Source organism: Trichoderma evansii, assembly GCF_050947405.1.
Source record: "Trichoderma evansii strain SZMC 28006 chromosome Unknown GGI43scaffold_1, whole genome shotgun sequence".
Lineage (NCBI taxonomy): Eukaryota > Fungi > Ascomycota > Sordariomycetes > Hypocreales > Hypocreaceae > Trichoderma > Trichoderma evansii.
The window spans coordinates 3,368,531-3,496,640 of record NW_028145205.1 but is presented as its reverse complement, the minus strand read 5'-3'; the positions used below and the strand labels follow the sequence as shown (position 1 = coordinate 3,496,640).

Below are 128,110 nucleotides of genomic sequence, written 5' to 3'. Positions count from 1 at the left end.
GGAATCCGCAATATGCGCAGTCAGAAAGCAAGCAGCGATGACGATGTGGAGAGGATGAAGCCTCTGTGGAAGCACGTCGGAGCAAATCACAGTGAGACCTGTACTGCGCGCTTTATTATTAGCTTGTTGGGTTGCTGCCAAGTGGTGCAGCGCAGAGACCTGAATGGAGGAGAGGTGGTGGTGAGGGGAAGAGACGGGCCAAGATCTACCCACAGCGGGTGGATGAGAGACTCTTCTTTTTACTTCCTCTCGCGCTCTTTCTTGTGAGGGGTGTTGCAGCGAGCCCAGATGCGATGCCACCTGCGCGGGGAAGGTGAATGTGAATGTGAGGGGGATGGAGAGGGAGGGATGCAGGCGAAGGGATGGAGGGACAGGCGAGTTCAGCCGCTTCGACTTACCAAACACAGCAAGCAGTTATAGTATTGGTGGTGACAGTCGTCGGTCGTGTGAATATCGTACGGGATATCGTATGTATCTCGCAGACTCGGCGGTACGATGTACGCGAAAATTACTCCGTAAGGGTAGCGCGGCAACTCGTTTGACGAAATGCAGAAACAAGGCCCTTATGCCAGGTTGTTCATAAAAAGCACCTACAGTATGCATGCAATATGTCTTCAATGTTCCGTCGCTGCGGTAGGATGGCTTGGCGCCTGTCTGGTCTGGTAAGCGGGCTGCGAAACCCTGCGTGCCGCGTAGCACAATGACGAAAGGGCGAGGTCGGCCCACAGTCTCTAAATAGACAACCCAAACAAGGCGGCTAGAACGCTGCTGGAAAGTCTCGCTCGACTGGAGAGGAGAGCGAGAGAGTTTCGGTGCGCCGGGGAGGCTGGAGGGGCGCGCGGGCACTAGCGGCGATGGTTGAAGCTGGTCGTCGCTGGATAAAGTAATCAGGTATTATTGGTGGTAGCACTGCAACATATGCGCGTATATGCGTGCGGTGCAGATATGCTGTGCAGGACGGATGAGATATGCGTGGCGTAGTAGTATTGAGCGGCTGCCGTGGTGGTGAGCGGTGGGCAGCGTCCAAGGCGAGACGGCGAGTAATGAGATGCAGAAATCAAGATCAACCGGCGCTGTTGGCGGTGGGACGGGGCGCTCAAATATTGAATCCTGGCTTTGCGACTTTCTCTGTGCCCCGTGCAAAAGCAGCAGTAATACTACTTTTCTGGTGGGGAGGGAGGGGAAGATAGCGAGATCTTTCGCCTTTGCCTTGTGAGCTGCGTTAGCAATGCCCCTGCTAGTGCAGATAGACTAGACGCCAAGACGCACGACTTCTCGGATCTGTCTCTAGTAATCGCCCTCTAAAAGGCGAGCTGAAAGCCCGACGGCCGTGTCGATGGGGACCTGTGGCCGGGCGTGCAGTAGTCGTTGGAGTATTGTTCGGCTCGAAGGAACACGGTAACGGTAGCGGCAATAGCGCGGTGTGATTATTTGGCGGTTATTGGCAGGTAAAAGGTTGTTTAAAGTATTGGATGGATGGACAGGCGAGCAGGTTCTCGTCCAAGTGGCGCCTGGTGGTGGTGGCCGCGATAAGCTGATAGGCCGCTCAGCTGTGCGTCAAGTGCTTAGAGCCTCCCTTGCACCTGGACGGATGCGATTCTTATTGTGCTGCTGGTCTTTCTGCTCTGTTTAAACTCTGTCGCCTGCAGCCTTACTCATTCGCAACCAGGCTGTTGGCGAATAAGGACGCAGCGTAGGACTGGATTATGCCCGATGGAGAAGCCTAGCTGACGACGATCAAAAGGCCAAACAAAGCAATAACTCGTGTTAGTTTCGGTAGCTAACCCTCCCTTCGGTTCGCTCTAGATGCCGCTCTTCGATGGGCTGGCCGGTGGTGTCCCAGACGTGGTCTAGTAGCTGATATCCGGTTTTGCGCTGATTCTTGGTCGAGAACTCGTACGGGCATACACATATGCAAGTGCTTATACATATATGTACGTTATAAGATGTGCCAAAGCTTACTTGCTGCTGTCGTTGGTTGAGGCAAGCGAGTCGGGCCGCGTGTATTAGAATGTGGTAGGGCTTTAGGCTGCAGCTTCATACAAACTCCGAGCTTTGTTTCTCTCCCTGTTCTGGGTGTTTTCTCACAGAGGTAGACACAGAGAGTAAATCAAGGCAAAGCAAAAGGAGAATAAAGCAACGGGTAGCGCGGACAGATGCACAATGATACAGAATATGGATCATTTCAAATCTCCATTCGAAAACTCGGCAGCAAGGTACCCGAGCCTCAGGTTTTATACTCGCTGCCGGTAGCTAAAAATACCGAGACTCTAGTACGAGAAAAGCATCGATGCTTGCTTCGTCTTCTGACTTGCCTAGGGCGCGCGAGGTGGTGTTCTGTACCCATCTCGTTTTTACCAACCACACCCCCCGTTGCTACATACAAAGAGGGAGGGGGAGAAACGCATAGGAACCAGGTCGAGCGTGACTTGAGATATCAACCGCGTCCCTCGCTATAAACCTGGGGGCTTTTCCCATCGTCCACCGTTATGAACCATCGCAATGTCTCGCCTGGTCATGCGTTCCTAGCCCTTCCGTGAACCAGATACCGCCTTGGCCACGCGGTCATGTAAGGCACCGGTTGCAGAGGTCAGCCACGATGTCGATGACGATGACGATTCCGGGTTTCTGCTCTCTTCTCCTTCATTCTCCAGGCTCCGCTTCAACCGTGGCGGTGCTTCGTGTTGGCTGAGCTGAGTATCGAATACAGTACGTATAACTAGGCAGATCAAGCCAGGTTCAGGCACGCTCGCCAGAGATAGCAGACTATGTCTGGGTGTGGTGTACACGGAATACGGAGCACGGAATACGGAGCGGCAGCGCTGCAGCCACCTCAAGCCTCATCCGGCCAACTATTTGCCTTCTCACGGTAGGCTGCCGTTTCGAGGAAGCGGTCAGGACAGAAACAAAAAGATGCCTTTTCATTTCGCGGAATGCTAGAACTTCTCCCCCACGCTGCCATGCCCCATCGCCGTTGCACCAAGACATGCTCGCTTGTGCTCAATGACGTTGTGTCCTTATCGCTATCGTCTTATCCATGCCGAGGTGAGCGGCATTCGCTAGCGGCACTCACACCTTAGGGAGATTTTAGAGCTCAGGCTCGCTGAACCCCAGCGGTGTTACCACCCCGTAATTGCGCCCTGGCCCCAGTGCTGCCAATCATGTGCCCCCTCCAACGACGTATCGACTTCCATCCCACACCCCCCGTATCTGGCCCAAACCTCCGCCCGTCAAACATCTCGCTCCCGCTGCCAGATTTCACATCCGGCCCTACTCTGGCCATCTTGAACGTCCTCGACCGCTTCGGCCTCTGCTCTAGCTCTCCCCACCATCCATTGCCGCCCGTGCTCGTTCTGCGGTACGCGCGGTCGCGATCTCTCCCGACGCGGCCGCTGCCTCGTGCCCGTTTGTCGCCTTACGACAGCTCCAAAGCTGGTAGGCTTCTCTTGCCCCATCCACCCTCCATCTCGCTTGCGCCAGTGTCTCGTCAAGCTCTCTCCCCCAAGCCACATTCTGCGCTTCTATACATATTTGATCATGCCCCCTGACTGACCATGTCTCTAGTGGAGCTAGCAGTTTCTAAGCTCTTACAGTAGGGCTGTCATCTATCTATTGTTGATCGAGAGACAAGAGACCCCCCCTCCTCTCTTCCCTTGGCCGTTTGACCTCGAGGCTCTGCCGCGTCGATCGGGTGTTTTACTTGCCTGTTGCTGCTGTCAAACTTTGGGGATACGATCTTCGGTCTTATTATGGCTTCCACGAGTTTTCGAGATTCCATCAACTCCCTGGGCTGGAGTCGTCGTCAAGATGCGCCCATCACAACGTCACAGCAGTCATCTGGCCTCCTATCCTCTCTCCAGAGTCTGAATCCTTTCCAAGATCGTGGATATACGGTTCTTCCCACATCGGAAGGTCCTGGAGCGCCTTTGCCGGCACCCAGTCGGCGTGAAGAGGAGGAAGGCTGGTTTGTTTGTGAGTCAATCTGGGCATTGTCCCATCATCCACATCGCGGGCAACCCCCCTGCAGGCGAAACATGTGCATTGCAGCTTTAGCTCGCACTTAAGATGCTGCATGTGATGCAGATGCTACGCCTCGTGGCTGGATGTAGCTAACATGGAGTGTAGTGAGTCGATGGGACCGCATGCTGGTATTTGCCTTTTGCAATCTCGCTGCCGCTGCCTGTTTCGTCATCTGCTTCACCCTCTTCCCTGTCCTTTCTCTGAGACCACGCAAATTTGTGATTCTGTAAGTCTTGGATGACGTCGTTGTCTCCCCTCGATATTGTTTCTCGCCCACCTTTTGCTGCTGCTTCGACCCCTCTGCTCCCCAACAATCCAACCTTGACACCTGCCACACCTATTCACACATGCATGCACACAATATATGCACGGCCGGAGTTCTCGGTAGACGGTATTTGCATGAATTACCTGCATGCGTCTATACCTGCCGGAGCCAATACCCCTTGTACGAGTAGTTGCGCAGCGCTAACCCCCCACCTAGATGGACAGTTGGATCGGCACTCTTCCTGGCATCTTTTGCTGCCATTATGGGACCCATGAATTACATCTATCACCTATTCTCCGCGCCTAGACTGCCATTTACCGCTGCCTACTTTGGATCCATAGCGATGACCCTCGTGTTTGCTATCAAGGTATGTTGAGACCCCAACAGGCAGGCAAGGAAGAAGAGAATGGACTAGGCTGCCGCATAACTGAGAGGTATGCTAACATAACGAAGGTTCATAGCACCATTCTCACCCTTATTGCGTCTTTGGTTCAACTTGCTGCCCTGATTTGGTATTTGGTCAGCTACTTCCCGATGGGCTCCACGGGCTTGCGCCTGGCCACTTCGTTCGGAGCAAGACAAGCGACTGCATGGCTTTCTGGGTGAGTGCTGGTCGAGACGTATTAGCAAGCGGGGTTCAATCATCCACCGAAATAAAAGTTCTCCCCATGATGCTCCTTTGATATGATTTTGTTGCTTTATTTTATAATGCTTATGGATATATGTACCATGCGAGAAGCCTAGCTAGAGCTTCAAACCATTTCAAGAATAGCCAGTTGCTGGGCAGTAGCACATTTTAGCTATGTGGGCAAATCTGATAAGAAGCATGCTATATAATCTAGAAATTTACCGATACCCGTTATTCATCCTAATGCATAAGAATGCCTTCCTTTGGGAGCTGCTAATGCATGAATCTCCCGGGTATTGGCTAAGAACACGGCACATCTCATCCACGTGCCGGGAACTCGCATATAAACTGGCAAGATGGACCGCCGACAAGAGGTCACCTGCCATGTCAGAAGCCTTTGGAATATAGTAGTAGCCGGTAGGAGGGATGGCTTTGATTGGCCATCTTTTACATCTTCTATGCCCCGTACCACCAACATCCCTTTGATGGGCTGTCATGCTGGCTCTTCCCCAGGTACTAGTACTGGATAACAATGGAATGAGATGCGTAACACGCCGGTACCTACCTTAGCAGATTCGCAGGCCGAATAGGAGAGGCCGCATGTCCAAATGAGCATAAATTTAGTGCTGCCAGTAGAGTTTGTATCGTGCCAGAGCGGCGCAACGCTTAAACGCCGTCTCTGCTTGTCGTTGAGCGCAACTCCGAGTGCCGCTTCTCCGATATACATCCTGCAGCCTAGAGGCTGGTATGCAATAGGTACCTGTACCACCCCAATGCTGAGTACAGTGGCCGTAGGTAAATCGCCAAAGGTAGCGCTACATCACAGTGCCCAGACAAACCTCAAGCCACAGTCACTGCCGAGAAGCAAGCGAAATCCCTAGTACACCTGGAGGTAAGCCCGGAGAAGCCTTGTCCGTAGGTACCTGTACTGGGCAAGGGAAATATGAGTAGGTACATGTAGTGAGTGTTGATTGCAGTCAAATACACGAAGGATTCCATAGGGCATCTGCGCAAGACGAAAACGGGAACTGAGCTGAGCTGAGCTGCTGTGGCTGCGACTCAAGTTGCTTTTTTTGACATGGTATCGGTTTCTGACGCCCGCAAGGGGGTGGTCCTGTGCATGCAAGCAAGAATCTGGACTGAGACAAGGCGCCTCGGCAAAGATGACTCTTACGATGACTGCGGCCCAGTATTACTCGTAGCCAGGCAGGTAATAATACGGTATTACTATTAGTACGGGTAGCATTTGCGTCTCACCAAACACGTTCCTGCTTGTGCGCTCCTCCACATTAAAGTACTGCTACCTTGTCATGGGGTGCATGAGAGATTTAAAAAGCAGGCACAAATAGGCACGGTAAATGGCTTAGTTAGTCTTTGGGGAGAGAGGAGACGATGGACGAGCCAACAATGGCTGACGGTTCCCGGCTTCTACTTTTATTCTCCTAGAAAAAATTAAAAATAAGTGCCCGCCCTTATGATCGATCGCGGGACATCGCTTGTCGATAAGAGCGATAAGGGATAAGGGATACTAATTCAAGGGTATTATAATGGATCGAGAATGCCATCCATGATCAAAGGGCAGAGCGTCGCGATAACGCGGGCGATCTCCCGGCACGGCACACAGCCTGTTGGCCACGGAAGCAAATAAAAGGCAGGTCAGTGGGTTTGGGGTATTCATCATGCACGGCCGCAAAGAGAAAGTCGAAAGCCTCACCTTTTCGGGCTGCCAATAGGATTGCCCACAATCAGAGCTGTGTGCAACCCGACCGCATGCCCGAGCAAATGCATTCCCGCGGCTGAAGCGGCCCCAATAGAGAGAGAGAAAGGGCCCTGGAGCCGCTTATTATTGAGACGTGATTGATTGCTTGCCTTGCCTTTTGGCCGCTCGCTGCCACTTTTTAAACACACATCAAGTACTCCCGTACATGTACCGCTACAAATCACCGCCGCGCACAACTTTAATGGGCTCCGCACTAACGACGCATGTCTCATGCCGGGCCTGGCCTCTCAGGGCCTGCAATTCGCTGCTGCGCTGATGTAGGTTCGTATCCGAGCAGCAAACAAGTCTCCGGTGAGCAGCAAAGGACGAAGTCAGAAACGAGAAAAAGCAAAACAAAAGAAAGTGCTTATTTACCAGGTCGTGGCCGGGAGTGCCTGGCTGGGCCGTCGACTCTGCTCTTCTCCACGAACAGAACAAGAACACTCGGCATCTCTCTTTTTCCAACATCGAATGCGCTTAAACCACCGATTTGACCCGACTCTCGCTCGGCTGACTTTGCACAAGCCATATTCATATTCGCGCATTTCCGTCACTCCACTTGCAGCGAACGATTTTACATTATCCAGGTGTGGGCCGCAGAAAGCCCCAAAGGGCTGCCCTCAGTCAGACAAATAGAATTGCATCATATTCACGGAGTAAGGGCTACTCAATTTTTTTTTTTCCTTTCCTAATTGAATTCCATTTTTTTTTTTTTAAACTGGCTCAAGGCTTCTATACTACCGCTAGCTCGGGACCAGCGCCTTGACAGCGATTCCATAGGTCCGCTGGGGCCAACTGCACTCAGTGATCCAGCACCAAGCCGTCTGCTGGAGACCGCTGTAACTCTTAGGCCGCCCAGCGCTCCGCTTTCAGGACCTGTCCTAGGCCCCAAAAAACCCGCCAAACCCGCCAAACCCGTCTAGGCGCCCTATCGTCTGGAAAGAGAGGGGAACCAAAAAAAAAAAAATTTATTGTTCACACAACGAAAAAAATTATCAACTTGCCTTTTTCGTTCTGCCCTTTGTGCCCTCTTCATTCTTCTTCACCACCATCTTGACCAGTCAATTCTGAAGAATTGCCGCGCCGGTTGGCCTCTGTTTGACCGTCTCTCACAGGCTGCGCCGCGTCCTGTCCAGGAGCGCAGCTGGTTTTTTCTTTTCTTCTCTTCCCTGCATTGCCCGCGTGCCTCACTGCAGCAAGTTATTCCTCCTGCACCCCGGTCACCCTCGACCCTCAATCCGGCAGCCTGTTTTGTCACCTCTCGCTCTCCCTTTGGTTTGGGCTGACTGACCTGTGCTCGGTCTGCTTCTTTGTCCTTCCACCTAGACGTGCGACGCTTGACGGCTTGAGTGCGCGACTGCCACCGCCTTGAGGCGCCTATTGCCGACCGGCCGCCTCGTGTGTTTTGGACCGATTCTTGTTTCGGGCCCCTCCGCCACTACCGACGTGATCTTGATCCCTTTGCCTGGGCTCAAGAGACGACCGTCCCGCTTAACAGCTACGGATTTTATACGCGATTGCTTCTCGTTCTGAGAATCATCCACCAAACCAAAAGAAATTAATTGTCGTTGGTCTTCTTCTAGGCTGTGTTTCTGGTGCATCATTTGCGTCTTCAGACACGCCAAAAGAAATCCTCTGGAACTTTTTGTCTTCCAGAGAATACATCTGACCGCGGCGAAGTGCGACTTTGGGACTACGCCGAGATTTTTCACTCTGTTCAATTTGTGAAAGTCATCAGCCTCTCTCCCAAATCATTTCTTTTTCTTTTCCCTCCCTCTCCCCATCTTTCGGTTCCATTAAAAATGGCGACCGCTTCAGCTTTCTCTTATGCGCAGGCCGCCAAGGGCCAAGGCACTGTGCCATCAAATACCCTCTCTGGACAGCCTGTTCAGGACTCTCAGCCATCTGCAGCCGCGCCCAAGGCTAACACAGACGTCGAAAGCGCGACCGAGTCCACTGCCGCCGTCCGAAGCGCCGATTCCCCTGCCAACGCAGGAAAGCAAGATATTGTCAGCAGCACTGGTTCTGAGGTTGAGGCTCGATCCGAGGATGTCCAAGAGACGCGCCGTGAACCTCTGCGAGACGATGAATCTGGCAGGTTAGATCGCCCATGGCGACGAGGCGACAAGGGCACAAGGTCCTCGAGTACCACTACACGATCGGTCGACGAGCAGGACTCCAGAAGGCCGCGGAAGTCTAAGAAGTCCAAGGCTGCAGAAAAGCAGGCCAACGACCAATCAGCGGCGGATAAGGAGCAGGAGCCTGAAAAAGAGGCCCCCAAAGTTGAGCTGTTCGAGGCGCCCATTCCATCTGTCAATATATGGCGACAGCGGGCGGAAGCGCAGGCTAAGACTAAGCCATCAGAGCAAACAAGCAACGGCGTGTCCAAGTCTGACGTGCCCTCCAAGGCAGCTGAGAACGGTGTTCCTGCCGCTAGCCAGCGTGATAACGTACCAAATGGCGTCAAAGCCCCTCGAAAGCCGGTCGATGCCCCTCGACCTGAGAGGAATGCCAGCCGCGGCTCAAGGGTAGCAGACAAGGATACCAGCAGAGGCGATATTCCCCCTTCAGTCGCCGATACAACGGCTTGGCCCACTCCCGAGACGTCTATCAAGGAAGACAAGAAGAAGCCCGCTGAGAAAGCCGATCGTGTTGAGAAGGATGCCTCAGAAGATGGATCTCAGTCAAAGCCAAGACAGAAGTGGGTTACCATGGACTATGTGCCAAGCGTAAACTTTGAAACGCAGCTTCCTCAGATGCGTAGCTCTAAACCTCGTGGCGGAGCCAGAAGCGCCAACGGTCCCAGGGCTACGGGATCATCACACGCCAGTGACAAGGCCACCACCCCCATTGCCAACCAAGGCAAGTTCAGCGAGAACAACGGCAACAAGGAGCGCCCTCGTGATGGTGCCAACGGCCCGAACCGAAATGCCTCTTTGCCTCAAGCTAGCAAGCGGGCTTCGACAGACATGTCCAACCCACGTGAGCAGAGGAAAGCTGTGAACCAAACCGGTGCCGATAAGAAGGATGCCGCGTCAAACTCTAATGTAAGTGATTCATGATCAATAGCTACAAGTGAGAAAGGGGGTGGAAAGAGAAGAAGAGGAAGAAACGCTTCCATGCCGATCTCACCGCTGTTTTCTTGGAATGATGTGCTAATACTCATGTTTTAAGGAGCAGGGTCATGCCGTTCGTGAACGAACAGAAAACCGCAATGATAGACCACGAGGCGCATACCGCGGACGTGGCGGACACCATCCCGCCAACGCTCAGCACCAGCATACCGCCTCCAACTTCTCCTCGTCTGGTGCGATGGGTGGACGTGGTCAAGGTCCCTATAGCCCACCAGCTAGACAAGGTGGCCATGGTCAGATGTATGTGCCTAACCAGAGGGGTGGCCGAGGCGGTCGAAACAACGCTGGAAACTACCATCGGATGTCTCTCCCCAATGGATCAACACGCATTCCTCAGGTTCAAAATCAGTTTGGCCCATATGAGTATCCGATGACGCCGATGACGGCCATGCCTTTCCAGCAGCCCTACTGGGACAACATGCTTGTGCCGGTGCTGAAGAGCCAGGTCGAGTACTACTTCTCCATCGAGAACTTGTGCAAGGATGTCTATCTCCGTGCACGAATGGACTCGCAAGGTTTCGTGCCCTTGCACTTCATTGCCGCTTTCAAACGTGTGCGAGATCTCTCCGCCGATATCGCCATGGTTCGTGCAGTCTGTGAGCTCTCGACTGAGGTCGACCTCGTTGTCGGCGATGATGACGTCGAGCGTGTGCGACGAAGCGAGTCTTGGGAAAGCTTTGTCCTGCCAATGGACGTTCGGGAGGACTTTGCCAAAACTCATGGACCAGCTCAGTTCACATACAAGAACCGAACGGCACCAGTGCCGATGCCACCGCAATTCAACGGAATGCCTGTCCCATATGGTCTGGCATCGCCACCTGCCTATGCAGCCCACGTTGAGGCTCCGTTCCAGCAACTGTCCGACGAAGCCATTGCCAACCAAGGAGTCAACGGGTATATAAACGGCCACGTTAACGGCTTTACTAGTGCCAGCCAGCTGTCGGCTGAGGTGCCTGATTTTGCTCCTACTGGCGTCCTTCCGCTCGGTGAGGCCGCAGTGAACGGACATGCCGAGACCCCCGTTGACAGTGTGGCAACAAATGGGGTACAGAACGAGTAAATGGTGCAGCAAAGTGTTATACTCTACTCTGGCGGCACTGCGATACTCGTTCCTGCTAGCTAGGGAACCTCTCGTTTAGGTTTTCGGGGTGGATAGCCTTGAAGGCACCTCCTGCATATTTGTTTCTTGTTACCAAGCCGAAAGGCTTGGACGGCTTGTCATGGCAGTTCCTTGACCGGTTCGAGCGACAACGCATTTTAACCATTTCTTTTTTTCTTTCGTCACAGTTCTGCCTGGCTATTCTTGGCTAAGGCTCGGCAAGGGAAACGGCAAAACAAAAAAGCGTTGCAACTGTGAATTATTTGAGGATTTTTGGCTTTGTGAGGGATTCGTTCTCTTTTTTTTACCTTTTGCATGTGTATATATGCGCAGATGAAGACGACAGATGGCAGAGATTGGGGCGTTTCGCGATCCTATAAAAGGAAAGCACGACAAAAAAGGGGTGGAAAGATACCCCTGGAGACTTGTGTTTTTATTTTGGGCCTGGAAAGTACAACGCAGCAAAAGCGTTTTGCACTCTGGTTTGGGATTTCCTTTTATTCTGATAAAAGAGAAAAAAGAGAAAAAAAATCGGAGAGAGAAGAAAAAAAGCAAAGAGGGCGAGAAAAAGGTTGAGGGCAGGAAATAGAGCCACCGCTCGAGGGCGAGGGCAATGGAAACCTTGTGTTGAAACGGGAGAGCTTATCCCCAGCCATCGTGACTCTGATATGGCTTGCGGCAAACGATCGATAACTTTTCACACCTCTGGGGCTCAAGAGAAAGTTTTATTTCACAGGATTTGGATTACAACTAACTAGTCTTGCACCTGTTGGGATCTCGGAGGGGTTTATGAACTGGCCATTTATGTTTTTGCATCCCCAAGCATAGTTCGTTCGACATGCGACCAGCTACCATGCTATTGATGAGAAACGCACAAGGATTTCCATAACGATCTTTTATTATTACTATTATTATTACTATCATTTTCGCTAGACAAACGATGGACGGATACAAAAAAAAAACAAATGAGGCAAAACCGAAAAAAATGAAAAAGCAAGATGATTACGAGCAAAGAACTTAAAAAAAATTCGCTCGAGGGCATTTGAGTGGGCTTATTAATTTGGTAAAATGGTTGCAAAATGAGATTTTTTTCAGATTTTTTTTTTTTTTTTCGATTTCTTGAGTTCGTATTTCACGGAGGGTTGTTGTTTTTTTCTCAGGGCTGGATTTGTCCCTGGCATTTTGATGCGAGACAGCGTGGTACAATGTTGCTGCAGATCTGTTCAATTTGTACGATAGGATTCAAGATTAATACAACCCAAAAAACATTCAGTCATCGAGTCTTGAGAGAAGCATAGGCTTTCTCTACGTCCTTCTCACGTGGATTGTTTTTGCAGAGAACTTTTTGAACATACTAGCTACATGATATTAGAACCTTTGAAGATATGTATAGCATGAATTGTCTTTTCTCTGATCTAGATAGCCCCTTTACTGTTCTTCATCTTGTGAAGGCACTTCGGAATACAGCTACATTTCCGCTATTTGAGTAGAAAATGTCTATACCGAAAGAAAAAGAAACAAAGGAGAGTGCGTAAAATCTGTGAAATATAGCTACAAGATTACAACGCCATTGCTAGCCCGACAATAGCAATGAGGCCAGCAGCGGCACTGGTGAAAGCTGTTGGTATGGATGCTGGATTTGCCATTGATGATACCGCAGACCGTTTTTCGAAACGAGATTCTATAAAGGGGAGAGGGGAGAGATCGACAGAGTAGAAGCGACTTGGGCTTCTGCATCGTCTGTTATTGTTGCCGCTGTCGTCGCAGCTGTTGTCGCCGTCGTTGTCGCCGTCGTTGTCGTTGGTGATGTTGTTGATGATGTCGTTGTTATTGCTGCTGTTGGCAATGGTGTAAGTGGTGGAAATGAGGTTGATGTTGCAAACGGTGAAGATGATGTAGATGACACTGCTGGTGGTGGTGTTGTTGTAGTAGTAGCTTCGATAGGTACATCAGTCTCGGAAGGTAGCTCGGCCTGGTATGGCAGAGTTGTTTCCGGGGTACTAAAATATAGTTAAAACAAGATGACCCTGGTCCAAACCCAACGTTTGATGGCTTACAATGTATAGTCTGAAGTACTCTCTGGATCGCCATATATCACTTCCGGTGGAGTTATAATAAGAAGCGGTCTGGGCGTGGTCAAAGCAGGATCATCGGAGAAGCCTGGAGGCTGGACAGGGTTGGTGAGGAGGCGAGTTGGATGCCTGCAAAGACAAGGGAAATCCCAGGTTAGTTAGACTGAGAACATGATTTCGGCGTATAATATGAAATAGCGGAGGGACTAACGGCAGATCTTGTGCTGAGGCGAACGAGATCGCGGCTAGCACAATGGCGATGGAGTGGCGAGGCGACATCTTTGGACGCTTGGCCTATCTGGCAGAGCAATAATTTGGTGAGAGGACACTATCAAGCGTCTGCATTTATAACCTCTACAGTTGCGGTAGCAAACTAAATCAAGGATAGAAAATCAAAAGAAGTCACGAAAAATGGCAAGATTCTTCGAAACTCGTAAATGATAACAACAACTTATAGTTGGAATGCAGACGGTTACCCAGCCCGAGCCTTTGTCACATACGTCGCTACATACTCGCGACCAGATTGCATTTGGTCGCGCGATAAGTATCATCCATTGTTTAATTTCTTTCTTCGTGGCTCAGCTATATATTTTTACTATTGGTAGGTGCTCGTTGATATACACAAGGCGATATTGCAGATCTGAGAGGAGGCTGTTACTCGAGTGTAAGTCCGGCTGTTATGGAGACAACCAGGGTCGGCAAACAGGCGCTAGGCTGGAATGGGGACGAAGAACTCGCCCTCCATGTTCATGTCTGCGAAAAGGTAGAGCAGATATCGAATACCCATAGCCGCGTTTCGTAGGTGTAGTTATAGTTAAATAGTGGTTGCATGGGTAATTTGCTAGCATATAGACGAAGAAATGCGACACAAGAGAAACCTCTGGTCTGCTGTCAGAGTATTACGAGGTACGTACCTAGCGCCATGCTGGAGGATCCGCTTTGCTTTTGCGTTTTGCTGCGATGACATCATACCCCTCCAAGGGCAGCCCCTCCACCAAGAACAAAAAAAAGTGGCTTGCCCAACGCAGCCATTTTCAGCCAATAAATTCCATCACGAGCCACAGCCAAGGCTAAATGATTGTCAAGTCACGGGTGGCTGGCGCTTCTTGTGGCTAGGGAGCGGAAGATGGAGGAGACAAGAAGGCGGGCGAGCGTGGCCTTGGCTGCTTGGGAGCGAAAGCGGGGTCGAACGCATAAAGAAAAATGGAAAACAAAGAATGGGTTTTGGAAGACGCGCAAGAAAATGAGGCGCTGAGGTTTAATGGCTTCATGTGGCGCTGAGGCTTACTCTAGGCGGACGGGTGCCTTGGGCTCTCCCGCGAGGTTGTTGAGACGGCATGGGATGAAGTTCAATAAGGATGGCAGCTTTGGCTTATCAGATGACGGCCCTGACTGAGGCCTCGTTGCTTTCTGTTGGGATGGGATACAAGTCACCTTTGTACTGGATATACCGCGATACGTACTTTACTCCAAGCGTCCAAGACAGAGGCGAGGCGGTTCAGCTCTCGGTGCCCCAGCTGGAAAATCGGTCTGGAGCTGGAGGGCCCAACGTAGAACAGCCTAGAAGAGAAGCTCGGTGGAAGCAGTCACAGGGCGAAATGGGTGTGACCGGCGCGCCCGAGTCTGCTGTTTATGAGAGCTCTGTTAGAATGAATCGCTTTTGTCTTGTAGATGCGAAGAGGAGGAGACAGCTCAGTCTACTTTGCTGATCCTCTGATAGAATGTCTATGCAGATGCGATATCCAATACCGAACCATGAGGCGCAGCTGCTGTGCCACAGTAGATGCCATCATATCAACGCAGAGAGAGGCCTGCTATAGGTCTCTACTGCTAGGCCACCCAATCTGCCGCTCAGGCTGCCTCGCCGCGCTATCGCATCGCCCACTCCAGAGCAGCAGGGCAAGGGCAAGGCAAGTGCAGGTCATTCCGATGTCAGGCAAGGGCAAGACGCAGGACAGGGGTGCGTCCTGCTCGCTCCTTCCCCCCGGTCGTGTGTGTCGCCATTACGTCTTGCCCCGCCGCTTCATGCAGGCTCTGTGGCCAAGGTCCCTCCTTCCAGGCCCCAATTCGACAAATATCGGTTGGTCCTGCTTCTTGCAAATCCTTTTTTCTGACTCTTCTCAAAAACTGCTTTTATCGTCATACTCTGCTGCACATCTGCTTACGAAAAAGCCCCAAGCCAGCAGCACCAAAATCAATATCAGCACTCAACACTTCTACCTGATCGATTCTCACGCAGTCACGCAATAATCGGCAGTTGTTTTTTCCTACCACGGGTTTGTGCGGCATATTACACCAGCTACCCCGCCAGCAGCGCACTTACACGTAAAGAACCATCTTCTGCATAGGAGACAGCGCAGTCTCAGCTCTAATCCAAATGGCTCACCACAGCCCGCAAGACTATGATTATTCTCGTCGCTATTTGCGCGAGGAAATAGTCGATGATCGCGACCCTCGCTACTTCGACGACCGCAACTATGGCGAGCCTGTTCGGAACCGTGATCTCGTCCCTCGGGCGGATCCTCGCGACAGCAGCCTTTCTGTAGAGGAAGTTCGCCGCGACTTCCCTCCCCCAACCGGACGAGACTATGTCCATTCTCAAGATGTGCGCCGTGCTCGTTCCGCAGAGCCTGGCTACTATCAGGAGGACTATGAATATCGCCGCACCTATGGAACCCGCCTGGATGCGCGGGACGAACGTCACTCGAGACATGGCGGCAGCCACTACGGCGATGATGATCGTGACAGAAAGCCCAAACACAGCAAGTCTATGTCGAAACAAGAGAAGATCATTGCTGCCGTTGCCGGAGCTGCCCTCCTCGTAGGTGGCAAGGAACTTTATGATCGCCATGAAGCAAAGAAGGACGGCGGCACTCCAGTACAGCGCAACGCCTTGTCATCAGCCGCTCTCGCTGGTCTTGGTGCTTTTGCTGCCTACCAAGGTGCTGAATTCTACAGCAAGCAACAGGCAAAGAAAGATCAAAAGGCAAATTACATTCTCCAGCGTGGCCGTGATGGTCGCCTTGATGAATACTACTCCTCGGACGACGAGGCCGATAGCAGGGAGAAAAAGGGCCACAAGAACTTTCTCGAGAGTGCCTTGGCCGCTACTGGCCTTGGAGCCGCTGTTAAAACTCTCACTGGCCTAGGCGATGATAAGCACTCTGATACCCGGAGCCGCGGCGGTAGCCCCGGTTCACGAAGCGTTCGAAGCGTTCGCTCCGGCTCTGGCTCCAGAAGCGGTGGAAGTGCCAGCAAGAAGCAAAAGGTTGCTATTGCATCTCTTCTTGCTGGTGCTACCGAGGCCTTCCGTGTCGCTAAAGAACCTGGTGGTTGGAGAGGAGAAAAGGCTAAGAGAATTCTCACTGCCGCCGCCGGTGCCGCTACTGTGGATGCTGCTCACGGAGCAGACCATGGAAAGCTTGGCCTTGCTGAATCAGTTATTGGTGGTCTTATTGGTAACCGCTTGATCAACGGCTCCAGGAACGATATTGAAGAAGATCGCCGCACCGGCAGGAGCCGCTCTCGATCTCGTGCACGATCAAAGGATGGTCGTGGAGGCGTCGGCCTCGCAGCGCTCGCAACGGCTGGGCTGGGTGCTATTGGCGCAAAGAAGGCTTTTGATCGATCGAGGTCTCGCGGGCGTGACCGCGATTATGACTCAAGAAGCCCATCGAGAGATCGCAGCCGAAGCCGAAGCCGAAGTGTCGTAGACAGAGCACGGGATGGTCTTGCCAAGCTAGGCTTTGGTAGTGGTGCTATGGTGGCTGCTGATGATCGTCGGCGACGAAATGACTACGACGACGATGACTACGATGACCGAGACTCGCGTCACTCTGGCCGACGAGATGATGATCATGTATACGATGATCCTCGATACCGCCGCCGTGGCCATGACTCTGAGCGCAGACACCGCGGGGCATCTCGCGACCCTTCTCGAGACCGTTCTCGATCTCGAGACCCATCGCGCCGGAGAGGCGGCTATGGATCTGAGTCCGACCTAGGAGACTCTTCTGAGGATGAAAAGAGGGCCAAGAAAATGAGAGGTAAGCAAGTTTTAACTACCGGCCTTGCAGCCGTTGCCACAGTTCACGCAGTACATGGAGTCTATAAGAGTTATGAAAAGAGGAAAGCGCGGCAAGAAGCCGTCAAGGAAGGCCTACTCAGCTCACAAGAGGCCAAGAAACTTAGAGCCAAAGCCATTATGCAAGATGCAGCTTCGGTTGGTATTGCTGCCATTGGTATCAAGGGTGCTCTCTCAGAGCTCAAAGAAGCCAGGGAGATGAGCCATGAGTGCAGAGAATGGAGGAGTGAAAAAGATCGTCGCCACGAAAAACGGCTACAGAAACGCAAGAAACTTGGAGACAGGCGACGATCATCAAGCTGGTCGGCATCGTCGCCGCGAAACAACAACGGATACTATGGAGACGGCGAAGATGAAACGTACTTCATCGATCGCAGGTACAGTGCAGTTTCACAGCTATCCCAGCCGCCTCTCAGACGGGACAGCCATTGAGATACAACCCTCAACAGCAGCTATGCTTAGAGACTTTCTCAGTCAGCTTTCCCGTCTCTGAGTTACAAGTCCGTCCTTGAACTCTCAAGACTAGCACTTGCTGCGGCGATAAGAGTCACTGCCTTGTCAACACAATACGTCTGCCGTTGGTCGCTCTCTCAAACACTCCTTATACCGTTTGCCTGGTGTAATAGATTGCCTTAATTTCCTATGTTGGCATTGTCATTGGCTGGATATTTGCTTTCTAACCGAAACACGTGGTAACTATGAATTGGGATATGATTTCAAACTCCATGTGCTGCGTGGCACAGACTACATAGATTGAGCTTCAAGCTTAGCCTAATTGTTTTCTTTAACATGTTCTATTTATATTCAGAATGACTAATAATGATTGATTTGCTATAGATCACCGACGCTACTGATCACTTGTTCTTTGCGGAGAATAAGGAATCAATCCGAGAGGATGGTATTACCATATCTGCGGAGTAGCGATACGCTTAAGAGGGCCATCATTCGATCAGTCGATGCGAGTAACCAGCAATCCTTCGGATGCATTAGCCGAGTTTGGTATTTTGCATGGATAGACGGTGTATGTCCATGTAATTCGGCATGAGGCGGATGCGGATTTGATTGGACTCATGGGTGATGGATATGCTAGGTAACGTAAAAAATTCCGGATTTTGGATTAAGTGGGAAGGGATGTGCAACGGCTACGGCAAAGACGGCCCTGGACGGGCACTGGCGATGAAGGGTAGATCTCGATGACTGGGACACGGGTTGGAAAACAGGTTGAGGGACGAAATTCTTGGATGGCTTACATTGATTTCCTTGGCAGTGGGCCCAATAAGGCCTCACGCAAATTTACGAATCATGACTGCTGACGCTAATGAGTGTTTATACGTTTCTATGTAATGAAAAGATAAAAGACTAAATGAAAAAAATTACCTTCTGTGGTTAAAATCCATTAAATGATCATTCATATCTAAGCCGACTGGCTGTCTGTTTCCTGGGACAAATAAACAACTCTTTTGCGCACCCTATCCAGGATTCAAACGTTGGAATATTCAATATCTATGACATCATCATTTGTGTAACAGGCACCTAGTCGCATCAAGATCTTGAGCGCCTTTCCCCCCTTCTTGCGTCTAGCTCGAAACGCCTCAAATGCGGCCCGAACCCCGTCTTTTACTCCACCGCCATATGCCTTGATTTGGGTATTGATGGATGGGGTGGATGTAGGTGACGTCGCTGTGCATCTTTCTCTCGATGAGCGAGTCCAGTAGTGCTAGTATATTGGTAATACTACAATCCAACGTGCGTATATGTTATATGCATGCTTTTTGTGCAAAGGTGACCGTTTGCGTATCGATGATTGGAGTGATATATGCATCTCTTTTTATTATCTGCGAAGCTTTACATATTTATGTGTAATCATATTAGACGGAGAGAAATGAAAACAACAAGTCTTGGAGTTGTAGTATTGTTGTAGTATTAAGATGAATAGGGAGAAGCAGAGAGAACCATAGGTAAATGGCAAGCAAATATTTGCTGGGCCAGCTCTTATGACGCCCCTGATAAATCTCCCCCAGTCTGCTTCCACTTCTGCGCCATGGCCATGATGTTGGACAGATTCTTGGCCTGCTGGTCGTCTGCCGGGAAGACGTAGTCAAAGTACTCCTCATAGACGTCCTCGTTATCGCCGCTGTCGTCCTGGACTCTTCTCCGGCGCTTGATTCTACGGGGCATCTGTTGTTGCACGGCATCAATGTCCTCCTCCGTGCCGTGTGTGCGCTCAAACGACAGCCAGGCGTTGAGCAAGCTGACGCGCTCTTCCTTGAGGTCTTTGTCGCGCATGCTCTTATGAGCACGCTCGAAGACCTTGCGGGCGCGAGCTTTGGCCTCTTCGCTGATGGGCGGTTCTTCTTGCTCTTCTCCCTCGGCCTCGTCGTCCTCGGGGATGTTGATTTCGAAGTGGGCATAGCTGATCCAGACCTTGACGTGGTCTGTTTTCTCGAGGAGTCGCTCGTACAGCTCGCGTGTTCTCTTGTACTCTCCTTCTTCTTCCTCAAAGTCGATATAGGCTTTCCATAGCAGTTCCGGCATATCTAGCTGCGGTTGGCTGACGGCCAGCTCGAAGATGGCCCTCGCACGGTCAAGATCGTCCAAACCGCGCTCCAGCTCGGCAAATTTGATCCACGTCTGGCAGTTTGTAGGGTTATACTGAACGTGCTTCTCGTACAGAGTTCGACAACGCACAAACTCAAATAGCTTCCGCTCGAGATCAACGTATCCATTGAAGATCTTGTCCTTGGGGCACATGCCAATAGCACGTCCTAATAGCTTCCGTGCTGCTCCGAGCTCGCCCTGTCGAATCTCAAACTGCGCCGCAAGCAGCCATATCTTGGCAAAAGTAAATTTCTTATGGGGTATCATGTTCAGGCACGTAGTGTAGATCTGCCGGGCTCGTTCGATATCCTGACCCTCGAGCTCCTCCCACACAGCGTAGAATATCCAGAGATAGATGTATCGGCGCCAGTGCCGCTTCTCTTGAGTCGGGGGAACTTGTGCAATCGCTCGCTCGTAGAGGTCTCGAATTCGATCTGCATCTCTGGATGCTTCTTCTAATCCGGCATAATCGAACCAAGCATCGTAATTTTTGGGATTCTCGCGTACTTGCTCTTCGTAATACACTCGTCTCTTGGACAAGACAACATCTTCCACACCATCCTGATCACCGAACTGCTTTTCAAAAGTAGTATAGGCCTTGTGCAGCAGTCTCGATTTTGATCGGGGCAGGCGGTCGAGGGCATATTTGTAGATGGCCCTCGCCCGCTCGTATTCCTTCAGCTTGGATTCAAATCGAGAATAGGCAATGAACAATTTCTCGTCAACAAATTCGTCGCCCAGTGTCTCAACCGCCGTCCCAAACACCTCCCGAACCAGATCGCTTGTCCCGTACTCTTCTTCAAATTTAGCCCACTTAATCCAGTTTCGGGGCTCGGGATGAACCATGGTAAAGGCCCGAAAGATATCACGGGCTCGGTCATATTCTCCATATCGCTTTTCCAGCTTGATGTATGAGCTCCATGCCGCCTCGGTGGGTTGCCACTGCATCCATCTGTCAAAAACCTGTCGAGTTCCGGGAATGTTGCCCAGCATTTCCTCCATATAAACGTATTTGTACCAGATTTTATCGACTCGGGGCAGCCGCGTGACCGCGCGGTCAAGGAGATTTCGAGCATGGTTGATGTTTCTCGATTTCATCTCGGCCTCGATGTATCGCATCCACACTTGGACTTCGTTGGGATGAACATCAAGACATCGCTCAAAGACGGATCGAGCACGAGCAAACTCTTTCTGTTCCAGCTCCCATTGCGCGTACTGAAGCCAGTTGCTCAGCTTGACGCGATTCCGTCTAACATAATCTTCAAACTCTTTCCGTTTCCTGCCCTGGTACTCATGAAGCTCCTCAAGATCGGCGAACCGTTGCGTTGGAGCCTGGATTGAAACTTCCTGTCGGTCGACGGCTTCTCGAAGAAGCTGCTCAGCACTGATCTGGACAGGCGCTGCGGCTTTGTTTTTGACCCTCGGCGGGCCACGCGAGGACTCCATGTTGCGAGATGCTTCGTGTGACGGCAATCAACAGAGATTCTACAACAGGAACTTCGGTCTGTGATTTCAACTTCAATGGCTGAAGCGAGGTCTCGTGGACCAATGTTTGCTAGGACAGCCCCAAGATGGCGAGTTTTCGAATTGAAAGAGCTGGAAGTAGAGACAGCCTGCTAGCACTAGTCCAAGTACTCTCTCTTATCGCTGCGATAAGAGAATCTGCTCAGGCATTCGTGGTGCACGGGCCACCAAGACCAAGGCTAGTCTACGGCGCTGCCAACCGTTTCTCAGCCTCGCAGCTTCATCAAAACACTTCGAAAAAAAACAAAAGCAGCCTAGCGAAGCTATTTGTAATCCAGCACATTGCGCTTCACTCGACTCAGACGATCCCTTTTCCCGCTATTGAAATATACGAACCATACTATACCAGTAGGCTTATCAGCCTGACTTGCCGCCACCATGTCGACAGTCGCCGATGACCTGCTCAACGATTTTGGAAGCTCAGGAGATGAGGCAGATGAGCTGGAGAACGATGGCCTCGTACCCACAGAAAAGACGACGAATGGCGATCGCGACGCTATGGACGTCGACGACGATGAAAACGAAGAGGCTTCCGACGACGAGGGGGCCGGTGCGATGAATGACATGGAGGATACAGAAGCCACCAAGGCAAAGGTCGAGAAGATGCAACTTGGTGCCGTGAAAGATGTTCGCAGCGTCGCCAATTTGATGCAGACGCTGGAGCCTATCCTTGAGGTTAGTACATCCCTTGCTCTATACCCTATCCCCAGCACCACCGTCCCTTTTATATCTTTTTGGATGGCTCGTTTACATCGTTTTCGAGATGAGCAATTAGCCCTGACGTGTTGGCTCGAATACTACAGAAAATCACCCATTTCAAGTCACAACCTACCTCGCAGCAAACCAACGTCGGCAATATCGAAGACCATCCCGAGTATCACCTGTTGACACAATCAAACAGTCTCTCCACAATGATAGACGGCGAGGTCGCGTTGGTTCACAAGTTCATCCGCGATCATTACTCGACCAGGTTTCCCGAACTGGAACGGCTCGTTACGACCCCATTGGAATATGCCAAGGTGGTAGCTATCATTGGAAATGGCCCCATGGATGCGGAGAATATCAAAGCGCTCCAGACCTCGACAGAGAACCCTCTTGGCGTTGGGCTCAAAGCCGTCCTTGACGGTCCCTCGCTCATGATCGTCACGGTGGAAGCTACAACGTCGAAAGGTCATGAAATGGTGCTTGAAGAGCTTCAGCGAGTGCGCCAAGCCTGCGAGATGATGATTGCGCTGCACAAAGCAAAGCAAACGCTTACAGAATACGTGCAATCGCGAATGAATATCTTCGCACCCAATCTGACGATACTTATTGGATCACTTACGGCGGCGCAACTCCTCAACGCTGCCGGAGGTCTGACAGGCCTATCCAAAACGCCAGCATGCAATATCCCTTCCTGGGGCTCCAAGAAGCGACAAGCTGGTCTTGCAACTAATATCGGAATTCGTCAGCAAGGATATCTCTACAATTCAGAAATTATCAGGGGCATCCCCAACGACCTAAAGAAGCAAGCGATGAGAATCGTAGCGGCTAAGCTAGTCTTGGCAGCACGAGTCGATCGCATTCATTCAAGTGCTGACGGTTCAACAGGAGAGCAGTTGAAGTCCGCCTGCTTGGAAAGATTAGAGAAACTTACAGAGCCACCACCTAACAAAGGACAGCGAGCGCTACCTGTACCAGATGACAAGCCCGCCAGAAAGCGAGGTGGTCGCCGGGCCAGGAAAGCCAAGGAAGCCCTCGCCATGACGGAACTGCGCAAAGCCCAAAACCGTATGGCGTTTGGTAAGGAGGAGAAGGAAGTTGGTTACGGCATGGGTGAAGGCACTGTGGGAATGGGCATGATCGGCCAATCCAACGACGGACGCATCCGAGGCATGCAAGTCGACCAACGAACACGAGCCAAAATCGGCGTCAAGAGCAAGGGCTGGGGAGGAGCCAGCACACTGGGTGGCGGCACAGCGTCGTCCATTGGAGGCTTTGGCATGGCTCCTGGTATGGATCTTCGGGGCAAAGGACTGCGGTCTTCAGGAGTGGGAACCACTGTTGGCTCTGCTACTGGTACACAATCCTCACTGGCCTTTACTCCCGTCCAGGGCTTGGAGCTTGTTGACCCCAAGGTCCGAGCCGACCTCAATAAGAAACGCAAGGCCGAAGAGGACCGATGGTTCAAGGGCGGCAGCTTCACGCAAGTTGCCAACGGCGGAGGAGGCGGCTTCAAAGTACCAGAATTGCCGGCCTCTAAGCGGGTCGATACCGGCGCGACGAAGATGGGACCGCCTCCGGTGCCGAGCCGAAAATGATAGGGGAGAGAGAGAAAAGTGGAGTGGAATTGTCTGTTTACTTCTTCTCGTCTCGGAGGCAAATGAAGAGAGAGAAGATTTAGATGGCTAGTTTTATATACCTAAGCCTTATTTTCACTCTGCTTTGCTTTGATTTGATGATAATATGGAGAATGGCTATTGTTATTTTAAGTGTGGTCTCTGGGGAGGGGATTTTTGTTATTACCACGGCGTTTTCATCAGCCTATTAATGCATAGGCTTGCTCAAAGAAATGTATATCTACAGATAGATGCCTACACTACAAATTTGAAATATGTATTTGCTGCCATTTCAACGACTCCTTTTTTCTCTTCGTCTCTCACAAAAGTAAAGAAATTGGAAATAGCATATTGCATGTGGATCAAAGAAACTACCTGTTTTCCATCTTATTGTGAACATTTCCCTATCAAGTAACACCATGGGGGACATCATTTCCCATTCAGTCCTTCAGCCATTTCTTCAGAATTCGACCATCATGTCGTACTACGAAGATCTCGTGTCCATCCCGCCAATCCCATGTGGCTGGCACGGGATCGATGCCATGCTGAGGCTAGCTGCCAGGGACGAGATGGGCTGCTGTGTGTGAAATGTGACAGATGGGACAGAGAGATTGACGGGGCGTGGCTGATCATGAGGTGGTGAGCGGCAGGGCAGGTTACATGAGCTCCAACGAGCCCAAAGCTGCTACAGTATTTACATGTAAGCCAGGCTATAAAGAGGAATGCCTCATGTCTAGTGTATGTATGGTATAGTGACCGGAAAGAGGTCGCAAAGGTCAGCAGTGGTTTCAGCCATGCCATAGCCAATGCCACTGTTTCATCGCAAGTAGCCACGGGCACTAAACATAACATCTATGGACTAACGCCAGCCTTCATCGACCTTTCAGATGAATTAGCTTTTGATACTAGTCACCTATAGTGCTAGAATTTCTTGCTCAGTCCTAAAGGAGCATGTGCACAAACAATGGAATGTGAGCCGTTGCGTATGTTTCACAGCATCGAATATAGTGGCCGATTGCTTTTTTTTCCCTCCCCTCTCGTAGATACCGAAAAGGTAAGAGGGTAGTTGTTCTCCAATCATAACGCAGTGCCAAATCCGAGATCTCGATGAGATTTTCTGACTCAACCAATTATTGGGGAAAGGTCTAGGAAGCGGCCGAAACGAAAAACTTACAGAGGCGAGTAGGAAATCGGTACATGCAGCTGCTATTGCCCCCTGCTTTAATTGCGTCACGGCTCAATCAGTATTATGAGGCTTCCAGCTACCACGCTGACGGGTCCGGGAAGATGCATGTCAACGCCAGGGCCTAACGTCGCGAGTATCATAATAAGGGTGCTGCTATTAGGCAGCAGGGCATATACCAGCAGGCTTGGTCCCATTACAAACACGCAAGCACTAGGACTAGACGAGAATGAAGGACAAGAGAAGGGGGAAGAAAGGGTACCAATGAATGCAACAGCGAGAGATCTCGATGACAATGACTCTGCAATCTGTCAAAGGAGTGTATGTCTAGCCCAAAAAGACGATGGATCCATGCGGTGTTAGTCCCTCGAATGGAGAGGGCATGTAAATATCGTGGCAACTCTCCGATTCGTGCAATTCTCATGATGAGGAATCAGATAGAGATGCGCTTTAGTGAACAACCAAAACAATACGCATAGATCCTGCGAGAAGTATGATACGGCTCAAGGAAGCGTAATAACAGACAGATCGAATCCTTTCTCGATATTCTACTAGGAGGGGTCTTTTTCTTTTTCTTTTCTGGGAACACACAACGTCCGTCTCAGGCGGCATGCAAGTGCCAGTATACCAAAGGGGCAATGATAAACAGCTCTTCATAGTCCTACGCCACTAAAGAGACACCTACACGTATTTGCCATCTCCTATCAAATCTAAGGGGGAAAACAGAGAAAAAAGAACAAAAAAGCGCAGCTGACCTTGATCGAAATTTTTTACACACTTGCATTGAGAAAGGGGGGTGTATAGAGAGGTTTTTTCTCTTATCTCATAAGAGAGATGGGACTGTCGATCACCAACAGGGTAGGCAAAGTCGACAGGCTATGGAGCAATCTGTTTGGCCTGCTCGCCTATGTGATAACCAATAAAATGCTATCCGATAGGAGATGTCTTTTCTTGACCGCATTCTGAGGCCATAACTAGAGAATGCCACGAGTACTTGCACATAAGGTAGCTTGGGTAGTCAGTTTACAACCCCAACTTATCCTTTCACGTTGTGAGACAACATGCGGCATCTGCAAAAACTTTGAGCGCTTACAGTCGCATGCGGCCGAAAGGAGGAAACAGAAAGCTCCGCCGCATCCCCGTGCTCATTCTTACTTTGAACGGTATGTTGTCGTACAGTAATAAGGTAGTAGTACCTTTATTAGCTTCGGCTCGTACGTGCTGCACTCCAGCCGGGTCAAGCTTTTCCTTCTCATGGCCATGTGGGTCAGGCGGAGTCCCAGGGCTTGGTCTGGCGGGGAGACCTAGGAGCGGGCTCACTCGCCCGTTTTATCGATCCCTCCGCAAATGTCGAGATCCTCGTAGGCTGCCTGCGTGGAGAGCAACGGGGGCTTTTGGTGATCGACAGAGCTTGCTGAGTAGTCAAGACGTCACCGAGGACGCTTCCAATTGTGCTGTCCCTAGTAGACCACTGGTCCTGACACTGCTCATCATTCTATCTATAGAGCCTGGATGGTACTTTCTACTTGCCAGTTGAGAGGCTGATAGAGTACCTGACGATGACCGACTCCGTGGGTGGCCGGAGCTAATGCTGCTACTCAACGCACGAGGACGCTTTGCGTTGGTAATAGACCAATAGACACTCCAAGTTGGGTTATGTTTATCTATTAAAAAGTTAAAAGCTTTTGCTCTCAGGTGAGAAGAAACCAGTAAGCAGAACAGGACCCTACTAGCAACGTATAGGAAAGACTAAAACCAGGGCCGGAGATTGAAAGGGGATAGGCAAACCACAGCTCTTCTCCTCCTTGGTGTCCTTCTGTTTGGGAAGGGAGGGGAAGAAACTTTGAGGCGTAACGAGCGTATAAACGAGCGGTGGGCCAATAACGAGCACTGGCCATTCTAGAAAGGGATTCGCAGCAAATGCTGATTCCTCGGGAGGCGATGGACCTGCATTTTCTTCCGCTAAACGAAACCCCGTGCTGCTGCTGTTGCTGCGATCTGTGAGGGGATGGTGCAGCCACAGGCTAGCCTTGGCTGGTCGACTGCAGCCCATCGTCTATCTCTCTCTAGTAAAAACTCTTGTCCCTCACTTCCCTCATTTGCGTATTCCTCTTTTCCATCTCCCTTCTCCATGTTTAGGAGGCGGAGATGAAAATGATTTGCGTGGGGAGCGGATCCCTCTTGATAAACGGACCGCTCACGCTCTTTTCACACATTGATTATACGGCGTAATATTTTGGCCGCGCAAAGCAAGAATATGCTCGAGTGTGACCGCAAACGAGCGTATACTTTGTAAGACCATTAGTGTTTCTCCAATTGCGGAAACTCGGGAAGTCTCTCTGGCGCTTCTTCCCTGCTCTAGGTACCAAACTTTGGCCGCTTAGCTCCATCGCTTCTTCCGCCACTGTCCCGGCCGGTGTGCATGCCTCGATGGAGCAGCTGTGCCAACACTGCTACACTATATTACTAGTACACGTTGGTGGTGATAGTACTCGTATTCAAGCTTCAAGCTTTTTAAGTTTGACTGGGAGGCCTGTCGGACACAGACAAAAGGCGCTAATGGCCTTTGCCTGTGTAATCAGCAGTGTGAACGGCTATTTTATGCCGCGCTGTGCAGGCTGTCACCAATCCAGCCTCTGGTTCCCATATCAACACCATTTTTGGGTTGGATAAGCTGGATTTCTGCAGAATGTTGATGTTATGGTGACGTTTGGCCTTTTGTTGTTTGACCATGGGATGGGAAAGCAAAATTGGCCAACCCTTCCAAAGCCGCACCCCGCCACTCCCGCATGCAGACTAAGCAGCCGCGCCGCTTGTAACGCGGAGGTGTATGCGTGTATAGGTTGCGATATCCACAAAGGTATCAAGTATGATACCGTTAGACTCGTAAAGACTAGCCCAAGCAGTTGCCGCGCTATACTTGATAGTCAGCTCAATGCAAGCATTCGTAAGAGCAAAATCCTCCCAGGTCGTTATCTTTTCTTTTGCCGAGCAAGGTGTGCTAGTACCTGTATGGGGTACTCCGTAGTCTGCTCCGAAGTGAAGTAGTGGTAGCCACCCTGCAACTACTTGGTGCAAGCCACACACACAAACCTTCCATGACGCAGGCCACGGAGACATCCTTCCGCATCTGTAAAAGAGGCGCCACTAGAAATTCATAAGCTGAAGAAGCAGCAGGACCCTGATCGCTGCGATGGACCAAAAAGAAGTAGCCCTTTTCATCACCAGCAAGCCTGGGGCCTCTCTAAGTCGATACCAGCGTGAGAGCAGGTAAGAGCAGGTCTAAGAACATGCTAAGAGAAGTGATGTTCTATAGGTCTGGCGCGTAGCAAGACGAGGGACCTAGGAGAGGGGCAGAAAAATAGCATCTGCGAAAAGTCCATGGTTCGTGTAAGAATTGCATCTTTGCTTCCCTTTCAACGGATCCAGGGCTCTAGCGCACAGCAGCCGAACGGATGCGTGCGAGGATGAGAGAGAAGAGGGGGTCTCATGTACTGATCAAACTGCAGTGCCGTGGGAGCTCGTACCGCGACCGCCACCGTCAAGTACCCCGGGCTGCCAGCTTGTGTTTCTTATCCTCTCAAGGGGTCTGCAAAAAAACAGGGACTGGAGAGATTATCAACACACAAAAATCCGCCACGCGCACATAAGAACAGCGCTATATTCTCCAGATTAGTGCTCTTAGTGTCTTAATGTAGGTGTATATTCATTTTGCGGTCCCTGTTTTTTTGCAGACCACTTGCCTCTGCATTCAGGATTCTCCATACACTTGACGGCCTGTGTCTCGCCTGATTGGCTACGCTGCAAAAAGAGAGTTGTGGCTAGGAGGTGCTAAAGTGCCTTGGATAATACCCGTCCATACAAGTAGAATTAGCATATTCAGTACTAGTACAGTAGAGCAGCCGGACACTGCGGAGTTGTCAGCCCCATCAAATGGCATTAGTACCCACGGAACCCTTGGGGCAGACTCGCTGAAAGTCGCATTCTGCCAACAGGAGACGGCGGGTGGTGCTGGAGTCATGCTAAAGGCAGCTGTGCTAGGAACGTCTCCGGGCGCCCCAGGAGATCCGCAGCCATGCAGTGCCTTGTGCTGGATGTTTTCTTGATCTTCCCGATAATTGGCTCCTGGGCCACCACTGTCACTGGGTCGTGGGCCGCTTGGGTCCTGCTCCTCCATTGCATGCGAACGACCCTGGATGAGGCGCTAGCGTTTCCCTTGCCCTTGCGCTGGTCTCCGTTGTCCTGGCCCTCTGCCAACCCAATGGAAACCAAACACCAGCCCCGGCGAGCTTGGGTTGGACCCCATAGGGCCCTTAAGACCCCTCCGAGACCCCTGCCCTTGGGCTCCTCCCTGGGACCCGGAGGGGCCCTCTTTTCTTGTAATCTTGACCTCAGCCGGCTGTCACTGCATTCATGCGAAAACGTGTGGGTGTAGCGCTGGTTCTCCAGTATGACTTTTTAGGGCTTTACAAATCATGATGACGACACGATGAGGTCAAAGTGGCCGAGTGAAGCTTCAGATGCGGATTTTTGCCAGCAGCACCGGATTTTGCAATTATGGATGGTCCTGGAGTCGATGCGACATCTGATACAATTCTGATTCGCGGCTTACAGTCATGTCGCATGGTCGCAAATCCTCTATTTCTCCGATTATACAGCAGAGCAGCGTTTTACTCCGGATATCTGGAGCTCTTATACATCTTATACTCGGACATGTTTGGCTCCCCTCGCACCTTTTCCGGGCAAGGCTTTGGGCCTTGCAGCTGAAGACCAGGTAGTGTCGTAACTTTAGCCCTGGCTGCTAGTTCGGCGGTTACTTGGTACCGTAACTTTGGGCATACCATGAGTACTACCAGTAAGCGTATAGATGAGGTCTGGGGTACATGCCCCGTCCTTGCCCGATGCGCGCGCACGAAGTACTGCCACGCGTAAATGATACAAGTATGTACAGTTACGTGTAGGCGGACAAAGAATGTGCTTACTTATCTGGGGGGTAACGAGACGAGTTGACACGAGTCGCTGTTTGTCTTACTAGCATGTGCAGTAATATCTGCCGATAGTCAGTGTTCTCCAGAGGCCCCATAAGAGGTGCGACGATGACTTTTCGTCTTCTCTTTACACTACTTCTTTTTTACGCATTTTAAAGAAAAATTTTCCAGAATAAAAATTTGGACCGAGATGAGAGCGACCGCTCCTTGATTTGCGATGGATCCCAGGGGCCGGAAATGTCGAGTTTGACGGACTGTCTGCTTACCAGACGTGACGTCAACCACTCAAAAGGGCCGGCCTTTTATTATAGCTGGTGCTCCTTGTAGGGAACACCGCAGGAGCCTTATGATCCACCAGGTAGTGTCGTAAAGAGTTCTGCGATCGAGATTTCACCATGAGGGTCTTCTGTAAACAGACATGATTGACAGTCTCGTAGCTGCTAAGCAATGTTAGTCTCATCCCTTGTAACGTGTGTTTTCGCGGCCATTCCAAGAATAAAAAAAGAAAAGAGGAAGAAAAAAAAACGAAGGTGGTCCCGATTGGAAGCAGTCAGGCCCACCTCGAAACCAACGTCAACACCTCAAGATCCAGTGGTGTGAGGGCGCAGAAAGTATCGCGGGCAGGGAGCGCACAAGTGCATGCAGGCTTGCTTGGCGCTCAACAAAATCACCCATCAGGCGATCTTTTGGGAGCAGCGATGCCTAACGTGAGATAAAAAGGACGAGAAAACTTTTTCGGATGCAGAAAAGGGCAAAGAGAACAAAACGAGAGAACAAAAAGCGAGAGACAATTCATCAGACCCCGTTTCCATGCGACCTGCTCCTGCCGCGCGTGGAGCGTTTTTCACAGCCGCCTGCAGAGTGTGAATGCGCTTTGTAGAGTACTCGGCGCAGGGCCCAAATCTGCTGACCGTGGATGTACCGGCTTGACGCTTGGCTGGAGGCACACCACGCCAAGCAGCACTCGGCAGGACGCTAGAGCAGCAGGATCTTCACCGGCTGCACCTCGACAGCCAAGCGAGACGAAGGCGGCTGGTGGCGCATGCACGTGTAGACGAGCCTGGCACCAGTGCGCTTTGCTCGCTGAGATTTCCTGGAAGCGTTGCGGTGCATCGCAGGTGAGAGGCACTACTGGATAGGTATGCGGTGCAGCAGTTGCATTTACAGGCGCATTTGCAGTTGCAGCTGCAGCTTCTCGATGCGATGCGATGCTGTGCTAATGCCACAGTAATTAACACTGAACTGAGTGAGGCTGATGCTGGTGCCGAAGCCTGTGCCTAAGCCTAAGCCTGTGCCTGTGCTGGCCCTTCCCAGCTGCCAGCAACTGCCGCAGCTCAGCTCAGCACCGTCCAGCGGCCGCTCAGCAGCAGCTAAGACACCCGCAAGCTGGAGTGGCAGCTCGTCGGATAGACGAGGGCGCGTCAGCCACAGCGACCGCCAGCGCCGCCGAGAGGTACAAGCCCGCACTCGCCACGGTACATGTCTGCTGCTCCCCTCACTCTCCACAGGTACGTGCTTGTCCCCTCTTTCCTCTCTCCAACGCCATCTCCACACCCCCCTCCAGCTGTGGCCCCTCTGTCCCTGCCTGGACCCTGGTTCCCTGCCCCAAATCCCAGCAGCGCTGGCTGCTGTGGCCCTACTAGAGAGCCCCTAGAGGCTCTAGGGGACCCCCCTGTCGCCGCAGCTCCAGCGCCCGAAGCACCTTCTCCCCATGCAGGTTGCAGGGCAAAGCTCGCGTTGGGAAGGTTTTTTTTCTTTGCGTCAGTCATTTTTTATGGCTCTTGGGCATCCGAAGTACAAGTAAAGTGGGAAGTGGATTTTTTTATTTCGATCCCTCCTCGATCGATGGATGGATGCGTTTCTGGCTGTGACTCTCCCGGCTTTCGTCAAAAACTCGATCGTTCGCTCTTGTGCCCTTCTTCTCTCCCCACCTGCATCGCCAACCTTTCATCCTCTTCTCACCTCATCTACATTCTGTACCTCGCCTCTCTCCCTCTACTTCTCTCACCCTCGCCCTCCAAACAAGTACCATACATACCTCTTACCTCTTCCCAATCCTCTTGTACTTGTCTCCAAAGCAGGCGTCGTGCTGTCGCCCGTCTCTCGTTTGCATAAAGCAGAGCGATATCGCTGCCAGCGGCAATCGTGCATACAAGTCGGCGCCATCTGAGATTGGCTTGATTTCGATCCTGTTGAGATTTATACCACACTGCGGCTTAGCTCCCCCGCCAGCGCGACACAGAGCAGCCACTGCACCAGCCTGCCATCTATAGACGCCATAGAGCTCTTGTTCAGCATATTCACTCGACAACGCAACAGAGTTAGAAAAACGACGAAAAAAGAAGCTTCAAGAAAGCGGATGACCATACAAAACAGCAGAAAAAATCTCAAACGACAGGAATCACCTTGGCTCAATCATTCGCATGCTTGCATGTCTCTGCAGTCCCTCTTTCCTCATTGCGACTCTTGCAGCACCGGTGACGACTACCGCAGCATTTCATCTAGCGAACTGACAGCATAAACGACAAGTTGCTGCCAATCCTTTTTCCCTTTTTGGAAACTTGTTTTATTCTCTCAAGCTCATCTTTTTTCCTAGGAATCAAGTTTGGTTCCTAAGAAAAAACTGTTCCCCGCGGCCACCAACTTACAAGAAACACCACAGCTCTCTGATCCAAAGAGTTCGACATCGCTGCGCACAGCATAAGCGCATTCGAAAGCCTTTATATTCCTCTCTTCTACAAAATCGGTAGATACTACAACTTTTCGTCACAATGCACGCTCGCGATGCAGCAGGCCGCAAGGTCTCTCTCCTCAACGACGACAACAGCAGCTGGGCCGAGAAGCCCACTTATTACCACCAGACGAGCTTCCCGTACTCCAGCCGGCCCTCTGTGCATCCTCAGCCGCCTTCTCGCAGCGACTCTTCCTCTCCAAACACTCCCGAGCTCCTGCGCTCAGATTCCTACGATTCTCATCTTAGCGAGGCCATTTCACCCTTGACTCCTTCAGTGGATTACAGCTATATGCGAGCTCCGGTCTACGCCTTCGGGCACGAATACACCGCTGAGGGTCCTCCCGCTAAGCGCCCTGCCTATGGGGACTGCAGTCCCTCAGCCTCTTGCGAAGAAGACAGCTCCGCTGCGTCTTCAGTTTCCGAGCGCCCCATAAAGCGCTATCCTTGCCGGTACCGCGAGAGCCATGGATGCGAAAAGACCTTCACCACCTCGGGCCATGCTTCGCGCCACTCCAAAATCCACACAGCGGAAAAGGCGGTCCAGTGCACATTCCCAGGGTGCCACAAGAAATTTACCAGAGCCGACAACATGAAGCAGCACCTGGAAACTCACTACAAGGACAAGACGCGAAGCTCTGGCAGCCAGCGCTCCAGCAAGGCGTCTTTGGCTTCTGATGTGCGACGCAGCTCGACTTCGTCCAGCCGCAGCCGCTCTTCCACCACAGGGCCCGATTCTTTTGTCTTTTGGGACTCTAGTGAACTTCACCAGAAGCAGAACCCCTTGCCGGCGTCCCCGCTCCCGCAGCCGACCGGCAGTGCGGGCGCCTGGGATATGCGCGGTTTTGAACTCCCAATACTCAACCGTCCTTCCGCAGTCGGTGGCACGCCCAGCGGTCTCGACGCTCTAGCCATGGCCATAGCCTGTCAAGAAGGCGGCATGGTATGATGAGAGAGACGGACATATTTTTTACGGAGTACTACTGTACTGCCTCTCTTCTCTCTCTGCCTATTATTACCCCTCCACCATTTCACAAATTCCTCGGCAAATCCACCCGCGCGCCGCAGTGCACTGCACAGCTAGGGTGTTGCGGTTACAGCATGATGGATACCAAAAAATTCAAAATTTAAAAATGCAGAAAAAAATTATTTTAACCGAAAGAGACAAGGGAGGAGAGTAATTTTTAATGTCCCACCAACTCATTACAACACAAAACGAGAATAGCGACAACGAAGACTTGAGTTCCGACTTGTCTATTTGCATTACGAATCTTTCAGTCGAGAAATATACAAAGCACACACTGTATATATATATACGACCAGGGGCAGAAAATTACACACTGGCGGCTGCCTCTGCTGGATGTTACATGGCGTTTGGATGCGATTTGCTCCTCAGGCATTTCCATTTCTATCATGATTTGTTTCTTTTTTATTTCTCTTCTTCATACCAGGAAAGGTCGCAAGATACACGAATGGCGCCTTGGTAGATTTGCTTTCACTTTTCTTCTTTCCCTCTTATTATTACGAGGGATCATTTTTTCATTTTCTAATTTCTTTTTTATACCTGGTGCTTCATGTTCTCTTGGGCTCTTATTTTTATGCGCGCTCTGATATCCCACACTTTCACGCACACAATCCCCGCCATCTTCCCCGGCGAAGAATGGCTTCTTATCGAGGCCGACATGAGTAACATTTGTTGTGGCCTCGATGACCGATGAGTCCCTAGGAAGAAGTGACGAGGGAGGCCTATCTATCTATGATATGGCGTTTTGGCGGCTTCAATGGACAAGAGTCTTGGTGTGCTTTGCACTTTTTAGATGTGACGCATGCGTGGGAGGATCAAAAAAAGGAGATGATGTGTGTTAATGGCTGTATATACAATTGGTAGCTCGCTTTTTTGGGCCTGGAACGGGATTGGGATTCAATTGATACCACTTTGTTGACTTTTAGTAATTGATTTTACAATTTTCTTGTACACATTTCTTAACAATGATGAATGGTAAAGGGTTTCCTTCCTAATAGCTTTATTTGAATTTGTTTTGATACAACAAAGCTTGTCGCATCCACTCCTATTCACGTTTCGCTTTTACACAGCACAGCTTATATTTACGGAGTTTCTCGTGTCCTTTTTTTTTTTTGAAATTTGAGCTGGGGCCAGTTCTGCTACACTTTTCCCTCCTCTTTCACCTCCCACTTCTCTTATGTGGGCAACGTGCATACACACACTAATGTCCACATTAACGGAGTGCTCCGTAAATTCTTCGCGAAGGAATGATGCAAGTCTTCGGAACAGGTAATCCGGCAATCAACTTACTAGTTAGCAGCAGTTGATATTTTCAGCTGGAGAAAGAGAGGTTAGAGGTTCCACTCTTCCTGTTTTTGGATGGTGACATTCGGTATGGGATGCCTGCCTGCTGCCTGCCTGCCTGCCTGTTTTTTTTTTTTTTTTTCTTTTTTTTTTTCTGGTGGATTTATATTTATGGGGATATTATGTAAAAATGGATTCCTAGAAGAGAGAAAAACAAAAGGGCAGACTTTGATTGTCGTTAATTAACAATTGATCATTGCTTCTATTGGTGTAATCGTGGATTTCAATATTTGTCGCAAACCTACCGTAATAACAACTCGAGGATTGACGCGGAGAAAAAAAATTATTTAGGCCTTACTGACTTTTTCTTCTTCTATTAATTTGGAGACAGTAAGCTTTTTAGCGCCCCTAATTACAGTATAGGTATTATGCTGAAGGGAATGTTTCTTACAAAACACTCAATCACAGGGTAGCCTAACAAGGAAAACTGATGCTGGTGCTTGCAATTATCGTACTAATTAACAGGACTGCAATCTGTTAAGCTAAATAGTGGAAATATATATAATATTATTCAGTGTTGAATTTCTGTGTCTCAAGCTCATGGTTTGTTTGTCTGATATTATATACTAGCAAGAGTGACTTCTATTTCTGGCTTCTTTTGTGACAACGCCTTACGAATTCAACTTAGTTAGCAGCAGCATTTCAATACTGTTTACATGTTGCACTGAATATAAGGCCAAAAAAAAGAGGGAATAAAAAGAATATTTGCATATATTTTTACAAACACGAGCTATGTCATAGGGTCTTGGATACGTCCGTGTGAATATAATACATGTTACACGAGACACTATAGATAGTAATGTTACTTGAATGCTTTTTCGGCCTATGTGAATGCTGCAAAACGTTACATGAGACAACTGTCGTAGTGATATTACCTTTAACGCTTTTCAGCTTGTCTGAATGGTACGCATCATATGAGACACCGGAGGATTATTATCACGAGTAAACTTTAACACTCCTTCTCCATTCCTTGTGAATTTTACACATTATATAAGACATTCTTGTAGTTGTATCAGCTTCATATGACATGACCTCCAAAGCCATGTCACTGTTGGAGGCAACGTGTTAGTCCATCCATCTCATACAAAAATATTCTTACTTGTAGAAGCTGACGATGAAATGAAAGATTCCGCAACGAGTACTCGATATGGACATCCAATAACGGCGATGACATCGAAACCTCCACCAACGGCGAGCTTTATTTAGGAGTATCTCGTCCTAAAGCCAAGATATTCCTCAAAAATCTATTCCATTTACTAAGCACTGATGACTGCGTGGACCAGTCTTATCTGTGCGCCGTGAATATCATATGGCTACCGGATAGAACCAGAATGTGATCGTATCCAAATCTCAAGTCGAACCATACGAGAGTGTTGCTGAGACAGCCATCTCTCCTTCAAAACCACCTAACCAAGTAGCGGTATAGACAATGATGAGCAGTCAAAATTTAATGCATGTATATATTATAGACATCTACCATCTAAAGAGTCTTGTAGAATCTCTACCTCCCTCTCATGTCCAAAGCGCTTCTATATCCGTGCACGCTCTGGCCATCTCAAATTGTTCATCCGTCTGGCAAATAAGGACGCGGTGTTTCGAATCTTTACTGCTTATATCCCGCACCGTTGCACTGCCACCATCCTCAGCATTATTGAGCGCCTTGTCGACAGCAAAACCTAGGCAGCCAGCTTGATCAACGACGGCGTCCCGAAGCCGGGAACTCCTCTCGCCGATCCCACCTGCGAACACGAGTGCGTCTACCTTGCCTCCAAGCGAGACATAGTAGCTCCCAACGAATCCACAGACGCGATCCACAAATAAATCGAAAGCGAGGCGATGCTGGGGTTCATCCGAGGCGGCAATGGTGCCGAAATTGGTAGTGCCCGTAAGGGACTTCCAGCCGCTCTGCTTGTTGAGGATCTCCTCGGCCGTGGATATGTGGAGCTTCTCCGTTGAGGCTGGAGATAGTTTCCCTACATCACTGGCGTAATGAAAGACTAGGCTACACCCCATTCTGTTAGCCCTTCTCTGAATTGGGAAATCAAGATGAGAAGAAAACTCAAAGCGTGGGAGATCAGGTAAACGAGTGCTACACTACCAGCGTAGTGTGACGGGGGGGTATGATTGGGCGGAATATGCAGTTGCCCGGTTTCCTTTGTCATAACAACATCCTTGTCGAATAGGACAAAGGCGCAAAGTAAAACTTTTTGTGAAACAGGTAACAATACGAATAGGTAGCGGGATCATCTACGAGATTGGCTCACCTAGGATCTACGCTTCCACTGCGGGTCGCACCAGGGAGCCCGGCCAACGGGGTCAATCCCATGCTTGTGTCCCAGCTCAAGCCGTTCTTGATGGCGCAGGCGCTGGCTCCGCTTCCCAGATGAAGAGCGATGATGTTGAGTTGATTGAGATCTTTGCCGAGGAAATCAGCTACGGACCTCGAAATGAAGGCGTAGCTGATGCCGTGGAAACCGTACTTGCGCAGCCGGTTCTTCTTGGCTATCGTTGGGTTGATGGGGTATGTAGAAATATGAAGTGGAATTGTCGAGTGGAATTGTGAATCAAAGCAAGCAACGTTGACCGCATCGGGGAGCTGCTTCATGCACGAATCGACAATTTCTAGCGCAGCACCATTGTGCAAGGGAGCAAGGTCGCTGAGGGCCTCTAGATGGTGGTATGTATCTGGAGTAATGACTTGGGCTTCGCCATAGTCACCTCCGTGGACAATGCGGTGACAGGCGATGGAGACATCTGACTTGGAGCTGATCTCTTTCAATCCAGCATCGTCTATCAGTGTCTTGAGCAACAAGGCAAAGGCATCGTCTTGGCTGTTGACGGTAGTCTCCACGTTTTTGTCTTTTATTATGGTCTCACCTCCTCTCGAATATTTCAACTGGGCTGGAGGAGCTGTAAGACCATTCACTTGAGATTCAGCAATTTGGCGCGGCGCTTTTCCCTTGTCCGCCAAGTAGACCGAGATCTTGACGGAGCTGGAGCCGGCGTTGATGGCTAGGATGACGCCCATGGTGGCTGAGAAATCTTATGAGAAATGAAGCGATTCTTGAGCTGAGGAAGTGATAGCACGGCCCAAAAACTATTTTGCCTCACTTCTTCATGAAATAGGTACACAAACTTAGAATGTGCCGAGGATTCTGGAGTTTTACCTTCCTTTTATCTTTTTGTAAATATTATTATCTCTGCTGTCTTCTTTTCCTTTGCTTGTGATCCACAGGGGAAAAAAGAAATAGGGAGAGAATGTCTGCCGATAGCTGTCAGAACGGGTGAGGTTTGCTCATGACGACATGGAGATCTTGATGGCCTGATGATCGCGGGGGTAGGTGGTGGTGTGGTGGGGGCCAATAGCAAACCGTCCTCATACCACGCTATGCAGCTCGGCTTTAAGTGGCGTCTCTGACCTTGAAGCAGCCGCCCGGATGCCATGTGGCTTATCGGCCGACAGAATATGCATCTGGAAGGCGGATGAGTGATGGAAAAACGGGAATTAAAAGGGAAAAGACAGAGATGTCTCTTCCCTAAAAGCACCCAGGGTCATTTGTAGAGACAATGCAGGCTACCAAGAGCGTGATATTTCTTGCATCACATATGCCAGCTCAATAAGAAACAGTAAAAATGTAACGTATGGAAGCTTAATGCTCAGCCAGGAAGGATATCTGGTGAAGCAAGCTCAAAGTGATTGGGTGGAAACGGAATGCCGTTGAATTCACGGTCGGAGCTGTGAGCGTATGTCCAAGTTTCAATAAATCGCTTGTAGTCTGTATCACCCGACACGTTAGCTCTGTTCTCTGTGCCCCCCTTCAAGTCTCACTTGTACCAATGGCTACTTACCTCGTTTGTGAGTAAATTGGATGGATAGATGTCGAATATCCAAGGGAGCGGCTGTATATGAAGGGCCCAGCTCGGGACTCGCTTGGCTGGCCTGACCTGCGGATCGGACCCTCTGTCGTATGCGAAAAGTTCGACGAGGAGGAGCTTCCTCGGGTACGCTTCCTCGGCGGCCATGAACGCTGAGACGCAGCGTTTTTGCGCGGTCATCACGATTCCGCAGCTCGCCGTCAAAATTATGTATGTCGTATTCGCGGTATTGATGATCCGTCTTGTTTGCAAACACACTCAAGGAATGGAAGGTGGTGTAGCGGTCTCTCCAAAGCTTGAGCCTCTGAATAGCACCGATACCCTTGACTTTGCCAAAACTGTCGGTGCGGCTCTGAACGTTGGACCAAACAACATCGACGTCATAAAATCCGACTAGATCCTTCTTGCGAAGGTCGCCTTGAAATTGGGTGGAAGCATCGACACTTGTAAACTCGTATTTGACCGGAATAAAGCCATCATGAATGCAGACGCCGTCGCCGGAGGTATATCTGACGCGGTGATGTTCGTTGAATGAGAGGAAGCGTTCCACGTCTGACGGATCATTAAATTGGCGGTGTCGTGAGTGAAGAGTATGAGGGTGGATATCTGAAGGTATGTCCGTAGGTACTATAGAAAACACGATAAGCCGGGAGCTCAGTTGAGGAGAATAGACAAAGGCGAAAGGAGTGATGGCAAAGGAGAAGAGTGAAAGGAGAGGGAGAGAGGGCAGAGAAGAAATGTAACAATGGTAGGTAGTATTGTGGTGTAGTTATTACTAATAGTCATAGTTATAGCAGTACTACTGCTGCTAGTATATAAAGCAGCTCTTGGTGATGGCAAGGAAGTGAGCTTGGCACTTACAAAAGTGTTCGAGCAGCTCGCTCTGGTAGCTGCACTGCCAGCGGATACGTCGCTGCTCAGACCCCACCACTTCCCAGGGTCCCAGATACACAGTCCGTTCTTCGGGAGTGTCTTGGAAGAGGATTCTATCGCAGGGCAATAAAGGCACAGATTGTCAGAAGCTGGAATTGCAACGGCACAGACTTGGCGGGAAGCTGATCGTACATTGTGGCAGAGTAGCCCGGGGGCCCTAGGTCTAGAGGCCGGAGCGAGGCTGGCTGCGCGACAGAGTCGCCTGTGGAGGTGGCTGATATCGTGGAGATTTCTGAAGTCTGCGTCCAGGTCGAGTCGACGGGGCTCACGTAGGAGCGGCTGTAGGTGGGTGGGCGGCCGAGGGACGAGGATGTAAAGGACGAGCCGGACGAGGACGAGGCGGCCATGCTGGGAGAGGGCAGCTCGAGGGGATACAGTCACCGGAGACAGCAATCCGCGGGCTTGGGCGAGGCTGGAGGAGAAGCTATCATGGCACTGGCCACGCAAGAGGGAGAAGAGGCTGGCAGCCCGGCAGGGCTTACGGGAGCTGTCACGGGCTGGGTTCGGGTGCGAGCGAGCAGCCGGTTGTCGCCATGCCCTGGCCGGAAGGACGGGATACGCAGACGCTGAGAAGCCTGAGGACGACTGGAATTGGGAGGATGGGAGAAGGGCTTGCAAGTTGAAGAATCAAAAAGAAGCAGCAAATCTTAGGCGCATGTTGCTGTCGGCTGCAGAATAGTACTTGGAGCGTGCTAATGCCAGTATGGAGTCACTGCCTGGGTAATAATGCCTGCGAAGTACTAATCTAAGCATCAAATACCTGCTAACCGCGATGGAGCACGCAGTGCTGCAGCTATTGCGAGTGGATAGGACATGGTTCAAGCTACTAAAAAAAAGAGAGAGACAGAGAGAGTTATCCTTGTACAACTACCAGGAATTTACCGTTTAGTGCAGTAGATTGTTGGTCCGAGCAAGCAAGAACAGCTAGGAGCAAGTACGTGTACTCGCGTTAAGCGGAATACGGCTCAAGAACGAGGGCTCGAAAAAAAAAAAAAAAAAAAAAAAAAAAAAAAAAAAAGCATGGCATGGCTATAATTCTTTATCTCGCGGGGGTCCAACGCCAGCTCGGCACAACCAGCACGGGTCTGTCTAAGACATCTGCCATTAGGAGCACGGTTTGCGTGCTGGGGAAAGCTGTTTCTGACTAGCAGCATCCATCCTAGTCAGATCCACCGCCGACAATGCAGAGAACCCGTTTGGCTGCGTAGCGGGAATAGTGCAGCAAACTCAATGCGCGTAGCGCTGCGGTGGTGACAGTGCATGCTTTTTGCAGCTCAGCAGTGTTGTATGGCTTAGTATTATTGCTTTATTACATCGTATGTACATGTACCTTGCGGTTGATTCTGCGCGCCGGCAACTGCAAGGCCGCGACCGATGGGCGGTACTAAAGCCTCCGGACTCCGAGTTGGCCGCAATGTCACTGCTACGACGAAGCGGTAATGCCTGCTCTCCGTATTTGATATCGCTTTGGCAGCAGCCTCGAGCGAACAGCCACTCATAATCGCATCACCAGTCAAAATGATTAATGTGTCGTCACAAAGTGTCTGTGCTCAACACATCAAAACGGGTGACCTCATGGGCAGGCATATCCCAGACCTCGGACTGATCAGGCGTCTATCTAGACGATTTGGCGCCGGCAAAGCGACAGTCCATACTACCTCATCCCCCAAAGAAGAAGATGCTGCTAGATCAAGTGGTGCTAACCTTTGGCCTGGTCTCCCTAGTTTCTCTGTTCCTCTCGGAAGAGGCTCAAGGACCCGCTCTGCTGGCAGCGAATATAGCGTGCACGGGGGCGCATTCGACGCTGTGATTGGCGCGTGAGCTTCAAATCGCCTCGCGCTTGGGGGCCGGGCTCTCGGAAAGCCTCTGCGATGTATGAATGTCCACAGTACGGAGAGCTTTCTTATCAGCCCCTATGCTTTTCTCCCACAGGTTGATATTATGTATGTGGCATTAGTTTAATGCCACCAGAGACATACGGCGGGAGGAAGTGGGAGAAAAGTAGAGACAAGGCTCGCCTTTACCCAATCAGTTTGGCTGCAAGGACACCTCCAGCGTCACAGTTGCTGCGCATGGCCCCGGGGGACAGAGAGCTTCAGCTCCGTCCAATGTCTTCAATAAAAACCGTTCGATGCGACGACGCGATGTGACCAGAGCCTGTGTCCAGCCGCTTCCCGACCCCCCTCCAAGAACTCCCCAGCGCCAGGCTAGGGCCTAGAAGAGGCCATCGACGACAACTTTGTCCGCCAAGACTGCCGTCCGGGCGTTCTCCGTCCTAGCGCAGCAGGGAATCTTGCCTCGAGAAGTCGTCTGCGTCAAGCCGCCACGGCTGGCATCGCACTTGAGGACAGACTTTAATGGCGGCTGGCGGGTTCGCACCGCTAAGCCGGTACGCTTGGTCTAGGCTCGCCAAAGCCACATTTGGCCACTCCCCACTTGTCTTCAGGAACCGTCTCCAGCGCCGCCCACCACGTGCTCTCCCTGACTGCGTCCGATGGCACAGCACAGGAATGCTGGCGATGATGGCGATGATTTTCAGCATGGGATAGAGAGGATCGAATCCATGGAACGGTAGGCATGCCGGCTCCCCCGCTCCTTTGTGCGGCGATGACATGCTACTATTGCTTTTCTTTTTGTTTCGAGTGGCATGCGTTTGCTGGTATCCAAGAGAATAAACCGGGGCAAGTCACTTGCTAGCACGTGTAGTCAGTTTCCGGCTGGTCATCCATCACGTCGATACATACGAGGCGAGTGAGCACAAAGTAAGAAAAGCGTATTTGAAATCCAATCGCACCGCACCGTGCCGTATCACATCATCCACCCTCTCTTTTTGGCTGCTGAGAGGAGGAAATAAAGAGGAATCAATAGCGGGAATAGCCAAGGCACTTAGCCGGAGGACCCTTATTTTTTGAAGGAGGGGCGAAATGTCGTTCCTTTCGCTATTCTTAAAATGTCTGGGTAATTGCCCTCTCCCCAGCAAGAATTGTGATTGTGATTCCGATTCTGGTACTTGGTAGTGGCCAGACTGCCTAGTAAGGACTAATAAAACGTCAATCTAACTTACAATATACTTGTAAACCACCACCACCCACACGGACAGCCTGCTAGGTAGCATTGGGTATCTTAGCGGTCGCGGTATTCGTATCAGGTAATGTACCAAGTAATGCTAGCACTATTATAAGGTACGCTTGCTGGCAGCCCCCGGATGGCCGCTGCCTGTGCTACAGAACTAGAACTAGCTCCAGGTCATTTCCTCAGCCTCAGATGCATCCTGCCCTTGGCATTGCTCCAATACTTTGATCACGCTGGCTGCTGCTGCTGAAGAACGCGTATATCTCTAACAGCAGCGTTTCATGATGGCTTCTCTGCCCTCACTCACTACGTCGTAGAAAGCCTCGCCTCGCCTCTCCCTCTCACCACCTCGCCGCCTCACCAACCTCTCTGCGCTCTCCTTTTTCTCCGCCTCCCTCTTTTTCCCTATCTTCCCTCACTTTGCTCTTGTCGGTTTGCCGAGCTAGGATGCTCACGCCAATCGAGGCTTCGTAGTGAGCCAGCCGCCGGCATCGCGCCAATTTCCGTTCTGTCGCAATAGTGTAGCAGCAACAGCGCTTTGTTCCATTTCCTCTGCTCGCTTTTTTGTCTTATCCGAGCTACGGGGCCGAGAGAGACACCCGCCAACTGACTGGAGAGACACCACAAACTGTCTCAGAATAAAAACCACAGACTGTAACCCCCCGCCATCTGCCCGAGGGAGTTTCCCGTGGCCAATGCCCTGGGATCTGGCGCACGGCTCTGGGCGGAGAAATCGAGGCTTTCTCGGCTTCGACAGCTCTGCCTTGTCGGCCCAGGACAAAGAGGTACGTGCGTGCGTGCGCTTTATCGCTTCTTTTCTTACGTCTGATATCACCATCCCAACTCCTCACAATCCCACGTCCAACCAGCAACAATAGCATGTCACTGCCAGCACATCCCATACATGCTAGCTTTTCTCTTCCCCATCCTCGCTGCGACCGCATCTTGCATTTGCGAATCGTAAAGACGGGGACAGCCCCACCACAGCGCGCGCAAACCGGATGTCTTTCCCTTGCCACGAGCCTGCGGCCTTTAGCTTCCAACCTTTTTTGTTTAACATGTCTTGCTTTTATTATAGGATCGTCATCAGTTGCGCTACGAGCTTGATCTAAACAATTGGAACTTCCGTATTTGGGGTGTTGCCGCCTCGGGCTTCCTTACCGATTCGTACGTACATGTTTGCCCTTACTTATACGCCTCCTCCTCCTCCCTCTTATATAAACTTACACTGACTAATCATTCTCTTGCAGATACAACCTATTCTCTACCAACGTCATCCTTGCTTCTGTTGGCTTTGTATATTGGCCGCATGGAGGGGAATGGACTAGTCTCCTCATCAACTTCTTCACTCTTTTTGGGTCCATCGTCGGACAAGTGCTCTTTGGCTACCTTGCCGATCGCTTTGGCCGCACCCGCCTCTATGGAATCGAATTGGTCCTTGTCATTGTGTCAACGATTGGAGTAGCTACTAGCAGCCATGGCTATGGAGACTTATCGTTTCTTGGCCTTTTCATCTGGTGGCGTTTCGTTATGGGCATCGGTATGCTTCGTCCCTCGCTCTTCCGTCATGTCCCCCTCCTCCCCCCTTTAATAAACATCCAATTCTAACCAGCCATCTTGCTAGGAATTGGAGCCGAATATCCATTAAGCGCAGTAATTACTTCCGAATGGTCTAGCACTCAATCTAGATCGCGCATGCTCGCCAGTGTCTTCCTCATGCAGCCTATTGGGCAAGCGCTAGCCCAGATAATCGGCTTGCTGGTGCTCTTGGGGTTCAACCACACCCACAAGCTCCAAGAGATGCAATGCGGCCTTAACACTGCAAATGAAGAGGCATGCCGAAAAGCAGTTGATGGTATATGGCGTATCGTCATCGGGTCAGGCGCAGTGCCGGCTCTCCTAGCCATCATATTCCGATTCTTCCTGTTTGACTGCGGTTTATACAGTCTTGAGGTCAAAAACAAGCCTGCCGTTGCCATCATGAATACGCAGCGTGTTTATGGTGCCCCTTCAGGCAATACTTCCAATAATATGCAAATGAACCCTCCCAACGGCATGCAGCAAGAGAACTCTTCCGGGCCAATGCCGATCCAGTTTTCAAGGGAAGACCTGTATAACTACTTCATACGAGATGGAAACTGGTATTATCTCCTGGGAACATCGGCGGCATGGTTTTTTTTGGACGTGAGTTTCTACGGTCTCTCGCTTGATAATAGAGGAACACTGGCCGATATGTGGGCGACACATAAAGCAACGCCCATCAACAGTCAACTCTCATGTTGGAACTCGTCACTACCCAACGGCAACTCAACAGTACCACACTGGGCGCAAGTGGGACTTCCAGTATGGCAGACAGACCCAACTCGACCGTGTAGTACCATCTACGACGTGCTTGTGCAGCAGACAAAGCAATATATCCTTACAGTCTCTCTGGCGTCTATTGCTGGCAGCGTTTGCTTTATTGTTTTCGCAAATCGCATCCCGCGCAAGAGATGGCTCACAGTTTCTTTCTTTGTTTTAGCCATCCTATTTATCATTACTGGAGGCGTTTATTACGGAGTTCACCAGGAGGCGGCTGCACCGACAACAGTGGCGTTTGTGGCCATCTGCCATTTTATGTTTAATATGGGTAAGAAGCGTCCAATCGAATAAAGAATCCAAATTGCTCTTGTCCCACCCATTGCTAACATCAATCTCTCTCTCTAGGCGCAAACACACTGACATTCATCATACCAGCTGAAGTATTCCCCACGTGCTACCGATCAACCTGCCACGGCATCTCTGCAGCGGCAGGCAAGTTTGGGAGCATTGTCTCTCTACTAATCGTATACGGCATCAACCAGTCGTACAAGAGTGAAAGCCGCCAAGGCCTCATATTCCTCCTCTTTGGCTCGGTTGCTGCATTTGGCGCTGTCTTTTCTTGGGCCTACCTCCCAGACCCACAGAAATACGTTGATGATGGCGACGGAAAGAAATACCTGGAGACTAAAGATCTCGAGGAGCTAGGTGAGGGCCGTGTCAGGGCCCGGTTAACCGGAGATGTTGTGACATTTGGCGAGAAGTGGGCAGACATCAGGAGAAGACGGAGAGATCCTGGTACGTCTCAGCTTCGGAGCCCTACTTCTGAATAGTATTATATGACTGTAATTTTATTACCCATCCTGAATTGGCAATTTATCCTTTTGTTTTTATTCTGGAGAGGGGGATTCGGCCTGGATTATGAGATGGATTTTGGGATCAAACATGTTTTACATATGCCACTATATATGGGCGGATGGCGTGGGATTATATTTTTCTTCTTCTTGCGATACCACTTTGAGCTTTTGAACTGAGACGAACATACATGGTACATAATAAATATATATATTTTTTGAAGCACCGCTGTACATGGCTTTAACTGTTCCATTTCGTTTATTCATATTCTTATATAATCCTAACTCCAATACCATGCTTTGCGAATGAAATATACAATCTTATGATGTGAGATTTTCTTCCTCCCCCAGTTGCATTAATTCCCCTCGCCCGACGTCTGAATCAACAAATCTGCCGTATCAAGGTAAAAATCATCCAAGTGCATCGTGGCCTGGACATGTGTATTCTTTTCCAGGGCTTCTAACCAGCGACGCCAGCGCGTGTCCGGGGCGGGATCAGGCAAGACGGCGCCTGGATAGTGGTGGCGCAAAATACGGCCGAGACGGAGGGCAAAAGGAGCAAAGTGGACGTCGACGAGGGATAGAGAGGGGCCGAGGAAGTAAGGGCCTTGCTCGTCGGCGGCAAGGATGAGGGCAATGAGGTGGGACTGGAGGAGGGCGAGAGAGGAGGTAAAAGATGATGTTGACGGTGGTGAGGAAGGGTTGATAGTTTGAGAAGATGAGGAGGAAGAGGATCGCAGGAGAGAGAAGAAGGTAGGGATGAGAAGAGTATTGATCTTATATAGGTTGGTTAGTAAGTTGGCCTGTTTGGTACATGGAGGTAGTAATTTTGACTTACATGGTCGATCCAGAGACGGCAATTCGCCCTCAGTCGTGGATCAGAAGGAAATAGAGGGATATCGGGGTATATGTCTTCCAACTGAGATTGGGAAGAAAAAGAGGGAGAATATGTCAGCATATATGTATATATGATTACATAAATTCTATTTTGCCTTACATATTCTAGAATAACGGCGCTCTCAGAGCAAGCCCAATCTCCTTGCCGAATAGCAGGAACACGACCGCGCGGGTTAGCCTCGAGCAGCGGCGTGGAAGCAGGGCGTTTGAAGGGATCTGTCTCGATGTACTGATACGGCTGGCCTTTGGCCTCGAGAGCAATCCAGACACGATGCGAAAAGGGGCTGCGTGTGACGAGTAGCATTAGTTAGACAACTTTATGACATGGCCGGGAGAAGTTTAGTTATTTGATACATACCAAAAGCTCGCAGCATATAGCTTTAGATCCGCCTCCTTGCTATGCATCCGGACAGTCGCCTGTGCAGCTCCAGTAGCCTTCTTCTGAGGTGACGTCTTCTATAAATGCAAATCAGATCAATTAGCAAACATTTATAAAAAGAGGCATCTTGTCTCTTTCACTAACCTGGGGCTTCTTCGCCTCCTTATCCCTCATCGCCACAAAGCGCTGTACGCTGCTCTTCTTAATCTCATCGCTCCTCTCCAGCGTATGGCGATGCGGACCCGCCACTCCGTCTCCTTTCCCATTTCCCCCATTGCCGTTAACTCGCTGGATGGTCCAAAAGCGCTGTCCCGTGCTGACCACCGCGTTGGCAGCTGTACCAGCAGCAATGGCAGCGGCCACATCCCGGTCCAGCGCGGCCTCGGCCCCAGCGTCGGGGAAGTACTCGGTGATTTTGATCTTGACGTCGCACAGGTCGCGCTCCCGCGTGCTGCGCTTGCGCTTCTTCTTGGCTGGGTCGTCAGACTTGGGAGTCCCCGGCGGTCGACCTTTCATGCGGCAGTCCCAGTAGTGCGAGATGAAGGGCTTTCTCTTGTACCGCTGCGTGGAGCGATGGGAGTAGACATTGTCGATGTGCGGGAAGTACGTCTCAAACTGCTCGTGCGTGAGGATGATGATGTCGTCGACGTGGAAGAGCTTCTCGCGCCACGCTTGGAGATCAGGAGGGTCGACGACCAGCTTGGCTTGGCTGAGTTTATACGGAGCTGCCGAGGCCGCAGCTGTTGGTGTTGTATTCTGATAGCGTCCATAGTGTGCGCGGTCTTGTCCTGGGCGTTGCAATGCAGAGGTACTACTTTCTGAAATGTTGTTTGAGTTGGGGCCTGGCTTCAGGATGCCAAACTGGCCGGATGGAACTTGTCTCTGATGCTGGGAGTTGTGATAATAGCTGTGATGATTGACTGATGACGGCGGAAGTTGATATTGATGTTGATGCTGGTTCTGGTTCTGCTGCTGTGTGATGACGTTTTCATGTCTGGCATCTCGATAGCCTCTGCCTTGTCTCCTCTCTTGCTCCAACACAGCTAAATGTCTATCATTGTCATTGCCATTGCCGCTGTTTCGGTTGTTGCTATTGGTGTCACTTTCGCCTCCGCCAGCATCTCCATTGTTAACGCCAGCATTCGCAGCAGCATGGTGGTGATAGGCCTCTTCTCCAAGCCCCGAATATCCTCCCATTCCCACCACTGTGTAATCCATCCCCACGCCTAGAAAGTGACCTCCTCCTCCGGGTCCAGACGAAGCCGTTAATGGACCTCCCGGCACCGCCATTATAAGGTGAAGGGCGTGTGAGAGAAAGAAGCAGTGAAACGAATCAAAGGGAGCTAGACTCCCACCAATCAGAAAAGAATGGACCTTTTTCAAGAGAAAAGATTGGGGGAATATCTTATTCAGTTATATCGCTTATGATATGGGCCTTGTAGCTCTTCCACTTACAGCAATCGTTGGTATGGTCGCTGCTTTAAGGCCTTTTCGCCGCCCTTCACGATGTGGAGGAGGGGTTTTGGCGGGGAGGCGGGCAGAAAAGGGCGGAAGGGCACTAAAGGGCGGCAACGCGTGCACGGGCCACTTGCTTCGCTCTCTTCCGACTTGGACAAAACCATGTCAAATCATAGGTAGGTACTAGGTAAGCAGATACTTTAGACGACATCATTTATTTCGTCCTATCTCATCTCATCTCACCAAGTCAATCTACTTAATCTATTTATTTCCGCATCATGCTGACTCGATCCAAAAAGAACTGCTCTGTTCACATAAATGTCACACACATCAAATCCCCAATAACAACACTACTAGACTAGATTGTGTATATAAACAGCGTCATACCCAAGACGAAATCATCGCCATTGCATTCACACGCAGTCAATCAAAACGTATATAAAGTCGACATCCAAAACAAAAGATGAAGACAAGACGAACAAGACTTCAAATAACAGTGGGAAAAAAGAGACATGCTGCAAGGAGATATTCGTCATTGCTGGGTATTAAACTAAAAAAAGTTTTGTCCGGTGCCGTCCTTCATCCTGCCGCCACCAAAATCCCTTCCAAACTTGCAAGGCTTCGTATATTTAATCTTACAAGTTGGTACACATGGAGCGAAAAGAAGTAGAGAGCAATAGCCAAGAGAAAGGCGAAAATGCCAAAATGCCAAAAAAAAGCGGCGGGATAAAAGAGAAGAGAAAGGGGGAAGAGTACATAAGAGTAAGGGTAGATGTAAGAAGATGGTGAGAGGGATAGAAATAATAAAACAGACGTCCCAATTCGCCCAGTGCCATAAAATATAAACGCCGTAATATCGTCCAATCATCCAAGAATCCGTCAAAAATACAGACAGCGTTTAAACCGTAGAGCGAGAGTATGACCATGTAGACCTGCCAAAACATAGATGTTTTTTTTCCTGCGAGGAAGACATCCCAGAGGTATAAGAAAAAAAAAGAAAGAAGTGAAAAAGAGAAAAAAAAAAATATCCAAAAGAAGAAGAAAAGTGAGCCCCTGTTCTCTCTTGAAACCAATCATACCATAAGGCTATGTTTTGCTTCTCTTCAAATTTGGCGTTTTCTTTTGTGCCTGTACGTATGCGAATGCGTGTGTACGCATGTACGTATGTCAGCTTAGTGTGGGTTGCCAGAGTCCCATGATGATAGATCCATGGCGTCCATGGGCCCCATGTTCATCAGCGCCCTGAGGACGCCCTCTCCCCCCACTGGCTGCATCCCAGCGGCTGGTCCAGTCAATCCTGCCCATCCGTTTGACATGCCATAGGGCGTTTGCGGCATTCCCATGCCGGAGGACATCGTAAAGCTATTAGGATCACCATAGAATCCTTGCGCACCGCTGTTGTCCATACCTCCGTGGTTCATCATTGTCTGCTGTGGTGAAATAGGGCTTGCTCGGAATGATTCATGCCCCGATGCACCGTTTGACATATGGCCATGCCCAAGGTGAGGAGGTCGTGCATCAGATGTGCCGCCACTTGAGTTTGGAGTACGCCCAGCTGATTGAACACCCGGTGAGCCAGATGCATCTTGGTCCAAGCCATCGCCGAAGCCGGACAGCCCGCCGCTTCCAGGCACATTCTTTTCATACATGCTGCTGGAGTTGGGGGTCAAGACGTGCATTTGCTGGTCACCAGAGAGCCACGCTCCATTTCCAAAGTTGTTGGAGTTCGATGTCGACATGCTCTGACTATCAGTAGTCGGCTCCGTGATATCGGGAGCGGTGGCAGGGTTGCCGTTATCTCCAGTCGTCTTCATGAAGTGACATTCGTTTCGGTAGGCTAATATGCCCTTGACACCCTCTGGATCGTCGCAAACAGCTCCAGCTCGTACAGGAAGTCCCTTGGGTGCTTCAGTAGGCTACAATCGTTGTCAGTAAGATAATTATTTCTGCTGCTGGGTTGAAGCTATCCCCTTGCTTCAAGAAGGGGGAAGAGGAGCGGGTGTAGATAAAGAAAAAGAAAGCTTACACTCTCGTTGGGGCGAGGGAATGCGCCCCTCAGCGTGGGAATCTTTACTGCCAGCGCTTCAAAGTCCACATCTAACTGAACCAGGAAGGACTCGGTCAGGGGGTTCCGTCGCTTCAACGCGTTCATAGCGGAGATGAGGAAACGCAGAGAATCAATGGTCTGCGCGTCGTCGGGCTTGCTCTTAAGGTATTGCACAAATACTCTAGCAGAGACGTAGAGGCAAAAGGCAATGAATGGGTTCATCTACAGTCCTTTTGTATTAGTATCAAACACGCTTAATGTAGAAGCAGGGGAAGAGGGATGGACTAACCGCAGACAAATCCATGTGTGATATTGTCCTCATGATACTGGCAATCTCGTTGGCCGCAGTGATGCATCGGATCTTGCTCTCAGCACTGACAGACGCCGGAAGCTTGTTGGATTCCGCTTTGAAGATGGCCGCCTGGTGCAGACAGATGGTTGAAGTGTGAATGCTCATGTTTGTGAAGATGACATTGGCATTGTTTAACCCGGCAGGGAGCTTGAGGTGAGACGGCAAGCAAAGAGAAGTGTTGAGGATGATATGGTCCATCTGGCGGTGGCGTTTCCAAAACGGGCCATTGATGTCGTTGTCCTGGTCGTCGTCATCTGGACGGTGCAAGTGAATCAAGTTGCGGCCGAACAGACTGGCCATGAGGACAATACCGCCAAAGGATGACAGCTTGCCGGCTCCGGATGGGTTCGTGGACTCTTCCAAAGTCATTGTCTGCTCCGGGCGGCTCATGTCGAATGCCTCGTCTGATGATGGCATGTTCGTCTTGATGTCCCTTTCGTCGATGGTCATGGGCCAGCCAGTTCCAATGCTCGCATAGCGGTCCTCACAAAAGGCCATCCAAAACGTTCGCCTTCGCTCCTCAGTCTCAGTCCAGTCCTTGGGCGGCGGCAGGCACTGCTTTACATCCAGGCCACTACCGTCTATTCGGTGCAATCCAATCCTAGATATCTGGTCAGCTCATGACGGCTTTATATAGGAGCGGGTTGAGGAGCTTACATTTGTGCGAGGCGGACGGCAGAGCCCGTGTTAATCCAGGCTCTGGGGAAGTACATCATCTTGATCTCATAGCTCGATAGCAGGATGTGTGTCTGGCAGTGAGCAATAGAAATCATATGCTCTCCAAAGCCTTTCATGTAATCGGCCTCGACGTACTTGCGTGCTCTCTGGTAAAACAGATCCTTCAGGTCTGTGTACTTTTCCGAGATGGAGCACGATAGAGTCCACATGGCGTATCGTAAACAGACTGGTGGTCGCTGACTTGGTGCCCTGCATAATTAAGTGTGAGCCATTTCTATTCTCGCTATTTTTGTCTCAGATCCACCTCCATCAGTGCATACAAATAGGATCCAGAGAGTTCTGTCTCAGACAATTGATGGAGGAGGGAGGGATTTTTGATTTTTCTTGCTGGAAATTGAAGACATACAAGTTCATTGCGGCAAGGTACCGATATCTGTGAATCATGGGCATCGATGGATGAACCTTTTCAAAGTAGATTTGGTGCAATTCATCAATAGTCTCCTGCGGCGGCAGTGGTTCTTCCAAACCCAGGCCAATCATCTCCCAGGTGAAATTTCCAGGCATATTGTTGACTGGCATGCCCATATTGGCATTGAAGTTGAAGTCGTCCATGGGCCCTTGCTGAGGCGACTCGCCATTGTTGAAGTGCCAACGATCCTCACCAAGTCCCATGTTGGGGTTGGGCATTGGCATCGCAGGGTTTCCATTTGTCTGGTTGTTGGCGCTGGGAACTTGGATGTTGATGCCTTTCGTCGGGCTTTTAGTTGCTGGCTCCTGGGTCTTTAACAATGTCTCGACTTGTTCTACGCGCGCCAGTTAGCCCCTTGCTCCATTAGTGTCGCTACTTCCGTCATCATGCCGCCACCACCAATATCATTGTCATTTTCATCACCATCTGCGCAATCATCGTGACCATCCCCCATGTCTTCATACATCTCCAGATATATAAGATTTCAAATCGCACTGGATGTCGATAAAGAAAAAGAAACAGAAATCGAATCAACAGGATGCTGGCGGGGGTTCTCACTCAATCGTTCCTCAAGCGCCTTGACGTAGCCGCGCTTGGGGCCACTCTTCCTCCGCTGCTCGTCATAGGCACAGTTGTGTCCAAGTCGCGAGCAGGTGCTGCAGCTGGGTCGAATGCCATCGCACTTGAGCTTGCGTTTCCGGCAGATCATGCAGGCGAGGCGCTTGGGCTTGGGGACGCTGGCGTTGTCCGGGTGTGCATCGCGAGGCGCGGCGTTGTCGTCGTGGGGACTGTTCTGGTTGCCGCCGTTGCTCGACGAGCCGTTGTCCGAGGATTCGGGCATGGCGAAGGTCTGGCGATGATGGGCGACGGCGCAGGAGGCGCTGCGGATGGTGTATCGTTGCTCGTAGCCCCTGAGAATTTTTTTTCTCGAATCCACCCGTTATGGTTCCCAAGTTTCCAAGAGGTCCTGGCGCTATTGCCGTCCACTCGCGAAGGATTGCAGGATGAATGATTTAGTCAACCGACAAGGGAGGATGAGGACCAAGGGACGAGATGCAGAGGGTATATAAAAAAAAAAAAAGGAAAGTAGAGGGTTAAGGAACGATGAATAAACAGATCAAGTATGCGACCAAGATGAAGCGGATAAAATGCACTGACAGTCGTTGGCGAGAGTGCCGAGTGTTGTGGATGCGGGAAGCCGGACTGTGAGGCGGCCGTCGTTGGGGTGAAGACAAGTCCAGGTCAGGATGGACGGTATTCTCCATCCTCGGGGGGGCTCAAATCCCGTAGCTCGTGCAGGCAGCGTGCCATTAGCAGCTAATCGCCAGTGGTGCGTTCGGCTAGGTACCGCAGAGGGACGTCGTCGACTCGGAGTCGCGGCCAGGTACCCTGTACCGCCAGTCTACGTCCGGGGCTGTATTATTAATGGATGTCCGCTGCTATAATTAGGTACATCCCGGGCTCAGAGGGTGCAGACCCACGTGGGGCACGCCAAATTGACAACGGTGAGGCTCTGTGCCCCCCAGGTACCAGCTACCATGTCCCAACTCCGGTTCTGGCACCGGCAGGGCGCCATCTTCCTCGGAAAAGTCCCCTGCCGCAAGCCACGACGGAGCACAATAGCACCTGTCTACACTGGTGCTGCAGTGCTATTGGCACCAGAAAGCACTCGCAGCGCAGAAATGGAGGTAATTAGCCCCAAGGCCCAGCAGTGCAGCAGAAGCCGTCAGCATGGCACCCCTCCACCCCAAAACCTAATGGCCAAAGCTAAAGATGCGGCCCCTCCTCATACCTCCCATCCACTGATTCGACAGCCTGCCAAAAAGCAACCCCATGGATCAAGTGCCAGAGTGTGCTACGACTAAGCCCAGCCCATCTGCGTGGCGCGCCAACTGGTTCTAGGGCTCCGATGGTAGCGTGGACAGACTGCCTGGAGGCACGCTGAGAAGGCGCTGGATGGCGTCCTGAAGGATCCACGACCTGTGCTGGAATCCGAGCAAAGCAACGGTTCTGTTTTCTGGCTCGATGGGGCGGCCAGTTGCCAAACTTTTGGGTAAAGCTTGCGAGAAGAGACGGCCTGGGCTAGTCGCAGTTTGGCGAGGGTCCGGCCCTCCTCTCAATCTCCATCTCTGCCTCAAGTCCCTTGTCGGTCCGTCACGTTGTTTGGCCCCTCACTTCCAATAACGTGATTGATCGATGAGGATGCTGGTCTGGTGGGAATAAGGTATGGCATGGCATGGCATGGCACGGCAGCGACAAGAGGCAAGACGGAGTATTCCGTACTAGTTCTAGCGATTGTGCATACTTGCAGCCTGGTGCCGGTCAGCATCAGCATCCATTCCCCTTCCAGGTGCAGCTCCAGCTCCAGCTCCAGTTCCAGTTCCAGTTCCCATCGCGCTCGTGGTTAGTGGGGAATGCCGGCCATGCTGCGAAGGCGCAGTAGCGGCGATGACGACGCTGCCAAGTCCCCCAGAGTTGTTTATCAGATCAGCCTGTTTTTGCTATCTCCTTCTCGCTGCAAAAGCTGACCGGCTGAGTCGGGTATAAGGATCCAGAGACGCTGTTCTCTCTCCTCAGACGGCGTCTTAGTGCCGCATCAAAGAGTTGAGTGGCAATGCTGTTTGGTGGCGGGTTGGTTATTCCCCAGATCGGAGGCTCTCACTCCGCCGACGGACCAAACTTTTGAGCGACTGCCACGGCTCAAAATTTAAGAATGCGTCGTTGTGACGGTATCTACCGAGTTGACTGTATAAACTGTATGTAGGCTATATTGTGCAGTAACTTCGTGCGTCCATGATGGAGCAGTTCGCGGCCGCTTCGGCGGTGGTGATGGGGCAGGTAAGAAACGAGACAAATTAATAAATCATAAAAACAATAAAAAATAAAGTAAAAAAAGCAAAAAGAATCAAAGAATCGCCAAGAGCCCATGTACCCCCTGGTTTCGAGGTACACGACGACAGGCAGCTTGAGTGCCGGAATTGGCACTCCCGCGTAGAATCTCATGTCGCTCGCAGCCGAATGTCACAGCTCCAGGCGATTTGCGTATGCTCCGAACCGCGCCTGCATGAAGCGAATACGTTCAAGGCTTAAGTCCGAAGCAAACTAAGGCAGGCTGGATCGACGGAGTAGCCTGTTCCGCACGCTTCTAGTTGGAATCTTTTGTACCACTTACGGCGTCGTTGAATCATGATTACTGCGTGTCTGTCGCCAAACGTTAGGCACAGAATGGCAGCGTCCAATTGCCTGATGCGGCACCATTCGCCACGCCCTGCCCGCAACCCATCTGCATACCACTCTCTGATAAGATTCGAGGGAAAGACTTTGCGATCAACCGAGACCTTAGCGCCCCGGCATTAGAGGTAAATGCAGCAAACAAAGTACAGATCATTATTTCAAATTCCGGCTCCAGTTTCGAAATAAATCTCCCCACCGGCAAGCGGCATGTACCGCGCAGCCTGCTAAAACCTGGCCTCCCGACCTGCTCCGGCAAAGAAGAGATTGGCCCTAATTGGCAATGGCTGTAGGGGGGTTGCGAACAATGGGCCAGGGACAGGGGGCCGCGACCAGGGGGGATCCTCAGTGCTCTCTTTTGTGCTCTCGTCCCCTGTGCCATGTCTCGGTTACGTGGCTCATGGGGTTACTTTGCAGGTTCTGCAAGGAGAACGACACAGCAAGATGCACGCACCTGGATGGACGCTTGCATCGTCGGGCTTTTATTGCGTGTTATTGGTACCACTACAGCGTTCTTTTTTCCTTCTTGCGCACTTCTTTAGTTTCTCACCCGGCTTTTGGCTTGCTTCGCCTTAGGCTCGAGTTTTCCGGTAACACACGTGGTATCACTGCGGCGACCTTGTCTCCCCAGAAGTGCCGCAACTAAGTGATGAACATTACAAACAAGAGTCACCTACCTAATCTGGCTCTTCCAGCCCGAAGGTGAGAAGATTTCTGGCTTTCCATTGGTGTTTGCCAAGACTTGCCACAGAACAGAAGAGAGACCATTACAGAAGTACCCAGGATTTAGTCTTGGTCATCGTATGCCTAAACAAGTAATAAAGAGTTACATAGTGACACTTAAGGTTGGAGAGAAGCTCTTTGCCTTCGCTCTCATGACAAATCACCAAGCCGGCTTTGGCGCAACTATTCCAAATACCCCTACAACTTTGTCATAATGGGCAAAAAGAAAAGAAAAGCCAAAGAGGAAACCAACAAGAGCTAAAAGAAAACGATGGCTAAAATCATTGGATACAAGCACATCACTGCCCAGACCAGACCTTCTCGGTTCACCGTTCTAGCGCGCCACATGCACAGGCGTATTCGGATACTGCTAGCACCTCCGAAAGATGTGCTTCACTGCATAAACTCGAATGGGCCTACGGAGTTATCCGCCCGACATCATCGCCTAAACAAGGCATAGCAGCATCAGCGGCCGTCTCTAGATTTGGTGGTGGAGGTCGGTGAAGGGCACGATCGGCCGGGGTGGAGGTTTATGGTTCGTCTTGCTTCTCTAGTTTTGTTTCGGACAACTGGCGGCCTCTCTCCCTCTCTCTATATATACAAGTAACACTAGTATATATATATATATATAAGAGAGAGAGAGAGAGAGAGAGAGAGAGACAGAGAGAATCATGAGCTGCAGTTTACATGATACTCATAGGCAAAGAGACAAGCACACCAAATACCAGAAACAGAAGCAGAAACAAAACGCGCCTGGATCATGGCAAAAGGCATGAAACAAAAAAATGGCACCCCACTCAGCCTTAACCCAAGTGCTCGACCCCAGAGGCCGATTGTGGTAATAACTAGGTATCTCACCTATAGCTGCCGGTTTGGCCGCCGGCCTGGTCCATCAGAACCTTGAAAAGCTTCTATAAATAAATCTTTCTCGGCAAAGCCTGGTGCCTGTAGACACTCCCCCGGGAAAAGCAGAGCCAGGACTGCTCTGCATATACATGTATGCCCTGTTGCTTTCGTACCCCCCATACCGGTCGTACGATCTCCCCCATTCCTCTGCCGAAATACTATCAGTTTAGTATGAAGCGCATACGGATATGCCCTAGACACTATATAACGTCGGCTTCCGATTCGAGATTCCCCGAGTATTGGGGCTCTTGCTGCAGAGAGCCGGAAACTGTCAAAATTTCGGAGCTCCATGATCTGATCGGAGCGCGCCATCTGAATTGCTCTCTAATATACAGATGTAAGACCTGGCATCTCGCCCACGATTCTGACGGAGAAGTCAGAATCGAGCGGTCTCCATATTTTTTTCCTTAGACCAGCCAAACCTAGCCTGGGTTATAATATACAAACACCCTTGATGGGTAGTCCTATGACTATCTACTTGCAGTATTTCCATACTAGCATTAGTCTTACTCATCTGATAGACGAAGCTAGAAAGGGGGCCCGATTGGCTTATCATTCTTCGCCCTGTTTTTTTGATGAGCAAATTTTCCCGACAAAGATGCCATGTCCACGGGCCGTGTATATTTTTCCTTTAATTTGCGGAGCCCGTTGGCCCTGCAGACCGAAATACTCCGTCGTCTATTCCCAGGAGTCTGTCACCAGTACTACATACTGTACACTCAAAGAGTCGTAAATAAAACTGGAGCCCGTTGCTTACAAAGAGCTTGCATAGCAGACATGGCTTTGAAGAGGTTAGGCATCCTCCAAACGATGTGCATGGGGGGGTTAACAAGACGCTCTATAGCAACTTTTATATATCAAAAATCAGGTTTGAGGGCAAATAGACTATTAATAGATAATGTATAATAATAATGATCAAGTCACAATATTATATAGTTTGGCATGTAAATATCAATTTAACTGGGCAATATCTGTGGTAAGCTGTATCATACGGCAACAACATAGAACGGCCAATTTCGCCTATAATCAAGTCTATCCTCAAGGCTATTAAAATAGGAAGACACTGCATATTGCTTATTAAAACAAGGTCTCTTGAGTTCAAGGATAAATACCCCTACCCTTCTTTCTAAACACGTTACTGCAGTCTACTTGTTGCCTGGTAGGCGCGGATGGTAAGTCAGACTCCTTCTGAATGTCCTGTAACGTCTCAACAACTCATTTCTCATTATGTTTTCGCTTGACAGTCCATCGAAACTATTACCTCTGGCCTGTCTAGCCTGAGTTCTTTATCCGGTGAATTACACACATGTTCTAGACCTGTTCAATATCAGGAGATTCAGGAGATTTTTGCTCAAATCTTTTTTCTTGTATGAGGCCTCCACACCATCGAGATGCTTTATCCGGATCCAAATAATTGCATACTATATCCAAGCGATATACATTATTTCTACCGAAGACTCCGTGCTAAATTGTATGTAAACTAAGGGGTTCTAGCCCAATCTTGCATATTCCCGAAATCCGGAGAAAAGCCACGACGAGAGGCATGAAAAAACAAAAAGCCAAGACAAAAAGGAGACTATTGTTCTCCCACCCCTTTCTCTCCAGCTCACTACTGCTAGCATCATGACTGCTTACTTTCTGTCGAGATCTACCCCCACAATTCGTAAGACTCCAAGATCGCTATACGCCAAACAGTAGCGGGTCGGTGCCCAAGCCACCACCGGGCATGAGCCGGCCGTCTTGAAAGTGTGGACGTGTTCCCCCGTTTCGACGTGCGTCACTTCCAGTCCATTACCTATTATGAGTGATGGGATCAGCAGATTGTCCAGAACCTTACCAGCCAATCCAACGGCATTGAATCGGGCCGCCAATGCCTATCTGAGGCAAAGAATGCCGCCGCTGCAACTGTACTATCCTCTAACTGACTTACCTTCATCACTGCCGCCAACAACGTAACTTCCATCAAACGTGAAACCTACGTAACCATACAAGCATTAGTCTCATCGGGGAGTTTCGCCAAGCATTGCCACAATTCTGTCTCTATTAGCCAGATGTTCCATGAACTCACTTATGCTCCTTACGGGGCCTGTCATCCTTGTAATAGTCCTTTGACACAGCCAGTCCGTAGTGTCCCATAACGAAATAATGGAGTTTGATCCTCCTGTGGCAAGGTACCTGCCCATCGGCTGCAACTCGGCGGTCAGGCATGATGCGGTATGACCCTTGAGCGTAAACTCCGTGGCGTTGTCGCCATCTCCCAGGTGCAGCACCGGTTCGAACTCAGGGTATGAGAGGATTCGAATCTGTCCTTCCGATGTTGTAACGAATATCTTCTTGCCGCTCCAGCAGAAGGCGATTTGATTTGTCTGTACTGTCTGCTGATGCGATGCCAAGGGAGTTTTTTGCGTCGGCGATAAGACAAAGATATTATCCGACTTTGTATGAACCAGTGAGCCATTACTGAACGAGCATGATCTACGTAAATGGAAATAGGAGCGAGACATACCCTGTTTCCTACAAGTAATGTCTGTCCGTCTGGGGCCCAGACGAGCGTCATGGCATCGCCAAGATCAGTGACTTCATTGAAGCAAGCCTTGGTCCGGACATCCCAAAACCGTACCACGCCGTCGCTGCTTAAACTGCATAACTCCGCGTCCTTTGTGGGATTGAAGGCAACCTTTTCGATCCCTGCTGCGTGGCCCTTGAGTTCGGTTGAAAACTTGACATTGGGCTTCTCTGGATTCCCTTCAACGCGCGTCAGTTCAGTCTCTCTCGTCTGTTCACTACAACCGTGCCAACTCACAGACTCGTAAAGTTCTATCTGCCGAGCCAGTAGCAACTAGAGTCCCAGGAGGATTCCATGCAATCGATCTCAAACTGGATGCCATATTAGATCTTGTAGCTCCCAGTAGCAAGACGTCACCTACTTCAAAGGCCCAGCCGACCGTGATGAATTTGGATCTGTGTATGGCTGACTCCTCAAGCTATTAAAATACTCTGGAAATCTGTCTTTGGATAGGTTCACCCGCGGTCTCAAAATTGGCGCCATGGCTGCGTGATTCAGCTCAGCCTTGCTTTGACTCTCTCGCCAAAGTAGGTAAGGAGGCTGGGGAAGAGAAGGCGCGCGTGAGCTTCAGATTGACTCAGTGAGAATATGGCAATATGAAGCCTATCAGAAAGACTATTTACACGTGTAGAGGTTAATTGAATGAAAGCTACAACTTCGGCGGTGTTATGACGGTTGTGGTTTGAATTTCTTTTGAAGATGCGGTTGATGAAGTAACTGTGAAATATGTAACGGCGTAGTTGAAGCTAGGCTTGGTAGCGGCGAAAGCAGCCACAAGCGACACGGTATAAAGTGTGTGGCTGATGCTCACATTAACTGTGGCGCAGTAAAATGAAGCATGAAAAGAGCCAATAGCTTGATATCATATCCTCACAAGGATCTCCAATGAGTAGATTGATTAACAAATATGAAGCTTATTTTCTATCGTATTCCTAAGTCGTAGCTGTCATTTCCGTTGCCAACTCTCAGCACTTCTTGCCATGACAGAAAGTTACCAGCTATCCAATTACCATTACTAGCGTTGTGGAAGAGAAAACAAACAAGGGACACGGCTGCGATACAGTAACAAAGCGTGAACAGGCACATAACTTGAAATGCAGAATAAAGGAACGAAAAACAACGCCGAAAGTAAAAGTTTCTAGGTCTCATACAATTCAATTCTCATTCCTGTTTAAAAGCCCCTTCCATAAACCAATCATGATATTTGTACACTTTTTCTATCACGCCCTGTTCGACTGGCAAAAGTCGAAATAAACCAGGGGAGAATTTTCTGATCCTCTCTAATGGTCACAGCTCGCGAGAGCTCGTTCCAATTAGATCGAAGCGCAGCTTCAACCGAGAGCTTCGGTTGCCGCAACCTGTATGTTCCCCAAATGTTGGGTCACTCTTTACCGGGGCCACCACAACGAACCGACTCCAAGACTGGAAAACCAATGCCGTACCATTTCCGTCGCCCATGACTCCCAGGCGCCTGTTTCAAAAAAAAAAAAAAATGAAGAAAGAAGAAAAATAAAGCGCGAAGCAGGATTCCATGCTGAAATATTGAAAAACCAGACAATTGCAGACATAACCTGCTAGATATCAAACAATGAGAATGGCGATGCAGTGTAGCCGAGACGATACGTCCTCTGGACCTAATGCTTCCAAGTCGCAGCTAACAATGCAGAAACTAGCACTTCTTGGTGTAGCACACAAGTAGAGCGACAAATTATAGTGTGATCATGTTCACTATTGCTGAACAATTAGGTCATGGCGTAGTCCAACGTGATAGTCGTTATCCCAATTCTGGAAGAAATTCGCAATAATTCAAAACGTGAAGTGAATAAAAGACATGCGAGTGACAGCCAACATCGTCATGATCATGAAATTTGGTCCAAAGACAGGTGAAGATCTTCAATACCAAATAGTGGTGCGTTCTTCTTGGCCCACTGGCGGGATAGAATAGAAGCTGCGGCGAGCGTCGTTAGCAATGAGATATAGACGTGAATGGAGCAGCTAATAATAAATACCTTTGAGGAATTTTTTGCTAGCATACTTCTTGAAGAATGCTTCGTGGATGGGGGGTCGTGCTAGGTAGTCAACCATGAGATTGACTACAGGCTCAACCTCCTCTTCGGTGTAGCCTGCATAATAGGCAATAGTTGAATCCTATTATCATAGAGATTAGTAACGGGGAGCATAACATAGATTCAAAGTCATTGTATATCTTACCCACTCGCCACGATCAAGCATAAGCCGCGCAAGGTACATGGAAGCAGCGGCGACATGACTGGGGCGGAATGACATGAAGCGGTGGTCCAGCAAGCTGATCTCCGTAAGATATTTACCAATGGTACGCGACTGGATGTCATAGTTGTCTGCCTTTGAGACTCGGCGGAGGAAGTTCATGGGGTTGGGATAGCTGAGATCGTAATTCAATGTGCCAAGGATAAAACGCTCTGCACTCAGAATTTCAGCCTCGCTGAAGCCGTCATCGGCAATCTTCTTGAAATTCTCCACGTGAGGAGACAGGACCTCTTCGTACTTGGAGGCGATGAACATGGCCGTGATGCCAACAAGTTGGAGACGGTCGAGCTGGACAACCTTTTCGGAGAGGAATCGATCGATTATGTTGACGGCCAGGAATAAGGTTTCGGGGAGTAAATGAAATCGAGTGTGGACCTCAATCAGCCAATCGACGAGAATTCCTCGTGTCTTCCATTCGAGGTCGTCCTGGTGAGACATATAATCGGCATTAGGAACCGATCGGACCTCAAGTTCTCTCAAATAGTCGAAGATTTCGTTGGCATATTCGGCAACCATCAATGGATCGTCCAAATCCTCCTCGTCAAGGCTCTTAATGTTTTCAAGAAGTTCGGCCTTTGCTGCGGCTTTGGCTTCAGCTTTGGCAGCAGCCTGTGCAGCAGCCTTGATGGCAGCAGCGTCGAGAGCCGGAGCCTTGGCCTTGGGCTCGGCGACTTCGGGGCGAGAGCGCTTCTCAACATCCACATGTGGTCTCTTGCGAGCAGGTTCTGCCTCTTGACGTACAACTTCCTTGGGTGCAGCTGGGGCAACCTTTCTCTTGGGTCCAATGGCACCAGGTCCTGATTTCTTTATTTCTGGCTTCTTGACCTCCTTGTTGGCCAAAGCCGTTCGGCTTGTTGTTGCAGGGCGTGTGCTCTTCTGGACGCCTGTGGGCTGAGCAGCCTTGGACACCAGTCCAACCTTTGTTCCTGTAGTCTTCTTTCCCTCAACACCATCCGCCTTGCTAACATTGCTGACATCGCCCAGAGCAGCGCGTTTTCTAATTCCGTTGGCAGTAATGGCACTGACAGTCGTTTTCTTTGTCTGAAGGGTAGCCTTGGCAGGCGCTACTGAGTCGTCCACATGGAGGGCCGCCGCTTTGGCTCTAGTCATACGCGTTGTGGTGCTGTTCTCGTCATTCTCGTTAGAGATGACACGAGTACGAGGCCGTCCCTATATATCGCGTCAGCACGCCTTGACGCACAATCAAAGCTTTGCATCGAATGTATGCCACTTACGGGAGGCATATTCGAAATTATGATATGAGATGAACTGCTGGTGGTTGTATAAACAGCTTCAAAACCCAGCACTGTTTGTTCGGACATGTTAGCTGAATTGGACGCGTTGAGAAAAGAAGGAGTCAAATGCAAGATTGACTCGAAGAAAAAAAAGGAGTTTGAGAATAATCCTCTTGAGACATTCATCTTAAGACAAGGAGCTCGGAATGTTACTGACCTCTCGAAGGCAAGGCTAATCACGGAACCGACACGTCTAGCGTGGCAGGAATGCTACAGCGGGAGATAGAGTCAATGACTGCGTAAATTTACTTAAAATGCTCAGGCTGGGTGCCAAGTAGAGCCGCTATGGCCAAGTGTAAAGGAAAGGCGGCAGAAAGGGTATCAACGGTACGATTGGGGATGCAAAATGTGTATGTCAAAAGAGGATGGTGGTGAGGGCGATGAGCTGTGTTTTGAGGAGAAACCCGCCAGGGAGCGCGGAGTGGGCCGTCGCGGCTGGGTACGTACCTCGACGAGTTGGCGTGGTTCGCGAATAAATGGGTTGCCGGCACGAAAAAATAATGGCAGGCTAAGAACAAAAGAGCCTATGATATAATGCCGTCTGTGTGAGCCTGAGCTGCTAACCAGGGCTGGCCTTTCTTGAATAGATGAGTGGGCACAAAGAAAAATAAGGTAGCGAAGTTGTGCGAGCTGTTGCGTGCGCCTCGGGGCCAGCGGTGAAGAGGCTGGATGGGCCTGGTCTGAGATATACCGTACAGTAATGGTGCTGGTCGACAGCCCTGCAATCTTGCGACGAGGGCCGGATGGCGGCTCAAAGAGTGGACTGGATGGATATGGCGAGAGGATTGATCGATACTGAGCTGTGTAGAGAGTGAAGAGAAAGAAAACAAAGGCTAAGAGAGAGCTTCCAGAAAGGCTACCAAGCTTGGGTGCTGATGCTGTATTGTACTGCAGGCAGAAGTGGGCGGGCGACGAGTGGATGCGAGACGTGAGCGAAACCGACGACTCACAACGCGACGTTTGGCGGTTGCTCGCGGAGCCGGGGGTGGCGGCCTAAAAAAATCCAATGTCAACAGTAGCAACCGCGGGGCAACGGGCCGCTGATTGGCCCAACGCGACACTGGCAGGACGAGATCGCGCGGGAGCACAAGCCATTGGCCAGTGGCTGTGGCTGAAAAAAAGTTAAAGGGCTTTGGTTTGGTGGCTGGTCGCGCGCCAGCATACTTACTAGAGCTGTGCAGCTACCAGCACTTAGCGAGGGGCACAAGAGCACCTACCGAGAACAAAGAGGGCACTAGTGCGGGAGAATCCAGCTTAGCTAAGCACTTCTCGCTCTGCTCGGCATAACGTTTTTCATAGCTCCGTTGAAATTTCAACGAGGGACCAGCCAGAGAGGCACGACAGTCGTCCGATTTGCGACGACCAGGCCCATCTGCTCGACAACGACCGGCACGGCGCTTGGAGATTTCTGAGCCGTTGGGGACCGTCATCTCCAGCTTCCGGGGTGCTACAATTTCGATTTTACGAGGCTGCTCTGGGCCAATTGCTGGGTTGTGAGCCCGTTGTGCGCAAAGAGCCCTTCTCTCGCTCCCCGCCAAATGCGAATCGAGCAAGATAGGAAATTATTCCCCTCAATATCTAGAATTCCTTCTCTGCAAGTTTAGACGGAGAATCGAAAATGCTCAAACCAAGACTATCCATTGCTCCGGCTCTTAGCAGCCGCCAGCTCCTTTCGGCGTTCACCAATCTGTCACTGAGGGGTTATGCTACAAAGGCCAAGGCTGGATCTACTGCTGGCGGGCGTACCACTGAGACGCCGGCCAGCAGCGAAAGACAGTCGACTGGATCTGTTAATCTGCGCACTTATAAGCCCAGGACGCCGGGTGTACGACATCTGCGACGACCAATAAACGATCACCTCTGGAAGGGACGGCCGTTTCTCCCTCTGACAATTCCGAAAAAGGGCCAGGGCAAGGGAGGACGAAACGTATATGGTAGAATTACCGTAAGACACCGAGGAGGAGGTGCTAAGAGAAGAATACGGACTGTCGACTTCATACGATGGCGCCCTGGGCCACACTTGGTTGAGCGAATCGAGTACGACCCCGGACGCAGTGCTCACATTGCCCTGGTCACGGAGCAAGCTACGGGACGCAAGTCGTACATTATTGCTGCAGATGGTCTGAGAGCCGGTGACATTGTCCACAGTTATCGTGCTGGTATCCCTCAAGATCTGCTCGACAGCATGGGTGGTGTTATTGATCCAGGTATCCTTGCAGCCAAAACTGCTTTCCGAGGAAATTGCTTGCCGATGCACATGATTCCCGTTGGTACAACGGTGTTCTGTGTCGGATCAGCGGCAAAAAGAGGCGCTGTGTTCTGCAGGAGTGCGGGCACATCTGCCACAGTAGTGAACAAGAATGAAGAGACAAAAGATGACGGTACCAAGATCATGACGGGCAAGTATGTCGAGGTTCGGCTCCAGAGCGGCGAAGTCCGTCGCGTAAGCAAAGATGCATGCGCCACCATTGGAGTTTCAAGCAATATTCACCACCATTACCGCCAGTTGGGTAAGGCTGGTCGAAGCCGATGGTTGAACATTCGACCTACTGTTCGTGGTGTGGCGATGAACAAAGGTAATTGGTCCCTCTATTCCCATCTACCAAAATGTCATAGGAGATTAACCCTCGTCGATAGTTGATCACCCTCACGGTGGTGGTCGAGGAAAATCAAAGGGTAATCGTCACCCCGTGACCCCTTGGGGCCGACCGGTAAGTTTGAAAATCTATTCTACCATATAATGCACAAGAAGCTAATAATATCCTCCTATTTAGACCAAGAGTGGTTACAAGACTCGCCGCACGCACAATGTCAACAAGTGGGTTGTGACTCCTCGGCCTCGCAACCACGGCAAGCGGAGAGACAAGAGGTCGTCAAAGGAGTAATTGTAGACAAGCCAATGGGAACAGGGGAGATTATAGAGGTGAAGGAAAAAAGACACGATGCTATGTATACGCGCCGGCGGCAAGGCTTATACTGTAGCTTGGCGCGACTGTATATTATGTGCTATTATCGATATGCCTTGTTGAGGCCAAAACTTGATGAACTTATACACATCTTTGTAACTTGGGAGCGATGCCCGCAAATATTGCCGTGACTGATTGTGAAGTTTCCGCTTGAATCTTTCGTGTAGCTACTTCTTGTGAGCTTTAAAATCATTAGTTTCTGGTTGGCTGAATACCCAGTAGTCTATTAGACTCGGTGCCGCATGAGTTAGGGATCGTCCCAGCATTTACGCGGACTGAGACATTGGTGGCTTCCATTGGCGAATCACCAATCGAGAAAGACCCTTAGCGGTCTCAGGACCGTGGGTGCTGCTCTTTGGCATTAAGCAGAAAGCTACAAAGATTCTCTGTTGCCTTTCTCCGATTTACCGTATAAAACCGAGCTAATCCACATTCCATACTACTGTATGTGTATGTCCCCCTAGTAAGGAGGAGCAGGCCTCGCGTAATCAACCCATGGCGCCCAGGGAAAGAAGAGAGATGAGGTGGCTGCTAAGGTTTATGATAGTCTTCAGTTAAGCTAGTAAAAAGCAAAAGTACTTTGTAAGAGATTCAACTTGTCAATTAGCTACTATGCTATTATACTAGGTACCTCTTAATATATCAACCAAGGATAAATACTTACATGTATACCTGTGGGGAGGAAGAAATATTGCCTACGACTTTAGGGGCACAGAACCTTGGCCTATCAGAAGGTCGTCTTAATGAAACTAAATGCTGCCACGACCACTGGGTACTACCTTATACTACCTATCCAAGTGTCAGGTACGTATTCTAAAAAGGCTTATGCTTGTCGATTAACGTTGATTTAACCTCCTGCTGCCCTACGGAGATCGTAGGCGGGAACAGTGTCGGCGGCAAAGAGCCAAGAAGCCAAGAAGCCAAGAGCCGGCGTCTGCTACGTCAAAAAGAGAAAGCGACCAGGGGTGTCGCTTGCCAAGCATTTTCTAATGCTCCTTCCTTGGCCCTTCCTTGGCCACTGGGAAAGCTGCGCACACGACCCACTTCCCTTTCCAGATTCAACAACTGGCTAGCAATCATTTGGCGGCGATGCGCGCGCTTTGCACTGCCATCTTCTCTCATCTTACTTGTGCTGTTGCAAGCACAAGACCTCGTAACTCCGAAACAGTACTCCATCTCCCCTACTAGTTGCATGGAGCCCTTTGTCATCAACTCGGTATTACAGGTAGTTTAAGGGCATCGTCTACTATCCATCATTACACTAGTGATGCTATCCTGAGATGCTGACAAGGATGCTGATACTTATCTCGGCAATCCAGAAACATCAACGGTTTTCTCATCACCAGGTACATACGAATCGAAACATCAAGAGCCAAGACACCCATACAGTACCTGGTCCACCATCTCTTCGTCTTTCTCTTTAATCTCTTCGTCTCGGCCCCTCGCCAGCAGGGCGGTTTATACAGGCATCTCGGCCGGCCCTTCACTTCTCACCCCCTTGTGGCATTGTATGAGACAATGCGAAGAAACTTATAACCACAACCACCACTGGTCACGCTTGCGCCCTCCAAAAGGGCTGTGCTATGCTGCCACGCGTCCCCTGGAGAATGGCACTGTGCTGTGGAATCTACCCAACCATCCTCACCTGAACAGAGCAGCCGTCGAGAAAATTCGCCGTTTTAGTGGCACCACAGCCACTGAGCGGAGAGAGATCTGAGCTATCCACAGCACCCGACCCTGGCTGGCTTGAACTTTAACCCTGCCCAACTCCATCTCCAGTTTAAAGCTCTCCCCTTAGACAAACATTCATTTATACCGCCCATTAGCCTCCCCTCCCTCTTATGCTTCCCTAATGCCCATTTCTTTGTTTCTTCTCTGTAGCAGATGCGACCATATCACCAGATAACCCGATCCGGGCCCAACGCCAAAATGGGACCGCCCTCGATCCGACTCATTACGTCGTATATCTTCGACTGGATTGTTCTTATTATCGTTACTGCCGTTGGCTACGTCTTGGGCCGAATTACACCCAACAAGCGACCCTTTTCTTTAGTTGACCCAGACATCTCGTGAGTTTTAGGTCCAAGTTTTGCCAAGAGCTTGATCTAGATTATTTCTGTGCAGACGATTAACGAGGTGATGTCCACTTTAGCTTTCCTTTTACGGTACACGAGACTGTGCCAGACTGGCTGCTCTTTGTCTTGAGCAGTGGACTCCCTGCTGTCATTATCATTATTGTCTCCATCATATTTGTGCCAGGTGCAACTGTGCCTAAAAATACCCCTGCTTCATTGGTTTGGAAGCGTAAACTATGGGAGCTTCACATTGGTCTACTGGGACTTCTCATGTCAGTTGGCTGTGGCTTCTTCTTTATTAGTGGCATCAAGAATCTGTGCGGCAAGCCTCGACCTGATTTACTTGCACGATGTGTACCCGACTTGGAAAACGCATCGAAATACCTGATCGGCGGCTTCAAGGGAGAATTCTCATTGGGCAATAGTATTGGTCAGCTCTTTTCGGCCGATATCTGCACCCAGACCGACAAGGCGAAGCTTGACGATGGCTTCCGAAGCTATCCTAGTGGCCACTCTGCGGCCTCAGCCGGCGGACTCCTCTACCTCTCATTGTTCCTTGCCAGCAAGTTTGCCGTAACTATGCCGTTTGTGGCTACGGCAACATCTGCGTCCAGCCACAACGTGCATGCTGCTTTTCCTTCTCGTGTTGAGCAGTATGACGATGATGCGTCCATGCCCATGGCTGGCAAAAGCGCGAGTCAAAGCATCAAGTATAATTCCAGCATTCAAGCGTTGCGTCGCCAGGCAGCAGCTCCTCCTATCTATCTCCTCGTCATCACCGTGGCACCTTTTTGCCTCGCTATTTTCATTGCTGCTTCTCGCTGGTTTAATTTCCGACACCATGGCTTCGACATTTTGTTTGGCTTTTCCATCGGTACCTTTACAGCTATTTTCAGTTTTAGATATTATCATTTGCCCATTACCATGGGCGCTGGTTGGGCTTGGGGGCCTCGAAGCCCAGATAGGGCTTTCTGGGCCGGTGTCGGTCGTTTGGGCTACGTTGGCGAAAAAGATGTCGAGCGTGGATCGATGATGGCTACCAATTACGGAAGATCTACAGATGTTGAAGCATCGCTTGTAGAGCCTGCGGGGATGAGTTATCGATCTCCTGCCCAGACGGCTGAGCCATATCAGGATGTAGAGTTGAACAACTTGAATGGGGGGACAAGTCAGGGGGTCCAGCATGGCGTTGACTCGAGAGTTTAAATGATACCCGTCTCTCCCATTGAGGAGAAAGCAAATAGATATAGAGGAGAAGTAGAGTGAGGATAGTAGACATCTTCCTATGTTCTTTTTTTTATTTTGAATGATAATTTTACAACTATTAGACAAATCTTTTGTGTGCAGTGTTAATTGATCTTCATTTTACCACTACTCTACGTTACATCTTCAACCTCAAGATACAAAAGAACTAATACCAAGGGCCTAAAAGGAGGATAGCGTAGTTGCGACCAATCGAAATGGAATCAAGTTCATTTTTGTAAAGTTTTTCGTCAGATGAATGCGATAACAAAGAATACATTCGTTAAAATCCCATGCGAGTTACACTAATTAAAGAGAACAAAGATGCATATTAGAGAGTAAAGAGGAGAAAAAAAAAGAAAAATAGGTCATGCATGTAAAACAAGCCCAAATCCAGAGCTTGTTTGGTTCCTGCCTCCGCCGCCGCCAAACGCCTTTCCGTACAACATCAAATAGGGAGAGGGGAGATAGAGAGAGATGGAAGAAGGATGCTTGTGTAGTTTGGGAGTTCAAGGTTGAAGACTGAGCGAGCTCAGCCGTGAGATGAAAGAGCTAGGGGAAAAGGATGCATGCTTGGGTGACAAGAAACATGAGCACCATGAGTCTGTTTGTTTGTTTTTATCTCGTGTTCCCAGCCCTTTCATTGCCATTCATGAAATAAAAGAATCATATTTCCTTGTCCCTTTCCCAGATGTATTTGTTAATGCTTTTTTTTTTCTCTTTCATCCTTTTTTTTTTATAGTTCGTTTTGTCCTTCTCCTAATCACATCGGTCCTTCAATCAGTCTCATGTTTGTGTTGGTATTAGTTCCGTCCACTCCCTCAAATTCGATATCATCCTCTTCCTCTTCCTCCTCGTCATCCATTTGCTCCTCTCTGAAGCCAGACTCGATCTCGAGCTTGCGCAGCCTCCTCCGCATATCGTCTCTCTTGAGGTCCTGCCACCGCACCAGCGCGGCGGCGGCGTGCACCTTGAAGCCGTAGACGCGGGGAATGTACCGCTCGATGCTTTTGGAGGGGATGAGGGCGGGGTAGACCTGGAAGATGATGTTGTGGAAGGAGGTGCCGAAGTAGGCGCCGTCGATGGAGGCATGGCGCGAGGATTTGGGGTTGTAGAGGTCCTCGCAGCGAGCGCAGTAGAGCTTGACGGGCTTGAGGTTGGGGATGTCGGAGAGACCCATGGGGAGCAGGGGGTGAGAGTGGCAGTTAACGCGAGGGCATTTGCCAAATTCCGCCTTCTTGTACTTGTCAAGCTGTAAAAGCAGCGCCTGGTTAGCATCTTATCGACATAAAAAGAGACGGTCGAAAGGGCCCCAAAAAGATCATTTAGGTGAGAAAATGGGGAGAGAAAATGGCGATGGTAGAGAGGGAAACAGTACCATTTTCGTCAGACCGCGTGTAGTCACAATGTATCGCGCGTGCACCAGGCCGTACAGGTGTCGGGCTGAGCTCTCAATCGTCTCGCGCATATCATCGTCGCAATCGAGGTCAAAGACATCCGTCACCAGGTCCAGCGCATACTGGTAGTACTGAACTTCTGTGTTGAGGCCCGTCAGGTTGAAGCGATCCGTTAGGTAGTCTTCGTCGATCTCGCAGAAATATTCATTGCCTCTGGATGAGATGAACTGCGCACATGGCAGCGCGTCAGCTTTGCTTTGGTCTGATATTGTTGTTTTTGTGTCACAATGGCATCACGCTCTCTATCCCTCCATCCCCAGCCGTGGACCAGTAAACGCCGCCGGCACCGACACCGGCAGAGCTATATTGTGCCCATGGCAACAGGCTGGATGGATAAGGAGGAATGGAGAGCAAATAAACAAGTGCAGGCAGTAGAAGCGACTTACCCAGTCTCGCCAGTAGCTGGTGTAGTCACTGTCGGACTCGCTCGCGTACTCATCCATCGTATGTAGCAGGCAAACGCGAGGCGAAGACGCAGCACGAGGTAGAAAAAAAACGAGGCTGCAGCAATGGGCAGCAAGCGCTACGATGGAACTCGAGGGGGTAGAATGGCCGACCAGTCGAGGACAAAGGAGGCGGCAGTCGCGGTATCAGCCGATGACAGCGGCAGTGAGACAAAGATCGGGAGGCTGGAGCTTCGAGAGGGCAACGGTGGCGCCGCGTTCGGTTTTTGCCCAAGCCCAGGTTTGACGTATCTCGACTTTGGTAGCGGTGGTGGTGAGCGTAGACTGCTAACAATGGTGGGGTACGGTGATTGTTTGTTTGGGCGATAACGTGACTGGGGAGGCTAGTGTCGAGTGCAGGGCAGCTGGTAGTTGTGGCTAACAATTAACTACCAGTCGGTGGCTTGAACGTTATTAGCGAAAACATTGCATCAAGACAGATAAATAGGAGGTGGAGCAATGTTTGGTATATTCGGTGAATATCTGACAAAAGAGATCCATTTTAAACCCGATTATTCGTCAGATCTCACTTTGTGCTAATGCATGTAGCTGTCAACCTGCTAGCCCTGTCATATGCCATGCTCCGTACAGCATCTCCTCTAGAGGTTGTGATACAACGCACGCTATGCGGAAACAAGGAACACCTCAGCTGTATGTGAGGTAGATTCTACGTATTCTAGTGGGCACGTTAATTTTGTTTAAAAGAAGAAGAGTGGGAAGAAGAAAAATGGGTGCATAAATCAGCAGTATATACACTAGTAAGCATATCTCTTACACGTCCCATCGGGTTGCTGGCTTAACCATTTGCTATCCAAATCAAAGCCTACACCTCATCCATTTCGCCAATTCAAGCCCATAAAAAGCGATAACTATCTAGAAAACGAATAACAAATCTTCGTCGTAATGGCCATATAGCCATCTCGTGGCAATGCCAACGGCACCCGTGCTGTCTTGCTCTATTGTCAGATGCACAGTCGTCAATTTCCCCCCTCTTTCATCCATCCAAAGGACTGATTGTCGAGCCCATACTACCGGCATCACTAGGAGACCGCATACCAGATGTTGTTTCATCTCCGCTACTGTTCTTGCTGCTCCCATTAATAAATCCCAGTCCAGTTCCAGGAAGCTCGAGTCTGCTTGAGATGCCCTCTCGGGAGATCTGAGTCACGCCAACGTTTGCCATCTTCATGGCTTCTTTGAGGGTCTCTCCAGTCTCGTCCATAGCAGCCAGGAATCTCGCAAGCTCTTTGCACAATTCCCAGTCGCCCTCTCTGACTGCCCTCGTCAGAACTCGAACTGACTGCTCCAGGGAAGCCTCCAGCTCATCCAGTGTGTGAAGGATGATGAGATATCCACCTGCAGTCTTGAGCGATCCTCTTTGCAAAGATTCCTCAAACAGCTCTTGTGCTGGGGGGAGATACGCGAAAAGCGTCTTCCACTGTCGGACTTCTGTCTTCCTTGTGCATTGTAGAACGATGTCAAGATATTCCTTAGAAGATGACAGTAGAGACAAAACACGCGGTAATACAGCATCTTCCGGCTTCGGTGACGTGTCAGCTTCTTCATCCAACACACGGTGAAGTAGCACCTCCAGTCCGTGGGAAAAGTACTCTAATCCTTCATACTGCTGAGAGAGATTTGCCGCTTCGACCGTCATGTTGTTGCAAAGATAGAACCTTAGTACGTCTGGTAGAACGAGATGCGTCTGTGAAATCAAGTCAAGTCAGTATTTAGAGCGTGTCATGCCAAATGAAAATCAGGTATAAATGATTTCTGCCCACTTACCCTGATTGCGAAGTGAAAAAAGGAAAAGTTCACATCACGCCGCTGTACCAAGTCCGATTCCACGCCAAGGACAATGCCTTTCTCTAACAGAATAGACAGTGGATAAAAGTCAACATCTATGGATACTGGCGGCGGCAGCTCTCTCCCACTATCACCCTTCGCTGCCATCAGCACGTCATGAATGTCGGCCCATGCTTTAATCTCCATTCCGTCAAACAGCCACAAGGAATCGCGGAGAGCAAGCGGCCCATAGCGCAGCTGAGTCTCTTCAGGGGAATGACTGATATTTATAGGAGGCTGATCTCGCATGCTCACATGGTATTCTACATTCTGCGCAATGATACGCATATCATACTTGAGCTGACCATCTTCATTCGTCGAAGGGCTCAGCAATACTAACTTGCCGTCGACTAAGAAGAGAACAGACGCAACGGCCACATCCTGGGAAGGGTCTCCGTCACTGATCTGGTTTTCTGGCAAGATCCAGCTGAGTCCTCGAACTCTAGCAGGGGACCGCACAATTCCATGAAATGCAATCTGGCCAACTTGTACCAAACGAATCGACCCGCTAGTTGGCACGAAAATGTAGTGGTACAAGAGATTCTCGTATGTGTATACAAGAAGGGAATCTTCCCCAGATGCCGCAATCAGCACCACGGGCGCAGGAAGCCGCTCGGTGTGTAACACATGAGAGTTATCCAGCGCTGCCTCGCGCGAGTAGAGCCGCAGTTCAAACGTTCGGTTATCCTCTATCGCCGCAACTAGGATATGTTGATACCAACACATGCCTCCCCGGACTGAGAATGAGTTTTCCATTGCCTCATCAGTAAAAGTCTTCCATCGTCCACTGTTGACGCTGTAGTGCGCCAATCCTCGGCGACCGGCGACAGCAACATAGCGTCCATCTGGAGAAATGACGGTCTGGCGAATCGGCCACTGATTGAGTAGATATGTTGATGGTATTCTTGAAGTATGCCACAAGAAGGGCTCAGCTGAGATGCTCGTTAGGTCGGGAAGATCATAGCCCCGGTAAATCATGACACTGGTCGGCGTTTGGAGCACTGTACGAAAGACGTTGGCTTCGTTGTAACAGCCGGTAATGGCATTTTTGGCCACCTCAAGTGACCATATAGCTTCATGCCGGCGCCCTAATAGAAGAATTTCGGAGCCTCCAGCAGACCAAACTGCGCCCCTGACCCCTGTAAGCCATTGTTCACCATTCATTGTTGCGACGCTGGGCTCGGCTCCAAAGCTGTGGCTTCCTAGTTTGCCAAACATGCTCCAAGTACACCAGCCTTTTTCGAAACCCGCAAAGAGGCAGTACCCATCGGGTGAGTATGTCAGGGTTGTAAAGACACCAGCCGTCGCCGTAGAGAAGGGCATACGATGGGCGTGGGAATGCACAATGTTACCTGCGTAGTCTCGGACAGAGTAAACGTGGATTGTGCCATCCGCACATCCAACAGCGATGAGTGAAAATCGAGCGTTAATCACGGCGCGCACAGCACGCCCTCTCGCATCCTGCGGAATATAGAAGCAGTGCCCCTTGAAGAGGCGCTTTGCGTCAGGACCTTCTGCTTCTTCTTCGTTTGTGCTTTTACGTTGCAGGCGCTGAACCGCATATGCTCTTCCATCGCTTGTAATCCAGGTAGCCAGATTCATCGGCCGATCATGGGTCATTTCCACGATGGATGCCTTTTTCTCTACCCAGCCCATACGGCTCAAGATCTCTGTCCGTGTCTGATTCCCACTACTATCGGGTGTCCAGCGGATGCATTGTACTGCGGCAGGCTTTCTTGTCGCAACAACTAGCTCGTCGTCAAGAGCTAAAGCGCTCTCTATCCCGGCATCAACTTTGATAACCATGCGGAACCGAACGCTGACATCGCGAACCCCTCCGCCCTCTCCCGGTCCCCAAAGAATCTGGTCAGGTCGCAGGTGAGATTGCGGGCCAATGAGGCTCTGCTTTCTCTTTTGTACGTTGTGATAGTTTGGAAAATGCGGTTTGTAGACTCTCGATTCGCCATCAGTGGCTATTGAATAAGTAATGAGGTATCCTTTGGATGTATGCACCACTAAGATGGCAGAATCGGGGCGTAGTAGGAGGTCGACGTTGATGCCGTAGGATTCCAATGACGATTCGGATCGAACTACTACAGCGAGAACCACCGCAGGCTGTGAAGGGTTAGCCAAGGGAGCAATGGAACCCGGTCTTGCGATCAACATACCTTGGTCTGCCAGAGCGTGATTGATGTTGCTGTGATGACGGCAAACATCTGGCCAGTGCGGGCAATGCGCAGTGCAAGCACGGGGTCTTTTACGGGCACCCTCCTTTCTTCGGCCGTCTGGTCTTTCGCAGCGCCGCCATCTGGGAAGAATTCATAGCGTTCGACAGGCTTGACAGCCGGGGTGGCCGGTGTCATAGGTGTTGGTGGAGGCTGCAAATCATCGGATTCTTCGGGCGTGGGTGATTTGAGCGGCTGCGCACTGGACTCAGGCTGCGGCGATGCCAAGGAGGATCCTGAATGGCTCTGCAGGCCATCGTACGAAGCGTATATGTTCGAATCCGAAGCTCTGCTGCTGCTGGTGGCATAGATGCGCGGAGTTCCGATGGGCCAATACATGGCGGAAGCCGAGTCTCCTCAGCGCTTCGATGTCGGGGGTTCACGGCGCAAATATTCGGTCATTTCCGTGTGCTGTGGTTCATGACAGAGCCATTGGACTCGTTGGCGTCCGATTGTTGCAATGTGAGTGCGGGTATTTTGCTGTTTTGGCAGGTTGTCGCTGCATGGCAAGTTGGCAGGGAGGCTTCATCACATGGGGAAGCTCTCTAGATGCATTACATAATCAATGGAGGAGGAGATGCCAACCACCCGCCTGGCATGGAGTAGAGCCACAAAGCCTAATGGGAAGATGAAGTAGAGGACAAGCTTTACTAAAGCAAGTAATCTAAGTTATAATGGAAAATTAAAGGCAAATTAATAGTAATATCCAGTATTGATGGTAAAAAAGCAAAGTATCAGCCAGTACCTAGATATGTCGTGGGAGAATGTCGCCCTGTCATATCTCGATATAGATCGACAAAAGCTGGTCAGAGCTAATGATACACCAACGAAAGCTACACACGGCACGGTGAGATCTAATCAAGATGAGCCAATCGAAAAGGGCCAGCAGACCACGAATCGCCAAGCAGGGCTCTAGTACGAGTAGTGATGCTACCAGCGCTGTGGAGAGAAGTAGTAGCATACACCTTTCTATACGTATAAGTAATGCTACTGCTGTGTCAGACACTGATATCGGCGCTACTAATCCTCATTTGGCTGCTTGGTATTGGGATCTATCTGCTGCTAATAAGATGATGCTACTCTTAGGACTTCATACTACTAGAATCCGCCAAGGCACTTTTTAATCATAGCATCTAATACTAATAAATAGTTCAACTACATATCCGCAGATAGGCGGCGGGTGGCTGCTTGCCGCTGTCGGATGTCCACGATACTAATCCAGCGCCTAGCATCTCAGTATTACTGCCTACTTAGGCAGTATCGCATACATGCCACAGGCGTCCAGATCTGCCCCACCTCCCAGCAAAGCCCCAGAACGGCTGTCGTGCAGCTTCATGTTGTTGCCAGGGCGCGCCATTGTGTACGTAATAAGCGGGTCAGAGCACTGTCCCAGAGGTCTGGTGAGGCGCCAAAACGCTCGAGTTGGAGAAGCCCCGCCAGTGCCGTTCCAGTTGGGGGATACTGGCGGTTATAGACGGCGGAACCCCGATCCCGGCGCCGGCTGCCTTTCCCCAAACTATCGCGTAAAATGACAATTATTATGGAGGTGTTGACAAATGCCGTACAGAGGCCAGCATTACTGCTATCGCATGTGCTGCATGGTGCTGAACTAATGATTGGGGGGGATATTTGGAGGGGCAGCTTTCGTTATCAGCTCCCGAGGGCCACTTTAAACCCAATTACATCCTCTTACATACTTCAACCTCTCACCTCCCTTTCTTCATCATACACAGTCCGCCAGTCTTCTGTTCCACAAGGTTGGATGATAATACTCGCTCTCTTCATCTTACTTATTGAAGCATAAGAAGCATATAAATCATACACTGAATCAACACCATCTGCGCAGTGGCAATTCCTAGCCATAGCTGATATCCATATACACACTCACGACAGGTGAAGCTATAAGCCATCCAAGCCGCCACCATGCAGCCCATCACAAAAGCTGCCCGAACCCGAATCCGGGCTCTTTCAGTTTCCCGTAATGGCACCGTCACAATGTCCGCGCGTGCATCACTGCACAGCAGATCAAGCCATCTCAACAGCGCCGAAGCAGCGGCCACAGCACAGCCAGCTACTCACGAAGTAGACTATTCGCCCTCAGTACTCCGGGATATCGCCGCGAGGAGAGCCAAGGCGGGGAAGCTGGTAGCAGGCATTGCTGCAGCATCTGACAGTGACATGTTCAAGGGATCTGTATGTGTGGCGTGAATATTAATCAACAATCATATCACATTCATTGTTAGAGAGCGGGAGCTAACCTTGTATCTCACCTTAGCAAGCTGGGAAGCCAAAGGCGAAGCGATGGGACGGTATGTTTGTTGCCCATCCAGTATCTTCTACCAGCATAACGATAATGCGCTTAAGCTTTATAAAATTATTTGGCTAACATTAAAGTAAAATTGCAGACCACCTCAGTGCAGAGAGCAAGTCAAGAGAGCCGTGTTCTCTTAAGCAAGCAGCCAAGCACCTCAAACAGCCAGGACTCATCTCCCTCGGCGGTGGCTTGCCCTCCAGCGAGCTGTTCCCCCTTAGTGAAATCGACATGAAGGTTGCTATGCCGCCCGACTTTTCGGAGAAAGCGACTGCCAGGCACGGACAGAATGTCACCATTGGCAAGTACGACGTCCGTGATCGTGATGGCACCTATGATCTCTCTATTGCGCTCAATTACGGCCAGTCCACGGGATCTGCTCAGATGATGCGGTTCCTAACTGAGCACACCGAAATTGTTTGCAATCCTCCCTACGCCGATTGGAGAATATGCCAAACCATTGGCAGCACCGGAGCATTGGAGCAGGCGCTACGCATGTTTTTGGACAAGGACCGTGGCGACTCGGTCTTGACGGAAGATTTCAGTTTCTCAACGGCCCTGGAAACGATTGCTCCCTTGGGCGTCAAGGCCTATGGTATCCCCGTTGACGATCAAGGACTTATCCCTGAGGCCATGGACGAGCTGCTCACCAACTGGGACGCCAAAGCTAGAGGATCCAGGAAGCCTCATCTTCTATACACCGTCCCCTCGGGACAAAACCCAACAGGAGCAACCCAAGGCACGGAGAGAAGGCAAGCCATTTACAGAGTTGCACAGAAGCACGACATCTTCATCCTCGAGGATGAGCCGTATTATTTCCTCCAGATGCAGCCCTACACTGGCCCAGGCCAGCCCGATGCCCCTGTACCCAACAACGTTGAAGAGTTCGTTTCCTCTCTGATACCCACATACGTCAGCATGGACGTCGACGGCCGAGTCATGCGCATGGACTCCCTCTCCAAGGTCCTTGTCCCAGGATCCCGTATGGGTTGGATCGTCGCCTCGGAGCAGATTGTCGAGAGATACCAACGTCATGCTGAGGTCGCCAGTCAGGGGCCAAGCGGCTTCTCGCAAGTCATCGTCCACAAGCTGCTGGATGAGACATGGGGTCATGAGGGTTACCTGAAGTGGCTGATGAATCTGAGACTGGAGTACACCAAGAAGAGAGACGCATTACTAGCTGCTTGTGAGGATAACCTGCCGCGAGATCTTGTGAGCTGGACGCCACCCGCCGCTGGCATGTTCGTAAGTCTTCCCTCCCTCTTTCCCCCACTTTACTTTTTTCCAGCTACTTGCTGAACATACTCTGACACTTTTTCCATAGCTCTGGTTCACTGTCGACCACACCAAGCACCCCAGTGCCGGTACCCGCAGCCTCCTGGAGATTGAGCAGGAAATCTTTGACTCGTGCATCAAGGGCGGTGTGCTCGTCGCTCGAGGATCGTGGTTCCTTACTGAGAATACCGGTCCTCTACCGAGCTTGCACTTCCGTGCCACTTTTGCAGCGGCAAGCCCCGAGAACATGAATGCGGCGATTGCAAGATTCGGCCAGGCTGTCAAGGACAGCTTCGGCAGGAAATGAGAGAGCATTATCCAAAGAAGGAACACAAAAAATGATGCATTGTATGTGTAGTCCGAATCTACTAAGCCGGAGTAGTGCAAGGTAGAAAGCGCATTTGGAGAGATCTTTTCTTTACTTAGGGGATTCACTATAAAAGGGGAGGCATCAGGTTTTCATTTTGTCATGTTTGCTGAATATAGCGAAAGAGGGATACGAGCATGAATTGATTTTTAGTTAACAATACATAAAGAAATATATACCATGTTTCAACAAAGGAGGAGAGGAGATGTCCATGTATATGCCTTTCCAAGTCATAAATCATAAAATTCAACCCCTTATCTTTCATGTTTATCATTTCCTTCATTTCTCTCTTCCTTTAGTTCGCATATAGATATCATATAGCATAACATTCACGCCTCCTTCTTCGGCTCCCAAAATGCCACATGCACTCCCTGTCCCGGAGACAGCACAATATCAGACTTCAACAACGGATCCCCGCCATCAATCTCATGCATGAAGCTCTGTACCCGCTCGAACCTCTGAAAGATCCGGCACAGCGTGTAGCTCATCTCCGTGAGGGCAAACTGCTGCCCGATGCAGATCCGCGGGCCGGCGTTGAAGGGGATGTAGTCGTGCGGCTTCGGGTGCCACGTTGCCCAGCGCTCGGGGCTGAAGATGCCTGGGTCGGCAAAGGTATCCGAAACTGGGGGGTACAGATCTGGGCGACGCTGCATGACGAGCGTGGAGTATCCGACGGGTGTGTCCTTGAGGACGGGGAGAGGCTCGGAGCCATCTGGACCGCCGCCTCGGGGGAGGGTCGTGTCCTTGAGGGCGACGCGGACGTTGAATGGGACTGCGGGATAGAGGCGGAGGGTTTCGTTGAGAACCGCCTTGAGATATGGCATATTCTTGAGATGGTCGTAGGTGGGGAGGCGGTCCTCGCCGACAATTTCGAGGATCTCGCTACGCAGGCGGGCCACAGCGTGAGGGTAACGACCGAGTTCGTATATCGCCCATGAGAGAACTGAGGCAGTGGTGTCGCGGCCGGCGAGCAGGACAGCAACGATTTGGTCGCGCAAGACTTTGGGATCACGGGTGAAGCTGGCGAGCTCGTGCAGGAAGGTGTAGTCCTTGTCGGATTTGGTGTGGGCGGCGAGTTCCTCGGGGCTCATGCGCAGGGCGCGCTGGATGAAGTGGTTGACGAAGTGGTTCATTACTTTGAGACCGTCGTAGTAGGATTTCTTGGGGATGAAGGGTTGCAGTTTATACGCGCGAGCCAAGATATTTTGGACTCGTTGGACTTCGTTGAAGGCTTCAGCAAACTCTTGTTTCGGAGTTCTGCCAGTAATTATGGGTCAGTCTGTTGTTTCTCATTCATGAGGAGAGATATTCAAGCAATCTTACGTTAGGGATTTCACATCACTTCCCAGCAAAAAATCAGTAGCAACATCGAGAGTATAGCGGAAGAAGAGGTCGCGGATATCCATTCGTCTTCCATCGGCACGACCAAGATCAATCGCTTGATTCTCGCCTTCCAACGGGCCTCCATTTGCCATTGTCTTGAACAGAGTCTGTATGTGAGATTCAAAGCAGTGTAAGTCGCTCACGCGGTCCCTCGTAAACTGCGGCCTTATAAGCTGGCGGCTGTTATGCCACTGCATGCCGTCCGTGGTAAAGATGCTGTCGCCGAGGAAGGGTTCCCACTCGCTATGGAACTGCTCTCCCTTGCCAAAATCGTGAAACTGCGTGGCCAGAATGGCCTTGATGTTCTCGGGGTCGGCGGTGAAGCAAATTCGCTGGTTCATAATGCGCATCTCACAGGTCCAGGAGTCGGAGAAGAAGACGTCTCTCCACAGTTCCATGTTCTTATGGGCAATGGTGGCTCGAATGCCATAGTAGATAAAGTCCAGGGCTATTTGAGGCATGTATACATTAGCTGTGGTTTTCTAATTACGTCCATCCATCCAATTGAGCTATACGTAGGACAGATGAAAGGGGTGTTCAATAAAAGGGTTATACTAACAGAATGGAAAACGAGATGGAAGTGAAGCGCCATAGTTGCCGAGTTTCTTAATCCGTCGATGTTCCCTTATGCGGCTGATAGTCATGGCAAATGTTCCAATGCCAATCAGGGCGATGGAGAGCTTCTTGAAGGAGACATGCTCCCACAGTGCTTCGATTAAGCCCATGATTTTCGATACTCCAAGGGAAATTATACGGTTATGTCTGATTAAATGTCTGCCAGCGTCGAGTGGCCATGTACATCTGGCCCAGGGCTCAAAGAGGCACAAAGGTATTCAAATTGAATCAGAAAGCAATTGCTCGTCTCCAAACAAATGAATATATGAAGTCACTCTTCCCATTCACATATTCAATTACAGCCCATGCTGCGAGGCGAATAGTGAAAAACAAGAGCAAGGGCTTAAGAGATTGTTGAAAAGGGCGAAGAGAAAATGCAAGCTCAACGGCAATGATGAGGCATTATGAGAGGCGAGAAGAAGAAAACTGGACATTATGAAGCAGCCAAGCAAGTAAAAGGCAGGGCGTCAAAGGTTGTTGCTTCGGACCCTTGAACAACTCCGGGAGGGCTAAAGTAGCGGGTGGGGAGGACAGAAGCAAAGTGGCTAATTGAAGCCACTACAATCCATCCTTGGCAGCATATTCCGAGTGGGAGGAGCAACGCAGAGTCGCAAATTTGTGCAAGAATTGTGCCTCAATAATACCCATTCTTCAAAAATATCCCAATATTCCAAGTAGCATTGATTATTATCATCTTTATCATCATTCGTCAATGAGGAGCTTCTAACAATATGTCCTCAGCTCCACTACTGGAGCCGCGTATCGAAATCTCGCAGAAATATCCTAGCTTGTAGCGGCCGTCCAATTCTACATGCCAGCATCTAGGCTCTCTCTGAAGCTAAACATTTATCACCTGTTAATTTAATTTGGATGCTGCCCAGCCGAGGCATGTCCTAATACCGTCGTGACGTTGACGTCGATGATTCGTCCGATTCGCTTCAGCCCGTTCGTTTAATGGCGGGGTAGAAGGAATTACCTACCTAGGTAGGTATACCGGTTGTAAATCGCCGTTCATTGGATTTATGCTCATGTGATGATCGTGTGGGTATAAACCGGCTATTACTATTATGTTTCGTGTAGGAGGATTCTGCTAAGTGAATGACGATCTGGAGATGTTTGTTGCAAAGCCAAAATCCTCTTTTACAATATAGGGTAGCGAGTGTAGAGCTCACAAATGCTTCCCATGAGAGAAGTAATAATAAACGAAATAATTATAGGGTATCTATACATGTCAAGAGAGATAAAGATACCTCCAGACTCTAAAATTTCTAATGGCTGGGACGATTGTGACAATAGGTAGGCTATCAACTAGAGGTATGCAACGGCTGCTTGCGGCTTTGGTATCCACACACTAGAGGCATTCACAAGTATCTATCCTAAAACAAGGCCAAATCAGGATCGATGATGTTAAAACTGCAACATTCCAGATCTGAGACCCTGGATTATAAAACATATAGTATAGAGTGTCGCCTATTGCTACCTACCCAGATAGTGGTTCTGTAACTTACATGTAAGCTTTGAGGCCTAAGCTCCATAATGTTCGAGAGCTAGCTTTGAGATACGTATCCAGATCTAGAACACCGAGGAGAGCTTAGCTGGTGAAATTTCTCGTTTAATTAATTAAAATTGGCTACAATTAACTTTTATTCAACGCATATCCTCCCTAGTGACATTGCATTTCCAAGGCATTCCCTAATTTTATACATGCTCTATGCTCTGGAAACAGCTTCAATCCCCACAAACCAAGATTAGATCGATTCGTACTAGCGCCCCTCTAACCCCCACAAGCCACGAGCCCAGCCCACTATCAACTACACCAACGGCTTAAGCGTCCATCGTCGTCATATCTTCCGTAACCTCTCTTCATAACTCACCCATTTACGCTCTCCACAATGTCCAGCTTCCCTCCCGACTCCCACGCACCCACACCTCCTATTCTCCCGCCAAAACCCAGCAGCCAAGAGCCCAGCCGCATCGGCACTCCGGCAAGCGGCGCGGCGCCGCCTCCACCACCGTCGACCTTGTCCGAAGCGGGGCAGCAGTATCGGAGCTCAGTGATCGCTGGCCTGGATGCAGCAGCAACAGCAGCAGCGGGAGGAGTGCCAACACCACCGCCTCCTCCTGCGCCGGCGGTAACAGCCAGGAGTGCTGATATTCCAGATCCGGGAGACCAATGGCTTCCACAGGTGCTCCAAGATAAATCGTGAGTTCTTCTCTATGCCCCATTAGAAAGTCATATATATATCATTTTTACATTCCCACGAGAAAGAAGACAACATGACAAGCAAGTAGCTAACCTCTTCTTAACAAAAAAACAGCATCCAAGACCTCGCCGACATCCTCTCTAGCCCAGCCCTCCTCAACGGCCTCACAAACTCCCCGTCCTCCATCCACCCTTCCCTCCAAGCCTCCCACCAAGACCTCCTCGCCGCCCTCGCCTCCAACGTCGACCTAGCCACGCGCCTCTCCGAGCTTGAGTCCCGCCTCGCTCACCAGCGCTCCACCGCCCAGGCCCAGCTCCTCTCCATGCACGCCCTCGAGCGCCAGTGGCGCCAGAAGCAGTCCGACATGGATCTCGCCCTCGCGCGCTTCAGCCCCGCTGCGCTCTACCAGCTGCTCAACCAGAGCGTCCAGGAGCAGGCCCTCGTGTGCCAAGCCATGGAGGAGAGTTTTATGGATAGGGACGGCGTGGATGGCGGCGGCGGGGAGGCGACGTCGGAAAGGGAGGCGGCCGAGTGGATTAGACGGTATAGAGAGGCAAAGGTGCAGTATTATTTGCGGCAGGAGCGTAAAGAGAGGTGGGATGAAGGCCGAGTTGGTGGTTGGAGGTGATTCCTTGCTTTTTTAGCTTCAGGAGAGCGTCATGAGACCATATTATGTTGCGTTGCTGATAGAGGGCGGGTGTCTATAATGGGTTACCAAAAGGTCAATTTTGTTTTCATGTATTTAGATTATAGCACGCATTGTCCGCTCGTCGCGATTTTCGTCTGCCTTCGCAACGAGTTGGCAACATAGATGGTATATACCCCAAACAGGAGTTTCATCTTTAGTTTTGTACTCGTATTACTGGTCTACGAAATTACCTTGTTCACCTCTACGTGCTCTTTTTAAGTAATAGCATATCTACATCATCTCTGAGTCTTAGCAAATAGCAACAAGACAAGCCTCATAAGCTATTAACAAAATGTATGAGCTTCACATTGGAAACTCTCAAAAAGTTTGGTTATTATCTACATGACGAAGAGTACAGATGTTCTGATTTCAACATGAAGGGGGAAAAAAGTCTATATCACCGAGGATCTTTCTCTCTATGTGGGGGCCTTGATGTAAGGATAGCGTCCCGAGGGTATCAGTATCAATGTTACAAAATTGTGACAACAGGCTATGCAATGCTGAATTGGCTGTTTTTTTCTTTTTTTCGTTTTCTTTTTCTTTGCCTTGCCTCTTCATCTTACTTCCAAATTTCATATGGAAGCGCCGTGTCTTAAAGGCCCACGCCGAGGGCGCTAAACGGGCTCTTGACCATATCTGGGCTGCGAGGACTCATAGGCATTGCGAATAGGTCATCTTCAGCGTCGTGCGAGCCAGGCTGTAAAGGAGCTGCGTCGCCGCTGAGAGCAGCATCAAGAGATATCGGGCCGGATGGGCGGCCGCGAGAAATGGCCGAGAAGGATGACACGGCAATGTCACCTCCTAGAGGAGATAGCATGTGAGACTGGCTATCAGGGCTGGTAAACGTATTTGCTGGTTCAGGGGCACTTTGTATTAGTTTGTAATTACGAGCAGTTGAATGATTGGGGTGTGGTTTTTCCTTTCTCTCTCTGGCGGACAGCTTACCTGCTGGGCTCGGCACCAAATCTGCCGGCGAAGTGGCCAGACGCAAGCCCTTGAGCTTGTCGCCAAGGCGTCCAGAGACGGGGGAGCGAGGACTGGTAGTGGCAGGTGCTGCAGGAGCACGCAAGAAGTTGTCGACGATCCACTGCTTCTCTGCTAGAGCCATCTCAAGGCCTACACTCTCAGCGTTTGCCCTCATCTCGGCTTCCATTTCTAGCTCAAGCTCCCGCAGACGTTTCTTAGCCCATATCGTATGTAACACCCCTCGAGGACCAGATTCCGCCTGGAAATGGTCTGGGAATATGGCCGGCAGCGGCTTGAGCACTAAACTGGGTCGTCCAGGGCGCGCAATAGTTACCGTTGCCGGCACCGGCGCCTCGGGAGGCAGCATGAAGTAGACACGGCGTCGGGCATCGTTTTCATCGGTATCCCTAGCCGGAAGGAAGGTCGACTTACCCGGCCACGAAACCTCCCAGACAGCGGCATCAACAACAGGGCTGGCAGGCACATGGGCTGGCGTGGCCGATGCATTATCAGCAGCATCACCACCAGCGCCGGAGATTACACCAGCAGCAGAATTCGTATCTTGGCTGGACAAGGTGGTTGCAGCCGCCCCAGGATACCACTCGACCATCAGGATCTTGGTGCCACGATCGCTGAACTCGAATCGAGCTAGATGCGTGGCAACGGGAGCTGTATCCAAGGTTGCGGCGTCAGGGGGTGTGAGGAGCTTATCTTCAGCATCATCTCTGGCGACAATAGCGCTGTCGACGGCAGCGGGGGTAGCCGGCTCAAGAGCTGGTTGGACAGTCGGCTCGATAGCAGCAGGCTGAAGTCCTTCTTGCTGCTGATACTCTTGCGGCTCATGATTATCGTGCACAACCTCCTTTTGGGACTGATGATCGCGCTCGAGCTTGAGCCCAGCATCGGCGGTAGTGGATGGCCGAAGAGGCCCCGAAGATGAGTCCATGGTGGGAAAGCTTAAGATGGAAGAAAAAGAAAGAGAGAAGCCCGTACGGTATAGGCTTGATTCGTTGGTCCTTTGATGTAATAGCAATGTCCGGAGCTCGGTGATGTTCGGATCAGAAGTCAGGGATTTCTTTCTCCTTTTTCCCTTTTAAATTTTCTTCGTCGTTAAGGTCGTTGTAGCTGGTACATGGTCGCTGCTCAAAGTTACAGCCGGTCTTTTGGGATGAGCGAAGAAAGGTCTTGCCGGCAGAGAGAGTTTAGACGGCGGTTGGATGGCGGCGACTTGAGTTGAGTTGAATTAAGAAGCTGGCCTGGCTGACATAATTGGAAGAGGGGGCGAGCGGAGCTTCCTCCGTGCAGCGCCACGACGAGGAACCATTGTTATGTGTGACTCTTTTTTAGAAAGAGAAAGGGCGCTTTTCTTTCCTATCCGGCAGGATTCGTATTTCTTTCTTTTCCTGATACCTAGACTGTATACTATCTCTTGTTTTATCCTTCCTTGGCGATGGAGAAGCCTTTAATACTACCACCAGTAATCCTACCAATTCCTGTAGGTACCTGTCGATGGGCGCAGGAGCCCCTCTAAAGACCGAGGTCTAGTCCGAGAGAGTTATTAATAGCTCGATTAGTGGTGGATGGGACTCTGTAAATAGCACCCAGCAGATTCAGTTGAGGAACTGCTGGAGCTAGCAGCACTAGTGGGGCTAATGCGATTCAGTCGCTCTATTAGGAATTGTCTTTGGCTGTGCATCGGCTTTAAGATTTTACGGGCAACGCAGCACCGAGTTGAGTATACTTGGAAACCAAAATACCTTTATATCTGGATGGTGAATCTGGAGGGCATACTCCAATATTAATATATCGAGAGTAAAGTTTTATTTCTCGCAATTAGGGTCATATCTGTTTATTTAATTCCCCGAGGTCTGGAGCACGTACTGCGACGTATAAGTGCTTTTAAGTTACAGCATGCCAAGCATTGGGTTCATGTAAGCGCTCTATTTCAAGCTGAGCCATATTATCATGACTCTTTACAATAGTTACCACTTACCTACCTATGTTTACTGGCTGCTAATTATCTATTAAGGCTAATGATAAAATAGCAGATTGAGTGCTTCCAAGCATGCACAACCAAAGACATTAGCCGCCTTCTGCGACGTGGCGTGATCAAGCATGTGAAATGCGCACTCTCTAACGACTTCGAAACTTGAGCGCGAGCAAAGGGGGAGGGGAATGGTCAGGGAATATTATCGGCTTTAATAACTGTCGGCACGTTCGGTGGAGTTGATACAACCATGGCGGGAAGCTAAGTTGTTTAATTTGCTGACATGTACTTGTAAAACATGCCTGCCCAAACCCAGGCGCATTTCAGCCGAGCAGGTCTTGATGGCGAAGCTGGGGCAAACATTGGCTTGTTTTCACGATATGCCGAAATTTCTCCTCCCCACAACTCCCGCAAGTTCAGCACAAGGTGCTTAAGGTAGTGCCTATGCTTAATATTCGGCGCGGGTTTGACAGGCTCGACTAGGTAGGATATCCTGCATGGTCTTCCCTTTCAATCCGTAGTTATTACACAAGTGGAAAGAAAAAGAGATGGCCAAGAAGTGATACTGTCTTGACTCCAACCTTGCATGGAAGGAATATGGGGGCTGAAAACATGTACACCATTTGCCCTACATTTGAGGAAATCAATGAGCTCGCTCTTCATGTGACGATAGCCTCAGCACAAAATCCTGTTTGCCCCTCTCATCGAGACTTTAACCATGACCAACGCCCATTCGCGGACATTGTCCTTCGTGCCCTCCACAACACTACTCAATATTAGTACATATAGCCGTAGCTGGTCCCATCCAGATCACAAACGTGGAGATGCACTCACTCAGCTGTAACAGGGGCAGTGCTCGCCCCAACACCTAATTAATTAAGAGTGATAGTGCCTGCTCCATACTTGATCTTATTAATTTTCTCCAGGCGATGGTAATTTTGTTTGACAATACAAATCAGCGCCCTGGGCAGCTTTGTCAGCGCTGGGCGCAATATGGCTAGTAGCTGATGCTGCCAAGCGTGCTGCGGCGTCCCTTTAAACATGCTGCCCGACCAAGGCCAATTTGGAAGTTAGTAGAGGATAGACATTGCACAGAAAAGGCTACTACCAATATGGGCAGTGATGAGATGAGATGACAGATATTCGGCCCTCGCGAATGATGCGTATCCTTTTGAAACACGCTCTGCATCTTGCTGCCCAGCGGCATCAGAGGCTAGGCAGCTCGATAAATTAAACTTGACAGATAGAAGAGGTGCTTGGCATCGTCGCTTGTCTACGCTGGGCTTGGCAGCGACTGGCGGCATTCGGCTCACGGCAGCGGTCCCTGGTCTCCTGCAGAACTGAGCGTCTTTTCCCTTGCCACTCGTATTGCCACGAGTGGGCATTTTGAAATGGATACCTAGAGAATAATATAGCACTTGTCACATACCGCGAGTAAGGCACCCGCTGTATAATCTGGAGTAATTAGCAGTAATAGCACCCGTACCTACCTATGGAGCGGGCTCTGTCGCTGGAAGAGGGCAGCCACACAGGGCAATTTGCGGGAAATGCTGCTGTGGCTCGCTCGTTCTTTTTTACCACCGCTGCCACGCTACCTTGGCATGTGCAAAGTTTGGAATACTTCGTATAAGGTACTTGGTGCACGAGTGAAGCACCTGCTGCCTTTATCCCCTTCCACGTGATGCTGTCTGATGTCTGTGCTCCGTAGCGTTACATGGTGAGATACGTACTGTCAGGCGAGTGTCGTTTCATCAACTCGCAGTGACTTGGATGATAAAAGACTTGGCAAAAGTAGCACAGCACCTGCGGGCAGTTCCACTACCAGTGGCATCTCAGCTCTGCCGCTAAGGAAAAAAAATGACAGCGAACAAGTAATCCACGACTTGGTCAAAGTTTCTTCCGCCAGGGGCCTCCCCCCAAATGCAGGCGCATCTCCGCTTTGTTGCTAGCAGCACGGCTCAGATCCGCCGCTGGCCAATGGCACGGCCCAGGGGCCTCTTTTTCCGGCCCTCGTCTAGGCCTCTTGGGGCTAGGCCGGCGCTAGACTCGAAACCTACCGTGTCACTGAATTGCCGTGCTGCCCATCAGGTTTTTTGGCGCCGGTTTCTTTGCTCTAGCGCTGCGACGAGCGCTGCAGCTCAGCGGCCGGTGGTCTGCCCTTTGGTCGCCCAGCAATCCGCGGCACCTGTTTCGCTTCTGGCTCGCTATCTCGCGATCTCAGCGCTCTTCCTGCCTCAAACTCCAAAGCGTCCTCCCAGTGCCGGATTGCACGTCCCAGCCGGCCAATTCGACGTCGACGCCGCCGCATCGCTCGCAGAAATCACAACCCGCCAAGCTTCCCTCACGATACGCTCTAGACGCTAGTGTCGACAAAAGACGAACGACGAAAAACAAACCATCGCCGATTTTGTGTGTTTCGGCTTCCCTCTCGCCCTTTCTTGGCGACGCCCTTCGTACCGGCCGGCCGATTTTGAGGCTTCATCGCGGTCGATCGGGGGAGGTCGCCGACAGGTGCCATCTGCGGCCTCTCGGGGCTGCTTCGTTCTGAGTCGCTTCTGGCTTCCCAACTTGGCCATCATCGCCGCAGCACCGTCCACCAGACGCCAACCTTGTCGCCATCACGATGGATCCTAACAAAAGAGGTTCTGGAGGATTCCGCAGGAAACCGGTCCAGAGACAATCTTTGGGATTGTCTGATGACGGCAGCGAAAATGAAATATTCGATTTGGCTGCCGCCACCGTGTCCGACGGCTTTCGACCAACAATTCCATCACCAACAATTCCATCACCAACTGACAGTTCGTCAGTATTCTCGACAACAAACAACCACACCAGTCACTCGGCCGCCTCTTCGCAAGCTCGATTACTCTCTCAAAGTCCAACCAACGAACAAACGACGACTTCTAGCCTCTCCAAGCCTTCAGCATCTACCTCTGCCCGCCCATCAAGCGCAGTCAAACCTCCACGGCCTCATGATTCACTCACGCTCCGCAGCGATGGTTCAAACCCTCTTCAAACCGACCCGTCATTATCGTCAGCGCTGGCGTCGCTCACAGATGCGCCTCGGATACGGCCTCAGAGTCCTTACCGAGGCCCCACTGGTCCTTCACATCCGTATCAAATGTACCCGCAGAGAACGCTGAGCAACGGTACGGCTTCTACCGACCAAGCTGCACCTCGCGGCCCTGCGCATCCATATGCCCTCTACCCTCAAAATACCATTACCAGCGGCGATGAGACGCCTAATCAGATACCCATTGGCTTTTCGACGTCCAGCGATGGCTATCAGAGGCAAATTGGCCCGGATGGAGAAGAAGTAGGAGGCTTGGTTGGGCCATTGGGACATACTGAAGAGCTGCCTCCTTATACAAGATACCCCGACCAGGCCGTTGTCCCAAGGCCCACTCCTGCTGAAGCTGTACTGCAAGAAGATGTCGCACCCAATAATCCAGCCCAAGCCGTCACTGGGGCTGGAGGGATTGGAGTAGCGACGCGGAATCCAGAGTTTTCATCTACAGAAGAAGACCTTCAGCCTTCACAGTCTAGGCCATCCACTCGCAGTCATCACGACATCAACACTGCTGCACAAAACGAGGCGGAGAAGCCTCCGATGAGCAAGTGGCAACGTAGAGCAAAGAAGAAGCTCTGGGGCATCGTGCCGTATTGGGCAATATGTCTACTTATTATAGGTGTTGTTCTCGTTGGCGTTATACTGGGTGCTGTCATAGGAACAGTTCTCTCGCACCATAAACCGCCACCACCTCACGGTTCTGAGTATGTCTCCCCTCACCCCTCTCTTTCATTCGGCGTCTCAAATAATTATTAACTTGCTTTAGCGATTATCCACAACCGAATCCGTCACCAACGCCTGATGTCATACCTTTACCCAATGTCCCTCCACATCTACCTCATCTACCTACCGGCAATTGGGAACTCCCAATCCTGATTCCCAGCCAATCACCCAAGACTTGCTTTAACGATACCAGACAGAGTCCTGCGTGGAGCTGTAGCATGCCTTCTAGCTACTACGAGATGAAGCTCGGCAATATGAGCAACGAAAGAGCGACGTCGTGCTATAACTTCACACTCAAGCCCGTCAATCTCATTGATTCCCGGTTTCTCTGGGGCACGCAGCCTCCCAATATCGACAATGAAATATTAACACTTGTCAACGATACATCTGAGCCTCGCCGTGGCCCGGCGTGGTGGCTGAAGGTTACATATGACAAGATAGTTGTTCTCGCTGAGGATACTTTTGTCCCTCCTAACCCTAAGGCTAGACGTTGGGACGATATTGGTGGACCATTTGATGATTATGATGTAATCCGACAAAACAAACCTAAGGGAGCTCAAAACGGTGATAAACCCTGGATATGTACCTGGCCTGGCACGACACTCGAAATTTTCATCTACCCCTTCCAGAATTCCAGTACTGGAGCCAATCCAACTTCTGGCACAGCGTCCTCGTCAGCGGCGTCGTCAACAGCGTCGTCGACGAGCTCTGCGCCCAACCCGTATGCTTCAGAGGGTTTATACCCTTACCCTCGAAATGTCAAGTTTGTAGAGAGACGACAAGCCTACAACATTGGCAACCCTATCTGTCGCCAAGTTCAGGTCGTCGACAATGGACGTGGTATGGCGAATGTGACGGACAGCTTTGGGAATCCCATTCAAATAACGATTGATGTGAACCTGGTCTCGGACAACGAACAGCAGCAGACATCCCAAAACAGCCGCTCGCTCCGAAAGAAGTGGAATCAAACTTGGAACTCTCAGAAGTTGGTGGAGTTAACGCCTTGTGGCTGTCTTTGGTATTCCTGATTTCCACCCGTCGCCTTTTCTCCCCACCAACCCATCTACCATATAGATGATGCTCGGCCTTTTTTTATTTTCTCTGTTTTCCATGGCGCTATAAACATTTCGAGGGCTTCTTTGATCACGGCGTTTTGGCTCAGTTGTGGAGCTTGGGCTGATGTGGTTTTCTTGCCCCTTTTCTTTGTCATACACAAAAAGGAGGCTCTCTTTCCTTCATCTAAGGGCGTTAATTTTGTCTTTTTCTTTCTGCATTTGTGACAGCTATTGTTCATACGGCGTTGGGAGCTTTTCATTTTATTTTTGGCGCTCTTACACATCTGCGGCCCGTGAGCCCAGCGTGCGCGCTTGTGGCTTTTCTTTGTTCCTCTTATTCCCTCTTTTCTTGTTTTGAAGGTTTTGGGAAAGGGATTGGAATTGATTACGTATTATTTTATCTTATTTTGTTCTACTTTGTTTTTATTCCTGGTAGTAGGCCAGGTCGCCACGATTCTTTCGGCGAAGACTTGATGTGTTGTTCTCGAGTCGGCTTAAATTAGCCCGAGGTGGATGTTATGTGTTATCTATCATGTATGCCGGTAGGAAAAGAGAAGAAAATTATTATGAACGGAGGGTAATACAGCTAGTTTGGCAATGAACTTGCTGTTTGAAAAGATGTTAAAAAAAGGATGATTTTTGTATACGTGGCGTTTGAGTGCCCTTTGCAGTGATGTACAACTACATTTTCTTGTTTATAGACATATAATGTTAAATTCGATGAATGCACTCTATGAGCCCTCACTACTTGTGCTATTTTCCAATCATACGTGGTCTTGTACTATTTTCTAATTATACGTGGTAACTTCCCTTTGGATTGCTTTGGATACCTGAAACCGAATCTCTACTCATAAAATACATCAGACAAATCAGAAACTGAAGAAGAATAGACGGCGTATCGTACATTATGATAATTGAAGTCCAACGCCGAGCTGAACAGATTCCTAAATTGCAAAGCTGCTATCCTTTAAAGAGAAAACGCCTGCTCCCAATCCATCCAAGTATGTTTCCATCTAGCGCCTATGAATTTCCCTTACAAATAGCTAGACAAGTTTTCCCTATAAAACACTAAAAAGCAATTATTCAAAATGTAGTGTGGCTGAGATGTCTAACACACGATCTAAACATTCTTCCAGAATCCGCATACATCGAATTACTGCCAGGATCTCCTGGAAGCATGAGTCAAGTAGCCACGGGCTGAATAGCGGGAGTCGTCTCCCCGGTCGTCGTCGAGCGAATCTCATCGCCGACAATGTCCTTTCTTCCGTCACGGAAATCTCGCATCAGCGACAGGAAGATGGAATTCTGCCACTTCTCGCCGCTCTCGTGCTTGACGCAGTCGAGGAGCTTCTCAGCAGCCTCGGCGACGGCAGACTTGGGGTGCTGGACATCTATCTGTTCTTGTTCTGGCTCTGGTTCTTGCATCTGCTCCAAGATGGGCTCTGGCTGGGCTTCTAGCACCCTCGTGTCGTCATTGAGCGCTAGGTTGCCGATTTCGGGGGTCTCGAGATCCGTTAGCCGAGAGGCCTTGACTGCCGCGGCTATTGCTTCGGTCTCTTCCAGCTCGAGGGCCATTTGTTCCATGGCAGCGTCCACCTCCTTCATGTTGCCGCCTCCGTGGGCTGACATCCAGCGGGACATTTCCTGGTCGAATTCTGGCTCCTTGACGGCGCTGGCTGGAGGGTTGAACATGGATGGCGCGAACGCAGAGGTAAAGTTTGGCTGTGAAAAGGTGGGTTGGAAGGCGGTCTGAGCTGGAGAGTGGTTCATTTGGCGATTTGCTGCCAGAGTTGTTGGAGCTGGCGACCGCTGCTGCGCGGCGAAGCGGTTGAAGTCGGCCGCCCAGTTGCTCCCGCTTGACATCGGCGCGGTCATCTGCATGGGGCTCGAGAAGCTGGGACCTGCTGTGTGTGCTGGCGCGACTTGCGCAAAGGGCAGAGACGGCGTCAGCCTGGTGGCGGGATCGCTCTCAAAGCCGGGCAAGGCAGAGGCGCCGCCCATGAAGGCGCCGAAATCATTCTGCTGGCCCTGGGCGGGATGCAGCGGTGAGGAGCGGAAAGTCTGTGACTTTGAGGATTAAAATGTTAGCATCGATGGCAACGCGACGCGTGTTTGAGCCTCGTGGCACAAAAACGACGAGAAGAGAGAGAATGCTTACGTTCTGGCCGAACGCCCCTCGGCTCACATGTCTGTCTTGATGGTGGCTAAGATCCCGAGACTGGTGGTCGACGAGGCGCTTGAAGGGCGTAGAGCCGCTGCAGGAAGCGTCCTCCATGGTTGCTGAACTATGTGAAGTAGTAGAAAATGTTCCTTTCGAGCGGTCAAAATTGGAACAGGACGTGAATAATTACAAGAGAAAGAACGAGATGCCGTCGGTTGTATAGGTGAAGCTTTATGACATACTTGGTAGTATGAGTAGACGGATTATAGAGGGGCCCGGCTGCCAATAGCCTCGGCGAAACCGGGGGTGGCGGATCTGGGCCAGCGGCAACTGGAATTTGTGTAAGCTGGAAGCAGTTGATTTGAGCTGCGTAGATGTAGATGGGAAGAGGAGATGTATATTTGAATGAATCAGTAAATGAAAAAAAGAAGAGCGGCTAATTTTTTCCGGTTTGTGCTGAAGCTGTAAATTATACCCATGAAGAAATAATTATGCTTGGATATTCCATTCCAAAAAGTTCAGGCAGCCCGTTGAATGGACCGAGGTGCGAACGCAGGTACCGATGCCAGGTACGTACCGCGTTTGTGATTGAAATGGACTAACGGCCATGTGACTTACGCTGCCAAATCCGGAGAAGTTGATTATATAATTATTCTGACATAAAATTTCCTATTTGGGATGATGGCAACAGTGCAGTACAAAGCTCGTGTCAAGCTGCTTCAAAGTGTGGCGTGAAATAGGTACTAGGTAGCTGTCGGAATTTTGAAGCTAGTATCTAGTACAAGACTCAAGTAGTGACAGCTGAGTCAAGTAGCACAGAAAACTACGTCAGGTCGAAATAACGGCATTAATTGGGCGTAGATCAGTAACACGCAGACATGACAAGGGTCGGAGTATGAGAGCGTGTGCGTATACTCCGTATATGGATGGATAATATTTGTGCCAGAGAGGAGCAGCAATCCAAACCACTGCCTCAAGATTCTTCGTACTGTGCTGGGTCTGCTGAAAGGTACTTGCTGTCCTGTGGCACCTGTTAGACCCATGCCTTGGGGCGGGGAAGCCGGCGAGGCTAAAATAGACAGGGGTAACCACCGCCTATCAGCTCGGGAGCCTATACACGTAGACAGCGAAATCAGGTCGAAACAATGGTACAGTATAGACTTGGCGACACTTGCTTCAGATTCTCAGCTCAGCTATTGAAAGCAGAGAGCGACCAACATGGAGATGGAATGTTGGAACTGGAAGCTGCTCTTTCTTCCAGTCTGTATTTGTACATGCATGCGTGACATTCTTTTGCCGGAAGCGGTATGCAGTAGATTGCCACACAGTACTACTTATGCACACTTGTACAGCCTGAAGATGAGGATTGGCGATTGATTTCATTCAGCGGAAGACCGGGGCATGAATTGGAATGGATGGTCTCTCTACAGTACATACTAATTCGTACGTACTACCCTTGCGCTAATGCCTGGCACTTGACTGCCGTATCCACATGCGGGATCGAAGCAGTTGACGGGAATTGCATGTATCGTATACGAGGCACGCGACAGCCCGATGGCAGCAAGAAAACACTGGGCCTTCGCATTTTCGACTCGGGGTTGCTGCTTGGCAAAAAAAAAAAAAGCAAATAAAGATATGTTTCGTAGTTTGCAGAGCCACATGCACACCTTTAGATGCTAATGCTGCCAAGACTTCGGCACCAATATACCCAGGCCGCCGAAGCGCTTTTACTAACAATATCGAATTTCCGCGTCTAGGCCTAACCTTGGCAATAGTACTGCAATACTCGCAGCAATAGCTCCTGCCTATGTAAGCATGAACAACATGGACAGCAATAAAGCCGCAAGCGTGGTGAGCACGGGTATTACTTCGTACTGAAGCGCTGCATGGGGCTACAAGACGTCTGGTATTGCGCCTGAATTGCACTGCGACATGAAGCCACCACCACCGCGAGTGCAACGTGCATCAGAGACAGCAAGGCGGCCGCGCTGAGAGGCAGACGCACCAGCTATGTACCTTGCGTTTCGCATAGTGGTCGACTGGAGCACTCGATGCGGGAGAGCTCCAATCGGTACCTGCGACGCAGAGGGCGGACAAGTACCTCTTGGCCTTCCCCTGAGAAGCCTAAGCCCAATGGCTCCAGGGGCTGGGGACCCTGCTGGAGGCACCCCCCGAAACCCGGTGACCGCCCTTGAGGCTACAGGTCCCTAAACTGGAACCACCACTGCCGCTGGAGCTGCTAGCGATGCCAACTCCCCACCCCCCTTGCGACTCTTTGCGCGCCTGCGTCGAGCCGTGTCTGCTCATCAATTACGGATACGGCAGCGTGTTCTTTCTCGCAACTAACTTCCAAGGTGTGTGGCCCATATTTGTACCCGATTCACAGCATAACTCGTCCTCATTCTAACAGCCCCAGGGCGGAGAGACACAGCCGATGACACACGAGTGGACACTCGGCTGAACCCCCAGAAGAAGCCAACCAGATCCTTGACATGGGCATGGGCACGAGCCTGGGTAACAGAAAAGTTGTAAACCCCGTCTGGATGCCCCTTCATTACTGCGACTATGTCCTCCAACCACTCTTCAAGCCCGCCGCTTACATCTCAACCTCACCTTCACCCTCAATCCCAATCTCAATTTGAATTTCCAACACGCCCTCGACGCCGATCCTCCGTTACCATCGACACCATCTCCACCGAGCCCTTCCCCGATTTCTCTCGATCTGCCGCTGCCGCCTTAGCTGAGGAAGAAGGAGAGGGCGCATACAAAAACACGCTTATATCGGCCTCGCCATATGCTCCTAAGGGCGCTATTTCTGCATCAGGCGCTTCCTCGCGGGTCGGTGGACGACCCGACGACAATACAGACATTGAGATGGAGCCGATTATGGGACACAGAAGACGAAAGAGCGCTGCTATGAACTCCCCTGGCCAGCCTCTGCCATCTCCAGGGAGGCCAATGGCTGCCGGCGGTGGCAGACAGCACCTTTCAGCCAACCCATCTGACCACCTAGACGGCTTTGAGGAAAATGGAGGGAGCAGCAGCACATCAGTTGGCTCCGGCCACGACGACGAGGCGGGCGGCAGACCCAGCTTCAGCGACGACGATTTACACAGCGATGAGGAGACGGGGCTTAGCAACAAAGAGCGCGCCCGGAGGCAGAAGAAGCGTCAAAGAATCACTCAGCTGGGGCAGCGCATAGTGCGCGACAAGAGCCTGTCAGCAGAAGAGCGCCAAGAGGCGGATAAGGATGTCGTCAGGAGTCTAGCCATTAACATGGTCTTGATTTTCTTGTGGTACTTTTTCTCGCTGTCAATTTCACTGGTAAGTCGATTGCAGCTAGGAATGCGCCAGGTTTGCAGGACCACGTTTTTTTTTCTGACACAAATGTCTCGCAGTACAACAAATGGATGTTTGATAAAGATCGACTTAATTTTTCTTTCCCTCTCTTTACCACATCGTTGCATATGGTGGTACAATTCTGTCTCTCAGCCTTGGTTCTCTATTTTGTACCATCGTTGCGACCACAGCGATCCCACACATCTGACATGGGCAGATCTCGACATGAAGTTGAGTCAAGCGGCGCCTCCATGTCAAAGATGTTTTACCTGACGAGAGTTGGGCCCTGCGGTGCAGCCACTGGCCTGGATATTGGCCTGGGCAACACCTCGCTCAAGTTTATTAGCTTGACATTTTATAGTAAGTGAATATCATTATTGATCTATATATCGTCACAATATCGCAGCTACTAACGTTTCCTAGCAATGTGCAAATCTTCCTCTCTTGCATTTGTTCTACTATTCGCTTTCGCCTTCCGCCTTGAAAAACCTACGTGGCGCCTCGTAGCCATCATTGCTACCATGACATTGGGTGTCATCCTCATGGTATTTGGCGAGGTCGAGTTTAAGCTTGGCGGCTTCCTTCTCGTCATTACAGCCGCCTTCTTTTCCGGCTTCCGCTGGGGTCTCACACAGATGCTACTTCTCCGCAACCCTGCTACTTCTAACCCATTCTCCAGCATTTTCTACCTCACGCCAGTCATGTTCCTTACCTTGATTTTCATTGCAATTCCTGTTGAAGGCTTTGGTCCCTTGTGGGAGGGACTGAAAACTCTTAGCCAGGAATGGGGTACTTTTATGACACCTCTGTTCCTCTTATTCCCTGGATGTATCGCCTTTTTGATGACAGCATCCGAGTTCGCTCTTCTGCAGCGCACGTCCGTCGTCACGCTTTCCATTGCCGGCATTTTCAAAGAGGTCGTCACCATCTCGGCCGCTTCTGTCATCTTCAAGGACCAGCTTACCCTCATCAACTTCATTGGCTTGATTACCACAATGGTGGCAATCGTTGCCTACAACTACATCAAGATTACCAAGATGCGCGAGGACGCCCAGGTCCAAGTCCACGTCCGCGTTACCGACGTCGATGCTGATTTTCCGTCATCGAGCGCGAGCGACTTTGAGAACGACAGTTCAGAGGAAACGGCAGGATTGCTCCATCAAAACTCAGAAGGAGGCGAAGTGCTTTTCCAAGCCGGCAGCCTGCCGCCGCCCACTCCACGGGTTACAAGGGACGAGTCATTGGAAGATTAAGAGACGATTTAGAATAACGATGTTCGACTTTTGTTTCGGATATACAAATACTCGCTTCAATTACTTTCGCGATTTTTAAGACAACACATATACTACCTTACAGAATTTGCCTTTTTTGTATAATCTCTGTTATTTGAGGGCAACAACCAATGGCTACCACACAATTTTTTCACATATTTTCACCTACATCGGAAAGCCTTTGTACCTATTACCAATTTTAAGCATCAACCGGAAAGATATAAATGGGATGAAATGCAAACGGATCATATCAAGTTTTCATTTTGAATTTTGAGATAACATTGTCCTTACATATTGTTATGGGGGGCACCAGTTAGAGAGAGCAGAGGAAAGAGAAGGGGAGAGAGAGATAGTTGAGTCGGGATTTCAAGTTAACATGGATGATGGAAGGCATAGAGAGACGGCTAGATCAAGGAGTAACAACATATATATATACCCATATGAAATTTAGAGGTGTATACTGGGCGAGCAAGAAGATACTTGGCTGAAAATTTACAAGAAAAAAATATACTTGTATGCGCATTTATTCATCTCCTATACTTCTCGCATTATTTACTTATGTAGACGCTTCTAAACGAAGCTCGTTATTTTATTTCCATGACTGGGTATGTCCTAATAGCCTCCAACGCCAAGATGTAGATGCAGAATAATAATAATCAGAGATTAGAGTCCTTGCTGACAACTTATGTAACAAAGAATCAAATGCCCTTCTTCTTAACCCAAGAGTCGCAGGCCGTTCTTGGTCTTCTGGCCTGGCTTGGTGATACCCGCGCCTGGCTTAGGACCAAGTTGTGGCTCATAGCCCCCGGCATTGGAGTTGTTATTGTTCCTATTGTTTTTATTGTTCTGGTAGTTCTTTTTGCCTCCGTGTGACTTGTTCTTGACATTAGTCGTCTTGATCTCAGTATTGGCCTTCTTCACGACGACAGGGTGACTCTGGATGTATTTGCCGTGCATCTCCTTGGCAGCCTGGAAGAAATCGTCGGCGTCGCTGAAACTGACGAAGCCATAGCCTTTGGATTTCGTGGTTCGCTTGTCGCGGATGACTCTGGCCTTTTGAACAGACTTCCACCGCGAAAAGGCCTTTAAAAGGGATTCATCTGTGGTCTCTCCCGCCAAGTTTCCGACGAAAAGGCGCAGGTGGGAGGGATCCCATTCCAGCAGTGTATCATCTGTCCATTTCTTGCCGCCACCCTCTCGAACAACCGTTTTAGACTTATCCGGCTGCTGTGCGGCCGCATCTAGGCCTTCAGCCTTTGCATACTCCGCCGCTGGGACTGGTTTGCCGTCCTTGTCGGTCTGGGGCGCGTAGGCGCTTTGCCATTGCGCAATCTGGGCAGCCATGTCCGGATCATAATCGGTACCGCTCGGGCCAACATTCGCACTCGGACCTATATTCGCATTCGCACCTGGCGTAGGGAACGGGTTCTGGATACGAGGTGCTGCTTGGTAGGACTGGGCCTGATATGGCTGTGCCTGGTAAGACTGCGGCTGCGAGTAGGCATGAGGGGTGTAGCTCTGCGGCTGTTGATGAGCGCTATGCTGCTGATGCTGTTGAGGATACGAATATGCCGCTGCAGAGTGGCTCATCCCCGTTGAAGGAGGGCGGCTGGGATAAGATTGATACGACGAGCCATAGCGAGTGGCGGCTGCAGATGCTGCAGGGGCGGCTGGATAGCTGGGAGCGGAAGCTCGCGCAGAATTCGCATTCGAGTACGACGGCGGTGCGGCAGAATGGCCCGATGAGTTGAAGCTCGATTTGAACCCGGGCCTCGAGTTGCTGGCGGGAGGTCGCGCGGGAAGATTTGTGCCTGGAGGTGGTGGATGTGACATGATGAACACCCCGTGATCTCTTGACTTATGGGATTCTCGCAGCTGTGGCAGAGAAAAAAAACGTACCTTTGAGCAGTCTTTGGCTCAAAGTCCCCACTGTTAAGCAGTTTTTGTCTGTGGATTGCTTTTGCAAACGCGAATTAATACTCTAGGAAGATGGAAAAGAGGTAGTCGCAATTGCGAGTTTGCTGGATTTAGAGTGTGGCGTTGATTGATAGTTTGTTGATATCAGAGAATCGGCAGGCCAACAAATCATGTCACGTGATATGAAAAACTCTGGCAGCATCGTTCATGGTCATGTGATATGGACGACCAACCTATCCTATTCAATCAATGTACAAAAAGTTGCTCTAATATCAGCATATGGGTAAGGTATAGGAATCGACAACTGTGGTACTAGATTTTCCTTTGTGATGGCTTCATTTTTTTCTGAAGTTCGCAGGAGATACATACAGGCACCTCACAACGATCATTGATTGGCTATAAGCTGCTAGATCTCAGAGAGGGCCACGGCGCCGGTCACGGTCTGGCGTCCGATAAACGGGGATCGGCTGGAAGACCCGCAGCTTTCGGGCATACTCCAAACTCGGATCGGTGCAGGACTGAAAGGAGTTTTCGAGGAATGATCCAAGGCTGTGCAACTGGATTAGCCGCACGGCATAAGCCATGTATTTGACTCAACAATGTGGCACATTACTCATCGCTGGCAAGGTACATGTAAGCGGTAATTGAGGCACGGTAAATGAGGCACACGGTAAATGAAGCAACACAAACCGAGCGCGGGCATCAAGCATGAGCCGCCAGACGGCGCTGCTATTCGTCGATACAGCCGTTCCCTTGTCCGGGAAATGCCTTCAGCCCTCCGTGGTGGCACTACTGCTAGTATTAATTCCGCAAACCCGCAAAGCCCGCAGGTTTATAAGCGGCCCCAACTCGCCCACTTTTTAGGGAGCTTAACCGCCGTGCTACCTGGATTGAGAGAAGGAGAAAGATGGAAATAGAATAAAGGCCGTCTGTCCAGGCTGTCTATCTGGTGGTGATGATATACACGTATTTTGCACTAGATGTAGCCTCGTCGATGCTGCAAAGAGCATTCTGAAATTGTATAAATACAGCTATTGCTGCCAGTATCTCCAAGGCATGGCGTAAAAACCAGGGGATATAATGCCCAGTAGGTTATCTGAGTCCTATTATTGTGATGTCAGCAAGCCCAGAAAAAAAAGCATTATTCATGTGCAAGGCTCTGAGGCTTTAAGGGGTCCTTTCGTAGGATTAAAAAGTCGCAGTTGGACCGGGGCTCTATTACTCGCTCGTTGCCGAGCATCGTGGGAGGCACTTCAGGGCCGCATCTGATTGGACGCCCGAAAAATTGGAGAAATCTTCATCATATAGCGGGGTACAGAAGCACCACACTCGGCGCAAGTACGAGGACAGGTAGGTATCAAGACGCAGAGGCAACTTGTTCCGAAAAGCTTAGGAAGCAAAGTATTGGGCACTAACGGATGTTAGTAAACACTAATCTGTAGATGTTGGGATTTTGCTCGGGCCGGCTCTGGTTCTCCTGAAGCCGCTGGGCGCAAGTACGCTGCTGCCTTTGAAAGGAAGCACGCATGTATGTGTAAACCTACGCTCAAGCAAGGCGCCAAGCTAATGCATACAAAGAGCTGCATGTAGATATCTGATGGGCCATCGGGCTCTTTCTATGGGACTAAATGAGCGGCTTCCATTAAGTCATGGACTTTTTACACTTCATACTAGCACATAGCCATAAGTTACCGTAGTAGGCATTTGGTCCTCTTTTTTTTCCCACCTTTCATCAGTCATGGCTCCCCATCGGTGTCTCCCCGTTCGGTAGCGCACGTTGTCCGTTGTTTCGGCCCGTGGCTGCAATTGGCATTGGATTTGTATGGAGCATCTAGCCCTAGCAATGCCAAATTACCTCATCCTTCAAGGTGGGATGGGATAACAAATCCAGCGACAAGCGTAGTATATGCTGAATGACTTGCACGGCCAAGCCGTTTGAGATTTCTGATAAGCTACTGGCTAAGAGAACTTTCATGCAGAATTGCCAAGCTCCCCTTTTTTTTTGACAGGCGAATGGCTTTGGGGTATCAGATGAAGGCGATATGAGACGACAAGTGCCTTGGAAAGTGACGCCTAAATAAGGCCGATTAACATGGGCATGGATAGGTAGCTACGTTCCCTTTGGCTGGAGATGGCTGCTGGGATCTTCGTGAAGCAGCATAATGTTTGAGCTTTGAAAAGGGCCGCCGGCATTGAAAGGGAAGCGCCTCTTGTTCTCCTTTTTCTGGAGGTTTCTTTTTCTTTTACATGTCACCTAGATACATGCAGTCCAAGTCGTGAGTATAAGAGTGATGAGAGCTGGGGCTGAAACATTTAACGAGTCATCCAAGCCCTTCTCCTCGTCCTTGCTCCTGGCATTACCGCCGACCAAGCGTCATGCTTTGTATTAAGCGATGCCTGTAATTGTGCTTCACGATCCCTTGTAATACCAGATTATCATATTCTCTCTAATCGATGGTGTACAGTACCCAACCCGACGCAGCCGGACACGGGAGAGTGGTGGGGCTGGTTGATGGCATGAGGTCGTGCTAATTAATAGAAGCGTGCCCGTCATTTGTCCCAATACAGCTATCGGCGTTGTATCCGCCACAGTAATCAGTGAAATGGAGATGGCATGGGATACTCCGTAGGGCGGCTGTGATCCGTACGGCGCAGAAGATACAAGAATGCGGAATTTCCCACAGTGGCCCGGGAGCATGGGATGCACTTGGGAGACTACAGTATCAGCTTAGTAGGTGCATGGGCTGTCTAAGAGCAATACTACACTATGTACCCTGATAGTTGTGACAGCTTTTGCGTGTTGGATAGAATGCAATGAAATCAGAGCCCAAAACTGACCCCCAATCAAATAGCAGCCAAAGGTTCGCGGTCTGAGCTTGATTCTGATAAAACACAGGCTAGCGTTATAGCCTGCGTTAGAGGTAGACGAGTGCTAAAAGCCTCGCAGCAAGGCGGCGAAACAGGAAGATGACGATGCGCCGCCTCGCGCCAATCACTGCCTGGCCGCCCGCTTTTCTGGGGCCTTCGGGACTTGCGTAGGCCAAAACTTCGTTCCAGGTCACTCATGGATCTTTTTTGGGCTGCTGGGCGTTGCTGGGCGCTCAACCGGCCCATCTGCGTTCCCACTATATTTACTTGCTCCGTCCCTCCCTATCTGCGAAAACGTTGCTTCTCTTCTCTCCTTTCTTCTCCAAACTCGCAATTCCTGATTGTTGATCTGGCGATAGCTTCGCTTTCTTGATCTCTATTCCCCGTCTTTGCTCTAATAAACCACACAACATGTCTGGCCCTGTGTAAGTCACTTCCCTGCGCTGCTGTTGGGACAAGCACAGAAGCTTCTCTACCCCTCCCTCACCTTTTGCTGCCAGTTTCTACCCCACCACCCCGCCCTGCAAAGCCCAACTGATTACTGCTCGATGACCTCAATTCGCGCACTGAGCCGGCGACATCGCGGGTTTTGTTTGGTGTTGAACTCGAGCTGTGGCCATGGCGGAGGTCATGTACGGGCGATTGACCAGTGGTGGTTGTGGTGGCGGCAGTGATGGTGAGAGGTGCTGGAAGAGCACTTCATCTCGCTTGTTTCATCTCTGCCTCAACCTCAACCTCAACCTTTACTCTCTCTCTCTCTCTCTTCTCCCCCAAGCTTCTGCATTATCCCATTTCTTTAACCCAACTTCTCTCTTCTGCACCCTGCTCATGCCTGAGGTAGCGCTCGCCTCGCCAACATCAAGCTTGGCGGTGCCACGCAACCTGATTCCTCCTCTTCAGCCGAAGCTTCGAGAAATGCTAACATTGTTCCAAGCGCGGATCTGGGCCTTATCGGCCTTGCTGTCATGTAAGTTGCAAATAATCCACCCCCGAATTATCAAATGTTGCTTCAATTGCTAATTTTGGGCGATACAGGGGACAGAACTTGATTCTCAACATGGCTGACAACGGCTTCACTGTCTGCGCTTACAACCGAACCGTTTCCAAGGTCGATGCCTTCCTGGCCAACGAGGCCAAGGGCAAGTCTATTGTCGGCGCCCACGACGACAAGGAGTTCATCGCCAGCCTCAAGTCCCCCCGCCGTGTCATGCTCCTCGTCCAGGCCGGAAAGGCCGTCGACGAGTGGATTGACAGACTCCTGCCCCTCCTTGACCAGGGAGACATCATCATTGACGGTGGTAACTCTCACTTCCCCGACTCCAACCGCCGCACCAAGGAGCTCAGCGCCAAGGGCATCCGATTTGTCGGCTCCGGTGTTTCCGGAGGTGAGGAGGGTGCCCGATTCGGTCCCTCTCTGATGCCCGGTGGTAACGAGGAGGCCTGGCCACACATCAAGGACATCTTCCAGGCCATCTCTGCCAAGAGCGACGGTGAGGCCTGCTGTGAGTGGGTCGGCGACGAAGGTGCTGGTCACTACGTCAAGATGGTCCACAACGGTATTGAATACGGTGACATGCAGCTCATTTGCGAGGTAAGCTCGGCCCTGGTTCAGTAACGTCTGCAGGAGCGAATTTGAGAGCTAACAGAAAACTTGTGCATAGGCCTACGACATCATGAAGCGTGGTCTTGGACTCTCCAGCAAGGAGATTGGTGACGTCTTCGCCGAGTGGAACAAGGGTGTTCTCGACTCTTTCCTGATTGAGATCACTCGCGATATCCTCTACTTCAACGACGACGATGGCACTGCCCTTGTTGACAAGATCCTTGACAAGGCCGGCCAGAAGGGAACCGGAAAGTGGACCGCCATCAACGCTCTCGACCTTGGTATGCCCGTCACCCTGATTGCCGAGGCTGTCTTGGCTCGATGCTTGTCTGGCATCAAGGACGAGCGTTCTGAGGCCTCCACCAAGCTCCGCTACGTTTCCCGTGGCAGCGGCAAGTTCGAGGGTGACAAGAAGCAGTTCTTGGCCGATCTCGAGCAGGCTCTGTATGCTTCCAAGATCATCTCATACGCTCAGGGCTTCATGCTCATGCAGGAGGCTGCCCGTGAGTTCAACTGGAAGCTCAACAAGCCTTCCATCGCCCTCATGTGGCGTGGTGGCTGCATTATCCGATCCGTCTTCCTCAAGGACATCACCTCTGCTTACCGCAAGGAGCCTGAGCTGAAGAACCTGCTCTTCGACAACTTCTTCAACGACGCCATCCACAAGGCCCAGCCTGGCTGGAGAGCCGTCGTTTCCCAGGCTGCTGAGCTTGGTATCCCCACCCCTGCCTTCGGCACTGCTCTGTCCTGGTTCGACGGATACCGTACCAAGGACCTGCCCGCCAACCTGCTGCAGGCCCAGCGTGATTACTTCGGTGCTCACACTTTCCACATCAAGCCTGAGCATGCTTCTGAGAAGTACCAGGTTGGCAAGGACATCCACGTCAACTGGACTGGCCGTGGTGGTAACGTCTCTGCTTCAACATACCAGGCATAAGGGAGAGATGCTTGGAGCGGGGCTGAAAAATCTAACAAGTTGGGTACGAATAGCAATGATAATGTTACATAAAATGGGATAATTAGGTTTGCAGTGCGAAATTTAAAAAAATGAGTAAAAATTAGCCAATTGAAGCCACCGAGTTTGCCTGTGATGTATATGATCTGTAGATGCGTATCTAGTATTGTTTTATCCCAGCTAGAGAGTTATGGGTAACAATGAATGGATGTCTCTCCTCAGCCATACTAATCCCATAGAAATGCAAAATGAGTCATCAATTGCGGGAAAAAAAAAGAGAGAAGAAGAAGAAAAGGTATGAACAAGTGAATAATAATAGAATAATTCTACAGTGCACAAGCATTGAACCATTAGCTGTAACGTGTACAGTATTGTGATAGTACTTGTCTTACTGCCCTCGATAACATCCAGCAGGCTTATGGTTCCACTTTTATAACCAATCCTGACCTGCCATTCGCTACAACCCGCCTGCAGCCTCGTCGCGACAAATTTGGGCTCGCGCGACGCAACGACAGCCGCACTCTCTGCAACTCGCATCGCCCAGATCCTGGACATTGCGTTTCCACATCATCTCCATCCCATCGGCTCGCTCCGTTCGCCTGCCGCGCGCCTTGCACCCGAATCATATCGCTCGGCATAATTTCCTCGCAGTCGCTCCCTGGCGCTTTGCATGCTTGGGGCTGCCAGACTCAACAACCCTTGTCGCCATTCCCACTGTCTGTAAAAGGTCACCAGAGAGGCTGCGCTGCCGACAGCAGCCATCATGGCGCAACTAAATCCTAGCCACAGCGTCCCCCAGGACCTTGTGAGTCCCCAACCAGTTTTTACTCTGAGCTGTCGCTAATGAAAATGGGATAGATGCCACATGTCCACCTAATCTCATCGTACCGATACCCAGCGATCCCCCGGCTCGATTTCAACGAGGTTGCCAAGTGGCTGATAAATGCCCCTCAAATCGCGAGAGACCAAGCGCCCTTCTTCTGGACATACCTCGATAAGCCCGCCGATGGCACCATTCTATTGACGTGGCAGCCTTTATCGAGACTGGGAACCAATTTCGCGACAGATGGCTTCGTCTGGGCACCACCAGAGCAGATCTATAAGCATGATCTGGGCAACGGACTGGTTTGTTTAACCAGCTACCGCAAATCAATCATTACACATACTAATTATTGCGTGTATAGATGCTCGAGATATACTACCTCAAGGCAGGCTACATCCCTGGCGAGCAATTCACTCTCCACGCTCGAAGACGATTCCGACTCGTTCCCGTCGCTGGACACCCCAACCCTCCGCAGCCGGATCCAAACTTGTTTATTGTGCACTATGGCCCTGCGGAAATGAACGATCGCGTCCCTGTTGCCATGATCCCATACGATGAGAGAGTCAATGCCATCATGCAGCAGCGCCATTTCCTTCAGAGAGCCGGCCAGATTCGCCGAAAGGAGTTTATGCTGTCTGATCGAGTCAACTGGCCTTCACTACCGGAGCTCACTCGTCAACAGCTGGGACCCCAGATGAACCCTCGCGGTGTACCTCAGCAAATGGCATACCCAGCCCAACCACCACCACCTGGTCCTCCCTCAAAGAGAGCCCGCCATGGACAGAATCAGGGCCAGCAAGCGGCATTGCCGCCGGGAATGCCACCGGTCGATGCGGCCTTTGATGACGATGAGGATATCTCAAGGGGAGACATGTTTGACCACTTGACCCCGAGAGAGATCTCAATGAGTCGTTATCAACAGAATCACGAGTGGATGGAGGAGATTCTGTCTTCTGCGTACAGAATAGGTCAGATCACACCCGCAGATCTCGGCTTGGGTCTCAAGGGTGAACTGGCGAGTCTAACGGAGGGTATCTTCACTGCCCAGGGAGGCGAAGCATACAGCCAGGCTCCTGAAAAGTCCTATGTCGGACGTCTGGACCCCGGCCAGGCTGACGAATTCCGCAAGCGAGTCGACAAATACGTTTCTACGACCCAAGATGAAATCAAAAAAATGGAAGAAGAACACCGCAAAATAATGGCTGCGTTCAAGGAAAATTCTATTCTAAAGATCAAGGAGCGAGAACTTAAAGCCATTGTGGATGGGCACAAACACGAAAATCGGGCTCATTCAGATGAAGAGCCCGTAGGTCGCCAAGTCTCTAAACACTCAGTCGAAGAAATAGTACAACAGGTAGAGTCAGCATCAGGCCGAAAGATTGTCAGCCTACCGCTCTCCAAGCGGATTCAAGATGGCGGGTATCAGGCTCCCGCTCCTGAACCGGTAGCAGTGGGCTCAACCGCAGAGCTCTCTCGACAGCCATCTCGGGCGGGATCCCAAGGAAGCGGCGCGATGCTGGGTGAGACTGACATGGACATGGGTGATACAGCATCTGGATTGTTAGACCAAATGCATACCGGCTTCTCTTCTACGTCAACGCCAATCAATAACTTCCCGACTCCCGCCGGTCAGTCCGGCGCGGCTACGCCATCGCAAGCGATAAATGCCGCCTCGCCAGCACCAGCGCCGGCACCAGCGCCTGTACCTGCATCGGCGCCATCTGCTCCCGCCGCTCCCGCCGCTGCTCTGCCACAGCCGTCTGGCGATGTAGAGATGGGCGGAACTGATACTGCCACCGAGAACGAGGTACGAACTACGCCCGATCATAGCACCGGTAGTGGAGACTGGGTTGTAGTTCCCAAAGATGGCGACAACGCAACGGCTAATGATACGACTCAGACGACGACGCAAGCTCCTACCGATGCTACCGCTACCACAACTGCTGCTCCTGTCTCTGCCCCCGCTCCTACAGATTCTGTTACCGCTGCCAGTGCAGAGGGTGATGACGCCAAACCACCGACACCAACAGCTCCAAAAGCACCTTCGGCCGCGGCCACTCCCGCCGTTACTGAGGGAGGCTCTGTATCTTTTGACCAAAATGACTTTAGCTCTCTAGGCGATTTAGACACGGCAGGAGATGCCCTAGCGGGATATGACGCTCCAGATTTAGACGACTCAGCAGGACTGGATGATGGCTTAGACCTTCAGATGGACATGGAGGATTCCGCGTTTGGAGATGCTTTTCACGGCGTAGATGCTTCTCATACCCCAGGAGACGGACAAAATCAGGATGGCATGTGAGATACTTGTAATTGTTCTTGTAGGAAATTGGAACGAAAAGATATTTGATTAGATGCTACTGTTGTTATGTCTTTTTTTTTTCTTTTTCTTTTCTTTTCAGTAGTAGAAGAGTGGATACCTAGCTGGTGGTTTGAATGCTACTTCACTATAATAAAAGCTGCAGGGATTTTGGGATAATAATTCTTCAGCTTATACTATTCCTATCGCTCTTGGGTGGTTGTTATGTGCTTGTTGGGTATTTTGAATTATTACACTAGACGCAGGAAATATTTGTATATTTTGCTGACTCTTTCATAAATTCTGTCTGAAATCTCTCAGCTCGCTAAGAGAGAATTGCATAAACAAAGCGTGGCCCCCTGGTCCCAGCTAATTAAATAACATGGGATGCTGGTCTTTTCTCGCGTGGAGAGTATATGCATATACCTGGGTAATCCTATATAAAGAAACTCAAAATCTTCATTATTAAAAAACTCAGCTCAGCTCAGGCTTAATTCTTGATCTCATGAGCAAGGACAGCCAAACCCCGCAGTTCTTACGTCACGTTCTGAAAGAGGGATACACGTAAAGGTGTAAAGCGTGTGCTCCCTCGCTTCCGTGTTGCCCATTAAGTGAGCGGTTGGTCGGTAAATGTGATTGTTTTTTTTCTTCTTCATACACAACTTTCGAAATTCGTTGCGACAGTATATTCCCTCCTCTGAGCCTCATCCATCTACAGTGCTACACCATGGGTGAACATATCCGCATTCATCCTCAATGTGGCGCGTGCAGCTTTGCAATTATTGCTAGCGAGGCAGTTGTTGCGCGTAAGATCGCTACCTTGTATACTGCTCACCATACCCACTAATATTCCATTTAGTTGTCAAAGGAAACGATTACACCATCACGGCCGTTTCGGCAGCAATAATATACGACGATTCATCGTATTGCGAAAATGGATACACGACTGAATGGGTATATTGCCGCTGCTCCAACTGTAAAGAGTGTGCCTCCTCTGCCCCGACCATTACGGTCCATAAGGAATGCCTGGACTTCCTTGAGCAGCTGTCAGCAGCTGAAGATAGACTATCCTGGCTATGGACCGCTGCGGCGTGGAGAAGTCCTTGGAATGGTGCACCTCCTCTGCATCAAGCCCTTTCTCCCAGTATTGACGTTGGGCAATTCATCGATCAGGCGGCTCAAGCTTGTGCGATGCCCAGTCTGTCATTTTTTCCCAAAGAATTGGCACTCATGATTTATGAACGAACTAACGAAAGCTGCTTACATCGGCACTTGTCTTTCTGGTCCTATGCACGATGGTGGAACCTGGGGCATTCCAAAACGCCAGAGACGATTCCCATCAACGAAATCGAAGAGTGGCACCGTGGCTCACACCCGACTATGATCAAAGACGCTAGACATGATGAAGTGGAGAGTGATGTGCAGAAACCCATTATTATCCTTTCCATCGATTCTCAAGGCTTGCAGAGTATAAAGAGGGTGCAAAAGGGCTATACTAATGCTAATGACAACCTGCCACAACCCGGTACAGTTGTATATGTCGCTGAGGCGGCCGAATGCTTTGCTTCTGCGCATGTCGAGTATAATGTGCGTTTATAGGTTACAGTTGCTGTGGTGAGGCGTGGGCTGATTATTTGTTACTAGTATCCATTTGCGCGACTTCAGCTTACAGGCAGGCCAGAGCAATTCCGTGTCTGGGACACACCTTCACCCCCGCAATGGCAAGAATGCGTTATAGATACAAATTATGATTCTACGAGTGCAAAGAGCCATCTATCAACTATTGACACACACAGCTCCACGGGCCTTACATTTTTTATTTGTTATAGCTCGGTATGGGCTATCCATACACACACAAAGTCACAACCTTCTGCGCAGCCTACATTCAATACCTTGAGTCCAAAAATCCAGCCTTTTGTCCAGTGGGTTTATGTCCCTCTTGGTACCGAAGATACAATTACTACCTTTGGCTGGAGCCGCAGTTATTACAATGCGCGCTTTTACGTAAGTTATCCCAGTCATGGCAATATATATGCTGTTCAAATTCGCTGATAAGGGATTCAGCTGCGTTTGAAATTGGCAGGGGATATAATAGTGGGGTCAACCTATAAGATGCGAGACGAAGATGTGCAGCTGATCCAGCATCCTCTCACTCTTATGTACCAAAGACCCGATGGCGAGGCGGTAACCTTTATAGGTGGCTATTCTGACGATACTGCGCCTTTGGCGGCCTTACAACTGGAAGACAAAGATACCGAGGCAGAGCCTGCATTTACCTTCCAATATAGGAAACAGCCATTTAGGTCTGCCAGTTATTCATCGGCTCCTCTCAACAATGTCTGTCGAGCTCAAGTCTTTTATGAGAGAGGTGCTTCAGCATGCCGAGGGATTGTGTTGGAGTATAGGGATGGGTCGAAACAGGCCCTTGGACAATGCAAACTGGGCGTTGATCAAAGCGAAGAATGCATAGAACCTTCACAGCTTTGCTACACTTCATTGGGCAAAAACTCTTTGCAAGTAAAATTCTATGATGGGAGCTCACATAGGCATGAGGAACCTGATTGGACATGCTGCCCAATGAGAGGTGTTCTGGAATTTTGGTTTAGCGATAAAGAAGTGAAACTGAATTAGGAGCAGCAGTAGCATATTATTTAAATCTACCCAATTTATTTATTCATTTTTACATATGTATTCAAACCTCTATATGTTTCAAGGAAGATAGCTTCCTGATAATTTTTGATTTGCTGGCTCATACGTAATTACTAAGATGAAAAATAAACAGATGTCTACGCACAGTATGTCTTGAAGAGCAGCATGACGAATGTCGTTAATAATATAGTACTACTTCTAATATACTTTATCTTTCATTCCCACTCTCCTGTTTATCCCCTCCTTTCATGCGATTCTCGTACTTATAGATGTTCTTCCATATTCAGATGTATAACAGAACAAGTCGCCAACAGTCTTAATTACCAGATTTATTGATAGTTCAATAACATGCACACGCATACGCACACGCACAAAGAAAAAAGAAAAGGAAAGACGAAGAAAAGAAAAGAAAAACGCCTTGGAACCGATACACAAGTTGGATGATGGGTCTATAGCCGTGCAATTCCACTGGCTAAAGCGCCAATATACCGAGCCAATAATAAGACTTGGAAGTAGAGGTATTACCATTTATAGCTATTTGCAAATCGCTAAACATAGAGATAACTTGGCTTGGAGTGGTGTCTTAGCTTATTGGAAAAGTAACTTTCCTATTAAAAAAGGATAAACAGTTCCATTCCTTTTTTAAGGGAAGATAGCTCCAAGCAAGTATCAAGTCTTGAATTATTAGAGCGGGCTTAAAGCTTATTGCAGGCCATTAACATGAGCAGTGCCAGGGAGCCAGAAGATTTGTTAGTGAGAAAAATAGTGATCAGGGCACCGGCTTCAACGTTCAGCGTAGAGCAGTTTGTTCTTGGGCTAAAAGCCGTTGAGCGATATTGAAGAAATAATATGAGTAAGATGCCAAATCTCATAAATAGAAGCAATGTGGAGTGGTGGAAGGAATCTTGAGGCCTGATTTACTGATATAATAATAGATAGAGATGCTACTAGTAAAAGTTTATATTATTTGAAGTTTCATTCTGTACATATTAAAACATCTTTGCTTCAGTCCATTCCCTTGTTTGTATCCAATTTTGATCGTGCAACATCGCATATGACGGCAAGGTAATGGTCAACAACGGCCTGGTCGCTACTTGATGTCCATACTGGAAGCTTAATTGCCTCGTCATAGAAAGCCTGGGCAGTTTGATAAGACGCTTTTCTTCTAGAATCTTGCGGAATCCCATGAGGATATAAATGTGGAAATAACTTCTCTGGAGCCGTATATAGTGGCTCTTGGTGGAGAAGTCCCGTAGATTTCGGAATATCAATCTCACAAAGGCCATGATTGTGCAGTTCGTGAATGAAAGACTCTCGAGATAAATCCTTTGGTGCTTGAGATGGAATGAAACGAAGCACCAGAGCATACCATGCAGGTTCCACATGAGTCTTACCAGATGTAACTAAGCTAGAAACTTTGAGGAAAGGAATAGTTGCCAGTTTAGCGATCATTTGTGCCGCATAGAGTGCTTTGAATCTGAGTATGCTACTGAGGCGTTCTAGCTGTACGGATGCAATTGCAATAGCAAGGGGGTGAGCACGGTTTTTGGCACCGGCACCTGTCAAGGCAAATGTACTCAGTGGATGATTAGCTGGAATTTCGGCCCGGCATCGTTTGTTGTAGTGGCCCCAGAGGAGTTGTCGATAGTATAACTCGGCGTGCTTGGTAAGTGTGATGCCACCACTCGCCACCACTAATAATTTTCTGTCCTTGCAGTGACCACGCTGCAGCATCTCCGAATGTTCCTACAGCCTTTCCGTCTATTGTTGCCCCATGGGCGTGGGAACAGTCTTCGAAGAGGAGAATATTAGGGTAATCTTTTAGAACATTGCAAATTGCTTTCATATCGCAAGGTATTCCCCAGAGATGTGTGACGACGACGGCTTTCGTATGAGGGGTAATTGCAGATTTTATAATTTCTGGAGAAATGGTTCCATTTTCTAAGGAATCGCAAAATATCGGTACAACGCCAAATTGCATTACCGGAGAGCTTGTTGCGCGGAAGGTGTAGACTGGAAATATGACCTGGTAGCGTTCTTAAAAGGGAGATATGATAAGCAGAGGAGCGTTAAGAGACTCACCTCATCACCCGGTTGAAGCCGAGCTGCAAAATATAACGCTTGTAATGCGTTTGTTCCAGAATTATGTAGGAGAGCAAAGGAATCAGGTACCATGTGACTTTCTCGAACTTGCCAAAAATTCCGCTGTTATCGTATATCGATATACTATCGCGGAGCTGTTTGCCTACCTCATTTCTGGTAATCTCATCTACAGGGGGCTAATGAAATACGCAGTCAATATTAGAAATGGCAGTCCTGTTGTTAACATCAATGTCACGGACGGTGATATCTCCAGCTGCTCTACCAACAGCATATATGTTATCAATTGTCTGTGTGGTAGCCATATCTTGAGATAAATGCAATTGGTATTCTTTCATACGTGATGGTTTAGTGATTACTGCATGAAGTTGCTCCATCATTCGTTGAAATGGCCTCGAGGTACAGCTAGTGATCAAAGTCTCTGGCAGTACGCCACCGTAGGCTAAGAAAACGGAATGTTTCCAAAGCTTGAACAATGTATAACACTAAAAGAAAAATAAATTATATGCACGTAAGGTATTTTAAACTCAAAACTTGCGCACAAAGTGCATTCTACCCGCCCCGGTATTTAAAATGCTTAGATCGGAGAAGCAAATCGGGACCAACATCGTGATATTTCTTCCCCATCTGCATACATATAAGCTTTGAGCTAGCCAGTTGGCCGCATCTAGGCGGTAGGCGCACTCTTATATATTCTCGTTGCTCCGGGCCAACATCCCTATCAACTTCTTCTCTGTTCACTTTTTCTGATTCAATCTTCTAAAACACTGCCCACGACGTCTATACCCCTGTCTCTGCACGAACTCAGTTTATCCAGAAAAGCTATGGCCACTTCAAAGCATGTCGAATCTCTACCAGTTGGTAGATCTGTCAATCAACAAGTCCTCAGCAGCTCAGCTGAAAAGTTTCGAAATTCTCATGCTTCTGTATCAGGCCGACCGTATGACAAAGTTGTGGTTGGAGCGGCTACTCTTCAGTATGCCTCTAGTTCTCCTTCAAAAACGCCGCGCATCCTTCTCTTAAAAAGGGCGCCTCACGAGCTATATTTCCCAAACGTCTTTGAGTTACCCAGCGGGAAAGTTGATCCGGATGATCCAACCCTTAAACATGCGCTTTTCCGCGAGGTGAAGGAAGAAACTGGCCTAGACGTGACTGAGATCCTTGCTGAGCTACGGCCGATGATATATTCAACTGAAAAAATTACTACTGGAGCAGCTGGTGAAGAAGTACTTGTTTCTAAAAGTGCTATTCAGCTCAATTATGTGGTTTTAGTCTCTCCTGGCACAATAAAACTTAATACAGATGAGCATTCAGAGAGCTGTTGGGCCAGTGAAGCAGACTTGGGTGGGCTGGATATTACCAATGCGATGAGAGCTGTGATCCAGGAAGCATTTCAGTGGGCTTTAAGCCAGTAATTTCGTTATCAAGCACTATATTTACGCAATGTCGCAGCAGAGTGGCAAAGAGTTTGGGGTATTATGACACACGATATCAATATAGACACCTGGACCTATATAAGTTATTTGTGTTTTATGTTAATATATACATATTGCCATTAGTAGCAATAAGAAACTAAGTAGCCCAGAATATGAATATACGACATACAGATACCTATTTCCAAAGAGAACCTGGGTCACAATGCCTCACTGCATGTATATTGTGATGTGCGATGCGCGACCCAACACACTACGCTACGTAAAGTCAAAGCGCGTGTTTCCAAAGTCACATGTAATGTTAGGCTGTTGTGCATATGGCCAGATACTCGAGTTTTGTGCACGCCAGAGTATTGTGCCAGTAGATTTTGAACGTAGCCCAGGCCAAAGCCATTATTCTGTGTCAACCCATAATTCAGGGACGATGTATTGTAAGACCAACAGAACAACTGCGTAACATTAGGCTAGCTACCTACGAAGTATGGCGTTTGTAGGCTATGGAAAGAAGTATGTGTACTATTATGGGAACAAAACCCTGCAAGATATTTCCACATAAATTGGCTTTCTCGTTCATCTCTACATAGCGCTTCTAAGGGATCTACGCAGATGAGATAGAGTTGGTGATTAGGCAGTCGTATATCACAACAAGTGCACGTATTTTTCGCACACCGCAAGGCTACAATAGTCCATCCAATCTGAAGACGTCTAAATTCCCCTTATCGACCTGTTGAAGTATTGCGAAATAATTCACTCGATATGTGCAATGCAGAGCTTAGAGAAAATTTTGTTTCTTGCTATCTTACCTCGCCTTTCTTCGCAAACATAATTTTAGTTTGCGCCGGTTTTGTACAATATCCGGTGTTGTTAAACATCACACAATAGTCCGTATCAACGTCACGCTAACGGATTTATGACCCTGCGAGTTTAATACTAGTAGTATGAGACCCTATGTTCTCACAAGCTCTCTTACACTTGCAAATATTTCCAAAGGTAAATCTTACAACAGGATTGATTTATGTGAGAAAGGTTGGTCTTATAAAACTAGACAAATTCTAGCATGTAAAACATCATAAATTCCATATTCACTCCAGCGTTTTCACAAAGCTTCAACTCAAAAATAGCGACCCATACTCGCTAAATCGACTGCATATCGTTTGTTTTCATATTCAACCCTACAATGTCGCTATTACTTCACACCGATGAAGACCGGATTTCAACATTTTTAAGAAATATTGCTCAGCATCACCAGAAGAATGCAACTCTGCCGCCGAGGCTATACTGGGCTCGTCAATTGCCACTACCCGTCCGCAAGGCGCGTTTAGCTATACTGTAGGCGGTAGCGAATATATTGTGCAATTCCGGGCAAAGAAATCTCCCTTACCTCTCAAAATGCTCGAGCTTGCAAATACCGTACATGGATCATTGGCTCCAGCCGTACCCAGTCTTGGAAACTTTACGAAAGATGACAATGTTATTATCTATAAAATCGTGAAAATTGATGGCATCAACTACTCTCAGTTAGAGCGGTCCAGATCTCATGAAGAGAAAGAGAATTTTCTGATTTGGCAGGGAGAGGCACTGAAAAGCGTGGCAACGTCAGTGGATCAAAAATACATATTTGTTCCCATTTACGCGCACTAGTTAATATAAGTAGGTATACTAACTTAATGTTTATTGTCAGATTTTCCGCGGAGAGCTGGGAAAACCCGATACGAGTCGAATTTTCTGACGCCCAGCTTGTGTTGCTGTCCCATCAACGTAGAATTGAAAATCTGCGTCGGTCCCTGCCAATCAGATTCCATCCTCTGCTTTCTTACTGCGTTGATAATATTCAGGCTGTTTTCAGTTCAGAAATTCCTTGGACGCTCAATCACGACGACCTTTGCGAATCTAACGTCATGGTAAATCCTACTACTGGGGCTTTGACAGGATACATTGACTGGGCAGAAACAGCTATTTTGCCATTTAGTCTCGCCCTCTAGGGTATGGAGACATTTCTAGGTTATATGGATCTTGATGAAGAATGTTGGGTATATTATAGCCAACGAAGCTCTTTGGAAAGAGTCTTTTGGCGAGCTTTCCAAGATAGGGTCGGTCCACTGTCTGAAAAGCAAGTAAAATATATAAATATTTCCCGTTTGGTAGGAATATTTCTTCGCCATGAATTTAAGTTTGATGGCCAGGATAGCGTTGCAAAGGATGGGACCTGGAACTTGACGTTCCTCGATGAGCAGCTCTTGCGAGAGCCAGCCAGGTGGACGCGTGCGTCTTTAGAAGATAGCTGAAGAAAAAGGCTCGGTATTTACATTAGAGTTGCTAAAATAGGGGTATTTATTACACCATAAGTGGCCTTACAAAAGAATCCCTTCACCTAGAATAAAAAGTGGTCATTCATTTGGCAGTAGATTCCTCAGACAGCAGTTCTATTTACAGCACTGGCGATCCAAAATATCCCAAATCCGTCCCTTGTGGCAGTAAAAAGAAAGTTCACGTGAATAGTGACAAGATCATCGCTATCAGGTCGAGCAATTCTTCCAGGCCATTAGAAGCTTCTTTAGATATTTTGTTAGCTAGACGGGGCCATTTGTCTTCAGAAGAGCTTGTAAAGACCTGGTTTAGGTCTTGTTGATGGCTCTCCAATATGCAGCAAGTGGCGCACTGTAGCAGAGACGTATACCCTATAACTAAGTTCTACATTGTTCAATTAAACGATTCGTGAAAAGAAAGAAACAAAAAATTCACTCTTGCTTTTTGCCGCGGAGTAGCCTGAGCTTAATGAGACTCAGCAGGGAAGCAAAGGAGAGATGAGGCAATGAAGCCGATACTCTATATGAATGTCACATCTATGAACCGGTCGTTTAACAGAATGGGACCCGCAGACCAAGACGTCGCAGTATTGTTTAAAAAGCTATTAAAAAAAGAATATTCTTCTTTTCGCTCCTCTCCTAGACATAAGAATGGCAGAGACATGTCAATTTGCGTCAGCATCACTCCACGGTATAATCAAGATCGGCCTTTGGAGAATCTTTGAAGAGGAATATTACGCAAAGCTGGGCTTTCTTCCGTCGAGGAAGAGCATCATTTTGTCTATGGCGAGAACGCTGGGGACCACTATGGAGTAAACGTTTGCAGTTGTTTTGATACCGTCCTTTGACAGCCACTCTCTAAATAGGCTACTTTAGCTTGCTTCTGTAGTAATATACAAGGCTGTATGAGAGGATTGTCTACTCTAGTTTCACCAAGTTTTACTAGAGACAAGAGGGCATCAATCTTACCAAGGGGATCCCAGGTTAGTATGCTGCACTTATAGAAAGGTGAGTAATATTATGCAGGAAAATATTCTGCTTTTTTGTAAGATAACCAAGCTTACTGTCGATATTAATAATATTCAGTGTCATGCGTTGAATCAAGAGAGAAAATGAACAAGGGGAGATTGGGAGAGACATTCTCTCGTAATACAGTCTCAGTCGAAGGCTAACCCTGACTTTTCTAAGATGAATCAAAATGTTTCTGCTACAAGTACTATGCCTTACATTAATAAACTTACTAATAAACTTTTAAACTTACTAATGTCAATTAAAAAGAGATTAAGACTTTGACTCTCATCATATACATATATATAAGAACCCTTCTTCCTACCAGTAACCATACTTACTCCCTAACAGCTCTTCACTCAGCTTTTATTAGATCTATCAAACACTTCGCTACTTAACACGATAATCTGCCTAACACATCACACTTTATTATTCAATATGCATTTCCAAACTCTAATTACTGCTGCGATGGCTACTGCTGCCTCTGCAACTTAGGCTGCAGACAAGAGTGCCTCATCCACTGGCGTAAATAGCCACTCTCCCAAACACACGTGGACTAATTAACAGGCGGTGCTAATTCAGTGCGTTGTGCTAGGTTACGTTTTATACCGAGCCTGGCTATGTTGGCGAACAGTTTAAAGTTCCTCACGACTTGGTCAGTTACGATTTTCCAGAAGCCATATAAGTACTGAATATGATGTTATATCTATCAGCAGACTTCAACACTGGATGCAGATCTGGAAACGTGTCATCTGTTAAGTTTCAAAGTAATGATCGAAAATGTCATACTTTCCAGTAAGTGCAAACACGGCCATATCGTTCGCTTACTGGCCGCAGCTAACAAGCATCAGAAATGACGGGTGCCGCTACCCATCCGAAGGAACGTTACCAGGCTCTCTGTACGATTTTAGTATCGTTAATCTCAGTGGTGATATCCAGAGCGTTTTCTGAGACAGAAAGTAACCACTTATAAGTTAATAGAGAAGGCGTCAGTATTAGTCTTAACTATATTGCATGGATAGCTCATTGTAAATAAACCGTGAAGAGGTGACAAGATGAAGGTGGATGGAGAAGAACAGAAAGGAGGAAAAAAAAAGAGAGGCAGCTAGTTGGACGAAATTTATGCTCGTAGAGTCAACTTACAGTTTAAAAAAAAAAAAAAAAAAGTCGATCCAGAATTTTAGGTAGCTTGGCCGCAGGTGCCTTTGCAACGGATACCTGCATTATACTCAGGTACATAGCAAGTAGGCATCACGGATCACGGATATTTAGAAGTAGATAGAATCGATTACGGATACGTAGATATAGATAGGAGAAATCGTGAATATCTATTATTAGGTAGCAGTAATCTAGCGCATTTAAGAGGCAAACAAAATTAAAAGAGCCAAGGCAAACAGTCCATAGTAACTCCGACCAAAACACTCCTTTGATGCACCCCAACGCCTTCCATGAATAGAAACCCTATTACCTTGTTCTCTATAATTTACAGCCCAAATCAGTCTATACCTCGTATCGCCTAAAAGGCCAACTCAACTCTCCCCATATTTAGCCCCTAATGTTAGCAAACGAGCTCTCAGGGTAATCAAGCATGTTCCATGAATCGTCCAGGTTGCCCATTTCTCTGGCCACTGTTCTAATCAAGCTATCCTCTCCAGTCTTATCACCTGAAGCTTCCCAGAAGACGGCACCTCCGAGGCCCCTGCTCATGAGATACTCGGCCTTCATCCGAGCTGTGTCGACAGTATCGTATGAAACAAGCTCTCCTGTTGATTCAGAGTAACAGTATGCTGAGATGGTTCTTCCATCGGTGTGAACAGATGAGTCAGGCCGTGGCAGGTCACGATATAGCCAGACACCCTGCTCAATAGAGCCCTGTCCCAGGCCGTGATAGGGCTGGCCAAGGCCCTGAGTGTTCATAAATGAGCGGCCGTAGAGAGGAAGGCCGAAAATGATCTTGCTAGGATCGATACCATTGGCAAGGTAGTCATTTACTGCATCATCGGAGTTGAACTTGGTGCTAGTAGGATTAGAAGGGTCAAAGAAGACGTTTGCCTGATTTCCCGACGTGTCGTCCCAGCTGCCAGCGTAATCATAGGCCATGAGATGCCAAGCATCGACATATCTGTCCATTCCCTGCATGTCCAGAATGTTATAGTGCTGAGGGCCAGCGGCTGTTGCGACAGTGAGAAGGTAGTGATAATCTTGGTTATTGTATTCCGCATAGCTGTCCATCAGGTCTCGGCACTCTCTGAGGAGGTACACAAAATTTTGTGCCTCTTGTTCAGTAAGGGGGTATTCGTAGTCAATATCAAGACCATCGAATCCCCAACGGGCGAGAAGATCAACAGCGGTCCGAGCAAACTGGCGTCGGCCCTCCGCCGTACCGATGGCAGGGGCAAACTTGCCTTCTTGCGACGCGGTCCAGCCGCCGATAGAAAGCAGAGTCTTCATATGGCGGTGCTTCTTCTTTAGCAGGAATACTTGTTCTATAGCACCGTGGACGTTGGTTCCGGATTCGTCCCAGCTTTGGTCGTCGCCCAGACGCTTCTGCTCATCGCCCCAAGTATCAATCGAGATGCTGTGAGTCTTGTAAGCAAATCAGGCCATCGAAGAACAAACTTTTTTCTCCTTCTTCAACTTCTATAGGGACAAGTCTTACACAGATCCATCGCTAGCAATTCCAGCAAATGCATACAGCAAATGCGTTATTTCATCTGCGGGGACATTTTGAGGCAGAAAATTTGCGCCATAGATGCTCCTACTACTATTAACTGCTATTCTTGACAAGTTAGGGGATAGTTGTAATGATGCGATGAGCTCACCAGTCTGTAAAATACACAACATTCTTCATCTTCCCATTTGGTCTTTTTCTGGAGCTCTGTTCCTCACTTTTGCCAGCGTTGAACGGAGGCCTGGCTTCTGATTGCCAAGAAGTATCATTTCTAGCTGATGACGAGGCTGGAGAAGAAAATGATCCAGAGTTTGGATTTCCCGGTGGAACTAAAAGTGGCGGTGTATGAGGTCTTGCGTCTGATCCTAGATTGAATGGATTAGACGCCGATGGCTCTGGGTGTGACGACTGCGAAGCAAAAGGATCTGAGCCAAATGACAGAGAGCTTGCTAGTCCACTCGATACTGGCGAAGAAAGAGGCACCGAATGCTGCTCTGGGTGGTCTTCACATCTTTCAGAAATGGCTGGAGCAGCCAGGGCAACTCTGGCCACAAGTGGCAGAGCAGCACAGAAGAGTTTGAGCATTGCGCGTGAGTTTTGAACACAAGTATGTATGTAGTACCAACGGCAGAATATTTGAGAAAGAAATATTGATGGTATTAAGTTTAAGGCTCCCTGCTGCTTCTTATATGAACAAAATTAAAAGTAGTGGACAATGATCCCGCAGTGGGATAGCAATGAGACACTGTATCAGAGGTATTGAGAGCGGCAGACTCGCCGTCTCCTGAATCTCTGCGCATTCTGGACCACATAATCATAAACTTTCCGCTTCGGAATACAGTAAACTATGATTAGAGGAATGCAGAGAGACAAAATAAAAGGTTGGAACCATGCCGATCCGTGGCTCTTGAGAGAGTTTGGACGACCGGCAAGACCCGTTTGTGGCTTTGCCGTGGCTAACAGCTCGTTGAGTCAATATGGACCACGCGCCGTCTTAAACGGCCCTACTCTTGCTTGTTCAATGGGATTTCGCTTACTGCGTTGGGTACTCCGTTAGCAGTAACTCGATGGCTGGCTAGCATACAGATGGCGACGAGTATTTCCGCTTATAGTTGTGTCAGAAAGAAAAAGTAATAACCAGCCATAAATACGGATGCAGTATACACGTCTGCCTTTCCAGCCACTCGCTCAAATCTGGGTGTGCACTGGTTTCGGGCTAAGATTAGAACACAGGGTAAGACATTTTACATCAGCCATAGGGGGGAAGCCAGGAATGGAATACTCCATAGCCCCTGGTGGGAATGCGACAAACCGCACTAGGACTTTTTTAATCAAGGGAGGGTAAGGGGATAAACCGAGAAGATGGCCAGAAAACGTGATCCTCCACGATGAGGCGTCTGTTCGCCTCCATGGTGGCTTGGCCATGCTGAGGAATTCAATGAATGGGAATCTTCAGACAATACTTCCGGTAGCATAATTCAAACGCACAAAATCACCTCAAGAGTAGGTCTCCAACTGTGTTTTAAAATAGTATCGCATTCAGGCTATCATCGTTCGCGGTATGTATCTAGCACCTCTTCCTCCACCGCTACAACATCCCCAACTTGTACTGTGGGCCTCGGAGCATCTAACTCGTCGTATTGCTCAGTAGGTTCATGCCGCATATGTGTACCAAAATAAACCTTGCCGTTCAGACGCCTCGTTTTCGCGAGTGTTACGAACGGCTCCTGCCTTCTCTCGCCAGTATTTTGATCCACACATACCATGTGACATCTCTGGCAGGCTCCCAGTAGTTTGAAAGCGTGATCTCCGATACTAACTGTCCTCCACATGTCTTCAGAATAAGCAGGTCGGCGTTGTTGGCCTGGTGAAGTCTCAATCACGATATTCGCCCGAAATACTGCTTCCTCCACAGCTGATCCCCCAGTCTTCATAATGCTCTGATTGAGCGATTCCACGCTGGATGTACATATCATGAGAATTGGGCTCTCATTGGATAGAAGAATCTTCCCCGGTTGGCTTTGCTGCTCAGAGTCCGAGTCAGGGGGGGAGGGAATATCAGGGAAGGGCGGATGTTGGCAGCTTTGAGCACCTTCTGTCTGCTGATGCTTCTGCAGCCGAGCCTTGGAGAGCCTGCTACTAGCTCCCCGCCCTCCTGCTGGAAATCTTGCAAGCACGCATGGAATTCCAAGAGAGTCGGTAAAAAAGTCATTAATTTGCTCAGAAAGGTAGGCTTGTGCCGAGATGTTTTCGCCACAAACTCTAGAGCTTGTTTGGCGGAAGCTTGTGTCAAAGAGAGATGGGTCGTGAGATAGCGGGATATCCACATATGTCGGCTTGCCTTTCGGCGCGCTTCCACGATATTTCACGCGGAGCACGTTCTCTTCAAAGAGTAGCAGAGGCTGCAACAGAGCCATTTGTGGATAGCGCTTTTGGCTGAGAGCCAGCCCTGATCCTTGGTGAACCAAGCACCACTCACGGTCCCAAGCCAAACCCTCAGGCCGTACTTCCCAACGAACTCCAGGCGGAATAACATAGCCGCTGCAGCTCTTGATTGGATATACGGCGATAGTTTTGACTCGAAGCTTTGACGACGCACCGATGGATTTCACCGTTGGATTAATCTGATTTGGCGCCGTTAACAATTCCTCCACAAAAAACTCCTTCATAAAAGCCAGGAATTGAGATACATCAGATTTAGTGCTCATTGCCCCCAGGCTGGCGCGTATAATACCAGTAGGTTTGTTGGTAAATCGGCAACTGTCTTCGCCGCATCGAATACCAGCAGAAAGATTTCGTTTCATCTCCCACGGTTGTAAGTCGAGAGCAGACGCAATCCCACCAGGGCTGCACACTCCCCCCGTCCTTAAATGCAACTTTTTCAAGATGGCCAGCTTCTCAAATTCAACAAGTCCAATCCATAAACCACGACTGTCTTGAACATTAAAAGAAATGACTGGCCCAGTATCAAATAGCGCCGCATCATCAGGTATGTCGGAATAAATATGACATACAGGTGTTCCATTCGCGTGCTGTAAATCGTGTAGCCCATGGTGGAGCTCCCGACTTAGATATGCTGTGTGAGAACTGATTTGATCCATAGAGCCAAAGAGCTGCTGATGAGTTGATATTGCTATACCGGCAGCAATGATATTGTGGAACGGTAGAGTTCCGTCTTCGAGACGTTCATGGAGGGATAAAGACTTTCGAGCATGCCACGGTTCGTCTCCACAGACTACTAGGTCTACCGTGCCTCCGCCAAAATATCTTCGATGGTTGAATATAGACTCTGCAGAACGCCGAACAAGTAGAACGCCCAAGTCTGGAAATCCAAAAATCTTGTATAAACTTAAAACGACAAAATCCGCAGCAAAGTCGGGATGTGAAAGATCGAGTTGTGAAGTGGCGCTGAGTGAAGCCGCGTCCAAGAGTGTCATTATCCGGGTCGAAGGTTGAGCTTGACTATCCTTCAGCTGCTTGGCCCATGATATTGGATATCTCTTGCCGTCCATATGAGACTGAGCTGTGTATGCGAATAACGTTGTAGAGTTGCCAAACGTCGTTGGCTTAAACGGATTCTCACCGTCCAGCCAAGACTGAACACCAGTGTTATCGAGGCAGATACTTTGATGCGCTTCTTCTCTTGCCCCTACGACGCTAGTATGGCAGGCTTGATGATGGGCAAAGACATAACCTTCCGGCAACGATCTCATGCCCTCAACTACTAACTTCACGCCAGCAGTTGCATTCGCCACAAACACCAAGTCATATTGTTCGGGATCGGCCTTGAAGAACTTTAGAAGGCGTATCCGTACTTCATCAATCTTTGATGTGGACTGCTGGGATGGCAATGACCCAGAGTGCGGATTCCCGTAAAGGACTGATGTCATCTCTTGCGCAAATGAGTCCATTAGAGACTTTGAGTATAGTGTGGTCCCGGCATGATCCAGATATATGGAGTCTATTCAGGTCCTATCGGTTAGATATTTCAATTAAAAGTTATGGCGGCATATGCCAAATATTTACCTTGCAACATTGGGTATTCCTGGTCACGGAATGCTTCGACCGCGCTGTTGTATTGAAACCGAGCCATCTTGCTGACCAATGCTTCATATACAAGAGATATCTGCTCAGTTGAAACGTAGAAGGTGGAAATAATTGACCAATATTTGTAATCGAATATATTCTACCAAGAAAAAGGTTCTCAAGAAATGCCGAGGATACGCGAAGAGGGGCTGGTTCCAGGGAGACTATGTTTGTGTCAACCTGTTTGACAACTGATTGCCAGTGCCGGATGTGATAGATTCAACTGCCGCATTCTATGAACGGGCGAGGATTCGCCAGTCAAATCGGAAAGATGTCAGATGGATATATAAGTATAATATCTAGGTTCAAGAGAGCCAGGCTAGTAAGCAAGATGACGCTCCTTTGTGGCAGTTGGGCACACGTACAGGCTGGAGAATAGTCGGAGATCGCCACTCTCCAGCTATGGTGGAGACAGGTACTGATTAGGTAAGGCTATCCACACGTGCTAGCGGCGAGCCACAGTATCTTAAACTGCAAATACTGTGTATGCGAGCTACAGTTCACATGGGTTCCTGCACAGTGCCGAAACTCAAATATCCACTCCCCCACAAAAGACTGGCGTTGCGCGTGTCGCGGCCGTCTTCGGCTCCACCTCTGGATGGCTCTCAGCCTCTGCCAACTTCATCTCTTCATCTCACTCTCCTGCGGCTGTCCCTGGGGCGCATCACCACGCAGTCGCGCAATCGCCTTTGATCGGATCCGCGCTTATCAATTCAGTTCGTCATCCCTTTCTCGACTCGTCTGTCACCTCAATTCTCCTCTCTGCTCCTTGTCCTCTCCTCCCCTTACTTTCTGCCTTGTCCTTCTCCCTCCTGCTGCCGTGGCTTGGTCGAGCTTTCGGCAATCGATCGGCAATTCTCTGCCTCTTTGCTCTCCTCTATTGTCCTCTCAGATCTCCTCGCTATCCAACCTCCGTGCCGGGTCTATTTGTCTCGTTTTTGGCATTAGCTCTTTTGCTATACACGTCCTATTTCTCTCTCTTTTTCTCTTTTTCTTGTCTATTTGTCCGATCTTTGGTCAGAATGTCTTCTCTAACCGCCGTTTTACCGCCATTCAGTAGGGCGCTCTTTCAATCGATTCCTCCATAGGAACGAGCATTGCCTCTGATGTTCACTATTATTTAACTGATTATCAATCTGAAACTGAAACCAATTCTTCGTTTCAGCTATTTACTGCCACCAATAGAAAATGGACTCCTATTCAGGATCTTATCGTGATGGCGGCTCAGCTCGGTCACCCAACGAAAGGACTTGGGGCCGTGATGATTCGAGAAGTAGAGATGACAGAGGTGATCCTTTCTACCGCGCGAGGTCTCCTGGTTTGTCTTGCCGAGTTATTACCCCTTGATAATTATTATTTGCTAACTACCGTTGTTTCCAGGCAATGAGCGCCGAGACCGCCGACGTTCACGTTCCCCGCCTCCCGTTGATCGATACGAGCCTCGACCTCGCCGCGAAGGCCGTGAAGGCCGTGAAGGCCGTGAAGGCCGTGACGATAGAGACCGAGAAGACCGGCGTCGCATAGCCTCACCACCAGCGAACATCGATCGCTACGTGCCCGGGCAGGACAGCGGGCCAGCTAGCGTTCCCGTAAATCCTTTGGCAGATCCATCCAAGCTTCCTTATCAAGTTGGATTCTCCTATTTCGGTGAATGGTGGAGAATGAACGAAAAAATTAGGGATGATAAAGAACACGCCCGGACAGGGCGGAGACGAGAGCCCGACAGGAATAGAGGCGCTCGAGACTCCCAAGAGGATCGTGAGAAAGAAAAAGCCAAAATCCAAGTAGCATACGATGCGTATAAAGAAGAGCTCCAGGCCAAGATGGCCAGGGCCTTCGTTTCGGAGCATAAAAAAGAGCAATGGTTCAAAGAAAGATATGTTCCTGAAATCAGGGACGAATTCAAAGCTAAGCTGCAAGATTTCCGACGAACTGCGTATGGCCAGTGGGAGCAAGATTTAGAATCTGGCATTTTTGATGAGTTCTCTCTCGAGGGCATTCCAAAAAGCGAAAGTAATGGAGCTGGTGGTATAATCGAAAAGGAGGAGGGCGAAGCAACAGCCGCCAACGAAATTTTGGGAGTCGGCGATTTGGTTCCCGTGAACGGGGCTGACATCCGTGATGAAAATCAATTTCAGCCCACTCTCCTTATCAAGACTATTGCCCCTCATGTTAGTCGCCAGAATCTAGAAGCCTTCTGCAAAGAAAATCTCGGAGAAGAGGAAGGTGGCTTTAAATGGCTATCTCTTTCCGATCCAAACCCCAGCAAGAGATATCACCGCATTGGCTGGGTTATGCTCCATCCTTCTTCGGATAGCGCACCGCCAATGGATCGCGCAAACCCCGAAGATGAAGATGGAGACGTAGCAATAAGATCGCCACCTCCCCCTGCTTCGGCCGCGGAGAAAGCCCTCGAAGCTGTAAACGGGAAGACGGTCAAAGATGAGGCTCGAGGAGACTTTGTCTGCCACGTCGGAGTTCACAATCCTCCCCTTCATCCTAGAAAGAAGGCGCTTTGGGACTTGTTTTCCGCACCAGAGCGAATTGAAAAGGATCTTCGCTTGGTCAAACGGCTAGTCAACAAATACGAAGAAGACTTTGGCTCTGATTTCCAGGCCATCCTGAAAATCGAA

The 128,110-nt window shown here is 49.6% G+C and overlaps 39 protein-coding genes across 39 annotated transcripts in view; 22 read left to right on the top strand and 17 right to left on the bottom strand.

Moving 5' to 3' along the window:
• The first annotated feature begins 3,034 nt into the window (after nt 1-3,034).
• On the top strand, nt 3,035-5,011 carry GGI43DRAFT_39536 (Got1/Sft2-like family-domain-containing protein). The gene is made up of 5 exons (XM_083204865.1): nt 3,035-3,435; nt 3,577-3,972; nt 4,126-4,246; nt 4,502-4,652; nt 4,739-5,011. The coding sequence occupies exons 2-5, from the start codon at nt 3,750-3,752 to the stop codon at nt 4,889-4,891; spliced, it is 648 nt and encodes a 215-aa protein (XP_083066748.1). The 5' UTR covers nt 3,035-3,435; nt 3,577-3,749; the 3' UTR covers nt 4,892-5,011.
• A 1,190-nt stretch (nt 5,012-6,201) lies between these two features.
• Nucleotides 6,202-7,024, bottom strand: GGI43DRAFT_39398 (uncharacterized protein). Its single transcript, XM_083204716.1, has 2 exons — nt 6,628-7,024; nt 6,202-6,538 (listed from the first exon to the last, which is right to left on the bottom strand). The coding sequence occupies exons 1-2, from the start codon at nt 6,903-6,905 to the stop codon at nt 6,442-6,444; spliced, it is 375 nt and encodes a 124-aa protein (XP_083066747.1). The 5' UTR covers nt 6,906-7,024; the 3' UTR covers nt 6,202-6,441.
• A 783-nt stretch (nt 7,025-7,807) lies between these two features.
• Nucleotides 7,808-11,043, top strand: GGI43DRAFT_38733 (uncharacterized protein). The gene is made up of 2 exons (XM_083203916.1): nt 7,808-9,719; nt 9,847-11,043. The coding sequence occupies exons 1-2, from the start codon at nt 8,475-8,477 to the stop codon at nt 10,864-10,866; spliced, it is 2,265 nt and encodes a 754-aa protein (XP_083066746.1). The 5' UTR covers nt 7,808-8,474; the 3' UTR covers nt 10,867-11,043.
• A 1,351-nt stretch (nt 11,044-12,394) lies between these two features.
• On the bottom strand, nt 12,395-13,546 carry GGI43DRAFT_39203 (uncharacterized protein). Its single transcript, XM_083204516.1, has 3 exons — nt 13,189-13,546; nt 12,963-13,106; nt 12,395-12,905 (listed from the first exon to the last, which is right to left on the bottom strand). Exons 1-3 carry the CDS (start codon nt 13,254-13,256, stop codon nt 12,587-12,589), a joined length of 531 nt encoding a protein of 176 aa, XP_083066745.1. The 5' UTR covers nt 13,257-13,546; the 3' UTR covers nt 12,395-12,586.
• A 1,154-nt stretch (nt 13,547-14,700) lies between these two features.
• GGI43DRAFT_38968 (uncharacterized protein) lies at nt 14,701-18,126 on the top strand. The gene is made up of 3 exons (XM_083204233.1): nt 14,701-15,057; nt 15,157-15,253; nt 15,333-18,126. The coding sequence occupies exon 3, from the start codon at nt 15,355-15,357 to the stop codon at nt 17,491-17,493; it is 2,139 nt and encodes a 712-aa protein (XP_083066744.1). The 5' UTR covers nt 14,701-15,057; nt 15,157-15,253; nt 15,333-15,354; the 3' UTR covers nt 17,494-18,126.
• A 337-nt stretch (nt 18,127-18,463) lies between these two features.
• Nucleotides 18,464-21,247, bottom strand: GGI43DRAFT_392127 (uncharacterized protein). Its single transcript, XM_083204528.1, has one exon. The coding sequence runs from the start codon at nt 21,103-21,105 to the stop codon at nt 19,054-19,056; it is 2,052 nt and encodes a 683-aa protein (XP_083066743.1). The 5' UTR covers nt 21,106-21,247; the 3' UTR covers nt 18,464-19,053.
• Nucleotides 21,248-21,379: 132 nt separating this feature from the next.
• Nucleotides 21,380-23,806, top strand: GGI43DRAFT_39052 (U4/U6-U5 snRNP complex subunit PRP31). Its single transcript, XM_083204326.1, has 2 exons — nt 21,380-21,858; nt 21,987-23,806. The coding sequence occupies exons 1-2, from the start codon at nt 21,562-21,564 to the stop codon at nt 23,481-23,483; spliced, it is 1,794 nt and encodes a 597-aa protein (XP_083066742.1). The 5' UTR covers nt 21,380-21,561; the 3' UTR covers nt 23,484-23,806.
• Nucleotides 23,807-30,981: 7,175 nt separating this feature from the next.
• Nucleotides 30,982-31,829, top strand: GGI43DRAFT_38704 (uncharacterized protein). Its single transcript, XM_083203873.1, has one exon. The coding sequence runs from the start codon at nt 31,152-31,154 to the stop codon at nt 31,785-31,787; it is 636 nt and encodes a 211-aa protein (XP_083066741.1). The 5' UTR covers nt 30,982-31,151; the 3' UTR covers nt 31,788-31,829.
• Nucleotides 31,830-32,241: 412 nt separating this feature from the next.
• Nucleotides 32,242-33,471, top strand: GGI43DRAFT_38706 (uncharacterized protein). The gene has a single exon (XM_083203877.1). It carries the CDS (start codon nt 32,444-32,446, stop codon nt 33,350-33,352), a length of 909 nt encoding a protein of 302 aa, XP_083066740.1. The 5' UTR covers nt 32,242-32,443; the 3' UTR covers nt 33,353-33,471.
• Nucleotides 33,472-36,283: 2,812 nt separating this feature from the next.
• On the bottom strand, nt 36,284-39,927 carry GGI43DRAFT_420167 (Acetokinase family-domain-containing protein; the record flags this gene model as incomplete). The annotated part of the gene is made up of 8 exons (XM_083207778.1): nt 36,284-36,773; nt 37,036-37,804; nt 38,621-38,942; nt 38,976-39,050; nt 39,090-39,156; nt 39,205-39,274; nt 39,509-39,633; nt 39,713-39,927. 8 exons carry the CDS (start codon nt 39,925-39,927, stop codon nt 36,284-36,286), a joined length of 2,133 nt encoding a protein of 710 aa, XP_083066739.1.
• Nucleotides 39,928-43,347: 3,420 nt separating this feature from the next.
• GGI43DRAFT_427381 (major facilitator superfamily domain-containing protein) lies at nt 43,348-46,072 on the top strand (the record flags this gene model as incomplete). The annotated part of the gene is made up of 5 exons (XM_083208795.1): nt 43,348-43,437; nt 43,731-43,819; nt 43,903-44,192; nt 44,277-45,281; nt 45,359-46,072. 5 exons carry the CDS (start codon nt 43,348-43,350, stop codon nt 45,781-45,783), a joined length of 1,899 nt encoding a protein of 632 aa, XP_083066738.1. The 3' UTR covers nt 45,784-46,072.
• GGI43DRAFT_38614 (glutathione S-transferase family protein) lies at nt 45,733-48,450 on the bottom strand. The gene is made up of 5 exons (XM_083203749.1): nt 47,225-48,450; nt 47,060-47,157; nt 46,802-46,985; nt 46,643-46,723; nt 45,733-46,580 (listed from the first exon to the last, which is right to left on the bottom strand). The coding sequence occupies exons 1-5, from the start codon at nt 48,368-48,370 to the stop codon at nt 46,161-46,163; spliced, it is 1,929 nt and encodes a 642-aa protein (XP_083066737.1). The 5' UTR covers nt 48,371-48,450; the 3' UTR covers nt 45,733-46,160.
• A 1,260-nt stretch (nt 48,451-49,710) lies between these two features.
• GGI43DRAFT_420164 (transcription factor domain-containing protein) lies at nt 49,711-52,925 on the bottom strand (the record flags this gene model as incomplete). Its single annotated transcript, XM_083207777.1, has 6 exons — nt 49,711-50,454; nt 50,565-50,807; nt 50,875-51,538; nt 51,595-51,864; nt 52,022-52,418; nt 52,643-52,925. 6 exons carry the CDS (start codon nt 52,923-52,925, stop codon nt 49,711-49,713), a joined length of 2,601 nt encoding a protein of 866 aa, XP_083066736.1.
• Nucleotides 52,926-53,887: 962 nt separating this feature from the next.
• Nucleotides 53,888-55,002, top strand: GGI43DRAFT_392109 (uncharacterized protein). Its single transcript, XM_083204527.1, has one exon. It carries the CDS (start codon nt 54,321-54,323, stop codon nt 54,525-54,527), a length of 207 nt encoding a protein of 68 aa, XP_083066735.1. The 5' UTR covers nt 53,888-54,320; the 3' UTR covers nt 54,528-55,002.
• Nucleotides 55,003-55,663: 661 nt separating this feature from the next.
• Nucleotides 55,664-56,692, top strand: GGI43DRAFT_392108 (uncharacterized protein). The gene is made up of 2 exons (XM_083204526.1): nt 55,664-56,017; nt 56,150-56,692. Exon 1 carries the CDS (start codon nt 55,716-55,718, stop codon nt 55,959-55,961), a length of 246 nt encoding a protein of 81 aa, XP_083066734.1. The 5' UTR covers nt 55,664-55,715; the 3' UTR covers nt 55,962-56,017; nt 56,150-56,692.
• A 1,596-nt stretch (nt 56,693-58,288) lies between these two features.
• On the bottom strand, nt 58,289-60,247 carry GGI43DRAFT_392103 (WD40-repeat-containing domain protein). The gene is made up of 6 exons (XM_083204525.1): nt 59,872-60,247; nt 59,748-59,821; nt 59,451-59,689; nt 59,013-59,379; nt 58,875-58,919; nt 58,289-58,739 (listed from the first exon to the last, which is right to left on the bottom strand). The coding sequence occupies exons 1-6, from the start codon at nt 59,991-59,993 to the stop codon at nt 58,576-58,578; spliced, it is 1,011 nt and encodes a 336-aa protein (XP_083066733.1). The 5' UTR covers nt 59,994-60,247; the 3' UTR covers nt 58,289-58,575.
• Nucleotides 60,248-61,369: 1,122 nt separating this feature from the next.
• Nucleotides 61,370-63,040, bottom strand: GGI43DRAFT_420162 (B-type cyclin CLB2; the record flags this gene model as incomplete). Its single annotated transcript, XM_083207776.1, has 4 exons — nt 61,370-61,458; nt 61,520-61,658; nt 61,722-62,966; nt 63,032-63,040. 4 exons carry the CDS (start codon nt 63,038-63,040, stop codon nt 61,370-61,372), a joined length of 1,482 nt encoding a protein of 493 aa, XP_083066732.1.
• Nucleotides 63,041-64,263: 1,223 nt separating this feature from the next.
• On the top strand, nt 64,264-66,199 carry GGI43DRAFT_392099 (mitochondrial 54S ribosomal protein uL2m). Its single transcript, XM_083204524.1, has 3 exons — nt 64,264-65,667; nt 65,729-65,802; nt 65,866-66,199. Exons 1-3 carry the CDS (start codon nt 64,710-64,712, stop codon nt 65,974-65,976), a joined length of 1,143 nt encoding a protein of 380 aa, XP_083066731.1. The 5' UTR covers nt 64,264-64,709; the 3' UTR covers nt 65,977-66,199.
• Nucleotides 66,200-67,858: 1,659 nt separating this feature from the next.
• Nucleotides 67,859-69,541, top strand: GGI43DRAFT_38367 (PAP2 superfamily-domain-containing protein). Its single transcript, XM_083203420.1, has 2 exons — nt 67,859-68,126; nt 68,210-69,541. Exons 1-2 carry the CDS (start codon nt 67,942-67,944, stop codon nt 69,336-69,338), a joined length of 1,314 nt encoding a protein of 437 aa, XP_083066730.1. The 5' UTR covers nt 67,859-67,941; the 3' UTR covers nt 69,339-69,541.
• On the bottom strand, nt 69,467-71,685 carry GGI43DRAFT_392095 (casein kinase 2 regulatory subunit CKB2). Its single transcript, XM_083204523.1, has 3 exons — nt 71,218-71,685; nt 70,753-70,998; nt 69,467-70,626 (listed from the first exon to the last, which is right to left on the bottom strand). The coding sequence occupies exons 1-3, from the start codon at nt 71,272-71,274 to the stop codon at nt 70,138-70,140; spliced, it is 792 nt and encodes a 263-aa protein (XP_083066729.1). The 5' UTR covers nt 71,275-71,685; the 3' UTR covers nt 69,467-70,137.
• A 266-nt stretch (nt 71,686-71,951) lies between these two features.
• On the bottom strand, nt 71,952-75,835 carry GGI43DRAFT_392093 (RIC1-domain-containing protein). Its single transcript, XM_083204522.1, has 4 exons — nt 75,288-75,835; nt 73,060-75,234; nt 72,097-72,979; nt 71,952-72,032 (listed from the first exon to the last, which is right to left on the bottom strand). Exons 1-3 carry the CDS (start codon nt 75,681-75,683, stop codon nt 72,269-72,271), a joined length of 3,282 nt encoding a protein of 1,093 aa, XP_083066728.1. The 5' UTR covers nt 75,684-75,835; the 3' UTR covers nt 71,952-72,032; nt 72,097-72,268.
• A 1,042-nt stretch (nt 75,836-76,877) lies between these two features.
• Nucleotides 76,878-79,457, top strand: GGI43DRAFT_392092 (pyridoxal phosphate-dependent transferase). Its single transcript, XM_083204521.1, has 4 exons — nt 76,878-77,537; nt 77,620-77,653; nt 77,750-78,900; nt 78,980-79,457. Exons 1-4 carry the CDS (start codon nt 77,268-77,270, stop codon nt 79,235-79,237), a joined length of 1,713 nt encoding a protein of 570 aa, XP_083066727.1. The 5' UTR covers nt 76,878-77,267; the 3' UTR covers nt 79,238-79,457.
• Nucleotides 79,291-81,760, bottom strand: GGI43DRAFT_38314 (cytochrome P450). The gene is made up of 3 exons (XM_083203340.1): nt 81,240-81,760; nt 80,621-81,128; nt 79,291-80,554 (listed from the first exon to the last, which is right to left on the bottom strand). Exons 1-3 carry the CDS (start codon nt 81,403-81,405, stop codon nt 79,627-79,629), a joined length of 1,602 nt encoding a protein of 533 aa, XP_083066726.1. The 5' UTR covers nt 81,406-81,760; the 3' UTR covers nt 79,291-79,626.
• Nucleotides 81,761-83,134: 1,374 nt separating this feature from the next.
• Nucleotides 83,135-84,453, top strand: GGI43DRAFT_38266 (vacuolar protein sorting family 37 protein). The gene is made up of 2 exons (XM_083203267.1): nt 83,135-83,498; nt 83,614-84,453. Exons 1-2 carry the CDS (start codon nt 83,188-83,190, stop codon nt 84,125-84,127), a joined length of 825 nt encoding a protein of 274 aa, XP_083066725.1. The 5' UTR covers nt 83,135-83,187; the 3' UTR covers nt 84,128-84,453.
• On the bottom strand, nt 84,306-86,099 carry GGI43DRAFT_427375 (uncharacterized protein; the record flags this gene model as incomplete). The annotated part of the gene is made up of 2 exons (XM_083208794.1): nt 84,306-85,039; nt 85,133-86,099. The coding sequence occupies 2 exons, from the start codon at nt 86,097-86,099 to the stop codon at nt 84,780-84,782; spliced, it is 1,227 nt and encodes a 408-aa protein (XP_083066724.1). The 3' UTR covers nt 84,306-84,779.
• Nucleotides 86,100-87,974: 1,875 nt separating this feature from the next.
• Nucleotides 87,975-88,942, bottom strand: GGI43DRAFT_392080 (uncharacterized protein). Its single transcript, XM_083204520.1, has 2 exons — nt 88,249-88,942; nt 87,975-88,184 (listed from the first exon to the last, which is right to left on the bottom strand). Exons 1-2 carry the CDS (start codon nt 88,523-88,525, stop codon nt 88,138-88,140), a joined length of 324 nt encoding a protein of 107 aa, XP_083066723.1. The 5' UTR covers nt 88,526-88,942; the 3' UTR covers nt 87,975-88,137.
• A 29-nt stretch (nt 88,943-88,971) lies between these two features.
• On the top strand, nt 88,972-89,634 carry GGI43DRAFT_38234 (uncharacterized protein). The gene has a single exon (XM_083203234.1). The coding sequence runs from the start codon at nt 89,061-89,063 to the stop codon at nt 89,502-89,504; it is 444 nt and encodes a 147-aa protein (XP_083066722.1). The 5' UTR covers nt 88,972-89,060; the 3' UTR covers nt 89,505-89,634.
• GGI43DRAFT_38235 (uncharacterized protein) lies at nt 89,635-91,979 on the top strand. Its single transcript, XM_083203237.1, has 2 exons — nt 89,635-90,914; nt 90,977-91,979. The coding sequence occupies exons 1-2, from the start codon at nt 89,764-89,766 to the stop codon at nt 91,959-91,961; spliced, it is 2,136 nt and encodes a 711-aa protein (XP_083066721.1). The 5' UTR covers nt 89,635-89,763; the 3' UTR covers nt 91,962-91,979.
• Nucleotides 91,980-92,721: 742 nt separating this feature from the next.
• On the bottom strand, nt 92,722-94,703 carry GGI43DRAFT_38230 (uncharacterized protein). Its single transcript, XM_083203231.1, has 2 exons — nt 94,147-94,703; nt 92,722-94,055 (listed from the first exon to the last, which is right to left on the bottom strand). The coding sequence occupies exons 1-2, from the start codon at nt 94,261-94,263 to the stop codon at nt 93,171-93,173; spliced, it is 1,002 nt and encodes a 333-aa protein (XP_083066720.1). The 5' UTR covers nt 94,264-94,703; the 3' UTR covers nt 92,722-93,170.
• A 1,277-nt stretch (nt 94,704-95,980) lies between these two features.
• GGI43DRAFT_392076 (triose-phosphate transporter family-domain-containing protein) lies at nt 95,981-99,245 on the top strand. The gene is made up of 4 exons (XM_083204519.1): nt 95,981-96,503; nt 96,566-97,473; nt 97,548-97,848; nt 97,912-99,245. The coding sequence occupies exons 2-4, from the start codon at nt 96,715-96,717 to the stop codon at nt 98,739-98,741; spliced, it is 1,890 nt and encodes a 629-aa protein (XP_083066719.1). The 5' UTR covers nt 95,981-96,503; nt 96,566-96,714; the 3' UTR covers nt 98,742-99,245.
• GGI43DRAFT_38191 (uncharacterized protein) lies at nt 99,108-100,971 on the bottom strand. Its single transcript, XM_083203184.1, has one exon. The coding sequence runs from the start codon at nt 100,590-100,592 to the stop codon at nt 99,474-99,476; it is 1,119 nt and encodes a 372-aa protein (XP_083066718.1). The 5' UTR covers nt 100,593-100,971; the 3' UTR covers nt 99,108-99,473.
• A 2,671-nt stretch (nt 100,972-103,642) lies between these two features.
• GGI43DRAFT_392068 (6-phosphogluconate dehydrogenase) lies at nt 103,643-106,376 on the top strand. Its single transcript, XM_083204518.1, has 4 exons — nt 103,643-103,969; nt 104,386-104,511; nt 104,580-105,135; nt 105,206-106,376. Exons 1-4 carry the CDS (start codon nt 103,956-103,958, stop codon nt 106,082-106,084), a joined length of 1,575 nt encoding a protein of 524 aa, XP_083066717.1. The 5' UTR covers nt 103,643-103,955; the 3' UTR covers nt 106,085-106,376.
• A 584-nt stretch (nt 106,377-106,960) lies between these two features.
• Nucleotides 106,961-109,227, top strand: GGI43DRAFT_420150 (uncharacterized protein; the record flags this gene model as incomplete). Its single annotated transcript, XM_083207775.1, has 2 exons — nt 106,961-107,227; nt 107,287-109,227. 2 exons carry the CDS (start codon nt 106,961-106,963, stop codon nt 109,225-109,227), a joined length of 2,208 nt encoding a protein of 735 aa, XP_083066716.1.
• Nucleotides 109,228-109,951: 724 nt separating this feature from the next.
• GGI43DRAFT_379061 (uncharacterized protein) lies at nt 109,952-111,855 on the top strand (the record flags this gene model as incomplete). The annotated part of the gene is made up of 4 exons (XM_083202779.1): nt 109,952-110,030; nt 110,084-110,811; nt 110,869-111,228; nt 111,289-111,855. 4 exons carry the CDS (start codon nt 109,952-109,954, stop codon nt 111,853-111,855), a joined length of 1,734 nt encoding a protein of 577 aa, XP_083066715.1.
• Nucleotides 111,856-114,794: 2,939 nt separating this feature from the next.
• On the top strand, nt 114,795-115,402 carry GGI43DRAFT_427371 (NUDIX hydrolase domain-like protein; the record flags this gene model as incomplete). The annotated part of the gene is made up of 1 exon (XM_083208793.1): nt 114,795-115,402. One exon carries the CDS (start codon nt 114,798-114,800, stop codon nt 115,386-115,388), a length of 591 nt encoding a protein of 196 aa, XP_083066714.1. The 3' UTR covers nt 115,389-115,402.
• Nucleotides 115,403-116,795: 1,393 nt separating this feature from the next.
• Nucleotides 116,796-117,388, top strand: GGI43DRAFT_379059 (uncharacterized protein; the record flags this gene model as incomplete). Its single annotated transcript, XM_083202778.1, has 2 exons — nt 116,796-117,001; nt 117,088-117,388. 2 exons carry the CDS (start codon nt 116,796-116,798, stop codon nt 117,386-117,388), a joined length of 507 nt encoding a protein of 168 aa, XP_083066713.1.
• Nucleotides 117,389-120,265: 2,877 nt separating this feature from the next.
• GGI43DRAFT_420148 (glycoside hydrolase superfamily) lies at nt 120,266-121,976 on the bottom strand (the record flags this gene model as incomplete). The annotated part of the gene is made up of 3 exons (XM_083207774.1): nt 120,266-121,298; nt 121,380-121,478; nt 121,543-121,976. 3 exons carry the CDS (start codon nt 121,974-121,976, stop codon nt 120,266-120,268), a joined length of 1,566 nt encoding a protein of 521 aa, XP_083066712.1.
• Nucleotides 121,977-122,909: 933 nt separating this feature from the next.
• GGI43DRAFT_392059 (pyridoxal phosphate-dependent transferase) lies at nt 122,910-125,858 on the bottom strand. The gene is made up of 2 exons (XM_083204517.1): nt 125,418-125,858; nt 122,910-125,352 (listed from the first exon to the last, which is right to left on the bottom strand). The coding sequence occupies exons 1-2, from the start codon at nt 125,482-125,484 to the stop codon at nt 122,939-122,941; spliced, it is 2,481 nt and encodes an 826-aa protein (XP_083066711.1). The 5' UTR covers nt 125,485-125,858; the 3' UTR covers nt 122,910-122,938.
• Nucleotides 125,859-126,104: 246 nt separating this feature from the next.
• The window catches only part of GGI43DRAFT_37908 (uncharacterized protein), a 3,565-nt gene continuing 1,559 nt past the window's right edge, over nt 126,105-128,110 (top strand). The window contains exons 1-2 of the mRNA XM_083202780.1: nt 126,105-126,795; nt 126,858-128,110. The exon at nt 126,858-128,110 is cut by the window's right edge and continues 753 nt beyond it. Coding sequence (XP_083066710.1) covers nt 126,666-126,795; nt 126,858-128,110 — 1,383 coding nt within the window. The 5' untranslated portion in view covers nt 126,105-126,665. The remainder of the gene's footprint in view (nt 126,796-126,857) is intronic.

Coding starts and splice junctions, on each gene's coding strand:
- GGI43DRAFT_39536 (XM_083204865.1), top strand. CDS start 3,750: ATGGCTTCCACGAGTTTTCGAGATTCCATCAACTCCCTGGGCTGGAGT. Junction 3,973..4,125: donor GGAGGAAGGCTGGTTTGTTT/GTGAGTCAATCT, acceptor CATGGAGTGTAG/TGAGTCGATGGGACCGCATG. Junction 4,653..4,738: donor CCCTCGTGTTTGCTATCAAG/GTATGTTGAGAC, acceptor AACATAACGAAG/GTTCATAGCACCATTCTCAC.
- GGI43DRAFT_39398 (XM_083204716.1), bottom strand. CDS start 6,905: ATGAGACATGCGTCGTTAGTGCGGAGCCCATTAAAGTTGTGCGCGGCG. Junction 6,539..6,627: donor CCTATTGGCAGCCCGAAAAG/GTGAGGCTTTCG, acceptor CGTGGCCAACAG/GCTGTGTGCCGTGCCGGGAG.
- GGI43DRAFT_38733 (XM_083203916.1), top strand. CDS start 8,475: ATGGCGACCGCTTCAGCTTTCTCTTATGCGCAGGCCGCCAAGGGCCAA. Junction 9,720..9,846: donor ATGCCGCGTCAAACTCTAAT/GTAAGTGATTCA, acceptor TCATGTTTTAAG/GAGCAGGGTCATGCCGTTCG.
- GGI43DRAFT_39203 (XM_083204516.1), bottom strand. CDS start 13,256: ATGTCGCCTCGCCACTCCATCGCCATTGTGCTAGCCGCGATCTCGTTC. Junction 13,107..13,188: donor GCCTCAGCACAAGATCTGCC/GTTAGTCCCTCC, acceptor TTGTCTTTGCAG/GCATCCAACTCGCCTCCTCA. Junction 12,906..12,962: donor AGTACTTCAGACTATACATT/GTAAGCCATCAA, acceptor ACTATATTTTAG/TACCCCGGAAACAACTCTGC.
- GGI43DRAFT_38968 (XM_083204233.1), top strand. CDS start 15,355: ATGGCTCACCACAGCCCGCAAGACTATGATTATTCTCGTCGCTATTTG.
- GGI43DRAFT_392127 (XM_083204528.1), bottom strand. CDS start 21,105: ATGGAGTCCTCGCGTGGCCCGCCGAGGGTCAAAAACAAAGCCGCAGCG.
- GGI43DRAFT_39052 (XM_083204326.1), top strand. CDS start 21,562: ATGTCGACAGTCGCCGATGACCTGCTCAACGATTTTGGAAGCTCAGGA. Junction 21,859..21,986: donor CGCTGGAGCCTATCCTTGAG/GTTAGTACATCC, acceptor CGAATACTACAG/AAAATCACCCATTTCAAGTC.
- GGI43DRAFT_38704 (XM_083203873.1), top strand. CDS start 31,152: ATGTCTGCTGCTCCCCTCACTCTCCACAGGTACGTGCTTGTCCCCTCT.
- GGI43DRAFT_38706 (XM_083203877.1), top strand. CDS start 32,444: ATGCACGCTCGCGATGCAGCAGGCCGCAAGGTCTCTCTCCTCAACGAC.
- GGI43DRAFT_38614 (XM_083203749.1), bottom strand. CDS start 48,370: ATGGCGGTGCCGGGAGGTCCATTAACGGCTTCGTCTGGACCCGGAGGA. Junction 46,986..47,059: donor CTATATGCTGCGAGCTTTTG/GTATGTATCAAA, acceptor CGTCACACGCAG/CCCCTTTTCGCATCGTGTCT. Junction 46,581..46,642: donor GCCGTCTCTGGATCGACCAT/GTAAGTCAAAAT, acceptor AACCTATATAAG/ATCAATACTCTTCTCATCCC.
- GGI43DRAFT_392109 (XM_083204527.1), top strand. CDS start 54,321: ATGGCATGGCACGGCAGCGACAAGAGGCAAGACGGAGTATTCCGTACT.
- GGI43DRAFT_392108 (XM_083204526.1), top strand. CDS start 55,716: ATGGGGTTACTTTGCAGGTTCTGCAAGGAGAACGACACAGCAAGATGC.
- GGI43DRAFT_392103 (XM_083204525.1), bottom strand. CDS start 59,993: ATGGCGCCAATTTTGAGACCGCGGGTGAACCTATCCAAAGACAGATTT. Junction 59,690..59,747: donor AGATAGAACTTTACGAGTCT/GTGAGTTGGCAC, acceptor CGCGCGTTGAAG/GGAATCCAGAGAAGCCCAAT. Junction 58,740..58,874: donor TGTTGGCGGCAGTGATGAAG/GTAAGTCAGTTA, acceptor CACTCATAATAG/GTAATGGACTGGAAGTGACG.
- GGI43DRAFT_392099 (XM_083204524.1), top strand. CDS start 64,710: ATGCTCAAACCAAGACTATCCATTGCTCCGGCTCTTAGCAGCCGCCAG. Junction 65,668..65,728: donor TGGTGTGGCGATGAACAAAG/GTAATTGGTCCC, acceptor CCTCGTCGATAG/TTGATCACCCTCACGGTGGT. Junction 65,803..65,865: donor TGACCCCTTGGGGCCGACCG/GTAAGTTTGAAA, acceptor CCTCCTATTTAG/ACCAAGAGTGGTTACAAGAC.
- GGI43DRAFT_38367 (XM_083203420.1), top strand. CDS start 67,942: ATGCGACCATATCACCAGATAACCCGATCCGGGCCCAACGCCAAAATG. Junction 68,127..68,209: donor TTAGTTGACCCAGACATCTC/GTGAGTTTTAGG, acceptor TGTCCACTTTAG/CTTTCCTTTTACGGTACACG.
- GGI43DRAFT_392095 (XM_083204523.1), bottom strand. CDS start 71,274: ATGGATGAGTACGCGAGCGAGTCCGACAGTGACTACACCAGCTACTGG. Junction 70,999..71,217: donor CCAGCTACTGGCGAGACTGG/GTAAGTCGCTTC, acceptor CCATGTGCGCAG/TTCATCTCATCCAGAGGCAA. Junction 70,627..70,752: donor CACGCGGTCTGACGAAAATG/GTACTGTTTCCC, acceptor CTGCTTTTACAG/CTTGACAAGTACAAGAAGGC.
- GGI43DRAFT_392093 (XM_083204522.1), bottom strand. CDS start 75,683: ATGTATTGGCCCATCGGAACTCCGCGCATCTATGCCACCAGCAGCAGC. Junction 75,235..75,287: donor TCACGCTCTGGCAGACCAAG/GTATGTTGATCG, acceptor AACCCTTCACAG/CCTGCGGTGGTTCTCGCTGT. Junction 72,980..73,059: donor TTTTTCACTTCGCAATCAGG/GTAAGTGGGCAG, acceptor TTGATTTCACAG/ACGCATCTCGTTCTACCAGA.
- GGI43DRAFT_392092 (XM_083204521.1), top strand. CDS start 77,268: ATGCAGCCCATCACAAAAGCTGCCCGAACCCGAATCCGGGCTCTTTCA. Junction 77,654..77,749: donor AAAGGCGAAGCGATGGGACG/GTATGTTTGTTG, acceptor GTAAAATTGCAG/ACCACCTCAGTGCAGAGAGC. Junction 78,901..78,979: donor CACCCGCCGCTGGCATGTTC/GTAAGTCTTCCC, acceptor CTTTTTCCATAG/CTCTGGTTCACTGTCGACCA.
- GGI43DRAFT_38314 (XM_083203340.1), bottom strand. CDS start 81,405: ATGGGCTTAATCGAAGCACTGTGGGAGCATGTCTCCTTCAAGAAGCTC. Junction 81,129..81,239: donor TCCATCTCGTTTTCCATTCT/GTTAGTATAACC, acceptor TGCCTCAAATAG/CCCTGGACTTTATCTACTAT. Junction 80,555..80,620: donor AGTGATGTGAAATCCCTAAC/GTAAGATTGCTT, acceptor AATTACTGGCAG/AACTCCGAAACAAGAGTTTG.
- GGI43DRAFT_38266 (XM_083203267.1), top strand. CDS start 83,188: ATGTCCAGCTTCCCTCCCGACTCCCACGCACCCACACCTCCTATTCTC. Junction 83,499..83,613: donor CAGGTGCTCCAAGATAAATC/GTGAGTTCTTCT, acceptor ACAAAAAAACAG/CATCCAAGACCTCGCCGACA.
- GGI43DRAFT_392080 (XM_083204520.1), bottom strand. CDS start 88,525: ATGCCCACTCGTGGCAATACGAGTGGCAAGGGAAAAGACGCTCAGTTC. Junction 88,185..88,248: donor TCTCATCACTGCCCATATTG/GTAGTAGCCTTT, acceptor TTGGTCGGGCAG/CATGTTTAAAGGGACGCCGC.
- GGI43DRAFT_38234 (XM_083203234.1), top strand. CDS start 89,061: ATGCAGGCGCATCTCCGCTTTGTTGCTAGCAGCACGGCTCAGATCCGC.
- GGI43DRAFT_38235 (XM_083203237.1), top strand. CDS start 89,764: ATGGATCCTAACAAAAGAGGTTCTGGAGGATTCCGCAGGAAACCGGTC. Junction 90,915..90,976: donor CCACCACCTCACGGTTCTGA/GTATGTCTCCCC, acceptor AACTTGCTTTAG/CGATTATCCACAACCGAATC.
- GGI43DRAFT_38230 (XM_083203231.1), bottom strand. CDS start 94,263: ATGGAGGACGCTTCCTGCAGCGGCTCTACGCCCTTCAAGCGCCTCGTC. Junction 94,056..94,146: donor GAGGGGCGTTCGGCCAGAAC/GTAAGCATTCTC, acceptor TAATCCTCAAAG/TCACAGACTTTCCGCTCCTC.
- GGI43DRAFT_392076 (XM_083204519.1), top strand. CDS start 96,715: ATGTCCTCCAACCACTCTTCAAGCCCGCCGCTTACATCTCAACCTCAC. Junction 97,474..97,547: donor TCTCGCTGTCAATTTCACTG/GTAAGTCGATTG, acceptor AATGTCTCGCAG/TACAACAAATGGATGTTTGA. Junction 97,849..97,911: donor TATTAGCTTGACATTTTATA/GTAAGTGAATAT, acceptor AACGTTTCCTAG/CAATGTGCAAATCTTCCTCT.
- GGI43DRAFT_38191 (XM_083203184.1), bottom strand. CDS start 100,592: ATGTCACATCCACCACCTCCAGGCACAAATCTTCCCGCGCGACCTCCC.
- GGI43DRAFT_392068 (XM_083204518.1), top strand. Junction 104,512..104,579: donor CTTATCGGCCTTGCTGTCAT/GTAAGTTGCAAA, acceptor TGGGCGATACAG/GGGACAGAACTTGATTCTCA. Junction 105,136..105,205: donor ACATGCAGCTCATTTGCGAG/GTAAGCTCGGCC, acceptor ACTTGTGCATAG/GCCTACGACATCATGAAGCG.
- GGI43DRAFT_392059 (XM_083204517.1), bottom strand. CDS start 125,484: ATGGCTCGGTTTCAATACAACAGCGCGGTCGAAGCATTCCGTGACCAG. Junction 125,353..125,417: donor GGAATACCCAATGTTGCAAG/GTAAATATTTGG, acceptor GGACCTGAATAG/ACTCCATATATCTGGATCAT.